Source organism: Ruditapes philippinarum, unplaced genomic scaffold (assembly GCF_026571515.1).
Source record: "Ruditapes philippinarum isolate M1 unplaced genomic scaffold, ASM2657151v2 ctg5261_1_1_1_1, whole genome shotgun sequence".
NCBI lineage: Eukaryota > Metazoa > Mollusca > Bivalvia > Venerida > Veneridae > Ruditapes > Ruditapes philippinarum.
The window spans coordinates 76665-179109 of NW_026864974.1; the positions used below are offsets into that span (position 1 = coordinate 76665).

A 102445-nucleotide genomic window follows, 5' to 3' on the forward strand; every position below is an offset into this window, starting at 1 on the left:
GCAAAATAGATGACACAAGGTATTGTGCAAAAGTCGTGCGATATTCTTGCGACTTATTTGAGAACCATATGAGATATTTCGCAGAAAATACATGCTACATTCGCGCACAATTCTGGCGACATACGCATTTATGTCGTTTATATAAGGACGTGAAACCCCGATCGGGTCTTGTCGCTAAAATTCGCGAAATGTGCCTTAAATTTGTGTCGCAGTTCATTATGACAGTACTAATACGCTTCCATGTCATTGGTATAAGCCCCTGCCACTCTGTGCTGCGAATGTGAGTGACAAACGTGTGAACGGCATACGCGATATAGTTTCAAAATTATTTTAAAAGTTCTCAATTTTGTCGCACGATTCGCATGCCTTCGTTTTCTTGTCGCTTGAATTTTCAACATATTGAAAACATTTCTGCGACTTAATTTCTCTTAATGTATTTACAAATTCATCGCATAGATCGCGAAACCATATTAAACCGATCTCTTTGTTGTTTCCACGAATTAAGCCTGCAGATAATATATGATATTAAGATGGACACTTTAAGGCCCTTAAAAATACCTAAATATGAAGTTAAGTAAAGCCCTGTTCCATATCAACCAAGTTCCTAAAAATGTTAAACAAACCAAAACCGTTTAAAGAAATACAGTCGGTTTCTTTACAGCTCAGTTAGAAATATATTCTTGAGAATATGGATGGCATTTGGCCCCAAACAAATACAGTCACATGAGGAAACCTCAATTGATCTGTGAAGAATGATATAGAATGCAGACAAGCCCCCGTTTGATTAAAGATACCTTAAATGGAAATGCAAAACAAAATAAAATCAGCTGTTTTATATCATTTGCTGACATTTACCTTTTTATATAATATTATTTATATTTCAATGGTTTAGGCTATCTTCATTAATAACAAAATGATAAAGGGAACTAGTTCACAATTATTTTGCTAAAGTTTTATTTAGAATTTGTCTTACCTAATACTTATGTCAGGTACCAATCCGAGTTACATAACCTTATCAATCAATCAAGCCAGGCCGAAATATGTGATCATTAATTTTGGCAACAACAAATTATTTTTCTTCATAATTCATATTATTGTCTCATTGACCTCTACACCAAAATGGTAAACATCAACAAAAATCGTCTAACGTACCATTCAGAGAATTAATGAATTCAAAATGAAAGGCAGATTATAATCTTTAAGGATATAAATGGCCACTTGTCCGGGGTCTGTACTCTTAGTGCCTGTAACGGCGGATACAAACATACTTACGTACGTACGTTGGTATGTACGTACCAACTTACCTACCTACCTACGTACGTAAGTACCTACCTACCGATCTACTTACCTACCTACCTACCTACCCATACCTACCTACATACCCCTACCTACATACCTACCCAGCCACCTACCCAGCCAAAACCTTCCTACCTACCGCAACTAGTACGCGGTAACGGCTAAAAAGCAGACTCTTTGGTAGGCACTGGTCAACGTCCTTATCATGACTTCAACTTTTCATATTGTCTCGGGTAACTGTACGTTAAGATGTTCATTGACCTACTACTTTCGTCTTAAAATTCAACTCTGTGGCTAATACCTTAAGGAATTTTTCTTAGAGTTCAATAATCACCACTTTGTACTTCAAAATAAGCCTTAAAGGGAATCTGAACACAACCCCGATAACAAAAGCTGTTTCTGTCGCTTTACGTGCGGATGGAGCCCCGTTAAACACAAGCTACTTCTACAACTAACACTTTAATCTTAAACTGATATTTGTCCGAGCAACAGTTGTACTTCCAATATGCCACGCCGATGAAAAATAAACACTCTACCAGCCCCAAGGTCCCACAAAGAAATAACTGAGCCAGACTTAGAGTATGCCGCACTCACAAAACACTCCAGCATCATAGTGAGCACTATTGATGCCAACATTAGCATTTGAAATAGTTGGAGTCTATCACGTCTCTTCTACGTTTATGCTGAATGAATCCGGTCACCTTTAACAAAGTTCTTGAAAGTATTTTCATCACTTTCTCTTAGATACTTCATTAGCTTCTCGTACATCCCATAGTTAGCTCCCATCAAAAGACAATCTCTCACCAGTTCACTCCTCCATTTCTTGATCTTTTTCTTTGCTCTCTGGCTTTTATCGTGGCATTTTGGACCGCAGTAGCAGCAATGAAACATACTGCAGCCTTCAGCATGGCATTGTCGTCTGTAACCAATTTAGGGTTCTCATCCAATGGTTGAGCCATCTCAAATGATTTCTGACCGCTGAAATTCGAGTTTGCTTTTATTTTCGTCTGACTTTTCTCATTTCTTTATTGCATTTTGTAACTTTCGTACGATTTTCGCAAAACATTAGCGCGTATTTTGCAAGTACAAAAATTTCGCAAACAGGCAAAGCAGGTGACAAACGGTCTCGTGAGATAGTCGTGCGATATTCTCACGACATGTTTGAAAACTTTATGAGATATTTTGCAGGAAATGCGTGCGACATTCGTGAAACATTTGGGCGACATACGCATTCATGTCGTTGATATAAGGACGCGAAATCCAGATTGAGTTTTGCCGCTAAAATTCGCAAAATGTGTCCAAAATTTGTATTTCAAATAACTGCGAGGTGTCGCAGCTCAGTGTGACAGTATCTTATTGGGACGTGAAATCAAAAAAGCGAGTTTTATCGCTAATATTCGTAAAATGCGCCCTAAATGTATGTATTAAACAATCCGCAAGCTGTCGAAATTCAGTGTAACGATACCTGTAGCATTACAAAATTTCATTGACAGCTTTAGATATACACGGCATATTCTTAATGCTAAGGCTAGTATTGTCAATATCAAGTACATTTATTGTGAATTAAAAGGAATAAAATCTTGCCATTAACAGAATCATTACTACATTCGCGCTATGTTCTTATAAAGCAAATATATCTTGAACATACCAACAATTGTAAATGTTAAGTACATAAGCTCAATTCGAGTTACAAATCCGGAGAGGAAATAACCACATCCGACCATTATACCACCAACAAGCGAAACCGATCGGAAGGAGTATCTTCTGCACAGAAAACTTGCCAATGGTGCTGAACAACAGATTTGAAAATGTAAGGACTAAGCATTTTATAGGCAGTTATTTCATATAGTCTGATATGTTCTTGGATATTTCGAATAATTAACACGTATCCCTTTGTCAATTTTTTAAATATCTCTTTCTTTCATTTTAGATCTTGCAAAGAAAATGAAAAAGAATGGAATTGTCAAACATTGTATCTCAGTCAACATGTAAGAATTATGATATTTAGACAAATATTAACGAACCAAGGACCTGTAATAGAAACCAGGTTATGCTTCCTATCCAAGCTGTATTTCCAGACCCTGCCGAGAAATGATCCAACATCTCTGTGTACAACACACGAAATGATTTTAAAGACCCTAACACGAGCAGATAAATGATACCACTTCCTAATAGTAAAAGAAAATTGTAATAAAATTTATATCTACATAGCATATATTCATTGAATCATTCATTAATAATGACTTCATTGTAAATTTCATTAGATTATCTTAATTTTGGTGTTAAGTGAACTCGACGAAAAAAATAATTATGCTGATCCTTTAGCAGGTGATTCATTTGTGATAAAAAAAAATTATATCTATGTATAAATCAATGCTATAATTTTAATAAAAGCAAAATTGGTTATTTCCGTTTGGAATCTATCCCTTTGTCTCATTAATGTTTAACCATTGGAGTTTATATAATAAGATATATTTATTGCTTCACATTTTTATGTTCTGTACATTATAATTTAGATTTATAATGTAACTACTGAGATCCTAGCCAAGATATAAAAATCTCTGTTCTTTTCAGCGAAAACATTAAAGGCACCATATGGGTAAACTTACAATGGAACTGCAACTATTTGTGTTGAGGGATATCATTTTATAATCTGTTGTATGAAAACAAAATTTTGTAGGTATACATGAAGGTTAACACAGACAGAAAGATATATGTTCTATGTGGTGAAAAAGGATCGCTAGTCAAGATTTACCTCAGTTTAGTAAATTTATACCCGTCATACCCTAATTACAATAGATTCTTCATCAGAATATATGGCCAAAGGTTATGCTAATAAAACGACAACCATTTTAGTATTAATATTTTAAACGTAAGATATCAGTTCTTTTTAAAAAAAAAGCAAAGAGAAAGGTGGTTTCTATGAGAGTAATTTAGAATAGAGTTATGTAATTTTGTTGTGTAATAAATTTGTAAAGTAACTGATTGTATTATTAACCTCTTGTTTTAATGATTAGATTGTTGTGAAATGTATGCATTTCTGCTATGGTCTGCCAAGTTCCAGTCATAAAAAAAAATGCTTTTATAAACTATTTTTTTCTAAAATATATAGTAAGAATCTAATACAAATGTACTCAAGAAATAATTTTGGTAGCGTGTAATTTGATTACAACACATATCATGTAAATCAAGTAACTTGAATATCAGCTTTGAAATAGTAAATTGAGTATAAAATAGAAAAGTATCCTTCATGTACTATAACATGTGGCCATAATACACATATATTATTGTCTAGCAATATAGACTTAATATCGTTTATTGTCAGGCTTGTACTGTTTTGAAAAATTAATGAAATAATTCTTTAGTAACAGTTATATATATCATTATATCATCATAATAATAATTTATTTAAGAATCGATCATGAGAATTGATTTTATGCAGGAAATAATTTTATTATTAACCTAACAATATGTTCCATGCATATCCAGAGTCCATGACTTCTTCAGTTTTTGTTTCATGTCTCACTTTCTTCCTTGTTTTCTCTTTCGGCATATTTCTACAATCACAAATCAATTTCCATGAAAATATGTATCTGTTCGTTAAGGAAGTAAATGTTAATATGCATGATCATAGCAGCATGCATACTTCAAATAAAAAACAACGTTATGTATATTAAAACATTATGTAAATTGTATTACTTGAACGATATAAAAAGAAATGTCTTGGAAGAGTGGATATGAGTTTTGGTATTGTTACAAGTGTGAACACGATCAATAAAATATAACTTAAGATACAATGAGATCGCCTAATGAATTTCATGGCGATTTAATTGAACATGTATGTGGAAAGAAATAAACATGTAATATGTGATGACAGCAGTACCAAACATCTCATCTTTGCATGTAACTAAACGATAAAGATAGAAAAATTCTTTACGAACTTTGACAAATATATTTTACAATATTAAGTGATAATTATTTGTTATCCTATCATTACATTTTGCCATGTCAATATTATTATGGCATTAAATTTATTTATTTATTTTTTGGGAATTAAAAATAATATCTTTGTTAATGTTGTGATCTTTCATTTAAGATAAGTATAGAATAGACAGACTATCAATGATACTTCTTAAATCCCAATTAATATCCTTGACATTAAGTACAAAATCCATGTTTTAACCTATATTTTTTTCCTGTAAGATGAGCATCTTAACCTTTAACACATATTCTGTTTTATAACTTTATGTTCTTTATATATACTTCACATTTGTGAAGTATCTATTGAAGCGATACTATTTCGTAATATTAAACCTCCTCGACATTTTTAGTATAGACGTACTTAATAATTTGAAAGCGTTTTTTGTTTGTTTGTTGTTTTTTTTTTTTTGGTTTTGTTAAGAATAAAGAACTACACCTTTCCACCAATAGAGAATTACGCTTTGTAAGAAGGAACTTACGCTTAAATTTCCTACTACAAGATATAATTTCTATATTAGCCCTAGCGGTTATACCAAGTAGTCAATAACCTATATGTTAAAAGATATATTTATGTTTCATGAATGTATATACACAAAAATATATGCATCTTATATATTAATCGATTATTGATTGGTTTTGAAATAAGAAACATAAAAAGAAATCGGAAACATACGTTGATATTGTTTGTCAGGAACCTTTTGTAAAATTGTAAGATTTTAAGCTTATAAGTCATTACAATTTGGGCGTTAATGGCCGAGCAACTGAACTGGTTGAAAACAAGCCGCTTGCCCCTAAGCGCCTTGACAGAGACTTTGGATTTCTTAATGTGAGGAAAGTTATTCAGCTAGCTAACGGAACGTCGGTGGTTCTACTCAGGTGCCTGTTAGTGCCTGAAATAATGCACGGAAGGGCACCTGATTCTTCCTCCACCATTCCCATATGACCTATGATGTGTCGGTGTGACGTAAAACCCAGTCAAATAAATACACAAGTCATTACAATGCATGAAAACATTAGCCAGTGTAATAATGATTGCCAGATATTTACATCGGTTATTTAAACATACGTTATTCGTTTTTGCTTCAACAATTAACTTCATTTATTGAAGTAAAAAAACTACCATGCGGAAAAGAGAATAAACAGTTTCATGCACGTATTTATCAAAACAAATCACTGTAATTAACAAGTACAAGTTGCTGCAATGCAGCAATTGAGAAGCTCAGCGCAAATTACAGATGCCTTACCAAATCATTCCTACGCACAGGTCATTATCTTTTTAGATTAAGTACTATTGTACAATGTTCCGGATGTTTTGTAAATCATTTAAATTTTCATAATTATACTTATCGTATGCATTGTCTATGTGAGAGAGGCCAGATAATGAATTGAAAAAAAGTTCTATCACTAACGCCTACCTGGTAAGGAAATTAATATTCCATCGTATTGTGACATGGCAGTCGTGCATTGTTCTGTTTGTGTCACTACTGGAGTCAGTAATATTATATAATTAACACATGGTTTTGTGGGTAACAGTAAGAATATCATCCCAAGGAAAGTATTTTTACGAGGTATGTTATTTTAACTATTACTCACAAACCCATGTGTTATTTATTTTATTACCCGAACAAATACTGTGATGATCTGAAATTGTGAACTAAATCTAACTGTAACAAAATTAAGCCAAGAGTAACAATAACTTAGCTGTCCTTACCTTTTAAGTTTTAAGTGTACTGAGGGCCTACTTGAGAAGTTATATTTCTTTTATTCTTTAAGCAATTGATGATATCTACCAGTCATAAACATACAATAAGCTGTGTTTTATTTAGAAAACAAAACACGCATCCATTTATACAATTATGATCTGTGAAATCTGATTATTCTGTGTCCAGAATGTTCTTCGCATTGTTTTTGACAAAATGCATGTGCAAAATAACGATGATATCCTATCTGTCCACCATATTTGTAATGTTTCACTCATTAAAAAAGCTAAATAATCCTTTGTTGCATACTTTAATCATCTGTATATTCCAGTTTGACACAAAATTATTCACATTGCAATTAAACGGATGTTTACTTTTTGACTATTCAACAAAAAATATATTTTATACGCGAAAAGCACTCCAGGGTGCAAAGAACTAAATTTTATGGGTGGCATAGTTATTCTGGATATGCCCTATCGTGGTGAACTTCGACAATTACAATGACTCGTGAAAAAATGGCGGCCATTTTATTTTGTTTAGAAAATAGACCGTGTGATCAGATTTTATACTGTTAAAAAGTTCTGTTGCCTATGTAACAGTGCAAATTTCTTAGTCACGTGGCACACTTGCAATGACATTAAGAATATCTCGCAGAGGCCTATGGGAAATTAACATCACGAAAAAAATGAGGGGTAATAATAGATGATAATAAAATAAATCGGCATGTACATTTTCTTTTTCACCTATAATGCTATTCATGTTTTACAAATATCATAACTATTCATTGTAAGAAATATAAAAAAGTCAATAAGCCAAAAAACTTTCATCGACTTTTTTTTTCAAAAATGTTCGCGGTAAATGATATGATATAATATAGGCCGACAAATCGAATACACTCATATGGCAAAAGGAGACTAGGCACTAGTTTTCCTTACATAAGTTCACACTTATATATAAGACACGATCATAGTAATCGTAAGATAACTAGACTTAAAATTGTTTTAGATTAACTGTTAATGCAATCAAATTGAAACCGATAGCATTTCAACTTTTAGATAAATACTCGAAACCTGTAATAAGTCATACAGGGAATGGACTTGAACATTTTTAGAAAAATAAATAGCTTCCCTACCTTCAATTTTTAACTCCTCTGAACATAGTAATTAACACTTAATGTGAAAAAAATGCAAACATCTGACAATCCATGGCTGAGAACGAAGAAAAGCGCCCCCTAGACTGTTTTCTTCGTAAGATTCATTAAGCTATGTCCCTGAAAGATGCCCTTATTAATGTTATTATTAGAAATAAGTTTTGACCTATATATTTGTTGAGATAAAGTTTTGATGATACTTCAATTGATATACAGTATCTTTAAAAATGTAAAAAAAAAAAATCGTTAAATAAACAACGAGAAGATTATGTTACATTTTGATATTTATTAATCATTATTTTATTTAAATTAACATTCAGATTTAGGGTTGTCACGTTTATCCATTTAAACAGGTACGGGTTTTTAGCTAAAAACCGCTTAGAAAATTCAATAAACGGTAACCGAGGTTGATTTTTGTTAAATAGGCGAACATGTTTAAAATATATTTTAAAAAATTCTTAAATAATTTATAACAAGAAAAGACATTTTTGGTATTTTAGTTTTAATCAGCAATTTATTTTCCGAATCTGAGCGAGTGCGGTATGACCGTTATGGAAAATCGTTACTCTATCTTCGGATTTGTATTGTCATCATTTTAAGTACAACAAAATACGTACAAAATGACATACATCAAATGATTCTATCGGTACGATCGTTTAAATGTTTAACACGGTTATTAGATTGCCTTTATAGCATTAATATAGCATTCTAACCGTGACCCTCTACATTTTAAGCTCGGCATACGATCGGTAAACACAGTATTGTATCATGGGACCTTTCTGTTGAAATTGTGCTATAGTTAAATCGTATACATATACATGCATAGTGCCGAAGCCCAGAGCATGCCCATTGACTTGTTCAATTTTTTCTACGGTTTACTTGTTGTGACGACAGAGCAGGTGATAGCGATAAGAATATCATTGCGAAAGCTCGTTTATTGGTTACTTTTTTCTGGGGTTTCATAGCTTTATACGTGTTTTTATTTTTGACTATCATACCTCTTTTACAGTTTGGTGTTCTTTCTGTTGAAAATGTGTCAGGGAGAAATACATGTTCAGTGCGTTAACTGGAGTGCAGATATTAGTCATTTTATTGGGGGTTTACTTATTGTGACATCAGAGAAAGAGATAGGAAAAAAATATCATATTCAGATGATTGTTCATGGGGTTTCATATTGTGACCAGAGGGAAAGCGTTTTTATGTTTGCATATGATACAAAAGAGAAAGAACATCAAAACACTTGAAAATCAGAGTTATAATCGGGGGCTACGCCTCCTCCTACAAATCATATAGCCTCGTGTTCCGGTGCATTTACATTCCGAATAAACACCTGTCTCGATTCATAGAATGCATGTTTTGTCTACAATACTGGTAAGTAACAATTTTTCATCTTTTCTTCAAAATATATGCGTGAAATTGAGCTAAATCGCAAATTTTGCATCTTGAGTATGGAACTTTGAAAAACCTGCAAGGTTCATAAGTATGAATCTATTCAAAGCGATTTAAAGCGGCTCGTACCTTTCGGCCTTTTTCTCAAAATAGCGGACAAATCCTTTTATGATCTAAGCAGTTTCTTTTAACTTATTAAGAACTTATGTGTCATTAAATTACATTTACTTTTATATCAAAATGTAACAAAACATTTTCTCAATTCAGCAAATCATTAAAGCAAACTTTCCAATACACAATCATGTTTTATTTTGGGTGGGTTTTCTTTTTTCTTGTTTGTTTGTTTGTTTTTTGTTTGTTTGTTGTTTTTTTTTTTTTTTTTTTTTTCATTTTTTCTAAATTTTCTTATAACATGCCTTTTTAAACAACACTGTTTTTAATGAATCTTTGTCGTTGGTATTTGCACATATCGCTTCTTGATCATTTTAAATGTCTTAAATAAATAAAATAATTGTGAACATAAAACACATTTTACCATGTTAAACACGGTTAGTAGGAAATCAAGCATAAAGGGGGGCGGTGATGATGGCCTAGAATGGTCGCAAGCCATATTAACACTCATAAAAACTGAAATGCCGGTATACTTCACGACTTTTGAAGTGGCAAAAACATAACAGTTATTATCAAAGTTACAAAGTAAACTGGATCTAAGTAAAGAAACATCATACTCGTTCAGTAAAATATATAAAACATGGTTACTCTTACCGAGCTTAAATCAAAACATTTTTTTTTAAATGTTTTGTTTTTCTACGTAGATTTTAGTTGATAGTATTTTTTATGTAAAATACTCAAACGTAATCAAAGTTTATGTCATGGTTATTCATGACGTCATGAAAATATCTTTTTGATATAATTTCTTTAGAATATCTATCAATGTATAGATTGGGAATTGTATGTCAATCCCAAGATTCAAACAGTTTGGTGTAACTTCTATCTAACTGATATTTTTTTTTCTATTTCAAAAAGAGAACAATTAAAAACTAAATTGTATTTGTTTATAGCTTAAACATTTATAAAGGCCTATATTTAGATGCATACGACAAATCGTCCGAGGGTTGGAGTCCAGAACCATTGACAGAGACATCGACGGTCACATTGTTTAAAACATCAACAGCGATTTCCATGGATAAAAGTTACCATGTACAATGTATTAAAAATGTGCACACTTCTTCGTAAAAAGAAATATATGACACAATTTAACTTCTGACATAAATGTTAAGGGATTCCGAGGTATCTGTTTTTTTAAATTTATTTCCTTTCCTTAAATTCTGTCAGTTCTTGTATATGATCCATTCAAATGTATATGGGACTAAAATAGTTCAAAATCAATACTACCTTAGTGACATTCAGTAATATGTTATTGAAAACACTACAAGGTAGACCCCTTGTAGTCCCGCAAATTCCCATATTACCTTAGTTTACTCGAAACTGACTGTATAATCTCAAAACCATTTTACTGAAAAATCGAGGACTGTCTTGACCGTTAAGTAATTATATAGTATTTACTCAATGTGAAAGAATGTAAGTATCAATTCTGAATTTTGTTTGTTTGATTGATTTGGGTTTTACGTCACACTGACACAGTATAGGTCATTTGGCAATGTTCCAGCTTTATTGGTGCAGGAAGACCTCAGGTTTTGACTTCACACACTACATACTATAGGTGGTCACAATATGAATAAATAGTGTCTTTTTTTTTTCTTTTTTTCCAGGAGAGACCAACCCTTACTTGACCTGTTATAGGAAACGCATCTTCCGATACATAGTTTATTCGTTCTTTTATTCAAATTAGACATATTCAGCAAGAATTTTATAGATTTCAATAATTCACTATGGTGAAAATATTTTACTCAAGGATGAAAAAAGTATATCTTTACTCTAAAACGATGTCAATGATATATTTAGACATTTTAGACTGTCATTATGAAACATTACGTCTGGAATATATTTTCAGAGAAATAATTTGATTTACTTTCTTTCTAGGTTAACATAAAAGAAAATCTTTTTCAGGTCCATTGAAATTGTTCTTAAAATTAAAAAAAAAAACTTGTTCTGAATCTAATAGACGTATTGGGTTAAAAATAATCAAATAACTGATAAAAGCACTTAAACAGCTCACAAATAAACTAGTTCAGACTTTTACTTTAACATTAAGAGTGGTGACAAATGTAATCAAAGCTGAAAAATATCAAGCATATAAAAGTTTTATTTGCGAACTTTATTTTTCCCTTATACATGTGTAAGTCAAAGGATGGCATGAAAAAATAAAGCACTTTATAAAGTCTTTTTAAACAAAGCTTGCACAAGATGTTTTTTTCTGATATTTGATGAACATTACAAATCATAATAATTCTCGATTCCAGTTTCCCTCCTAAAACTGTTGCACAACATGACAATATGATGCACCAGCTTGTCCTGGTGAAAATAAAGTGCTATATTCGATACACTTAGACATTGAAAATATTTGTTTCTTATTTCATTACATCGAAAGCTTTATCCTTCAACGAATACGAAATTCCTTAACTAAACAATAAATCCCCAAAATCATTGTATTCTATCTTTGTTATCAAATATGAAAACTGGTGCAGAAAAAAAACTTCTTATGAGAAGTGAAAAATGGATTTTTAATGGGATGTTTATATACAAAAAATATATATACCTTGAGAGGCATAGCATTAGCCTAATTGATAAATTATACTGATTTTCTCCCATTCCCTTAGTATATATAAGACTATGTTTGACTTCAATTATTATATAAGAAAATATAACGTTATCACATTAAAGCGTTTTTTGTGCAAATCATAGATATGTTTCTCTTGATATTATATTGAACAAATGTTAAATGTATAAATAATTTCATTCTAAAATTGTTGAAGGTATAATGTCATACATATTTACATCAGTGTTAAAAAGGTCTTTTTCTGTTTATATTATGTATATCTCACACAGGAACATTTTTAATGTTAATACTACATTTTATACTAACAATTGTAGACTTTATTATCCTCTCATCTTTTTATAGTTTGTATAATTATATTTCAGATAAAAAATAAACTCAATTCTGCTGTTACCAGGCAGGGCAAAATATTCGTTTAACTGAATAAGAGAGGTCATTTACAGCCATTTTCCTCCAGATGTATGTTTCATAATTCAGTTTTAAGATTTGTGTTATAACACTTAACATTGGAGAGCAATAAGTCATATAAGAGAAATAAACCTGGCAAACTTTTAAAACAAAAATACTCTATGAGCCGTAATTCTGATACAAATATCTAACTGGAATATACCGAATATATGTAAAACAAGACTTGCTACTAATCATTCGTGTACACTTGAAATTGCACCAGTAGTTTTTTTAAGGACTAGTCCTGAGAAGTTCTGTTACGGACGGATGGACAGACAGACGACAGAGAAGAGACTCCTATATGTCGCTACTTTATAGCAAGCGACACTAAAATTAGGTTCTAGACTCCATCTCCGTTCTTTATCTTTACTTTACTACAAAAAATGCAGGAAGCCGGATAACTGCAATCCACGGTATAAATATATACGAATATTTATTTTTAGTATGAGTAATAAGAAAGTTACGTCACACTGATACATTCAAAGTGGAATTCCTTTGTTTTTTTACATTCCTCCTCTTGTGAAGATACCAACTTGTAACAGTGCATAAATTCAAGTGATTGCATCTTTGAAGAATATTTTATTGTAATCGAAAACCGAAGACACTGATGAAAATGTAGTTTTCTGAAAGCAAATTCTCACATGAACATAAAATTAGAATTAAAAGTATTGGTTGTGTATTTGTCATGAAGCAGATAGGTTGATAGTTCACGCTTATCATCCCTACGTATAAAAAAAACCCTCAAAATGCTGTTACTAAATAGATGGAGACGATGAAACTAATTTCTCTGTAGTCTTGCCTTTATAAAATTGTATCTTGTTTAGACTCGGAAACTTGGAACATCGCTTGGTCTCCTGTGGGGCGTAATGATTTTCTTGTAATTAAACAATACCAAACTTTAAACTATATATATATGTCCCTTGGCATATCAAAGACTTTGCTAGGGTTTTAAAAATAGTAGAGGTAATGGTTCAAGTCATGGACTAGCCGATGTATCCTTGATAATGCAATTATTGAATTGAACTGCTGTCATTCGAAAAAACATCTGGAAAAAAGTGATCCCTCTGAAGCATAATATACAACAAAATTACATGAAAATTGCAAACTCTGGTTGATCAAGCCTGTACATATGGGAAAGGTAAAAAGTACAAAATCAATATCCCTCACTATCCCTTACACTGGATGGAGATGTTCCAAATTGGCAACATTTAATGTACTAGAATCAATGATCCCGAACGACCAAAACAATATAACAACATTGACGGGAAGTACGGGACACCTTTTTGAGCTTGACACCTGCTTTTCTGAGGCGTTCTGGAAAAGGATGACCCTCGGAAGCACACTAAACTACATAACATAGACATGAACACAACAAGACTGTTAAAGGCGAAACAAAATGTAAAGACGATGCCTTCTTCTTTAAATAATGTAACATTAATGATTATTTTACGAATAATAATTTAAGTTTCCACTGATCTAATGCAGGACCAATTTCAAGAATATATAAATTGTGCTTATCAAAGGTATATGATAAAAGACAAGACAACATATCCACTATACAACACTATTGAAATGCACATTTGGTATTGGACAAAAATATGAATGTTAATAATAGAAATGTTTACTTACAATAGTGGACACGATCTGAGATCGTGCTTAAGTTCAAATTTCACAAATGTCATTGAGATGATTACAGTATGACTGTTATAAAATTGACAAAAGGTAGTACATGTGCGTATTTTATTAAAACTTTGAATTACAAACAATTACTTCTTGTACTTTCGCCTTCCTATTCATACCAATATCATTGTTCCAAACATACTTCCAGACATAATAATTTCATCGTCGTGTTGAAGAGGACAGTATTTGATTAGCTTACCATCAATTTTTGACAAAAACAAATCTTTTAATCTTGATAATACACAATGCAAGGATGTAAAATATTTTACTCAAAACAATAACTCCAGTTTTTATTAACCACAAGAACACATATTAAGACGTTTTATTTATTTTAAGTGTCATCAAACAAAGAAAAATCCTTGCACTTGATAATATATAACGTAATATTCTTATACAAATGTAAATGTATGATTTTCAATTTATATGTTTCTTTTTTTCTTCTGGATTTACATTTCCTTATTGGGTAAGTGTGTTTCTTCCACTTTATCAGTATTATTTAAATTATCCTCTTGTCTGTCATGTCTATACGCTAAGTTAACTCGAGATGCCAATTCTTTATCAACATTTTTTAATGAATAGGTCTTACCCATGCCATGTCGGATGACAACTGGTTCTAGTAAAAGTATAACACTAGCACAAATTAGAACAATGCCGGTTAAGATAAAAGCAGGATACCAGCTTCCGTAATAATCTGCCATCCAACCTGATAAAAACACATGTATGTAATGTTTTAGTACGTTTTGAAATATACAAATTAAGAAAAACAAAACAAAATTAAGAAAATATGAGTGCGTTGAACTATTAACATATATAAATGTGTTCCTTTGGTCCATTGACATTTTGAAAGCTGACTAATCGGTCACTATAATCCTAAGTCATGTGTGCTCTTTCTTATTATAAAGTATAAAATTTGTAATACAATTTAAGTAAAACAAATAGCAAGACTGGTATTTTAGGTAAGAACTCAATAAGTATAATAATCTGTATTCTCAGAATAGGTGAAATATACATATTTACTATACATAAAATGTTTTATGAAAGTCAAAGCTTGTTAAAGTTCCGGGTTAATATGTTATACCTACCTGCTATAGGCTGGCAGATCAAAGACGGAATTGACATAAAGACAAATATGATCGAGAAGGCTGCTGGGAAATTTTCCATGCCCACTCTTTCAATCGCTAAGACTGATATAAGGGCAAGGTATGACGCTGGAAACGCTGCCGCAACTCCGGCGTATACTGCCATAAACGTAAAAGAATCGAACAGTGGTGATATCAAAGCAAACACTCCTCCAACAAACATACAAACTACGAATATATATTTCTTTTGAATAATATTCAGATCTGCAAACCATCCTACAACAATCCTTGCGATCAATTCTGCACCACCAGTTATAGAAACACCTATCGTAATATAAGTGTTACTATACCCAAGTGCTTTTATATGGGCAGGAATTAAAATGTAATTGCTTATGTGACCAAATGTACAGACAGTGAAAGCTATAACTAACAGTGTGAAACGTCTGTTCTTAAACAAAGAAAAATTTAAGTTAAGTGCATTGCAACATTTTTTCTGGTTTTCATCAGTTTCACCCGAAATGCTTTCTTCAATTCTTGCCTGTTCATTATTGCTTGGGGGTGGTTTGTTTGGCTCCCGAAATAAACAGCCTGCCACACAAATGTTTGAAACGATTGCACCTATCACCCAAAGTGCTTGTGATAGACCATATTTGTCAATTAAAAACCTGTAATGAAGACGATTTCGAGGAATAATAATATATTAATGAACAGTCGTCATTATTAACCTGAATATTATTGGTAGCATTGGTTCTTGGTGATTACCATACTTTAACATGTATATGATACACAGACAAGAATTACTTTATCTATTGTAAATTTGACAAATGCTTGACAAGGATTTCTTTAAATCCTACATTCAAGATATGCCGCTGAAAAAATGACAACAGTGGTTGTATAAAAGCGGCTGCTAATGTTAAAAGCAATGAATTTATCATGAAGCCGAGATAGAGAATGACTCTATAGTTAGTATTATTCATGGCATAAGGAGAATGTACCTATATCGGATAAATAATTACGAAGTTAAACACAACAGACTTTTAGAGATGTATTTAAAAAACACTTTCGTTGGAAAGAAATACAGTTGAATTATTTACGAAGTACCTGTAAAGGGATGGGAACGAAAGAACAGCTATCCCTCCGGCTGATACCATTACGCCATTTGCTAAAGTTCTTCTTTTCTTGAAATATAAGCTGATAATAATGGCAGCTGACACGTATGACAAACAATATCCGATACCTGAAAAAAATGATTTAAACAGCAAACATGTTTCATAATACACGTTCAACTAATACATATATTTCTCTTTTAACTTAAAACACGAACACGGATGTCGTATAGCATTCATCAGTAGAATTACAGAAGTTCGTCGATTATTGATAAATTTGTAGATTTGTACATAGATGGCATATTCTTACTGCTAAAGGTCTATAATTATCATTGTCAAATACATGTATTGTGATAAGTGAAATGAAACGTCTTTGCTTTATTTGATTTGTTCTTATAAATAAGATATATCTTAAACATACCAATAATTGTAAAGGTTAAGTACATAAGCTCAATTCGAGTTACAAATCCGGACAAGAAATAACCACATCCGACCATTAAACCACCAACAAGCGAAACCAATCGGAAGGAGTATCTTCTGCATAGAAAACTTGCCAATGGTGCTGAATAACAGATTTTCAAAATGTTACATTATGCAGTTAATAGGAAATTATTTCATATCTGGTATGTCTGTGAATATTACGTATTCATTGTTAATATTTTCTCATTGTTGTTTTCTTTAATTTTAGATTTTGAAAAGAAAATAAAACGAGCGAAATTGTCAAACATTGTTTTTCAGTCAACATGTAAGAATTATGTTTAAACAAATTTCAACGAACCAAGGACCTGTAAAAGAAACCAGGTTATGCTTCCTATCCAAGCTGTATTTCCGGATCCTGCCGAGAAATGATCCAACATCTCTGTGTACAACACACCAAAAGATTTCAAAGATCCTAACCCGAGCAGGTAAATGATAACACTTCCTACAAGTAAAAAGAAAATTGATGTTACAGTTATATTTATATACACAATATATTCATTGAATCATTCATCATTAATAAATTAATTTGGTCTTCTAGCAGGTGATTTAGAAGTATTGTGAAATAATCTTTAAACTAATAATTGGTGTTAAAAATATGATAGACAAATATATATCAATGTTCAATATGTAGTCAAAAGCAAAATTGGTCTAATTCGTTTGTTATCAAATATTTACATGTGGAATTCATAACATAGAATATGTTTATTGTTATAAATTCTTAAGTTCTGTACTTTACAATTTAGAATTTCATTGTAACTACTGAGATACTGGCACAGAGCAAAGCGACAAGATAAAAAGTCTAGTTTTATTTTTAAGAAAATTTCAAAGACAATACATTGTCAAACTTTACTGCAACTATTGAATACTTCATATCGTAAGCATACTGAGGAAGCTTTGCTCATCTCATCTGAAAAATATTAAGTACCCCTAACAAAAGTAAAATGTTAAGAACGTATTGCACGTTGACAAAGAAAGAGTGTTTGTCTTGAGAAGTATTATTTTATGATTTGCAGTATGTAAACTGAATTTTGGAGGTATACATGAAGGTTAAACAAAGACAGAAGAATACATGCATTTTGTGATGAAATAGCATCGAGAGTCATGATATACTCGAATATAGTACAGTTATATCTGTAATATCAATATCAAACTATATGACCAAATGTGGCACTGTTCAAATGATGACCATTTTAGTATTAATACTTTAACACGATTATAAGAAAACTTTGAAACTAACAAAGAAAAAAGTGTCCACTATGTAAGTTAGAATAGTGTAATGGAATTTTGTTGTGTAATACGATTGGAAAGTAACTGATAGTATTGTGATACAATCTTGTTGTAAAGTTAAGACTGTTGTGAAACACTTTGGTTTTCCAAGTTCCAATCATAATTATTACTTTTATAAACTATTCTTTCTAAACATCGTAAGTGTCTTATACTCAAGAGATAATTTTCGCACCACGTGGTTTATCTAACAAATGGCATGTAAAACAATTAATTTGGTTGTCAGCTTTGAAATAATGTAAATTGAGATTTAACTAGAAAAGGGTTCTTCATGTACTATTATTTGTGACTATATGTTTCTGGAAAAAAACATTATTGTCTGGCAATATAGACTTACCATTCCTTTTGCCAATTAATTAATTAATTAAGTAACAGAATATCGTAAATAATGTTGATTTCGATTTCTTAAGAAATGATCATGAGCAGGCATGCCTGGTCGAACATGTAAATGAATTATGTAACAAATAATTTTAAAGTTAACCAAACAATATAATCCACGCATATCCCGTGTCCATGACTTGTTCTGTTTTTGTTTCATGTCTGTCATTCTTCCTTGCGTTCTCTTCCGGCATATTTCTACAAATCAAATTGTATGAAAGTATGTATCTGTTCATTTCGGAAGTAAATATGTGTTAATTGCATGATCATAGCAGCATGTACTTCTAATGAAATACAGTTTTATAGATAAAATATGCACAGCAGTCTATGCAGTTTCCATGAGATAACCGTAACCTTATAGTTATGTATTTCATTTGACACAGATATTATTACACCCGTTAACGTGTAGCGTGTAAAACAGTTTGATGCAGGTAGAACGAAGTATATAAATGTCAGTTTTAAACCGGATTACCAAGATATATTTGTTTGTATCTTTTTAAGACATAATTTCTATGATATAATACGCAGAAATCGATTGCAGGATAAAAGATTTACCAAACGCACAATTGTTTTTCTCGCAACAAATTGATTTTCTTGCATTTAGTTTATCGGATGTGCTAATAATTTAAGTCGATATTTACAAAGTAAAACGTTGCAACGGTTTAAAAAAAAACAGAAGGATAAACAATGCAAATACTTTACTCAGATGTTTCTTCATCTGATAAGACATGTGTTAATCATCTAATTTTATCGTTTGATGATATTTTATTATTTTTAAAAAGCCCTAACTACAATGTATGGGATAGTAGCTTTAAAGCATTGCGTATATGATATTGTTTGAACAATTATAAGAAACGTCTTTGAAGAGTGATGAGTATGAGTACCAGTGTAAACACGATCAAAAATATACAACATAATATACAGATAGATCGCCTGATGACATTCCTGACGGCTAAAATTTAACATGTTTATGAAAGTACATGAACCAAACATGAAACGCGAAGTATGATAACATCTGTAACAACTGTTCACACTTGTCCAGAGCTTCATTGAAGCATCAAAGCGTTTCGATTCATAATTCCCGACTCAGCGTTTTAAACATCGTAATTCCATGACAAACTGTGTGACACAACTTTTTTTATTGTTATTATTATTTTTATTTTCTTCTTTTTTTATTAAAAGGGAAAATGAATTAAAAAAAAAACAATTAATACTTTTCGAAAAAATTATTGATTTAGATCAATTTTGAACTTTAAAACATGCACTGATCATATAAAGTGAGATAATAAAGACGAAACTTCATCATGGAAAGGAATAATTATAAGTGATATGCTTGTTTTCCGATACATATATATTGTGATGTAAAAATGTTACATGCTTGTTAAAAATAATTGATAAATAAAATATGCTAAAAGTAACTGTAACAAAATAACATATATGCATGAAATTAAAACGAGCGTTTAACAATATTTTCATTTATATTAAGGAATGATTTTATGCAACCCATTCATTAAATGTTTCAATGTCAATTTCATGATAACATTGAATTTATTTATATTTATTTATTTGTATTCGGCAATAGTGATCAATATCTTTGTAAATGAAGTGATGAAGAGTAAAATAGGCAAAGAATGATACTTCTTTCTCAATAAAAGTTCTATGACATTTAATACATAATCTGTGTTTTTACCTATATTTCTTACTTGAAAGTTTAGCATCTAAACCTTCAAATACATAAATACATTTAAACTGTCTGTGTTTATTATTTCGTATTAAATGCTTTATATACTATGTGACAAAATCTATTGGAGCGATAATATGTTTGGTAACATGGTATAAAATTAAACCTAGACACGATGCAACATAATATTATAGACGTACAGAATAATTGAAAACGATGAGTTTTTTGTCATTTCAAAAGATTTGTTTTCGTCTATGATACGTAGCGCATGGCTGAACATTACTATATAGTTTTTCATATTCATGTTTTCCTAAACAGTGGATTATAAACTTTACTACATGGCTAGTATTAAAAGGTGACATACATAAAATGAACCTCCAGATAAATGTCAAATCAGTGGATGCTTGTATTTTCTAAAACCAATGATTTTTTGTTTGTTTGTTTTTTGTTGTTTTCTTTTTTGTCATTTTACATTGTCAAGTCGATATTTTTGACGTTACTGTGACATATATTAACATATATTGCGTAATCAACTATATTTTGCAAGAAGTGTTATGCTATATATAGAAGAGTTAAAGAAACTACACTATTTCTTACAGTAGTGAACTACGTTATATAAAAATAAGTTGATCAACATCTAATTTTATATTTGCTACTACTAGATATAATTACTTGGGCTCAGCCCATGTAAATACAAATATGTTACAAAATGTTAAAGTTTCATAAATGTACTCAAACAATTATACATCTTAAGTATTGTTTCGCCTGATTGGTTTTGAAATAATAAAAAAAAACATATAAAGAAATCGATAACTCACGTAAATAGTGTCTGCCGGGAACTTTTTTTTAAAGATTTTCAGTTATAACAATCTAGTAAAACATTATCCAGTGTAATGTAAAGATTAACAACTTTGCTAGATATAAACATCGGTTATTAAAACATACGAAATTAGTTTTTGCTTCAACAGTTTTGCTTCAACAATTTCATTTAAAATTATATTACTATTGAAGTAAAAAACGCTTCGGAATAAACCGTTCTTTGCACGTACGTGGCAAAGCACATCAAAGCACTGTAAATGATGGTATAAGCGAGGCCACATGAATTAGATATAATAATTATATTATATAGAAGCCTAATTATTTTTATGCATTTTATGTACAAAGGTAAAAATTGCCAGGTCAAAAAAACTGTTTAAGATTAACTGTTTATGGAATCAAATCCAAACTGGTATCATTTCAATTTCCAGATAATAACATATATCCGGGAATATGCACCATATTTCAAATGTTCACGCTTTTCCTTTTTTACTTTGAGGACATCACCGTCCTATGGCATCGCAGGGAACGTGCAACAGTATCGCGCTATTTGGGTTACAGTGTAGAATTTTAAAGATGGAGGATTATTTGTGTGGAAGACAGGTACGTGATTTTTATTTCTTAAAGATGTTTTGTGCTTTGCTTGTAAGGAACTCGATCCGGTATCTAGTCATATATTTCTTCAGACCCTGCACCGCAGTATCATCTCTATATTGTGCTGATTTGACAGATTGAACGTTCGAATCATGAGACAAACGCATTTTTCTCCAATTACGACATTTTTTAAAAATGCCAACAAAAAGTTAATCTACAAAACGTTAGTCCTTTTTGCTTAGAAACGTTTATAAAAGAAAATGACAAGTTGAACCTATTTTCCTGTTTCGGTTACAGCTTAGACCTCGGTCCTTTCTATAATGTTTGAATGATACATATACTTTTAAATCTCAACTCAACTGATGAGCTTATTTGCCCTATGGCTATTCGTCCGTCTGTCGTACACATGTGTATCCAATGACATCCGCTCAGTATCTATTTGACCAAATTGACGAAATTACCACGAATTTCTCCAAAAGTTGTTAAATGGTTTCGGTTGCAATCTGGGATACGAAAACCAAAAATATAGATTTTAAAAAGGCACTGTTTAAAAACCATTCTTCTCCCAAACTAAAAAGCATTCGCTTATTAGCATTCTAAAGAAAGCATTTTCAAATCATGATCCTGGCGCCATTTTGAATGTTTCTTTGTTAAAGTGGGGATTATTTTGTCATTAATTAATTAAAAATTGATTTTTTACCGCTATTTAATTGTGTCATTTGACAGCTTATCTGTGGTATGCAGGCTTCATAACCCCCGATCCCCTTTCAAAATTCCATTTTAGTTAGTTTCACCCATTGTTTTCTCGTTTAGGGAACACCAATTTTTATCCTGGGGAACAATATGCCGCTTTTCATGGAATGACACATGTCACAATGAAAGTTCCATGATAACTGCCACATGAACACATCTACAGATGTTTAAAAGATTCTAAATTTTACCGGTTTATGTTAAATGTTGAATGCTCCTTAAGCCGGTGCTTTGAGGCGTGGACGGTAGCTTTAGTTACCACTACCGTCCATGAACAGATTCAATCAATCGAGCCTGCAACATTTTCAATTTTGCCGTGTGGGATTTTCTTTATGGATTCTGTTTTCTCTGTCTAATTACTAATAGGCATTATAACGTGTTATGGAATCAAGCAATAATCTTTCTTCTCTCCATACAATTTGATAACAGTACTGGTGTTGCTGTGAAAACATTCCCTACATAGGACATTGCTTATTCTGCAAAAGTCTCAATCAGAATATAAGTACTTAAATAAAGGGAAAAAGCAAACTGTAACTTTTCTGCTGAAAAAAATGTAATACAACCCTTCAAGAATATATACAAATATCTAAACTGTATCCAAAATCTGGGTGTATACTGTAACAAAATCAGATCGAAGCCGCTCGGTCTATACTGTAACCTACAAATTCACCTCGCTCAATACTGTAACATTGTTTATTTTTTCAAACGCATTTGACGAACAGGAAAAAAGGTTCAACTGGTCATTTACTTTTATAAACGTTTCTAAACACAACGGACTAGTTAACGTTTTGTAGGTTTACTTCTTGTAGACATGCTTAAATAACGTCGGAATGAGAGAAAAGTGCATTGGTCTTTGGATTCAAATTTTCAGTCTGTCAAATCTGCACATTTATGAGCAAATAGAGAGATAAATCTGCGATGCAGGGTCTGAAGACAAAGATACAGGATCTTGAACATCTTTTAGAAACTAAAATACTTGTAGTATGAACCGGAATAAAAATTACTTAACTGACCTCCCCACAAATAATCCTAAATCTTGAACACTCTATACTGTAACTAAGGAGCGCGATACTGTAACACGTTCCCTACGGTGTATAGGTCGTAGAAGGAACGTCCCTGCACTTTTTTCAGGAAATAAATAACTTGTCTACCTGCATTTCTAACGCTCTTTTGAATATAGTAATTTCTACTTCGTAAAACAGAGAAAAATAAAGAATCCCTAAAGAACGCACAAAGTGACAAAATTGTAAATGTTGCAGGCTCGGTTTGATTGAGCCTGTTCATGGGTGGTAATGGAAAATGCATGTTACCGTCCAAGGCCTCTAGCACAGGAAAACCGAGAAACGCACCTATGACAATACAATGTTAAAAACGTAAATCTGTGACACGACCCCAGACTCACCCTTAGAATGATTGCCTTCATAAGTTTAAAATCAAGCTATGTCCCTTGAACATGTCCTTTTTGGTCGTATTCATATTATTGTTAGAAATAATCCATATAACTGTTGAGTTAATGTCATGCTTACACTTCAAATGCTATAAGTCTATTTTAAAATGAAAACAAGAAAAGCATTGATGCAAAGCATCAAAGGGCGTCCAAGCAAGAAATGCAGCAGGTGTAGATGAACTAGTAGATATATGATGACAAGATATTCTTATAAACAGTTAAAACTGTTCAATGGTTCATTGGTATATCACTTATGAATGAACGAACGAAAGACATTGTTCATTATCTATAACTTTGATTGGCATGCTAGAAATTAAAAGATTACTTGTTATTTCTTTATGATCGTGGTTATTAATAGCAACGGATATACATGTATACAATCATTTATAATCCATATGAGTAACGCATGATCAACACCACACTTGTGTAATTGTCCCTTATTATGTTATCGCTATTAGCGAAGACCCCCTCTTAAGGTATCTGTTCACACTTAGTAACAATATGACACTTGTTATATTACCTTGTTGAGCATAAATGTTTATTATACACTAATTGTAATATCTTTTTTTAATAAAAAATACAGATTTTATGAATATTGTTTTCTTTTCTTTTTAGTGTTTGATGCACTATTTTAATACTGAGTTTTTACGTTTACTACAGTACTCATTTTTTATTAAAATTGTAAAATAAATTTTAAGAATTCAATTGTCATAATGACCGACGATTAAAGGTCAAAACTTAACTGGAAAAAGTCAGTAAAATATTGTTAATCTTTCAATATATAATATTGTTTATTCTTAAACCATATACATGTACATTTGTTTTTTTCTTTATCATTTTTTAAATTATCAATCAATTGAATAATTCATAAAATCTGATTTGTAGCTTTGAATAATTCATCGGCATCTTTACTAAACACGAATAACAAATTAAATAAAATGTTTCAAAGTTGATAGTGTCATATTAATGCCATAAAAATGTACATTTTTCTCAATTATTGTAAATATTTATTGTTTTTATCTCATATAAAAATATATACAGATAAAATAAAATATGCGATTTGTGTTTTTTTTCTTCCGAATTGTACGTTTATGTATAATAATAATCAATAAATTTGAGAGTTGATCTGTGTTTATTAATAATTGTAACCAAACTAAGTGACAAACATTCATTTTGAAAAAAAAGTTTATTTATCTGTAAAATATTTGTTCTGTTCTGTAACGATATCAAACATCTACTCCAAAACCGGGAGATACCGGACAATAAACGTGTGGTACTATTCGCCGGTCGTCAAAATAGACCAGGAGAGACCGGGAATTACCTACAGGAGTACATCCCTCTATAAATAGATTTTCGGAATATTTAGGTCATCAACTCATCATTCTATTTAACAGCTTTCGGAATAACATACCATAATAACCCACTGTGTACTACAAAATGATAAATAAAAATATCCCGAAGAGCGCGATTTATTGACGGAAAAGGTTATTTAATTTGAAAATGTTTGCATTGCGAAATTCTCCAGTTCGCCATTCATTGTACATATCGCGACTAGTTAATAATCAAGCACCCTCATACCGATCGGAATGATCGGCTTTTATTATGAACAACTATAAAAGGCTCGAGAAGTTGCTGTCGCCCTTTCACAAAATCTGATTTCATTACATAAAAGGCGCCGCGCTTCGGCGCGGACGCCAATAAACATCGTTCACATACACACAGAGATGATTATGTTACGTTTTTTGCTCTACATGCGACAGTTTAACACAGTGCCATTTAAAAAAAAGCTAACAGTCGTATGGTTATATCATAGGGAGTGCAGTTTGCCAAACATAGTTTGTGCAGTCTCTTATTTAAATTAGACATACTAAGTACGAATTGCAATAAAGGTATTGTTCACAAAGATAGGTTGGTATATATTTAATAAACACATCTTAATATATCAAAACGAGTGATCAAATGATCATGTATTTCACGTTTACATGTATAGCCTTTTATTCGAAACTTGTATAATAATGATATTTTTTTCATACCACTGTGCTGGAATACAACATAACCAAAATATCAGTAAAATGTCAGTAAAATGTGTTTATAAAACTACAGTAAGCAGGAATGTAATTTAATTTGTGTCATGAGCAAGCTGTTGTAGAAGATTGTTGTTGTACGAGATCGTGCTAAATACCGTTATCACTGAACAAAATTAATACTTTATTCATTGCTCAATTATGGCATTCATTAATAAACTTTACTTTGAAATTATGGCACTTTTCGCACTGAGAAATAGTCATGGCGGCGTAAAAACGTCGATAATTAATAATATTTCCATTAAGATGCATTTGACAACAATATCCTAATCATTATCGTAAGAAGACAATTAGGTGGCGCCGCAACGAAAGCATGACGAAATGGTAATCAAGATTTCAAAAAAAGCGATTTTGTAGGTAACAAATTGTTAATCAAACCGTACGATTCTTATGAAACATACTTTTTTATTATAATAGTATTTTAGAGAAGTTTCACTTAAGTGGAAATTTTCTTTAAAATAAATGCCATGGATAATGATAAGTGCATACCTACACCTATTTAACAAATTTAAAAAAGTAAAACAGTTGTGAGCGGAGAGCTGTTGATCATGGTTCTACGTAATAATATTTTGTTTTATTTGTAGAGGAAAGGAAATCTATTACAGTGTCTATGAATGCCGTACGCTTGTCGATGGCGGGTAATATTTTGTGCCGAGTGGTTCCTTTGTGTTTTCTGGAAAATTTGCGTAGCTGTATGTGGTGCTCTAATTCTCTCCTAATTCTTTTATATTTACTTACTTTAAGAAAAACATAAAAAACTAATATATTAGTAACTACAATTTACATTGCCATGGAAAACCGTTTAATCTACTTAATATGTAAATTTCCGGGAGCAAAATTTCGAAGGATTTAAAAGTACAGATTAAAGAATAATGGTAATATGCAAACAAACAATAAGATCTATTCCATACTCAAACGTGTCGATTTGTATGCAGGTCATGTGTTTCAAGTAATGCAGTGCTCAATTTTAAAGAGCATGCGGAATTGACTAAAAGTAAATCTCAGACTCTCGATTACCGATCAGTTATTGCCATCAATATAAAACCTTTTTTCATTCGATATGCCATGGGCAAGACCTATTCATTAGAAAATGTTGATAATGAATTGGCATCTCAAGTAAATGCAAGACAGAATAGAAGGTGAGTTGAATTATCCTGATATAGTGAACTTTTCAATTTTTGTTCTTATTTTACTCTAAAATTACCTCTCGGATCCGAACAGATTTTGCCAAATGTCACACCTACATTCAGAATAACAAATAATCGCACATCTTGCAGGTGTAAACATACATCAAAAGAGTAATTTCGCTTGATTAATGTATTTGATTTAATAAAAAGGTTACCTATTCATGCCAATAACTGATCGGTAATCGACAAACTGTGCTTTACTTTTAGACAATGCTGCATGCTTTTCAAAATTGAGCACTGCATTACTTAAAACACGTGATCTGCATACAAATCGACACGTTTAAGTATGGAATAGATCTTATTCATTGATTACATACCATTAGTCTTTAATTAGTACTTTTAAATTCTTATTTAATGTTCCTCCGGACATTTAACAACTGCACAACTGTAACTGTTTTATAATCCTTGTCTTTAACTAAAAATGAACTTAACTTAACATTTAACTTGCACTAAAATTGAAACTCCCATACTTCCTATCGCTTTGCTCAGTGCTCTTCAAACTGAGAGATACTAAAGACAAATGTTCCTCTGACAAATGGTAAAATGTTTAGAACATTATTGTATGCTGAAAAAGGTAAATATGATTTTGTGCTGAGAAATATTATTTAATGATCTGCACTATGTAAACTGATTTTTGCATAAAGGTTAAGCTTAAGACAGAAGAATATGTCCTTTTTTATTGTATTAGCATCGAGGTTCATGATTTACCGGAATATAGTACACTTATATCCGCGATACCATGATAAGCAAAACCATAGTTGGTATATCAAACTGTGTGGCCATAGGTTACGCTGATAACCGAAAGTTTAAGATGATATCAGCTGCTTTGAAAACATCAAAGAAGAAAGTGTTATCTATGTCAGTAAGTAAGAATAGTTATTATTCCCTTATTGTATACAATGTGTTTCTGTTGTGTAGGCTAATACCATTGAAAGTAAATGATTATATTGTATTACACTCTTGGTGTCCGATTTAGATAGTTAAGAAATGTACACCTAATATCAGCACTGCTTTGGTTTTCCAAGTTCTATTCATAATACTTACGTCTATAAACTGTTCTTATAAAATATCGTTGGTCTTTCTAAAATATCGTTTGTATCTAATAATCATAAACTAACTTTCGCATAATGAGATTTAACTACAACACATGGCATGTAAAAAAATTAATTTGATTGTAAGCTTTGAAACAGTGAATTGATTATATAATAGAAAAGAATTCTAGTACTATTATTTGTGTCTAAATTAATGATTCTCAACAAAACAAAATACTTCTCTGGCCATATAAGTGAAAAAGTAACTAATACAAAGGGTGATTCCAAGAAGCTGTACCAGTTAGTGTCTGAGTTAACAGGAACTAAATCAGAAAACCCAATGCCACCTGGGTACAGTGATAGTGAGCTCTCCGAACACTTTGCCTCATTTTTCATGAATAAAATAGAGAAAATACGTGATGACCTGAAACCATTTGATAAATTCGAGCCAAATACTAGAAACGTTCCATCTCTTCTTGCCTTTGATGAATTTTCAAATGATAATGTTAAAGAGCTGATAAATGAACTACAGACAAAATCTTGTGAATTGGACATATTACCGACAGCAATATTAAAACTATTCCTTGGAGAACTACTCCCAATTATAACAAAACTGGTAAACTTATCACTACAGCAAGGAATATTTCCAAATAAATGGAAAGAGGCTATCGTGAGACCACTTTTGAAGAAAATTGGACTTGAACTTGTATTCTCAAATTATAGACCTGTGAGTAATCTATCGTTTTTATCAAAATTGATTGAAAAAGCAGCTCTGAAAATACTAAATAAACATGCTGATCAGTATGACTTACTACCTACAAATCAATCCGCCTACAGAAAATACCACTCCTGTGAATCTGCTCTACTGCGATTAGTTAATGATCTGTTGGCAGCCATGGAAAAACAAGAAGTTACAGCGCTAATCGCGATTGATCTCAGTGCCGCGTTCGACACTGTGGATCATGATATACTCGTCGACGTGCTACAGAAGCAGTACGGCGTGAGCGGTTCAGTGCTCAGATGGCTTGGTTCATACCTTCGTCCTAGGGGCTGTCGCGTGTGTGTCAACTCGGCAGTCTCAGCTCCACGGCAACTAGAGTGCAGTGTCCCCCAGGGTAGTTGTTTAGGGCCTTGGCTCTACCTAACGTATGCGGGAACCTTGTTTGACGTGATTCCATCTGGATTATCGGTGTATGGATTCGCTGATGACCATACTGCAACCAAACGTTTTAAACCGACTGAAGAAAATTGTGAAATTTCTGCAATCGCTGAATTAGAAAATGGTGCGATTGATATCAACAACTGGATGAACGCTAATAAACTCAAGATGAACTCATCGAAAACAGAATTCATAACATTTGGAAGTTCTCAACAACTCGAAAAGTGTCACCTAAAATCCATTTGTATTAACGGAGATAAGATCAACTCCGAGGAGTCCATTAGATATTTGGGCGCATTTCTAGACCAAACACTAAATTTCAAGGAACATGTCAAACGAAAGTGCCGTACTGCAATGTTAAACTATCTTAGAATAAAACGTATCCGAAAATACCTCACCAAAGAAGCAGCTGAAATACTAGTTATAGCACTCGTAATGTCACACTTGGATTATTGCAATGTCATTCTTTATGGTGTATCCGATTTTGAATTGAAAACAATGCAACGTATTCAAAACATGTGCGCTAAGTTAGTTCTGCAACGAAAGAAATTTGACAGTTCAAGGCAAGCACTGTTCGACCTTCACTGGCTGCCCATCAAATCTAGAATCGAATATAAAATTTTGACTTTTGTATACAATTGTTCAATCGGTCATGCTCCAAAATACCTTTCTGAACTCCTAACCAAACAAGTACCAAATACCCGACTACGTTCAGCTAAAACCTCTGAGAACTGCTACGTTATTCCATTCAATAAGAGAAAAACATTTAGTGACAGAAGTTTCGGAACTATTGGTCCAAAATTGTGGAATCCGCTGCCATTAGAGTTGAAACAATCTAAGAATATTGATGTATTTAAGAGAAATCTTAAAACACATTTTTTCAGAAAGTTTGAATCACTATTTTAAAATCTGAAATAAGATAAACATGAGTAACGTATAACTGATGACTGACAGTGTGATGAATGTGAAATGTAAATGAATGTTTTGTTCTTTTTAATCTATTTGTAATCAAGTTACATGTATGTACATAATCTTATCTCATGCTACATGTATATCAATCAGTTTTATCATTTTATGGTCTCTGCAATTTTTTAAAAATATGTTAATTGGAATTGTATGTAAAAGCTTTTATTTCACTTGATGTTGATCCACATATTCTTATGCATTCACAATTTTATTCTTAATATTTATATGTATTGTACAACGCCGTTGAATATTGTTAAATAGAAACAGGCGTTTAATTAAATAAAAAGTTTCAAGTTTCAAGTTTCATATAGGCTTGCAATGCTTTTCTTCAGTTGAAAAGTTAATGAAACACTGTTAAATTAACTGTGTGATGAGGCTATGCCTGGTCGGACATGTAAGTGATTTATGTTATGAATAATGTTAAAGTTAATAAACATATAGTTAATAACCTAACAATATAATCCACGCATATTCCGTGTCCATGACTTATTCTGGATTGTTGTTTTTTTCATGTCTGTCGTTCTGTCTTGCTTTCTCTTCCGGCATATTTCTACAATCACAAAGAAAATTGTATGAAAGTTTGTATCTGTAAATATGTGATATATGCATGATAAGTAAATTATTTTATTTGAAGGATTAAAAGAAACGGCACTGTCTTTGAAGACAGTATATGAGTGTTTATTTTTATTATTAATAATATGTAAGTAAATATACATGTACATTGTATATCATCTGATAACATTCGTTGTACCTTAAATTTAACACTTTTACGAAAATACAAGTACTTGAACAAAACATGAAATAAACCTTAGATAACAAAAGTGACGAACTTTCATTTTGCATAAAATTAGAAAGAAAAATTTTCATAGAAATTCTCTACAAACTTTGACAATATTTTTATCAATATTGAGTGATAAATTGATGTAACCTTGTCATTAAAGTTGTCTATGTTAATCTCATTATAACACTGAATTCATTTGGCAATGTAGAATAATATGAATGTAATGAAGTTATATTATGTAAGAACAGAATAGATACATACAGAATAGGCATAACAACATAGATATCCTATATAGTATTAAGTGCATAATCTACCTTTTGCACAAATAATTTAGAAGTAAAATCGGTTTTAAATTTTTATATACTTCAAATTTGTGAGAAAATCTATTGGAGCGATACAATTACTTAACGTGTATAGAACGTTGATAAGATACATCATTATATTATAGACGTACAAAAATAATTTGAAAACGATAGTTTTTTTCCCAATTTCAAAAGATAAGTTTTCATCCATAGCTGAACATCACTAGTCTATTGTTGGAATATCCATGTGTTCCCAACTTAAATATATGCAGCCCTATTCACAAATTACTATCGAAAAATAAATCTTTCGACAAATTTTCTTTTCACAAAATATCTTAAGAAAATATTAAGTGCAAAATCTGCCGTAACTTTACGATAGTTGTTCCCCATTCGTAATTAAAATGTTTCCTTTTAAGAGTAAAATATAACGTATATTTTATCTACACAGAACAAAAACAAACAAAAATTGGAAGGACAAATATATATACAAACATTATGTTGAAAATAACGCAAATTAAATCAGAATTATTTTTCAACATAAATAGTGTGACGTCATGATGGCGAACGCTATAGATATTTTATCTACGAGCATATTGCATTTGTTATGTGAACTCTGTCTGTCGCAGCTTAGAATTTTTGAAAACTAATGTTTTGTTCAATGTCATGTCTTTTATTTCACTGCCAGCATACATGTACAATCTGATCCTTTTTATTTATATAAAACTCAAAATTTGCTAAGGATCATATTTCCGCTAATGATACACCTGTATGGGGACTTCATAATCGTGTACTTAAGTTATCAATTTGTCATGTACACCTTGCACGATAAGCACGTGGAAAAGCATATCCATGGAAAGTTGGCGTTTTATGGACATGTGCTTTCGCAGCAAGACTTCTCTCGTTTTAATGTAAAACTGTGTTCGAAATTAACAAACTATGGCAAATGGACTGGTTAGACGTCGTCTTAGTGAATATGAGATGAACAGGGGTATTTGAATGTTGGAGGCTGGCCGTTCACAAAGGCACGTTGACCATGTCATTGAAGTATCCCAGAGCGTTGTCTCCAGGATGTGGAACCGATTCCAAATGACTGGAAATGTCTTGCAGGGCCGCGCCGGAGGTCGGGAACGTTCAACAGCTCAAGCCCAAAACCGATTTATTGTCCTTCAGATCAGGCGCCAACGGTTCTCGAACGCTACAACATTACGTAACGACTTTCATAATACAACTGGTGTGCGTGTAAGCGTACAAGCCGTTAGAAACAGGTTGCATGATGCTAGGTTGAGGTCACGGAGGTCAGCAATTCGCATTCCTTTGACACAACGCCATATTCAAGAGCGTTTGCAATGGGCGCAGACTCATGTCACATGGACGGTTAATGATTGGAACTCATTCCTCTTCACTGATGAGTCAAAGTTTTGTGTGGACTTCACGGACAGACGGGCTATGGTTTGGAGAAGACCAAATGAACACTTAGCTCAAGCATGCGTTGCAGAACACGACCGTTTTGGCGGGGGTTCAGTCATGATGTGGGCGGGAATAAGCGCTCAGGGGAAAACGGACCTACAACATCATTGAAAACGGTGCACTGACGGCAGTAAGGTACGTCAATGAAATCTTAGACATCCATGTACGCACGTACGTTGGCGCAGTCGACCCTGATTTCATTCTTATGGATGACAACGCCCGTGCACACAGAACCCACATCACAAACCGATATCTTGAGGAGGCAACCATAGTCCGCATGGATTGGCAAGCGAGGTCCCCGGAATAAAATCTAATTGAGCATGCTTGGAATATGCTGCAGGAAGCCATTTCTTCACGCCACGTCAAACCTACAACAGTCCAGGAGCTAAGACATGCAATCATAGAGGAATGTGCCCAGATTCCTCATCACAAGGTCCGCAGGCTCATCAGCGGCATGCGGCGGCGATGCTGAGCCATAGTTAATGTCCGCGGACACGATACTCGGTATTAAACACTCTACGCCAACCATTCCTCATCACAAGGTCCGCAGGCTCATCAGCGGCATGCGGCGGCGATGCTGAGCCATAGTTAATGTCCGCGGACACGATACTCGGTATTAAACACTCTACGCCAACCATTTCCTGATTTGCAAGATATTTTTTATTCCACAATGTGATCTCCAAAATGTTGATTTTCGTCCAGCACACTCTTTCCGCAACAAGCACACGCCAAGGAACACTTCCAATGTCATTATTTTCATAAAAATCAATTCCTAACGAATTATTTTTAATTCCTGTTAATCAATTTTCACATTTATTACAAATACACAAAAGTAACGCACTGTAGAAAAAGTTATCCATAGCAAATGTTTAGTAGTACACTGAAAGGATGTTCTAACTAGACCTTTTTTAAAATTAAAATTATTCAATAATGGTAAAAGGTATCGACTTTATTATTTGCATTAATTAATTACATGGCCAATGCTTTTTAAAAATCATGAAAATCATCGACCGTGACGATATTCCAATTTGCACGTGCTTTCATGTGTATTTTTATAATTATGCACGAGATTTTGTGAATTCTGTGCTCAAAATCGATTTTTCTTATCAAATCAGTATTCTATAGCAAAAATCATACCAAAAAAACATTTTAGTGATAGAACTGCTGAAATGCCGCGTATGAACAATGCAGAACGCGCTCGCGCAATTGGCATGTTACAGGCTGGCTCATCCCGAGTACAGGTATTCATCATTAAAATATTTCTGTTCATCTAAATATGGTATTAAATCATTCTTCGTGAAATAATTTATTGTAAATAACAATATTTAATCAAATTATTTTAGCATTTATAGCTTAGAAAATGTACAGATATGATATGAAGTTGCATGTCTGCTGTTCTCTCTGCAGGTTGCTCGAATTTTTGGCAGGCATGTCTCTACAATCACCAACCTCTTCACCAAGTTCCAGCGCACAGGTCGTGTTGAAGATGAGCGCAGGCAACCTCGCAGAAAAGTGACAACTCCAGCACAAGATGCACAGATTGTTGCTGATCACCTTAACAACCGTTTTAGAACTGCAGCTTCAACCGCCAGGCAGACGATAGGCACTCATAACAGATCAATAAGCCAGAAAACGGTACTTAACCGCCTCCGTGATCATGGTATAAGAGCAAGGAGGCCGTTTCGTGGCCTTGTACTTACCGACGTACATCGCCGAAGACGTGAGCAATGGCCCGCCGTCACCAGAGAATGACTCGTGCTGAATGGGCCAACGTCTTATTCACAGACGAAAGCCGTTTCAACTTGAAAAACAGTGACGGCAGGATGCGCGTCTATAGGCGTCGAGGCGAGCGTTTAAACGACAGCTGCGTTCACGAGCGTGACCACTACGGTGGGGGATCGGTGATGGTTTGGGCTGGGATTTCCTTTCATACTAAGACCAACCTCGTAGTCATCCGTGGTAATCTCAACGCTTTGAGATATCAACAGGAGATTCTGATTCCGGAGGCCATTCCTCACCTGCGTGCCGGTGGGCGAGGTATGGTTGTGATGCAGGATGGGGCGACCCCGCACACAGCTGCGACCACGGAGAGGCTTCTACGACAGCAACAAGTGAGAGTTTCTTCCATGGCCGTCTAAATCCCGGACATAACCCCATTGAGCATTTGTGGGATGAACTTGTCCGCCGTGTTCGGAACGGACCGAATCCGCCCGCAAATCTTGTTCAGTTAGAGCAGATGCTGATCCAAGAATGGGCCAACATTCCTCAGCAGACTTTTTCAAACTATGTTATGTCGATGAGACAACGATGTGCTCACTTACTGAGAGCTAGAGGTGGTCACACCAAATATTAAACCAGAGAGTTTTACCAGGACAGTTAAGTGATATTGTTGAGTGACTTTTCACATTGTTATTTTGCCGCCATTTTGCGACTTTGACTTTTTATAGGACTGTTTTTTTCTGTTAAGTTTGACATTTTATCGAAATGTGATTTGAATAAAATTCTACAGAAGTATGCATCTTATGTGTAGTAATAAATATCCGAAATATAACCTAAATTGATCAATACATTAAAAAAATATAGCTGATTAACCAAAGGTCTAGTTATGTGTATATCGATACCTTGGCAATAACGTAGTAGACTGTTTCCGAATCACTTAGTCCAATATAGAAGCTTATAATTTACATTCAAGATATATAATTTATCAGTTTGATTTTTTTTTCTAATAGTATTTTTTATAGTAATTTTAAATTGTTTGTGTTCAATATTTCAAGCTCTTCATTAAACATTGTCAGTCATACATTTATTACTTTAAATGTTAAACAACCTCGTTCTATGAAGTCATGATCTTTTTCAACAATTGATAATGATGTTTCAATTAAAAAATAAAATAATATTTATGATATACAAATGTTTCAATTATTTCAAACACAAACTAGTTATTTGTTGAATCATTTACCTTCAGTATACTGGAGAAAAGCAGAATCCCAAAAGTACACACAAGACGCCAAAATTGTAGAAGATAGTAAAAATTTCTATTTAAAAGACCCTACTATAAGTAAAAAGAAAATTAACATATTCATAAATATAATGTACTAATAATATATTATATTATATATTTTATCACACTGCTGCAAGTATTCAAATTACCTGTCCTTGTTAGAAAGTTAGAAAGTGATAAAGGCTGTACAATACATAATGCAATTAACATTGTTTTTTTTAACATGGTTTTAACATACCGTCTACACAAAACATGCTTTAACAGGTACTTACAGATTAATTGATAGTTGAAATGTTTATTCTTAAGGTTTAAATGGTTGTCATTGGTAATTAAGAACATCTTGTTAATAAATAGAATGTACAAGGCCGGGAATGTGTGAATGTTCCAATACGTAGTATAGCCTGGGTTCCCTCCTATTACACAAAAACTTATATGTAACTTCAAATAAATGAATTCTGAATTATTGAACCAGATTCTGTAATATATCTATCTCTTAACAAAAAAAACATGCGTTCGGAATAACTCGCCGATCGGTTATACTAACAAGGAATTATGCTATTTCTCAAAAATTACCACTGACATTTAGAACAGCATCATCACTGTAATATGTATATATAACTGTCTTGTAATTTTCTAGACTGCCTTCTTCTTAAGTTTACCTGTAGGCCGAACATCTTAATTTTAAATACATGTATATATAGCCTTCATATTAATATTTTGTACCTCTGAAATAACGTGTTACCACCCTTTGTAAATCGCTTAAATGGTTTTTTGTCACAACTTATAAGTTTATATATACATGTATATATTTCCTTGCACATGTACAGACACTTTAGAAACTTATAAGTTGTGACAAAACAACATTTAAGCGATTTATTAAGGTGGTAACACGTTATTTCAGAGGTACAAAATATTAATATGAAGGCTATGCTTAAGGCATTAAATTAAGACATATTAGGACATTATACTGTACTATATTCGTACAAATAACTTGAAGATAAATAATTTTTGCTTATTTAAACAAACTTGTTTTCCTCTATGATCAAGATGTGGAGTGTCTGATTTGTTTGCTTGTTTTGGGTTTAGTTTTTGCGCTGATTTTAACCCAAATTTTAAACTGATTTTAAAACCAAATAAGCTCTGCCACAATACTGACCTTTTGTATCATAAATGTTTCGTTTGGCGAAAAAGTTTTGTTTTAATCTGTTTTCAATGAACCATATCTTTATTTACCTCAATGTTTTTCTGTCTCATACATGTCATTCCAGAAAAGTTTTAATTATGTATATATCAGGCACTTGTCCTGATTTAATTGTATATTTAAGTGCAAAATCTCATATATAATTATGAATTTTTTATATAGTTTACCACTGACTTTCTACAAGTAGAGAGAAAAGTCAAGTCATTTGATGCAGCATTAGGTCTATTCAGGACACAACAATCACTTTCAGTTAAAACATTTGATAAAATATTCATTGTAAAGATTTTTATCAAGATCAACTACGTTTCTTTCAATAATATAATTTACCTCTTCAATACAGTCAGGCATTTCTTGGCTGCGACGATTGAAAATCTACGTCGTCACAAATTACAAATTTGCCTAAATGTTGAAATTTGTAAAATGTGTCACCGAGTAAACGATTTCTGCGGTTCAACATAATTTCTAGAACATTGTAGTTGCAAATATACAATACAAAGATAAACAACAGTTACAATATTTATCATTGAAAAGATATCCTGAAAATTATTTTATATGAGCTCTCTGAAATTGAAACAAAGTATATCAAATCAAAGAAAATGTGTTGTGTACTAAAACACAAACTTTTCCTGAGCCAGTTCTTTATTTTTGTCAGTAAGGTTTTTCTCCATCCCTTTAATCGTTGTGTTATTATCTCTGCAGCCTTGTCGTCTACTATAACTTCTAATGTAATAATCACGTTGCTGATATCATCGATTTCGTCTGTTTCTGTTACCATCAAGATCGCGATAATTTGCTGACTAAATATGTTACATCAGCGCTGATTATTTCTTATAAACATTAGATCGCAATCATGCATGAATACCTACCTACCATCTCCTACCTAAAAAGTCAAATAAATTCTTAAAAAAACGTTTGTATATTCCAAAGCCACCACATTTAAAAGATTATAATCACATATCATAATGCTATCCGAACTTTTTATGTTACAGTTGCAAAAGCTTACGTGAATATTCTTAAAGAATTTTACATCGTAGGTATACCACGCAAGATCTGTTTTGAATTTAGGACGATTATTGTCGGTCGAGATCTTTGTAATATTTTACCTACTTTAACCCATTACCAGATATATACGCCTTTCTACGCCTTTTTCACCCCCATTCCTTTTTGCTTTCTCAAATGGTGAAAAAATGCCTTAATTTAGGCCCCAAATACTTGTTTTTGTTTTCGAAATGTTGTTGAAAAAATTGACCACTTTTTCGGCGCGGCCCCCCTTCCAAAAGATACATCAGGGGGTTGCCAGAAGGGGGATGTGCCAAGAAAATTTTGGACTTGTGGGAGGCTAAAAATGCCCCCAGGTCGATCATAAGGTAACGTGTAACCAATGCTGAAAAGCCTTTGACTCTATCTCAATCCATTGAGAAGTGGCAGCACTTTGAAATCAATTTTGATGGAAAAAATCAACGCAAAATAGTGATTTTTGGCAATTTTGAGATGGCCCCTAGTTGCCATGGTAACAGGAAATTTCAGACTGAGCATGTTGTTACAAAGGCAATGGTCCAGTCAACAATTGTGCCAAGTTTGATTAGTATTGAAGAAGTTTTTATAGTTTTATAGCAACTTGAACTTGTAACGGGATACTTTTCAATGAAAACAGCCATTTTTCACAAAATGCTCATGGGGTAATGGGTTAAGATAATTAAACACTATCCTTTCTATCATTTTCATATAAATTTTACCTGGTGTTACAAAGTACATTTGTTTGCTGCTTTTTTTTTCTTTTTCTTTAAATTTCATTTTTTTTTGTACACGCAAATCGCTCGTGCTTCAACAATTTCATGTAAATTTATTGTTGTAAACGAAGAAACGTTGAAAAAAACGTCCGATTAAGACGACGGAAGTTTAATACAAACAATTAAGTGCTACCTGCAGAACGATTTTTATTTAGATCACGAATCTATAAACTAGAACAGGCTATTTCTAATTTGCACAACGTTCTTTTAACCTTTTACTACATCAGCAAATGTGAAAAATGGCTGTTTTCATTGAAAAGCCTCCTGTTACAAGATCAAACTGCTATGAAACAATAATGATCAAACAAACATGTATTTACAAAACGTGTGCTTATTATCTGTAATCGTATAAGAGACTTGGCCTGTGAAATCCGGTTATAAACAAAGAATGAAACAAAAATGAGTTGAAATTAACCGCGAATCATAATGATAAAATCAAATGTTTCCACCGATGTCATAAATTCCTGAAATTAATTACAAGGGGGTCATACCATGTACGCACATCCTCAAAATTCTGAACAACAAAAAAAACGGTCATGTAAAGCAATCAGAATAGATTTGAATTTAATTTCTTTTGCAAAGAAGATGTCCTTACTGCTAGTTTTAATATTCCAAAATGCCTTGACACAAGCCTTCCCTTTCTCGTCAGTATTTCGCGTTGAATGCGATTTTGATTCTTGATACTGCGTACACCCGGCGTTGAAATGTTACAGAAATTATAAGTTATCATTTAAAAGAAAACACAAGAGAAATTTTGATCTTGATATCATATTATTAGGTAATTCGAGATCACATGTTTCACATTCATATTAAATGAATATATTATTCAACACAAATAGAAATTGTTTCATCATGAAACTCAATCAAAATGTCTTTGTCTATTCACATGACAATCCATTAATCATTACAGAAGTAATATTCATAATCCAGCAACTCTTTATAACTTCTACAAAATACAATATTGTACAATAAAATATACAAATAACACACAATAAGGGTGGGCGTGGAGGGTAAAATAGAATTTTCAACATGTGATCTTCTTGTCAAACGAATACAGAATGAACCAAAAAGGCAGAAGCGCAAGCGACAAAAAAGTTTACCGCCAAAAATATAGGCGACCAATAGAAAGTTGTTTACTGCCTACGTAATGCATAAATTAAAATCCACCAATGAAAAAGAGTTTTTAAAAAGGTCAAATTCATTCAACCTTATAATTAAGTTATTTTAGTTCAAAATAAACAAAATTATAAGTTATCATTTAAAAGAAAACACAAGAGAAATTTTGATCTTGATATCATATTATTAGGTAATTCGAGATCACATGTTTCACATTCATATTAAATGAATATATTATTCAATACAAATAGAAATTGTTTCATCATGAAACTCAATCAAAATGTCTTTGTCTATTCACATGACAATCCATTAATCATTACAGAAGTAATATTCATAATCCAGCCACACCCATGGCCATGAAAAAAACAAACAAAAAACATTACAAAATACAAAACATCAGCAAATAAAGTTCAGATACATACAAATCTACTAAGAGGCTTTCATACCACCTCCTTAGTAGCATAATCTCCAAGACTGGTCATTACCAGCTTACGAGACTGAGCCTTTCTTGAGAAACAGTGTGTCTCAAGCAAAGGCATAACGTACATATATCAACTAATGCATATATTTGAATATAAACATTAAATTCAATATCCTGAAACACTCTACAACAAGTGTATACACAATAACAAAACCACTAAGAGGCATTCTTTTAACCTCCTTAGTAGAAAGTAATCTTCAATACTAGCCATTGCCAGTTTGTAAGATTTAATCTTTCTTGAGTAACCAAGTGCCTCAAGCAAAGACATAATGACATTAGAACATGACACTATCTTACGAATGTATATTCTAAAGATTATAATAATTATGAACATATTTTACTTAACAAGCTGTCTAGAAATACAAATATTGAAACTTGCAGTAAACATGTAGCGCTCATCCAACACTAAGATGTAATTACTTTAAGTGAGCAATGGTATTAATGAAAAATTCTTTCAAACGCCTTGTACCTTCTAGATTAAGATGTAAACCACCATCTTTTATAGCATAATACTCACGACGGGGCAAGCCACATTTAAGAAAGGGTTTGAAAGTTCTAATGAAAATAACATTTCTTGATTTGCATAGTAGAACCAATTTATTGTTTAAATTTTTAACCCTATTACCAGTAGTATCAAAATCTATAGGGCGGGGAATAATTGCAGATACAATAATGCTTCCAGAAGATTGTTGACGAACATTGGAAATCAAATCGTTAAAAGATGAGATAATCTCATCTTCTGAACGAGGGCCAGTTACATCATTGGTACCAACATGTAATATGACATAAGCAGATCTAAGATCAACTTGACCTTGTGAAATACGAAAACTTAACCTTGAAATATTAATTCCAGGAAAGGCTGTTATTTGAGTATCCCAAATACCTGACACATTTTTGGCAATGGAGTCTGAGACAATTGTACACTTTCGAAGTGGTGGATGAGCTACATGTTCTGAAAACATACAAAGAACAGTTTATTAATGACTATATTTAATTCAAACATAAAAAACATGAGAAATATTCTTCATAATTTTACACTTATCTTCAATGGATAGTGAAATATAACGTTTATAAACGTCAGAATGCCAATCTCCAAGAATTTGAATTTCATCTGAACTAATATTATTCTTAAAGGCAAGGGTAGCAAAACCACGCCTAAATGAATGAGAGGAATATAATGATGAGTCAAACCCAAGATCATATTTAAACCTGACGCAATTTATTTTGAAATAAATAATAAGTTACCGGTTTACCATTAGGTAAAAGAAATAAAGCATCTGCAGATTTCCCAGGAATGACCTTTAACATGTTATCATATGCAGTAACCGGACACAAACAAGAGCCTGGTAACTTTAATAGAGGAGTCTGTAAAAGACGTTCTCCAAACTAAACGAATACAGAATAGAATAGAATTTTCAACATGTGATCTTCTTGTCAAACGAATACAGAATGAACCAAAAAGGCAGAAGCGCAAGCGACAAAAAAGTTTACCGCCAAAAATATAGGCGACCAATAGAAAGTTGTTTACTGCCTACGTAATGCATAAATTAAAATCCACCAATGAAAAAGAGTATTTAAAAAGGTCAAATTCATTCAACCTTATAATTAAGTTATTTTAGTTCAAAATAAACAAAATTGAGAAATTGCCGATTAAACTGAAAGTTTCACACAGCTGGAATTTATTTCATTGTAGATTCTATGTCATAAATATATTTTCAATCTTTGTTATTTTTCCTTTGTACGAAAAATATCATAAAACAAACTTTCGCGGTATCAGAATTTTTGAGAATGCGCGCGCATGGTATGACGTACCCCTTGAATTATAGGCAATTTGAATTGAAAGTAAGACCCTGCTGTTCTAAGTATTCAGTCATCAAATATGAAATTTTGCAATTAATGGAACAATGCTTTAAGGATATATTACTGGTTTTAAATGGATTTATACACGTAACATCAAGTAAGAAATGTCATGCTCTTTAGCAGAGACATAGATGATAAAATTACCTAGTTTTAGCGTGACATATCTTTTATAATATAGATCTTATACAAATTAATTTTGTATTAAAATCTTAAATTCGTTTTGACAGAAAGCAATATATCTTTGGATAGGCTGATTTAAAGTTAACAAAATATATTTTAAATAGTCACTGTCTGATTTACGATCCGTGAAATAGCTAGTGTAGGGCTACATGTGCGTATACATCCTATGTTTCAGTAAATAAAATTTATATGGAAATTTATGTTAGCGACGCTGATTTGTCAAAAAAATTAGAAAATAATTGCTCACATGATAAACATGTGATGTAAGATCTTTATCAATACAAGATATCGTTTAAATAGCTTTAAACGACTCTGATAAGTCCAGTTTTATTCGTATAAGGCATCATTTTAGACATAGCCTAAGAACAACAACAACAACCGAAACGAAACGAAACAAACTGTGAGATAAAAAAAGAAATAGTGAGGCTTGTTACGAGGATGACTTTAAAGGTTCATGTTGTATACTGGTGAGTTTAATATTTATTGTTTAACTTTTGTGAATTCATAGAACTTTGAAGTTTGTTTACATAATATTTTACTAAAAAGTTAACATATTTCGGATTTGTTTATTTCGGATGGAATTTTTGATATTATGAGTCACAGCAGGTACGTATATTACGTTAATATACGTACCTGGTCACAGGCCCGAATTCAAAAATTTCGACTGCTTTAACTTGAAATTGCAGTTGAACTTATACGTGGTTACGTTTGATTAGTGAAAGCAACGAGTATTACATTATGAAAAAAACCTATATTTGAAACGAATTTGTGTCATAGCACGGATTTATATTGCAAGGATCGGACACTTTCGTTTAGCTTAAAGTCCCGTCGCTCGCATGCGCGGAATCGGATAAAGGTGGACAGAATGAGATGGCGGAACGCTCGGAGTGCGAAATATGACAGATTTTCACAAGAGTATGTGGTGTTATTGCAGCTTTGTGAAAAATTATACACATATGAATGTATTGATACAGTATTAGTTTGTGCAGCTAAAGTATTAATATATGAAAATACGCCGATAGAACGCTGCGACGCTTAGTTAAAAAGTACCTAATTTAAAAAATATTCGCCTATTGTTTAGGCATACTCTCTACACTTTGACGCCCTTTTACGTCAAACATAAATTATTACCGCGATTCAGATTAAGATAATTATTTTTTACATGGTTTAATGGTGGCATTGCAAAAAAATGTTTCTTGATTGCTAAAATACTTTTATAGAAATTCATGTTTGAAATGTGTCTTTATATCTGTGAATTATTTCCAAATGATTTGTACATTTTTTATTTGATATACCTGTATATCAGTATAAATATAGTATATATTCTACTAATTAGTGTATTAAATATATTTTCAGATCATTCTAGACATTCGTTCATATATAGATGAATTCATTACATTGGCAAGGAAGAAACTTTTATTGGCATACTGAACAGCTGTTTTATAATATTATTTTTTTTAAACAGATTTTTTTCATAGTTATCCTTCACAATTCACGTCAAATGATTTATTTGTCATATGTTTATTTTCATTATTTTTCAAAGAAAGGACTATAGAAATTAAGTTGTTTATCTTTAATTTCATTTATAAATGTTAATAAAGAAAATAGATTTCCATTGTATTTATATATATCCGCTTCAGAATCATTTTCTTACCACACATGCCGCGCACATACAACATTTACATTCAAATTCTATTTGTTTTTGAAGATAGAGTGTTGAAATTATCACATGTAACCTGATAATGAAAGTTTGAAAATAAAGTTTTTCAATTATCACTTGTTACTTGGTAATTAACCCCCTTCAAAAGTAATTAAACTTCAAAGAAATTTAAGCGATGTGTAAAAAATAATCAACAGTTACTTTTATTTCGCATAATACTGACTCAAACTGTAAAGATTTTTATTGTTTTTTAGCGTTACATTAAAAAATATCAGAAATATCTTTCTACAGGCATTCAAATAAAAAGAATAATTAAAATATACGAGTGAAATAATTAAAATATACGAGTGACATTAAAAAGGCCGGAATCGAGACAGCCACACGAGAGTACTTTACTGTTACGATGATTGTCTACTTCACTGCACCGACATTTGAAAACAGATTTACAAAAAAATAATAATAATGATATAAATGATGAAGAAAATTTAAATATCCTATGAAAATGGCAATACATGTATTGACAATATCAGCAATATCTTGTATTTAAAAAAATGAATAAATTTACTTCACGTGTTGAGCGAATTGTAAAGCCCGCAATACATTACCCGTAAAACAATTGTGCGTCAATTAATTTGACTACATAACCAAATAAATCTTAAATATTGCATCTTTGATCAACTCTGAATAACTTCCGTCGGCTTCTTTTTTTTATTATTTTGAAATTGAATTTATTATGTTACCGTAATAATAAATTTCAAATAACTGCTTTTTATATAAAAAATGTAAATTTACCGCGGATTTCGTCAAGTTAATTTCTTAATCGTCGTTGCGGACAGATAGTCTGTATCTTTAAAAAATAAATTAGATATTTGAATTAAACAAGCATTTTCCTTGAAAATAAACTTTAAATTTCAAAAATCGGATAATAAATGGAAAAGCTATATGGTATTTTGTAAAGTAGGTATCCGTTGCGAACGGGCATTTTCGCTTAGCGCCGATAAATTATCGATCGATGTACCTTTATCGGGTGCACGACAAGATATTTAAGCATTTATATAGGGTTAACTGGGAGTGTCCGATCCCTGTAATATAAATCCGTGGTCATAGTAGGATTTGCCAATTAGAAAACCTAGCTAAACGCCGTTTTCCAGTACTTTCTGTACATAGCTCTGGGGAATTCACCTATTGACTTAATGTAGTGTCATAATGAACTCTATGTTTTTGACCTTTTTTGAATAAAAGTGAAATAAAAACTAGGAGTGTCATCGATAAGGATATTTGTATCGATATATCGGTAATGAATTATCGGCGATATATCGATTGCCAAGGCAAAATTAAGCTTTCAAGTCTTTTTTAATTTGTTTTAATATGCAGTTACATTTAAACACATGCAATAAATAAATAAACTATGAAAAGTGAACAATTTGTTTCTTTTTATCATTATAACTTTTAATGACAACTAATGACTAGTAACTATAATGTTAAAAGCTTTTTCCATTTTACTTTTGTTGTTGTTGCTATTATGCAGTTACAGATTATGCTAAATCCCGTCTTTGCCGTTCTATTACTAAGCCGGGTTTAATTGGCAAATTATAGTGTTTAGAACCGGAATAATTATTAAAGTTTAACATAGATGTAATAATTATTTTTACAAAGAAACACTTAAAAAAATTTCTTGGCATTTTCCCTTTTAAAAATCTTAATTGGGGGGGAGGGGGTCTTGACCCCCACTTAACAGACATGTGAGATGACAACGAAATTCGGCAGCATTCATTAGAGACACTGGGAGGTAACTCTGGTGTTGATTTTAGTTTTAGAAAAAAAAATGTTTTGAATATGTTAGTTCTGGCTTCCATAACTTTATATTTCGCTTTTATTTTGATGTTTGGTCTATCAGTACTATAAATCCTGTTTGCTGAAGAGTCTTTAGCAAGAAACATGTGTGCAATGATATCTGATATTTAAAAATGGAATGGATATCGAATCGGATAACAAAGATCGTTGATACACCGATATCGATTGAATCGATTACACCCCTAATAAAAACAGTTATTTCTTTGTAAGAACATAATTAAATATACTTGTATGAATAACTTCATATAAAAAATAAAGTAAATACACAAGTTTACACAGAAAATATCTCTAAAGTCTAATGGAGGATGCCACTACGTCTGATTTAATATTATTGAATATCATTATAAACAATTAACTTTTTTGAAAAATATGCAATAGATATTAAAGGAATATTGATAATTTTCTTAAATGGTAAAATAATGTCATGATAGAGAAATAGAAATATCATGTAGTTTTGTTATGTACTTCATATGGTGTAATTCCCCAGAGCTAAATTGGAAACATACCGGAAAAAAGGTTTTTAGCTAGGTTTTCGAAAAGGTCAATTAGTAGATTTCTATAATTTGAATACATTTTGCAATACTGCTATAAATATAAATGAAACACATAAAATGTTTTGACATGTTTTTTAAACCTTTTCTGGTCACGATTGATGATCAGTTAGTATGACAGGTGTAAATACACTGATTTCTGAACTGGCACACATCAGGCTGTTCTTACCATAAATTTGTATTTTTTGAGTAAAGATAATCAGCTGCATATCTCTCTGTATAAATCATATGCATATTGGCCGTCAGGTGATAAGCATATTGCATCAATTGGTATGATTGGAATATAAACTTCTCCGACACTTTAGGTATTTGATTCATTACACTTGAAGACATGGTGTTACTGTCAAATGACAATCACTCTGTGGGATATATTTATTATAATCTTCTTTTGTTATGCCTTTTGAAAGTTGCATGTGAACATCAACAGCTTGAAATTTAAGTTAATTTAAACCGAAACATGAGTCAAACTTGAAAAAAGTCCCTATGTCTCTAAGTTTTATTCAAATTGCTTGGACTTACCAAAGTTTTATTGTATATAAATCTCCACTCCACTTCCTTTCATTAAAGGGGTTTTGCATTTCCCTACACATCTATGAAAAAAAATCTTATTATCTGCATCATTGCCATGTTAAAATGGCGGTTTCTCATCTGGTATACTTTATTTTAGGTACACATAGTAAATGATAACCCACTGTCCATCGTTCCTAAAAAATCCTAAAAACTCCATTTATTTTTTTTCATTTTAGCAAAAATTTCTAAAATTTGTCAAATACGCAAAGGTAAGCCAATATCATGGACCTTTGGGGCCGTAGTTTAGTTATAAAATAACAAATTTTAGCCCTAAATTTTCTTTTATGTACCCCTAAAATTCCTAATTTTAACCCTAAAATGTCTTGAATATTGCCCTAAAATTTGTCCAAATTTTTTGTCAGAAGGTGCTGGACAGCCTGTAATAAGTTCTTCATTTTCCTGGAGAACTTTCAAGGTGTTAAAATTTTGATCTTTGAAAAATTCATATTTCTACATTGTCCCAGAATTTTCAGATTATTACACATTAAAAAGTGTAACATTTTAGACTTTCTTTGAAAAAAAAAATCTACATATTAAATTCAGTTTTAGGTGCACATTTAAACTAAAGGCCCTTTAAGGGGTTGGGGTGATGGAGACACAAACACATAACTCTTAACTTTTTCAAGCTATCTTCTGATAAACTATTAAGTTTTTAGTGACTGTGATATTTAGTATTAATCAATAGTGCATACAGGTACATTGATTTTAATTTCTCTTTTAATCTTACAAAGCATGTATTTTCTTTTTACACTGAACATGTGGTAATAATCAGAAAATCTTGAAACATCTTTCATCAGTTGGTTTGCACTACTAATCACTTAAAATGCAAAAATGTGACAGCATCACACAGACACATAAATTTATGTTTTAGTGCTCAAATGATTTTCATTAATATGTCAGAACTCTTTGTCACACAATAAATAAAGTACTGGGTTTTGCACTTTTTATTACATCTCATATAAATGTTTCATCTGAGTTATTTTATTTCAGATACCATATAAGGAGTAGATATATACTATCCATTTCAAATATCATATTCAAGGTTTTGTGCAAAACACTTTAAATGTATATAACATATATTTGAGAATAAACTATAATCATTTTGCATGAAACTTTTGTATTGCTCTGCACCGGATTTCTTATTAATACATTAAGTAGTAACCCAAAAAAATTAATGTGCTTATTTCATTCAATGTTCTATTTCATTAACTTCACACTGTTAGTTTTAGGTTCCCAAGCACACAGTTAGTGCAAATGATTGAGTATCTAATAAAGATTTGAAAAACTTGCAGACTGTACTCGAGGAACCTTTTAGTATTGTTAACTATTTTTAAATTTATATTTAATGAGCCCACATTTGTGGGTGTAAAGTTACGTGTGGTATTGCACTTCAGCAAATGCAAACAGATTAACCATCAGACTAAATCAATTATACACCATATATAATATGTACATTTAAACTAGTTTTAAGTACAACTTTGTGTTGTATGTTGTGTCGCAAACAGCTTCGCTTTGTCAGCATTGAATTCCCAGATCTGTCTTTAGGGTATGATTCAAAAAAGCAATAAAGTTTGTGCTTTCATGGGTATGGGTTTACCAAACATATTTTTAATTTGATTTATGAAAATGTTAGTACATATTATTATAAATACTGTATTTGCATTATTAATTTTTATGCTTTCTTTTTTTCAGAGGAGCATGAGGTTATGCCTCCAAGGTAAGATTTTATCCTTTTTTTCTGTCTTTTACAAGATATTATTTATAACAGGGCATATTCCAAAATACCAAATCTTACTTGTCCATTGGTTTGTATTTTTTCCTACTTTCAAATTAGCATATACACCCAGAGATTTTTAGGAAGAAGAATTTCATGTTAAAAATGAATAAGTTATATACATTTACATTTTTTGAAACTTTTTGTTAACAGGGAGAAAATTTGATTAAAAATAGTTAATGTAAAGAGATGTTTAAGTTTTAAATAGAATAAAAAATATCAATGGAAATGCGTTTAGTGACATATAAGTAAATGGTCACTGGTAAGAATCAAAATAAATCATTTTGCCATAATTATGTTCAATTTTATATTAAACTATGTAAAAATAATCAATAATTCCTGACCAATGGAAATTTTTATAAATAAAATCTGGAATGTTCCGGTATTTTTCAATTCTTAAAAGAGGGAGGCAGTCTGTAAGCTTGAAAGAATTCCAATATGTTATATCCTTATGCACTGGGTTGTCTGTCCGTATGTCTGTTAGCAACTGTATCTTTTAAACGTATGAAAGGAAATGAAAACCTAATGTCAGAAATTTTAACCAAAATATAATGATGATGTACAGAGCGCAGGATTGACCTTCCTAAAGCCATTTTGCATGAATTTTAAAATTTCATGTCCACTCTATTCTTTTGAACAGTCAGACAGAAATTAAAACTATTTGACAGTCTGAGAAATATAAGGTATAATTTGATGAGGTGCAAAACAAGGGCTTGGACTTGAAAATCGACCCCAACGTTGGGATTACTTGATTTAAAGACTTGTACAGGAAAACACGTTTAAGTCTCATAGGGTGAAACTACAGTCATGTAAAAGACATCTTGAGCTTACATATTTAGCATGTATCATTGCCTAATTGACTTTTACAAAACCAATATGAATCATGCCACTGGGTTCAATATTGTCATGCCAGGGGTGGCTTAATTTATATAGACTTATATAGAAAAAAAACTATGCCCAGAACTTAAATATTTTGCTTGTAACATCACTATGGACCACAACGTAACTGTTATAGTCATGCCCATTGGATAAATATATAGGGGGTCACTTATTTAATGTAATCTTGTGTAGGAAAACACATTTAAGTCTTATTTTGTGAGACTGCAATGCCTAGAGCTTAGATATTTGGCCATTTTTTGGCCTCTACTGGTTTTAATAATGCGCATTGGTTCAATATTGTCCCACCCATGGGCTCACTTAATTTATATGACTTATAAAGAAAAAAAGCATTGAAGCCTTCTTGTGTGAAACTACAATGCCTCATAGATTACAAAGCAGGTAGCATTACCTTGTGGACCTTGACAAAACAGATATAATTAACCATGCCCCTTATGTCAATGGGCCTTTCCTGTATTTCGTAGCGGAACATTTAGCCACACCTTTTCCATTCATTGCTAGGTCAACTGCTCACAAACAGTATCACAAACATAATCATGTGTTCTTTTGTGCAAACCAGGTCAACCAGTGACTATGTATTATCTAAGTGTAACAATTGGATAACAAGTTAGCCAATTTACATAAAACTGTAAACACTGGAAAGGTCCATATTGGCCCAACCTTGGGTCACTTGATTTACATAGAGTTATATACATGTATAATAGGAAAACACATTTAAGTCTTATTGTGTGAAATTACAAAGCCCAGAGATTAGATATTTGGCATGCAGCAACAATTTGTAGTTTAACTCTTATAATGCCCAGAGCTTCTATATTTGGTACATAGCATTGTCTAGGAGACCTCTATAACAATTGTATGAATCATAAATTTAGATCTGGATTAATATGTCTTCTCTTTTTGTTTATTTCAGTTCCAAAAGCTAGCTAATGATTTGAAGAAAGAGTTTCCAGATAAACTTGACATTGTAAATATTATGATTTTTTTGTTCCTAAAAACAATTAAAAAGAATAAAACATTTTTAAGCATGAATCTATAGGTCAATGTATTTTTTCTTTACAAGAACTATGTTGAAGACATAAATATTGACCAAACTACAGTGTGTTATACACCCCTGTAGTCCTTCCTCGATTCATTTTTCATAAAAAAAAAATTCAAAAAGAAAATGTCTTCTCCTGAGTCAAACTTATGTAAGTTGATTTTATCTTGAACTATTAGGTCTTGATATTAAGACACTGAAATGTGCACAATTATTTACAGCTCTAAGTAAAATTCAGTTGCTTAGATTATTTAATCTTCTAAATGAAACTAAGGTTTTAAAGAACTGAATCTTTCTTTATGAGAGTCTCATCTCAAAATACATGTATAAATATTTATTTGTTTTATTTGAAATAAAAATTTATATGATGTTGAAATAAAAAATTTATATGATGTTCAGATAGAAATACTGGCAAGCATGTAAAAGTTTTACACTACTGTCAATTTCTTTTCTCTTATTAGGGATGATTTGTGAGAGTAAGTGAATGCTAAAATGAAAACACCTGTGATTTTAGAAGGTTTCTGTTTCTGATCAGATGTTTTCTGTGTCTTATTTAGGCAGAAACTAAACCAAGGCATGGTTATTACAACTACTTAGTTGCAAAATTGTTAATAAGGCTTGGACACTGAATTATCAATATATTTTTGGTCTATGTGACAAGTGGGGCTCAGATCATTGACTTAAATTCTTTTGTCTCGTTTGTTGTCTGGTATGTCTCTCAAAGCTAAAGGTTTGATTATCAACCAGGATGAAAAAATCTTTGTTATACAAATATTCATCCAGCTAGCTAATAGAAAGTTGGTGGTCATTCTTTATTTATTTATTCTAAAATTATACTATGGCAGGCACTAGTCAATCTGCCAGTAAAGCTTGAAAAGTGTCATATAACTATTGTCAACAGTTCCTGTGTGCTTTAAAAGTCAACCCCATTCAGCATGATTGTGTACTACATTTATATTCATATTATTTTCATCTTATTATTTCAGACAAGTGAAGGTACTCCTAATGTAACTGGCTGGTTTGAGGTTCTTGTTGATGGCGAACCTGTTCACTCAAAAAAGGTATATCTTTCACCTTTACCCACCTGGATTTCTGTAACAATTTTACTTACAAACCTATCATGAGTTGGAATTAAAAACTGTGCAATATTAGGGACAGTATTAAGCTGAACTATTAAAAAAAATAGGGAGAGCTATTGTACTTACCCTGGCACTGGTGTAGGCGCACACTTTGGTTATGTTTTTGTGTGCAAGTTGGTATTTGTAAAACAACTTGGGGGGAATGGGTTGAAACTTCACACACTAATTACCTCTGATTATCTAACATGATGAACACAGGTCCCATAACTCTTGAGTTAACTTTTTACAGAGTTATGCCCCTTTTCTTACTGTCGAGCCTTGTGATTAGTTGCATGTGTTGTCTTGCAGACAACTCTTTATTAGGATGAAGAATGAAAAAACATTGAAATTTTTTCATTGTGCTTTACAATTTTTGTTTTATCTTAATCTATATTTGTACAGTTTTAGTTTTATAAGGAATTACTAAACATAAATACCAAAGATGGTTTTAAGATATTGAATTTCATTGAAATCATATGACCATTACTGTACATCTTGATAATGAAAAATTAGTTTCAAATTGATCACATCAGACTTTGTCACAAATTATGCACCACTGAAGGCTTTCTGTAAATACCACCTTGATATGAGCCTTGTCACGACAAAACCAACGTTATGCGTTTGGGACCAGCATGGATCCAGACCAGCCTGAGCATCCACGCAGTCTGATCAGGATCCATGCTGTTCGCTATCAGTTTCTCTACTTGTAATAGGGTTGGTAAGCGAACAGCATGGATCTTGATCAGACTGCGCGGATGCGCAGGCTGGTCTGGATCCATGCTGGTCGCAAACCCATTATGTTGGTTTTGTCGTGACATGGCTCAATTATTATCTTTTGTCTCACTAAACATCTTATATTGACTTGTCCATCTTTCAATGAGGATGAAACAGTTCATTTATTTTAGGGAAAATGTCAAAATATTTACTTACTGAATAGTGAACAGTGTAGACAATGATCAGATAGTACAAATGGTAAAATTTGTGGCGAGCAGCATGCTAATTGTTAAAATGCATTTTTATATATATATAGACATGTTTATCATCAAAATTTGTTGTTGTTTATTTCAGAATGGAGATGGCTATGTTGACAATAAAGCAAAGATTGACAGAATTAAGAAACATATAGAACAAAGTTTGGCGTAGTGATTTACCTGTTAAAAATCTGTGAGTAAATATTTGCTTGATTTGGTATAGTTTATGATGAACATAATTATTAAAGTTGTGGCCATGATGAGCTTCTGTGGTCACCTGATATCCATTAACCATACTTGTGTCAGCAATTTCTTGTCTGTGTCATACCAGTTTAATTTTACTTAATGTTAATTGATCATACATATAATGTGTATCATTTTCTAAAGGCTGTCTGATATCCTTGATTACAGAGTTATGAACCCTTAAAAGGTCCAAAACGAGCATATTTTTATGTTCCCAGAAGAGAGAGCATAAAGTTGCCAGCTTGTTTGTCTGTCTGTCACACTCTTGTCATGAGAAAAAATTGAAAAGTATTGAAGGAATTTGATTGAAATTCCAAATATCAAAGAAATACAAATAAACTTCCAGGTATGTTTCGTTTATTTTTTAGATTTTAAAATAACTTGTAAATTTATTTATATGTGTATAATTGTAGGATAACAACTGGACATGGTTCATTAATTTCTGGAGAGAAGCTAGGATGATGATTTATGATGAAACAATTGATGTGTCATAGATTGGATGATAACAGCTGCTGCCAGATATTGAATATTGTTCACTTGTTGACAGTTTATATGTACATGTTAATGTGTTATACACTCCCATATATTTTGTGTTTAAAATTATTGTTAACAGTACAAGCATGTAACTTGTTATATCTTCAAGGAAAAAATTGATAAACATTTACATTTGAATATTTATAGTGTTAATCCTACTTTCATTTTCCCAGATAATGCAGGTCACTTTCAATGTAATTGATCAGGAAATCCTTTCACTGTACCTCTGCTCTAGCATGTAGAGAAGTGAAAGTGAAGGCAATTAGTTCTTTTAAACTGCTTGACAGCCTGCCTGCCTTGGCTGAACTGTGCTCTGCTAAATTCAGTGTTGCACATTTATATAGTCTTACCAAGCTCTATACTGTTGGTAGCTCAATTTTTGTATTTTGAAATTGAAATATCTTACACTTTAAATTGTCTTTCCCAAATTCAAAAATGGAAAGGCAAATTATTATATTAAATTCAGTATGTTAAGGATTTACATAGGTCAGTATTGCGCTGAAATCCTAAATGGTACAATGGATATTGTTGCTGGCATTTCCTTTATGGTGACACTAAAGTAAGAAGGAATGATATGTTTATACATGTACATGTAGGTACCATAAACTATCAATGTGATATCTAAAAAGGCTGATAATTTTGAATCTCTTTATGTTTTGTTCTTTTACATTTTATGTTTAAGTTCTTGTTAAAGGTAACATTTATTCTCTTTTTCTATTTGTTGAACTTGTTTTCTACAGTAACATGTGATGCATCTACTTCTTCGCAAATTGTTGAAATTTCAACAAATCTCAGGAATTTTTCATATACAAACGATAAAAAGTAAATGATACTAAATAGTATCATTTAAATTTGATATAGACTATGGTATCTGTCACTATTCTTCTGTATTGGAAGGGAAAAGTGAAGTTAGATGTTTTATTACATAGGATTTCAAGATTTGGACAGATCAAGTAAGGAGATAAAACTTAAGTTGTGTATACATGTATATTGCTTTCTCATGCGTTTACAAACCAACTTTTATATAATATTTTACATGTTTTCATTCACCTTAATTAATAAATATGTTTGAGATTTAATTTCTTGTGTTACTTTATCTATAATTTGTTGTTGAAAAATTTGAGGTTATTTCAGCCACAGTGATAAGCATAAATTATTTAATTCAACAAAACTTGTCACTTCTTTTAACACTCAGATTTTTATGTAAACTAAAACACATTTAATACCTTGTTAATCAATAAATATCTGATACAGACTGTGTGCCTGTGGTGTGTGTCTGTTAATTCAGATATATATATTGACGGGCAGATTGAGCCTTACAAAGTATTCAATATTAATGTCCATTATCACTCAAACTTTTTTGAATACATAAATCAGAGCAAAGATTAGGTGGGTTTATATCATGGATTGAAATCATGAATATTTAAAGATATTATTAGTGACTTGGTGAAAAAAAAGTTCTCTTTACAAAACTACCTGTGACCTCATGAACGGTCAGTCACACTAGTCTGCATTTGTTTTACATTGCTCTTGCCCCTCCCCGCTGTGGGTTCGAATCCAAACAGGGACTTTGGATTCTTTCATGTTAGGAAGCTATCCAGCTAGCTTACGGAACGTCGGTGGTTCTACTCATCTACCTGTTTGTGCCTGAAATAATGCACGGAAGGGCACCTGAGGTCTCCCTCCAACAGTAAAGCTGGAATGTCGCCTATTCTGGGTCGGTGCGACATAAAACCAAATCAAACAAACAAACATTGCTCTTGTGGGATCTCCTCTTTCCAGAAAACACGTTTCATCTCGTACTGTTACGTTTTTATAGACCTTCTTTATTGATTCCAAAACTAAAATATCCACAAGCCCAAGCATTTTACAGTGCTAGTTTGATACACTATATTTCCTAATGATCCAAGACTTGTTATATGTTGAAAAAATTTGGCAGACACACATTAAATTTACTTTGATGTTTAAAAATCTGTTCTTTCTTTATTTGTTGCGACTTTCTGAGGGTATCATAAGGGTATTGACTATGACAGGGATGAATTTACGGCACCCAATGATACCTTCCTTAAAGTTGGTTAGAAGGGCATGATGTGGTTATTATTATATATAAATGATAATGCTTTGTCTAAGAATTAAGGATGTGTACTCGAGAATTCTCTAAAAGAAAGTATTTAATATCAAATCAAGCACACGGAGCTGTGTGACAGTGTCTACAACTCTAGTGTCTGCCTATCATACATCTCTATCTACATCAGGCAGTTTATTACAGAACAAGCAATTTTCTTTGGATTTTGTCAGGTAATCTGGTAGATAAACAACAAAACACATTTTAGCTCCAATTCTTTTACTTTATATACATAACAAACCAGAGGTATAGCTTTATTTCTGATAGTTACCAACTTTGTAAATAGAATCTAAACTTCAAACAACACCAATGTATTTGATCACATTGCAAGAAACAAAACAGAATTGAACAAAATAATAGTATATTACTGTTTACAATATTATTCCCTACCCATCACATAATTAGATCTATCAACTTTGTTATTATAATATATCTTCTCCTTTAAACAGTTACATGTAGACAATCCACAAGGATTAATAATCACAATTTATAAAAGTCATTGTATATTTTCAGTCTCTGAGAAATTAAATTTGCAGTTGTCCATATAGATTAGATATTGTATATCCATGTAGGAAGCTCTTATGAAATAATAAATTGTTTAATAACTGAAGTTTTAATGCGAGTAAAAAATAATAAATATTTGTTAACAGTTACCTTTAAAATATTTTTGGTATTTATAATTATTGAAAGATAAGGTTTCAGAATTAAAGGGAAAAAAGCTGCCTAGTTGAAACACGGCAACTTTCTAGGTCTTTAAAAACATTAAACAGTGAAGTTATTGACTGTAACAGTAAAGTTTTTATTGTCTGTAAAATTGTTACTTTGTAAAATTATCGTACTACACTTTTTACTAAACTAAATCAACAATGATAAACCAAACAGATATCTCTCTCCTTCTCTAAAATTGGATGGAATAAATTTGACTAAAACAAGCTGGGTGGATTGAACTGCCTACATTTAAAAAAAATCAAATAAAAAAAAATCTGGTGACATAAAAAAAATCTGGGTACAATAAACAAAGCTACAGCGACCTGTTTTACAGCAAGAGTTTGCATAGCACTTTCAAACTTAACGCAGAATCTAATTCTGTTTCCTTATTTGAGCTACTTATTAACAAGAGAAGACTCGGTTTTACAGCCTTTACAACAAAATTGGTGACTAGGTTCACAAACTTCATACTTTCCTTATGGTCTGTTATCATCTATTGTATTCAAAAAATGCTGTTGTTAGCAAATTGCCCTATTGTTTATCAGAATTAAATAAAATATCATAAATAAATATGCTGTCAATAGTAAATTCCAGTTGAGATACTTTGTCAACATTGAAACAATACAAATTTGAACACAAAATACATCAAAATCTCATATCTCTCACTTGAAACAACCAGAACTTATCAGGGCTGTTTTATAATGAATTTATAAATATAATGCCATACAAATGTTGAATTTATTTTTTCATCAGAAAATATTACAATCAAAAGGTTTTAGGATGTTTTTCATTAAAAAGAAGCACTAATATATCAATAAATCTTTGTAAAAGATGACAAAATTAACAACAAAATACTAAGACATGTATATTATTAAATCGTCCAAGATATAATCAATTTAATATTTTAAGACAACCCTGATGTGTTACAAATAGCTGTTGTTGAACAATTATATAAACTGTATCAGTATTCAATTCTTAACATGGCAAACTTTCATCGAATTTATACAAAAGTCACCAAGCATTTCTATGAAAAGAAATGGCAAGAAGAAACTTTGTAAAAATTATTTTGTTCACTGGTAAATGACTGGCAAGACTTTAGAAATATGGTGATGGCACCAGTGTCATTCTCAAAGGTGATGCATAAGAAACCGGAAACCATTAACCAGTCTTAAAAATTTGAAAAACCTAAAAAATTCCCTCAATGAAAAACCCCTAATCAAAGGGAAGGGAAAGGTTTTCCCTTTTCCCTTTATTTCAAAAACCCTTTTTAACCCTTCATTTTCAGTTCTTAAAATATTTATGGGTAATTATGGATGAAATTTCACCAATTTCTGGTAATCAATGTACATCGTTTTGGCACTTTTCTTTAATAAATCAAATACATTAAATATGGGTTGTTATCATTACTGTTTAGGACAACAGTCTTGCAACAATTAAGCCAGTCTTAACAACTGGCAAAGTCTGGTTGATTATGTTTTACATCAGTCTTGACCTTGACTGGTTCCAATTACAAACTTTGGAGCTTTGTTTTATAATAAACTTTCTCAAGATGTCATACTGAGATTTAAACAAAGAGGTGTTACTGGGATATTGTGATGCATAGGTTGGTATCATCTTACAAAATATAATTATCTTTAACTCCAACCTAGTTTTTTTTTCTTTTCTTACTTTTATATATTAAAGCCAGGTTTTTTCATTAGCTTTTATTAAATGGGCTTACATTTTTATTTCTTTATCAGATATGAAAATTTTACTTGAAACCTGATGGTTTTTTTCCTTCAAGTATTGAGATTTTAAATACAAGCTCTTTATTCTAGTATATTGTCTAAACCAAAAATATCAAAATCAAATTGAAATAAAAATGTTTCAGAACATTCTAAATAAAACAAAATGAAAATAAAAATACACAGAAGAGAAATCACATAATAAAGAACAGAATTATTGGGATTTTTTTCATATTAAAGAAATATTACTTTGTTTACCATGACATTTGTACCAATCATCAGTTATTATGGTAAGAGGGTATGATACAACAAAAATAACTAACCAAAAACATTCTATAATGACTTTTGTCTGTTGGTTTTCAAAAAATAAATTCAAGTTGTAAGAACACAAATGTCATCAAAAATTTCCGTAGTGATTTTCTAATTACATCTAAATCTCTTTTTCCTTAAATATTATTAGTTAGAAAATAAAATATAAGAGAAGGAATTTTTTTATACACATCATACAATAAACAAATGCTCGCATTACATGCAAAAACAAAACTAAATTAAATCAGGAATTTGTAAAAATCAAAAATTCAAAGAAGACATGAGGGCAAGTCTTAAAAAAATCATTTTCTAATTTCAGACCACTCATCTCTTACATTAAAAGTTGTGACTCTCTTTTAAAATGTCAATTATTATAAATTAATACAAATTAAACACAAAACAAACATTTCTTTAAGTTACACAGCTGTGGCTCTATCAATCATTTCACACAAACAGAAAATAAAAAAGTAGGGAGTGTGGGGTGTGGGTGTTGTAATATAAATGAAGTAAAAACAAAAATCACAAAACAAAAACTTAAATATTAAAGATAGTTTAGGTACACCACATTAAAATATAATTTAGAAACTTTGGCTCGAGTATAATACTATAATATTTTAAGTTAGAACAACACCTGTCTTTAATATATCAATAAAATAACAGTAAGAACTTACTTATAACTATCCTTATCTATAATTACCTTTTCTCAAAAATTATTTATTATTCAGGAACTAAACATCTCAAAATTCTAAATGTATAAATACAAATTCAATATAAATTGTGAAGTTGAACAATAACTTTATATAAATGAACTTTAGTCTGTAACCGTATAATTTTGTAAAACTGGATCGAAATTTTGTTTCAGTGATCTTAGTGTATCATTGACAAAGCTAATTCTATTATATATATAAAACTAGCATTGGTGAAAACTTGATAAGATTTAGAGTCTGCCCACAAAGTGATCTATACAACAACAAAAAAACACGCCCCAGTATTGTACGTATTGTGAAGTAAAGTGAAGCTGGACTGTAAGGAGATTAGCAAACTTTGCATAATGACTTTTACGCTTTTCAACAACTATTAACAATAACTATAACACAACACAAATACATGTCTTAACCAAAAAAAATGTCTCTCTTTGGTTTTCAATCCAGAAGTAAACTATAACGTTAAATAAACTTTTCTACCTTCTTCATTCCTAAATTACCAGTCACTTTTTTTTTATTGCAATCAATCAGTGTTAAGTTTAATTTTGGTTGGAAAACCACAAACATACATTTTATATGGCTCTCTCATTATCACATAACAAAAATTCCCTACACAATCCATACAGTAACTGTTGGTACAATATTTAAATATTCATATATTATTTTCATAACACATACACACAAACACTTTAATGTGAAGTGCAGTAAACTTTTAACATACAAGATATAAATACTCAAAAAAATTGTTCAAATTTCCTTAGTAACAATCTTTTCTTTTATTTAAGATCACATTGGGGTAGCCACATGAATTTTCGTAGTAAAACTTGAATGTATTCAAAAATACATTGTTAACACTAAAAAAAAGTTATATTAGTAAATTTTAAACCCAGCCAATTCTAGCTCATATTGAATCATTGGTAGGGTAGGTTAGCTAAAGGGGAATAAAATCTGTTCCTATGTTTGTTGGGAGGTTTGTTTGATAAAACTATTTGTTTGGAAATAAACTCTGCTTACATGTATGTATAATAAGACAGATTATAAGAAACAAAGTTGTTATAAAAATCAAGAACATATATATATTAAATGTAACAAAATGACGGACAAAATAACAAGAAATATCATTAACAAGACAACTTGTAATTCAGTTGTTATTAATCTATTAACTTAAATACAATTGTTCAATATTAAATCAAATTGTAAAAATTATTATATATTCTATCATTCTTTTCTCACATAATCTGTTTTTCTTCATTAACATGTACGATTCATTTTGTTTCCTTACAATATGTATGTATAACAGCTTAATACTGGTTGAAAATTTTGAACCCTGTTTACTGCTTTAATTTATTCTTCTCTGGTGGGAAATATAATATGCATATGTTCTATAGCACCAGTAAACAGTAAATCAGTAATAAATTATTTGGCATTTAACATCAAATAAAATCCAATACAATCAAGTTATTTTGTAATGTAATTATATTTTTAGGTATATCATTTCATTTTGAATTCTCGACAATAATCTATTAATATGTCTGACAATAATTTGATAACATGCCTGACAATAAAAACCAGTTGCTTTTACATGAGGTGATGATTTTTAGGTTGGCTCATACTGCTAAATTAACAAGTACCGTATAATTTTGAGGAAGTGTGTATAATACTAAGATTGTGGCAATTCTATTTTCTCTTATTACTATCATTAAAAAAAAGGACAAAAATGATATGGTTTAAACTGAAAAAAGATACATGAATTAATAAAAAACACTAAATGCAAAACATATGTTATAGTGAAACAAGATCAGTAAAACAAAAGAATGTTGAGCCTATCTAAATGTGATCACATAGCAAGTGTAAAAACTAGGGTCAAGTTCAACAATGAGGATATTCTACTTTCTGGAATGGAGGTGAACTTTTCGGCATAACATTAAAAAAATACAACTATTAAACCAGTCCATATCTTTCATTGGTTGATTTCAAATTCCTGAATTTGAATATTCAGCCAATTACATGACAGAGATGACAGACTGGTGTAAAAACTGTATGGATTGATAATATTAAACCTGATACAAGGGGAGGATGTGTCCTGGAATGGGGATAGGGGTATATTAGGAATGATTAGTTACTACACCATATGGCAAATAAAGAAGACTGTAGATTTCAAACTGATGTAATATTGCTGCCTATTAACATAGTGATGATGCTATTATTGACCATTATATAAAGACAACGAAAACAAAAACAGTGATTTTATAATAACTCAAATAGATATGATTCTACTTAAGCGACAAATTGAGTAAATAAAGTATATTTCTTTCAATTCTTTTTCTCAAAAAAATATCATTTTCTTTGATACCATTGCATGATTGAAAATAACACTACATGTTTAGTTCAAGAGATACAGAATCTCCGAATGACCCTGTTCATTATATCAACATAAAATAGGTACTGGGTAAAGAACCTATAACCAATAAATCCAATGGGAGAAGAATATCAAAATTTGGAAAATATAGCACTATTTAATTGATCACAAGTACTTTATAACAAAAACTACACAGTGATATGTCTAACATAATCGCATTACACAATAAACAGCACATCTTTATTGATCTGAAACCTTTGCAGTTTCAATACTTATTCACTAATCAAGATTAACTATCACTAGGTAAACAATTCTCTTTTTTTATCAAAGTATTATCTAATATATCATAATATCTTCCATGACTTAAAAATAAATCTACGGCAAATTTCTAATTAAAAAAAAAAATTTTTTTTATATCATAATTATCTTATATGTAAAGAAAATGAGAAAAAAGTGAGTACAATTTCAAAGGATAATTTCAATACATGAATAAACGATTAACAATTATCGAAAAAGTGGCCCAAATTTTTTGTAAGTATTAAAATATGTGAGATGAGATCTAAGCTGAGATAGGTAAACCGACAGTAATTATGGCAAGGTACATTATTTGTTCACCACTATACATGTATAATGTTGCATGATACACACACATATATAACTCAAACAACATATGAATATTAACTAGCAACAAAATCTAGCCAGAGACGTTACCTCTGCCATGTGAGATGGAAGCTTAAAGCCAAACTATTCTAACTCGTATTCATCATACAAGATATAATAGTTGTACATCAAGCCAGCAAAATGGCTTCATTTTCCATTTCGTTTCTTTTATTGAGTTTCCTTCAATAAAACTGGATAACAGGCTTATATATCAGCTTAATAAAAACACAGCAACTAGTTGGCTGTAAATTTTTGACATTATAAAATTGTTAAAGTTTTTGAAAAATATTGTTTTTGTTAATTGTTAAGCTTGAAAACCGTCAAGTGTAGCAGGTTTTAACAATAAATGCATCTAGCTTTGATAGCTCCATTTGTCTGCTGAAAAAAAAAAACAATGAGATGAATCTTGGCACAAATATAATCATTATAATTTGAACATCAGTATGAGAATTTTAACCATGATGAAATATAACAATACAAATGTTTGAGTCATATTTTTGTGTGAACACAACATAATTTTTTATATCACAGCAAGGTCAAGGACAGGAGAGACAGTATTACATATGTAGTCAACATAGCATACAACCCGTAACCTACTGGATTTCTAAAATGGACTCTTCCAGCTCCCATATATTAGAACAATCCATTATCAATTTTAGGAGTATCAAGATGAAAAGATTTAAATTAGATGAAACCATCATAACAAAGCCTGACCAGACTGCTAATATGTGCTGGCTGGCCTGACCTTATGCTGATGGCAAAGGCTTATCATTTTGGATCCAGTAGGTTAAGGGTTATTTATAACAATAGTAAAATGTGATAAATCTGCTAAATTGCTAAACACACTAATTTGACATAATTCTATAATTGTCAAGCACCAAAAGTGTCATCTTATAAATTATAATGTTTCAATACAGAAAGACAAATATATAGAGCCACTTATAAATTTGCAAGCAGAAATTTCAGCATCTACAATCAAATTTTTTTACCCTCTTAAGTTATGATTCTTAACCAAAAAAAAGAGAGAAAATTTCAAATCTCAGTGGTCTCCATGGCAACAAAAATGTTGTTGATTTTTTTCCTTCTTTTTATTGACAGCTTATGTAGGCTACATAAAGTAACACATGTATAATAATATGTAGGGAAACATGTGACCTGAATACTCTATATCACTAAACATAAACTAAACATCTCATCTACTAACAATCGCAGACTAATCTAAAGTCCCTTAAAAGAAAAGACTCTAAAAAAAACCCCTAGAAACAACAACTTGTGTTTCAAAAAAAATATTAACAAAAAAAAAAATCAAAATCAGAAATTATTTACAACATGCACCGTTATTCAATATTTTCTATGTAAATAAATGCAAGTCTAACTATTTATACAGTAATGTAACACAAGTTTCAATAAATACATGCACATTTCTTATATAACATGATGCTTTTTTTTGAAAAAAAAAAAATCAATAATTTGTAATGAGAAAATATAAAATGTAAAAAAAAACATCTTGTGACGCAACTTAGAGTCGACGACAGGAAATGACATGGGTTAATACAAATGAAGGAAGTAAACACACATGAACATCTATATCACACCGTTTTGTCTTGGATAGAGGGAATGAACTGGATTACAAAATACACATTATGACCACCTGTCCGAATATCTTTTTTTCCCATTTTTTTTTTTTACAATTTTTATAGCAAATATATATTCATATTTTTGTTGAGGTTGGATCTAGTTTCTCAAATTTTTTTTTGTATTTTTTTTAAAACATTTTGTATATTTTTTTTATCTTTTTTTATAGCTTTTTTATTTTTTTTGTGATTTTTATTTTTATCCGTTTTTTTGTATTTTTTACATATATTTTTGTAATATTTTTATATGAACAAGTACAAAACCTAGGTTGCAAAATGTTTTTTCTTTGTTTTTCTCTAAAGCTGAAAATATCAAGCCAAGTAAAGATGTTAACATTTTTTTTTTTGTTTTGTCATAAATCTATTATATTTAAAAAAAATCCACTAAATGGAATTCAACACCTAAATTATTGTTAATAAAATACAATTTAATTAACAAAAATAAAAAGAAAGCATTAGGCAACCATGAGTCCTGCTATTTTTTTCAAACCATTTTATTTCTTTTTTTGTCTTTTTTTTTTTTTAATTTTTTTTTTTTCTTTTTTTTTTTTTTTTATATTATTTTTATATGTATTTTTTGTCTTTTTTTTTTGGCATTTTTCAATCATATTTTTAATTTCTGTATCTTGCTTTATATGCACAAGTTACATACCATTTCCCAACATTTACGTCCCTTGTTAGCTTTCATCCATACTTATATATAATATATACAATACATAATTTTTTTTTTTTGGACGAGGTATAAACTAAATGGGAAAATTCTGTGTTGACAATACTATGTACAACTGTAATATATGTTTGTAGACAACATGCCTCAATATTCTGGTAGTGTCATGAAGAAAATGTTCTAATTATAGAATTATTTCTAAGTTTATTATCTCAATAGATTATTAAAAAAACCCATCTTTTTATTGGTTTTACAAAACATAGCTAAGTAAATTATGTTAACATATTTTATGTTACCAGTCTCAAAGATTTATAACTCTTGCTTTTACATTTTCTCATATTTTTTCATGGTTATTCCCCTTTCATTAAAAGTATCTAGACCAATTTTTTCTTCTTCATGAACAATAAACAGAATTTTACCATGCATTTTAAAACATTAAACTAAATAATTTTATAACATGAGCCTGAAAAGCTCAATTAAATGAAATGTATGCAAATTTCCTGAGAAATAAGACTTCTTCAAATAAAAATAACAAAACAGAAAAAAAATCTTCTTTTCTTCAACCTTAAAAACATATAAATTACCTTATTTGATGCTGTACATTTTCTTGAAATGTTTTTAAAAAGTGAGGTTAACATGTGCATGAAGTTGAAATACCAATAACCAAGAGAAAAAAAAATATCAAAATCATAAACAAATTTATTGTAATTTTATAAATGTATATTAATTGATTTTTATTGAGTTTTAATTGAAGAGCTCTCACATCACAGTCAACCATGCCAATTTTACTGTAAAACTTTAAATAATGTGGTCCATTATATATACAATTGTATATTGAACTGCAAAAGCCAAAATCAATAGAGATAATAATTCCTGTCAGGAAAAAAATAACAAACCCCTATAATTTCAGTATTTCATATGCAAGTATCAATCATCAGTTAATAGCCTACCATGTTATGTTTCAGTATTAAATCAACAGTTCTTTTTTTTATATTTGTATTGCCCTGTGATAGGATACATCTAGAACTTTCACTTTCTGTTAACGTATTTTGAGCTAAAATTAGAATATTTCACAACTTATCTAAATTTATAAGGAAATAATTGCATAGATTACAAAAACTTAACAATTTTATCATAATTTAAAGTTCTGACTAGTCATCAAGCACATAAACAAATTTCAGATGAATCTTGTTCATATCAAATATCTTTAAAAGACTCTGAGAAAGGAGCATACCATCTTTTTTTAAAATAGAGCAAATATTTCTTAATATATTATCATAAAATTTTTCTTCAAAATTAAAAGGTACTCATCAAATGGTTAAAATATTTTTTTTTATTTCACCACAAACCGTATAAGCCAAGCTAAACTGTAATGTTAGAGTGAATAAAGTTTACCTAAATATTTTACTCTGTTCTTTATTTCATTTCTCAGTTTGTTGTTGTTGTTGTTGCTGTTGTTGTTGTTGTTTTAAACTGCTTTTTTTCAACTGTTTTTATTTTATTGACTACAACTATTATTATGTTCACTCCTAATTATACTTTTTAAAAAAAACAATGTTCAGTCTTGTTTGCCTTTTCTTTATGAATTAAATAAATATATATAGTAAATTTGACTAAAATTTTATATTACAAATGTTTACACCCGAAAGGTGTAGCTGCATCATTAGAGCTAGACATGGCTTCTTTTTACAGTGAAGAAATAAAAACAATTATCAGAAAAATATTTAGATTTACCCTGTTATAATTAATTTTAATTGAAATATCATATCAGTCTCTTTTTGAAAGTGAACATTGTTTCACCACTGGGGTGTGGGAACCAGAATTTTTCTAGTAAGTTTGTTCCTTATGAACATTCCTCAGTAAAAATAAAAATATGGATATATACCTAGAAGAATTGCTAATATAAGACTTGCTTTTTCAAAATACTGGCTGACCCCCAGTAAAACAAGATTAAAAAATATTTTTTAAGTCAATTTTTTACCAGTTAAATAAGAACTTCAGACTTCATGTGTTTTACTTTTTCAAAGTTACTTCAGGTTCATAATATCAACTAAAATAATAAAGGCTTAACAAACATTATAATTGGAATATAGATCAGTTTCTGAATCAGAAATTTAAAAAGCACATAATAATTTCTAAAAGGGAAAATAGGTAGGGTATATCTAGATACAAATAAAATAGATGGCTTAAGCAGAAAACGGGATATCTTTAAACATATAAAAACTCCTGCAATCTTTGGTTCTGTGAAACAATGATATGATGAATATTGTCCTTGATGAAAATATATCACACTACTCTAGTAAAATTCCTTGATGAGAACTCATGTATCACACTATAAGACTGTATTCTTGTAGTTTCTATGGAAAGCAATGTAAGTTTCGTCGCCACCAGAGGGAGCCGAGGTCAATGGAATTACTACATTTAGCTAAATTATACACACAATCCTAATCTCCCTCAGGTTTAGTGTCCTAGCGACAGTTTTGTGTTGATGATTGTGTAATGAGTGAGATCCTTCCCAGTATTGTTGTGATCTCGTACAAGTGAAGTGCCGATCTCATTAACAAGATGACATGCAACAATGAACATGAAACATGAATTTCCAACAGCACTAGATGATAATGCTCTATCAGCTATCGGCTTCAAGCATTTCCAGGAAGAGTTTATGCATCATGATTTTTCCGCTCTTCTTCACATCAAACCAGTACTGTTTGGCGAGCAATTTTAGATGAGTCATGGCAGGCAGGAGTAAATACAGCTGTCCGACACGTTTCAGTCCTCCGTTACTGCGTGATTTGACATAGTCTGTGAGGGCCTCGTGCAATTTTTCTTGCAAAGATTTGCCAGCATCACTTCTCTCTGTAACTACGTCTATATGACAAAAAAAAAACATATTTCTAGTAATTAAAAATGTACGGCAACTCTTACCCTAAATATACCCTTACAAAATATCAATAATTGTTTCATATTCTCAAGTTACCTCTCATTTTCATTTATATATTCAGCTATGAAAACTTAGTAGTTAAGCAAGTAAAAGAACAACCTTAATGCTACCACTTCTATAGCAGGAGTGCAATGTCAGATACAAGATAAAGTAGCCAATTTGCCAACTGATCAACATGTTGGACTGGGTTGGTGGGTTTAATCCACTCTGTTCTTACCTTGTGCAAGATCCTTTGCACACATTGCTTAGTACAGGTATTCCATGAAAGAATTTAACAATGTGTGTATAGCTATTAGCTACTTAAACAAACTAAAATAAATTCTGAGTTATAATGGGTAGTTTACCAGCAATTATAATCTTACAGTACATTATTTATTTTCTTCTTTTATTTTGTTTATAATTTGTATGACTTCTAATGTGTTTATGTTTTTAGAAATATTTATGGAGTATATAACAGTACCTATATTAAAGAGGATAATACTCTTCAGCAAAAGGTATTCATCTTTGGTAATATTCATGCTGGTGAACTTTTTGCACATTTTTCTTGTTAAAGTGTCCAGTTCCTTGGAGCAGCCATATTTCTCTGCCTGTTCTGTTGTAAGCTTGAAATCCTCAGCTATCTACTCAAAACAATATAATAAATCAGATTCCTTAAGAAAAATGTTGTTTACAGTTTTAATTTACAGTTAGATTGCAAGTTACAAGACAGGTAATTTTCTTATTCATTTCATTCTGTTTCTGTCACAGTTTGGTTTTCGTTCAATAACTGGTGGGCAGTTAGGTCATGAATATTTGCGGATTCTCAACAAGAACCTGACTTTCAAATGTCAACATATAAACCACTTCAACCAGAATAACATTAGATATACATCAAAATAACACATTCATGACATTATTCAGAAAATAGGAAAACAAGCAGCAGTTCCTTAAATCTTGAAAATGTCATGACAAAAGATTTTATTCACAGGAGTACAAATATTATCAATTTTGATGAGCTTTTTTTACTATGGCCTTCCAAAAATGTATTTTAACACTTTATTATCAAGTAATTATTATACCTAGCTATCAAGAACAGATTCAAGAGGTATTATAAATAAAAGCAACAACCTCATCTCTATATCATCTAAACTCCGTAATCTATTGCATGTTCATTTTAATCAGTTTATTTAAACATATATGTGATGGAAGCTTAGAGCTTACTAGAACAACTTACCAGAGTCTTCCTGGAATTAACCAGTACTGGCATCCTAAGGAAACATGATCATGATCCCAGTATGGCTTGAACCCACTGCCCTTAGGTTGAAGGGCAAACACCTTAACTACTAGGCTGTCTTATCTTCTAGTTTTTGTTGAAACAGAAATAACTAGTTATTGTTCGGAAACCATGAAGTAGACTGACAGACAGATGGAGCGACTGACCAACCGACAAGCTGACTTATATATCCCCCTAAATTTCGTTTGCGGGGGCGAAATAATAAATGAAAAGATAAATTTACCCTGAGAACTCCATGATATGGTGATGATCTATAGACAAGGTTGAGGAGGTTAATTTCCAGCCATGAATGTTGCAGGAGATTCATTTGATCTGATAAACTTAAACTAGAGAAACCTGAAAATAGAAAACTCAGTCAGAACCCGATTTGCTGTTGGCCTGAATCCTGCTAATACAGATGTTGAAATTATTCTTGTAACCGTTAAGCTTTAGACAGTTTTCGAAGGCAATAAAGATGAATCAATGTGAGTGTAATAATACAAAGAGTGGCATCTGCAGTCTTACAGAATTATCTTCTGAAGGTAGCAAATAACCTTAGTCAGTCTGATTAAAAAAAACCTACAATTTGGTCTTATTTGCTTAACCTAAAGGAATCTGCAAAAATATTGCTTACAATGATAAAATATATTACATTATGTATGTATAGTAATAAATGACATTTTTTTATCTTTACTATGGACTCTTACAGTATCCAAACTTATCAAATTTACTGGTAAGGCAATTAAAACATTACCTAGACACACATACATTTCTTATAATTTCATACATCATCTACAAATGTTGTTATTGTTACATACCTGGTACTTGTTTAGCCCAGCTGATAGTGATAACTAGCTCCCTGTCAGCCAGATCTGAGAGTATTGTGAGGAACTTGTGTTCGTCATCCTTCATACTGGGGTCAGGACGAGCGTACAACTTCTCTAGCTGGCCTTCTATACGTATCAACTGTTGTAGAGTTTTGTTGTCGGCCACTGAAACATAACCTTTAGCTGTAATGAAACATACAAGAAAGCATGTGCGTTAAATGTAGTGAAAGCAAAAGCCATGCAAAAGCAACAGGTTTCTTATAAATATAAACATATTTAGATAATCATTTACCAAGATAAAATATGCTAGTATTGTCAAGGCAGGACACCAAAAAAATTAATCTTCATACAATATTTTCATACAAATATTCAGGACAAAGGAAGAAGAAAATGAAATCTCAAATACAAACATCGCAATAGGCTAGACTATGCATTAATATGTGTGCTTAGAATGTCAAGATCAGTAAACCGGGACTATTCTTAATTTCAAGTTATTTAACCTTGAACCCATGATATATTCCCTCATTATCAAGAAATGTTTTTGCCCATTTAAATTCACATAAATAACAAAACTTTTTTTCAACTACACACTCTTTACATACAGTTTAGACTGTTTGTGCTTTCAGCCTAACAGATGAGCCTTATTTATTTATTTACTTTACCTATTGAAAGTTGAAAACTGATCAATATGGTGCTAGACACAATTATCACCCACAATGAATTAATGATATATTGAATATTACAACCTTCCTATGACTATCCCATCTTCCTTTATGCTTGACAAATATAGAAATAACAAAAAAAAAATCACCAAATTCAATTAAATTAGCTTGAGTTATTTTGAAAAGGAGGATCATTTTATCTTTATATCTTATATTCATAATACAATTTCATGCAATAAATGATAGATATAACTATAATTAGGAATACTAATATCAGATCTCCTTCAGGCTAAATATCAGCAAACATACATTATTTTGAGAGTTTCAATTATTATATGAATGTTATGAACTTTGTCAATTTACGTGAAAAAAGAGATACTTTCAAGTTTATGGTTTTAAGTAAACTTTGCTATTTTCCCATCTATTTGGCAAAAAACATTCAGAATACAGAAAAAATGATGAATTTTGTGATAATTCTACTTGAGATACTGCAGAGGGAACAAAAATGTACCTTTTTTCTTCTCATGTACGAGTAAACAACATTAATATATATCAATATATAATATCAATTAAAACATAAAAAGATACAATAAGAAATATAAGCAAGTTTTACTACGGAATCACCAGTGTTATGATTAAAAGCTTATATCAATATGATTTCCTTCACCAACATTCTCTCCTCCTAAAACCGTAAGATCAAAATTCCCATGAAACTTGTGGTTATACAATTTGAAAGCAACACATGAACGCAGAGAAAGGTTGTGCTAAATATAGAGAGTGGTAGCAGTACAAATAAAGCAAATGAAGCTACTGAGGCGTTCTCTACAAGACGTATGTTTTATCCATTACGTCAGTTTCCAGCGGAAATGTTCATTCCTTCAATTCAAAAACTCGGAAGAGAACAAAAAATATCTAATCTTGTACGTACTTAAAGTAATCATCAAATATGTAAACATTTAACTAAATACTGCAACTACTGTATAGTTTTTCACAAAAAAGTATGCATCTTCAAAATGGGCTCATGCTGAGGTGAAGATTTTGGCAAATCAGTTCAGGGGAAAAAAAAGATCAATTAAAAGATCCGCTGAGCAGATAATGAAGTGTAAATAATATGGAATTCATGGTATTATACGCTCTTTCAGTCCAATTTAGCACCCACGTGAATATAGTGGCGCTGTTTAATTTTTTTGTTTGTTGTTTGTTATATCTTTAAATGTCAGAGAAACAATTGTATGCCAGACTCAGCAGCATATAGTATCTGTTCTTTTAGACTTTTTGCTACTGATAATTACTACCTATGTCATCAATCAAGCCCACAACATTTTCTTATTCTATTATTATTTATACAGCTTACTGTGTTAACTGCATGGTTGGCAACCTAAAATTAAAAATCTCAACTGCCTGCACAACCCAGCTGTCTTATAGCACACTTTTGCTCAATAATAACTTATTTAATATTTAACAACACCTAAAAACAACACTGAATGAAAAAGACCAAGAAACAAAGTTTATCTCTCAATTAAAGTATGGAAATGGTTGAATACTGAAAATTAATACATACCACTATATGAACTGTCAAGACATTGTTTCTTTACAATGGGGAATATTTGTTGCACATATGGATATGAATCTGGAGATCTCTTGTACTTTTGTCTACCTCCTCTAACCCTGTCTAACCTCACACCTGAAAATAAGAAAATAAGTTCATGAACAGTAACTCTGATACAACTACAATAATTTCCTTATAATAGTAATTTCCCCTCTCTTTACTAATGCATGATGATGCAATTCATTTATATAACTCAGTGAAGTTCCAGTAAATGCTCTTCAAACTTCATCAATAACATCCAAACTTCACACAGACTGTTTACTAGACAAGATAAAATGATGGGTTACCTACATGTACATGGATTGAATCCTGTCCATGTTGTTAAATACTTTAAAAATAGAATTTCTTCATTACAAATACAAACAAAATTTATTAACAACTACAATGTATGATCATATTCCAGCAATTGATCACACTAGAAATTCTACACACACAAAAAAATGATGATGATGACATGACAACACCGCAAGTGTCTCTTGGTTCTTGCATGAATCATTACAAGGTAATTGTCATCACAATTTGATATCATTATTTCAAATCTGAATGCTAATTAATAAAACAATGTTTCAAATCTTGGGGAAAAAACCAATTCATTGTGTAACTCAGTTAAGAAGAAAATAATCTATGAACAAATTACATGTGCTATGAGGAAGTTATTTCATATAGGGGAAAACAGAAAGAGAAATGTACAAGTGTTTCTTGTTACAATTGAAAGAAAGGGTAATACATTAGATAACAAAGCACTGAAAGATAAGTAGCTCAATATGATGGGGAAAATTGATCAATTTGTAGAAACAGAATAACTGAATTGCTGCTACAATCTGATCTATATGAGAAATTGCTTTCAACTTGGAGTATATCAACAATTTAATTACAATTATTGTTGACAAAGTCACATTAAAAAGATCAATTAACCTTACTGGATGTGCTACAACAATTCTGAAATTCCCTCTCATATATTAAAGGTATTGAAGTGGGGGCAAGAAAATAATATTGCTTTAGCTAGAATATTATTTCACAACTGTGCTATTAAGTTAAGTACATTCTTTGCCAAACCATCTTAATTTTGTATCATAAAAGCCTATGGCACACAGCAAAACAACAACAGGAGGTGCCATAAAAATGTCTTTTTACAATCACAATCACTGTAAGAGATAATACAAAACTCAAAACCAACACAAATCACATCTAGTACTTTCTTGCATAACTGCCAAAACCTAAATCAATCAACTCTGAAAATGAGAACAAATCATTTGGAAAAAACAATTACTCTGAAAAAGACTGTGCAAGGTGGCTTCTGTCCTACAAAATGGAAGATAACTGAACAAGACAATTAACACAGTGGCGAGAATCAGGCCATGTTATTACATATAACCTCAGATTTGTTACAGAGTATATGATTGTGTGATCTATATTGTTTGACAATCTGTATACAAACATTGGTAGGATAAAAGTTCTACGGCTGTAATCTGAATGATTTATCAGAACCTTGTGACTGGAAATCATATCATGTTGGAGCAAAAATACACAGGTAAAATAACCCAAAATTGATTGTATTTACACTTAATGTATTAAAGTCTATAACAGATGGTATACTACATTAAGCAACAAGTTATAAACCAAACAGACAATTTTTGCTACATTCTTACATAATTTATTCAATTATGTTCTAATTATGACGATATTTTATACTAGTGTATGTTTGAGAAGAAACTAAACATAAGTCTCTAATATTAATCATCCAAGAAGAGAATCATTAACAAAGTAATAAATATTCATGACAAAGATTAGGACAATATTCTAAATAAGAACTACTGACATAGTTAATTGGGTTTCCATGTTTGTGTAAATTCACAATCATAAATTAATCTACTAATTAAGAAACCTTCTAGGCAAATGGATGAAAATCAGAAACATAATTTCTCATGCATTTCCTGTGAGTGGCTTCAATCAAATTAACATAATTGTTGCTTTGTCAATTAATCAATTGTTCTTTAGACTCACAGTTCAAAGTTCATTTAAACTAAAGTCAATGTAACCTATTTTATAACAAAATAATTTACCAGCATTATTATATGTAATCATGGAAACTTTATCATGTTTTATTTAAGACATTAAAGCCAAGTTGCATGATAACATGCAAGGACATCTTACATTTTTTTCTGAAATTGAAGGAACAGGAAATTTGATATAAATAGCATGTAATATCTCTTTAATATATCATGTAAAAAGTAATTAATTGTGTCATGTAATCTGTACTGCATTGTTTTAGGTAATTCAAGTCGAAAATTTGGTGTCTTGCAATATGCAAATTATGCAATCTCATTTAAATGCAAATTTTCAATTACAGCAATTTCCCATTGGACTTGCTATTCAAGCAATCCCAAGCAATGTCTCTGCTCTGGTGAACTGCCAGTTATATCAATATTTTCAATTAATATAAGCATTGACCATTTTCTCTGTAGACCTGTAAACATCATCAACATTGATAGCACCGCCTGAAGGATAGATAGTATAAATGGGTACATAAATCATGTAGAATAACCTTGGACTTTGTCATAAATATAGTTCATTTTAAAGTTGACAAGGAAAGCCGTACTTTTTTTAAAAGTTACCTTATGCTTATATCATGTAGTAAAGATCTATAAGATTGTGTGTAAGTCACCATTAAGATAGGACAAATGTCTTCAGCTTTAGAAATATATCAAATAAAGGAACCTGACTAAGTTGACAAGGATAGCTGTACTTTTCTAAAAGTTACCAAATGTTTATAATCTAAATGACTGTGTCTAATGAACATTAAGATAGAAAAATTTAAGGAACAATGTCTTCAGCTTTAAAAATATATCAACACTATATTCAAATAACGTCCACCCTTCCTTAAAAACAACTCCTAGACTAGGTCCACATAAGTGGTAACTAAACAGTCAGCTTCCATACAAGGGGAATCCAAAGAGAACATCCATACAAGAAGAAACCAAACAGTCTCAATACAAGGGGAAACCAACCAGAGCTAAACAAGCTTTAAGTGATTAATTTTCCCTCTGACCCACTAATGTTGGACCATTAAGTTGAACAAGTCCATGGCAGAAGTAGGGTTAAGACACAAAACAACTGATTTTGAGAAACCATCTGTCATCAACCTAGAATGATTACTCCAATACTTTATGGTGTAGTTAGATAAATAACAAATAGTTTTACAGCAATTACTTGAGTCTACCTATTTCGTCACAAACTGGTTAAAAAAAAGAATGTTGATCTTGTATCTGAGAGGCAAAACAAGATTGCATTTGAGAAAAATGCTATGCCACCGCATGGTTCAAATTTCATAGCTGTACATCAAAGGACAAGAAAGTAGGTCACATCATCAAAATCTAGGTCACCTGATATCAAAGTTCAATTTTACAACTAAAACTGTGTCAAAATGTCATTGCTGCACACCAAAGGACAAGAAAGTAGGTCACTGTCCCCTTGGGCAAGGCATAATTTTGACACAAGGGTTTAATTCAAAACAATTTTGATACAGGTCCACCAAACAACATTTCAAGTCAAATATCTAAGCTATAGCTTTCTCCCATTCAGAAAACATTTGTTTTATTTTCTGTTTTTGCTATGTGTACATAATGAGAATCACTGCCCCGGGCAGGGCCAATTTTGACACCAGGGGAAAATTTTGAACAACTTTGGTAGAGGACCTATAAATGATATCATATATCAAACATCAAAGCTCTATGCCTTGAACCTTCAGACAAATATATTTTTTAATTTTTTCACTATATGTACATAATGAAAATCAATGACCCCCGGGGCGGAACCAATTTTGACCCCAGGGCTATAATTTGAATAATCTTGCCAGAGGTTCACTACACAATTTTTCATGCAAAATATCTTAACTCTAGCCTTTGTAAATTTAGAGAAGATGATTTTTTAAGTTTGTACTATATACATATAAGGAAACCTATGGCCACCAGGGGGCGGGGCTAATTTTGACACAAGAGGCAAAATTTGAATAACTTTTGTAGAGTACCTTCAGATGATACAATTTAACAAATATTAAAGCTCTAAGCCTTGTACCTTCAGACAATAAGATTTATTTATTTTTTACTATATGTATATATTGAAATCAGTGACCCCAAGGGCGGTGGCAATTTTGACCCCAGGGCTATAATTTGAACAATCTTGCTAGAGGTTTACTACACAATGTTTCATGCAAAATATCTAACCTCTAGCATTTGTCAATTGCTAGAAGAATTTTTTTTGAAGTTTTTACTATAAGTTTTTACTATATACATATAAGGAAAACCAATGACCCCCGGGGCGGGGCCGATTTTGACCCCAGGGCTATAATTTGAACAATCTGGGTAGAGGTCTACCAGAAAATGCCTTATGCAAAATATCTAAGCTCTAGGTCTTTTGGGTCTTTACAAGAAGGTGTTTTAAGTTTTTACTATATGTACATATAGTGAATATCAATGACCCCGGGGCGGGGCCGATTTTGACCCAAGGGCTATAATTTGAACAATCTTGGTAAGGGTCTATCAGAAGATCCCTTATGCAAAATATCTAAGCTCTAGGCCTTTTGGGTTTTTACAAGAAGGTATTTTAAGTTTTTACTATATGTACATAGTGAAAATCAATGACCCTCTGGGCGGGGCCAATTTTGACCCCAGGGCTATAATTTGAACAATCTTGTTAGAGGTCTACCAGACAATGCCTTATGCAAAATATCTAAGCTCTAGGCCTTTTGGGTCTTTACAAGAAGATTTTTTAAATTTATTCTTATAATTTGATTTTTTAAGTTTGTACTATATACATATAAGGAAACCTATGGCCACCAGGGGGCGGGGCTAATTTTGACACAAGAGGCAAAATTTGAATAACTTTTGTAGAGTACCTTCAGATGATACAATTTAACAAATATTAAAGCTCTAAGCCTTGTACCTTCAGACAATAAGATTTATTTATTTTTTAGTATATGTATATATTGAAATCAATGACCCCAAGGGCGGTGGCAATTTTGACCCCAGGGCTATAATTTGAACAATCTTGCTAGAGGTTTACTACACAATGTTTCATGCAAAATATCTAACCTCTAGCATTTGTCAATTGCTAGAAGAATTTTTTTTGAAGTTTTTACTATAAGTTTTTACTATATACATATAAGGAAAACCAATGACCCCGGGGCGGGCCGATTTTGACCCCAGGGCTATAATTTGAACAATCTGGGTAGAGGTCTACCAGAAAATGCCTTATGCAAAATATCTAAGCTCTAGGTCTTTTGGGTCTTTACAAGAAGGTGTTTTAAGTTTTTACTATATGTACATATAGTGAATATCAATGACCCCGGGGCGGGGCCGATTTTGACCCAAGGGCTATAATTTGAACAATCTTGGTAAGGGTCTACCAGAAGATCCCTTATGCAAAATATCTAAGCTCTAGGCCTTTTGGGTTTTTACAAGAAGGTATTTTAAGTTTTTACTATATGTACATAGTGAAAATCAATGACCCTCTGGGCGGGGCCAATTTTGACCCCAGGGCTATAATTTGAACAATCTTGTTAGAGGTCTACCAGACAATGCCTTATGCAAAATATCTAAGCTCTAGGCCTCTTGGGTCTTTACAAGAAGATTTTTTAAATTTATTCTTATAATTCCTTTTGGTTGCCATGGCAACCAGATTTCTGCATGGAATAAAATTCTTTGAACAACTTTGGAAGCCCTTCACCCAAGGAAAAATCCTGCCAAGTTTGGTTGAAATTGGACTAGTGGTTTTTCACAAGAAGATTTTTTAAAATCACTATATAATCTATATAACACACACACAAACACACACACCAACACACGCACACACACACAGGTGAATCGCTATTTGCCACCGCATCGCAGATGCTGCGGTGGCATAAAAACACATGCACACAAAAAACTTGTTGTAACTGATGAAAATTTCAGAAATAAATGACAGTTCTAATTACAAACATTAGACCTATGACAACAGGTACTATATCCTGGTAAATATTTTCCCAGGTCATTATACTCTCATACATATTTTTACATCATAGAAACATGAATGTCAGACAAAAAAAGTGTTGATGGAACATAACGTAGATACCCCCCAATAAACCATACCTGAAAGGCTAAGCTGACATTCTCTAATGTGAAATACCAGAATCACTTCCCCCAAAAAAAATTACATCAAAGGATAATATTCTGTTACATAACTCATCAGGTGAACGAACTTTCTTTTATAATAACTTTCTTTCAAAATGACATGTATACTTATGTAAGGTGGTAAATAACTTGCAGTTAGGCTTAAGATTGCTTACAACTAGTATGTAAAATCACGAAAAGTAAAAGTCAATAATGGTCAATATAGAATGTGAAATTTGAAAAGATGAGATAAATGTGAAATTTGAAAAGATGAGATAAATATTTCTTATAGCAGTCTAGGGCATAAACCCCAAATTAGCAGCAGAAAAATATTTTTGAGAGTTAGAAAGAGGACAAATCTCCAGACCATATGTTGTATAACAGTAATAATAATCTGTTGTAAAGACTTTTTACATTATTTCTTGGTGATGTTTACATAATTATTGTAATCTGAAATACCAATACACAAAAAATAACTAGAGAATGAAAAAGAAGCAAAATTAGGAGAATTATAATAGAACCAGACTGGGGTTTGTACTAAGGGGAATAAAGGAACCAAGGTTTGAACTTTGGATAATAAGACTTGTACGGACCAGACTAAGACTAGTACTATCAGGTAAACTGATCTTAACATCAAGAAAGAACTGGTCAAGGATTTTGAGCTTGTTATTGTACACTAATACAGCTCAAACAGTAGTAATTCTGGTCCTGAAAAAGTGACAGGTTGCTCCTTTAAAAGAGGTTTAAAAGAAATCATTATAATCTAAGAAAGTTACTTAATATGTCAGAGAAATACTAGCCAAACATAAAATCCACAGATAAACATGTCAAAGAAAGTGCTAGCTATCAAGTTAAATGAACAAATAAATTAAACAATCAATTTAACCCGTTTCTTGTTACTGTCTGAACACAATTCATTAAGACAGGGTTAATGAAAGAATTCACTGAACATTCTCAGAGAAAAACCTTTGTACAATACTATCATGAAAGTAAGTAAAAACCACATTCATACTATCAAACTTGAATTCTTTATATAATCCACTTAACAATATTATGGATAGAAAAAAAAATGTATGATGAAAGGGTGGAGAAAAAAGACACACATGCGTACAAAGCAGTTTTTTACAATGCCTCTTCCACTCTATGACGTAAATACAAACGATAGAGGCAATAAGAAACATATGCTAAGAATGACGACAATGGTTAGAGGAAGTCGTTTCGCAACATCGCTTTATTGTATTGAACGAGACTGTGCTATTTATATAACTACATTCCCAAAATTTATTGGATAAAAACAGCAGTTGATACTATATGAAGCCGTTCATTGATCCGTACAGAGTTCAAGGGGAATCCATAGCACGCCCTTGTTTCAAGACAATATTTTGTAAACTATTCAGTGCATATAAAAACAACTTTAAGGAGGGTTAACAAAAACATGTTTAAAATGTTTTTATTACTCTCTGTAAACTTTGTATACGAGGAATATCAGACATAAGCAGCCAGGATATAACCAGCGTGGGTGTTGTAACTTTGTTTCTAACCATAACCTTTTTAACAAGAGCTGTCCGTAAGACAGCGCGCTCGACTTTTTTTATTGCTTGCCAATAAAAAAAGTTTTTGCAGTAAAAGGCAATACAAGAATCTCTGTATTTTTAAAGTGAACAATGGCCATGAGCATTAAGATATTTAGTGAAGAATTATTTTACTGAATTGTGTGATACCCTTGAACACTGCAGCAAAGTTTGAAATGTTTAAGTCAAAAGAGGGCTGGTAAGAAAGAAAAAAAAACTAGTTGTTTGATACCCTTGAATATTACCGCAATGTTTATATGACATAATTTATGGTAAAGTGAACAAGTGGATAGGAATGAATTTTTTTAGATTTTTGAAGTTTTTTAGTGCTTGCCTATAATACAAAACATTGACAGTTAAGGGCCATAATTCAAATAAAATCTTTGACAGAATTACCTTCTCCTGGACATGTTTGGGAATCATGATTGTAAACAAGTATTCCAACTTTCAAATTAATATCTCAAACAGTTCAGTCAAAAAGTGGACTGGTACTAAAAACTTAACCAAGATTCTAAGTCGATAAAAGGCCTTAATTTTTAAAACAAATCCTTGACAGAGTTACCTTCTCTTGCGTACAGATGGGGGTAATGATGTGAAATAGCATTAAAAGTTTCAAAGCAATACCTCAAAGGGTTAAGGCAATAAGTGGATTTTACCCATATTCAATGTATTTTCTAAGTCAAAAAGGGGCATAATTCTGTCAAAAACCTTGACAGAGTTATGTCCTCTTGTCTGTTGATGAAGGTCGTGATGGTAAACAAGTATGGTCAGTTTCAAAGCAATACCTCCAATGGTTTTGAAATAAAGTGAGGTGGTACAAAAAACTTAACCAAGCTCAATACACTTTCTAAGTCAAAAAAGGGCCATAATTCTGTCAAAAACCTTGACAGAGTTATGTACTCTTGTCTGTAGATGGAGGTTATGATGGTGAACAAGTATGGTAAGTTTCAAAGCCATACTTGTAATACTTCTGAAATAAAGTGGGGTGGTACGAAAAACTTAACCAAGGTGTGACGCCAACGCCGACGCCGACGCCAGAGCGAGTAGGATAGCTCCCCTTTTCATAGAAAAGTCGAGCTAAAAATGCCACCAAAACCTGTACACAGCAATGCTCAACATGCCTTTAGCTTCCTACATCATGCTTAAAATGGTACAACCATTTCTAAAAACTTATATGTGAAGCCTATGAATCAGAAACAAATCACTTAAGTTTCATTTAAACAGCCTTCTGAATTTTTTCTTGAGAAAAGTCAATCTGAATACATGCAAATTATAATATGGGGGGAAAAACATTAGGCAAGTTCTGGTTACCTTAAATAATTATTATAATGTAGTACTTTATAAGCTATCACCTTATGAATTATTTATGGTTTAAACACATTTAAGATGTAAAATGCACCAGTTGGACTGATTGATGTACGTGAAGGTGCATACAATTCTTTCCAATTAGAATATAACCAATCTTTATTCATCAGGACTAAGAGTTGAATTATAAACATTAAAGCTGCCTTCAGCTTTTCTAACCATTAAATATGTTATTTTTAAATAAAATTGTTTCATAATTATAATCTTCATATTAAATGAATTAAGATGGAAAATGATATCCATTGAGACGATACAATATACATAAACAATAAGGAAACCGCTGGATTCCACTAACCAGTACTGGTCCGCTCTCTACATCTAAATTATTATTGCGGACAATTCGTTTCCTGGTCTTTTTTAGCACAAATGTCACAGACGCGTCATAAATGGCAGATATTGTTTTGAAGAAGGTTTAACAGTGATATGATGCACTTTTCCAAGATTATATTTCTGAAATTCTTAATTTGAATTGTTTTCTCAACAGAAAATTAAAGCTAAAGGCCCCTTTAAACTTTAATGAGACTTAGTCAGCTAGAAAAATATCACGTAGTTCACACAAAAATATGCAAATTCATAAAGTAAAATTGTTTATTTCTTTCAAACGTACTGCATACCATTGCGTCAAACAAGGCTGTTAAATAATGCATGTCTGGTCAAACAAGGCAATATTGTGAAACTATATTCAAATCCATTTAATTTCATAGGAATCCTTAAAACAAATTATCATGTGTCTGTCAGTTACTTCATGAATGATCTAAACTAGATTTTAAACCAAATGCATTTCATTTATCAAGTTGAAGAATTCTACTTGGTTAATGTTTTGTAACGTAAGATTGTAAGGTACTTATAAATAAACAACTTGCAACCTTTGTTCTAAATGTTTGAGGGGCTATCCATGCCAAAATTAAACCTAGAGTCTACTGCAAATCATACACTTCATAATATTTTTTTTTTTTTGCTGCTGCACAATATCATTTTTGATAGATAGATAAAATCTTCCTAGAATAATATATAATCTTATAATGAAATAGAACTGCATCAAATTACTAAACTTAAATCACAGTCAGCTGGATCTCCTAGCATTTCTAGCACATTTTTCTTCAAACTCAGTGAATGCCAAATTAGTGTTTTTTTACTCCCACTTATGCTGTAAAATTCTGTAAAATATCATCTGATAGTCTTTTCATATGCTGCTGCCAAGTACATCTTAAGTGAACCAAAATTTCAAAGCCTGCCAAACATCTGTAATTTTCTCAAAAAGTGCAGCTACATAAATAAATTATGCTTTTAAATGTCAAACGTTCCAATTTGTGATTATAAGATTAGCAGAACTTTTATTTGACATGAGATTGGATTGAAAAGCATACCCTAAAATCTGTTCTCCCAATCTTTTCAATACAATATATGTTAAATTTCTGGCACTTTAGCAAATATTTCTCTGATTAAACTCCTATGTTCTTGAACCTTAGCCTTTCGATTATGAAACATAAGCCAGATTGTGTGTATTCTGCTCTTTAAGTGCAGAAAAAGACATTTTTCACAAATCTATATATATCATTTATAAAATGATGATTCCATTAAAGCTCTCAGTTTTAACATTACAAAAATTACACCACAGTAAATACCAAAAGTCGTTACGATGATGTAACACATTTAAATCTATTTTGTTTCTGCATATTATATGAACAAACACAGCTGATAGTTAACTTTTGAACTGGTTATATAAGCAGATTTTTAACCATTTATAATATTTTATTGGTTATATATGAGGCCTTTTTAGTACATGCAAATGCTAACTTCTTATCATAACTAAATTTATATAATGGACTTATTTTTTTAATATCTGAAACTGTTTGAACATTTGTCAAAACAACCAAAACATAATTACTATTTTGCCAAACCACGATACTGGGTGCTGGGGTAAGTCACTGGATGAACTGAAACAACCTGTTTTTTATATTTTGAAGAAGCCAACCAGACCAGAAATTTTACAGGACTGAATACATTAAGCCAGCAATGTGACTTCCGGGCTTTATTGTAATATTAAACCGTTCAGCTGACTGCAAAGGTGGGTTAATTGTCTAAAGAATCAATTGAATTGCAAGTCACTTGAGGTTTATTGTAACCAATATATGAATTTAAGAGTCTGGGGTATATGCAATACAACAAATTTATTAGATGCAGACTGTAATGTATTGTCTTAACAACATAAATATGATTTAGACCTGCTGTTAAATTTCCTACATAATAATAGATTCTAAGCCAACTAGTTTATTGTAACTCTCAAATATTGATTACTTTTAACCTGTTGAATCTTTTAAAGAACAAATATTTTCTTGCTGATTTCCAACAGGCACTGAGGATTTTAATTGTCCTTAACACAATTTAATTTAAGGACAGACTGCACAAGTATAACCATCAACTTCTCTAATAAACTAAATATACAGATTTCTGAATACAGCATTGCAGATGGACTTGCCTTCAAACATAATCAGTCCTTCAAATATTAATAAAGTAGAATGTATCATAACTATTTCGTATGAAGATATCTATCTCTGTGACAGCAGTGACACTCATATTAATTGCAACATAAAATATTCATTACATACTCACAAACTTATTACCAAATACATATATTTTGTGAAAATGTTCATGAATATTCATCATGATTGTACGAAAATGTGAATACGAGCAATGTAACTGTAACAATCTACGCCTTTTTTGGAACGTAATTTGTTTATTGATGAACAATGATAAGATTATAATAGGACACCGAATCCTACAATTAACCCCTCCTCCGATACAATTACAGACCTTGTGACCATATGGGTCGATAAAAGCAGAAAACCTGTGTAGAGATATACAGTATCTCAATCATGGATCAATTTCTGTATTGCCGATTAGTATCGGCAATCTTTCGGTGAATGTAATCAGAAACCTAGCGGTATCTTTAACTCGTTAAAATCATTTACCATTGTAGTTATCCATTAAAGGCTTTTCATATCTATTTTTATAATCAGGTAAGAAAAAAAAAAGAACAATCATTCTAACGGCTTAAATGTCATTCATACAAAATGTAACATTACAAATGTTAAAAGTATCAACTGCCGCATCACTGACTTAAAATAATGCTTAACGTGCAGAATTTAAATAAAGACTTCACGCTAGCTAGAATATTTTAGCTAGGTCACTAGGGTAATACCATATGATTCATTCAAAATCTGAATTAAATCTACTTAATAAATGATATATGCAAATGTCACCTATTAAATAGTTATGAAAATGCTGAAAATTGGCTTTTTGTTGCAGGTGACAATTTCAATAAATTTACTGTTATTAAACTTGGATTTGACGAGTCGACTAATTTGATCAAGACCTGTTAAAAGATCATCAGAATACAATATGCTCATTTTACAGTCATCACTGGTAAATCAAATTAAAGACTGCGAATAGCATGGGCCTCAATCAAATTTACAAACTACAGAATCCCAAAAGGTGTTAAAGTTGCCATTAAGCTTTGGCAATTGATATGATCGTGCAGCTACAATATTGTAAGAAAATATGTAAGTCTTTTAACGTATACGAGACAAATCCAACTACATATCCTTGTAATAAGGCCATTTACTGTTAGTTTCTTAATGTTAGTATTTTGATTTTGAAATCACCTAAAGAGCACTTAACACTTCAAAATTTTCACAACATTCTTTGCAATCAGTACAAAGTCAGTGTAAAAAGTTTATAATCTTGATAACTGATATTAGTGAATGCCAAAAGGCATGCCCATATATGAACTTTCATTAGAATTCAAGTAAAAAACAATCTTAAACTATGGTAAGGGTAAATGACAATAATTCTGGTTTGTTTGTTTAATTTTTTTTTAAATATTGGACCATTATTTAAATTTCTACATTGAGATGTATTCATAATAGTATATACATGTTCACATCAATGACTCAGACAATTTTTAAACTTCCTCATAATTATTAAATGAATAACAACTATCCACCAATCATATTTTCAAGCAGATTCTGTCATAAAATTTTCATTCAAGCATTTAATCTATTTTAACATAAACTTGCTACCTGAGTAACAAAAACCAGTGATGAGAAATACCCATATAAAAAGTATGCAGATTGTATTAATGCCTGTATTGATTTGATACAATTACATCATTTTCAAGGACATATTGAAGTAAAAGTGAAAAAATCTGCGGAAAAAAATTAATCTAGTTATCCATTTACCGGAACAGCAGCTTTTACACAGTGGGAGAGAGCAGAACAGCTTTAAAAGCCTTTTAATTCTCCTGTAGTAAATGACATCATTGTAACATAAAAGGTGTCTTTTCTGACCAAAGGGCAATGTAAATGGTTCTCAGATTTCATTCTGATGGCAATGCTAATGGAGCTGCCATACACAGACAGACAATGTATAGATAATTATATTACAGACAATATTTCAAAGGAAAGTTAACAAACATTTCCCCTGAATCAGCATTTAATGACACATTATTGAAGTAGGGAAAGATAAAACACTAATGCATTAACCATTTCTGCCTTAAAACGGGGAAAAAATAAACTTAATTTCAAGGCAAAAATTTTACTTCTAAAAGCAAGAAAGGAGTTGAAGAATTTACTAAACTGTTGATATACAAAATGGGCCATCATACAAAAATACAATGTGACTTGCTTACCTTCCCTGAGCATTCCGACAAAAAGACATTTTTGGAAGCGGCAAGCCTGACATGCTTTCCTCCGTCGCTTTGTTATTTCACAGTCACCATTGGCTGGACAAGAGTAGTCTATATTTCCTGTAATTAAAACAAGAGAACATAGAATACAAAACTGCAGACATTTATAACATATTGGAAGTGCAAGTGATTTGCCTTTGCAACCAACCATGCAGTACAGAGCAAGGTCAGTTTGCATATCTGTGCTGTCTGAGCAGACACTATACTGTTTGTTGGTAACTTAATATTTCTATATTTTGATATAGAAATTCTTTACATTTTGAATGGGTTGTTCCAAATTCAAAGCAGGGCAAATCCATTACACAAATTCAAAATGATAAGGTTAAAAAAAATACGATTAAATTCAATTAATCAATTGCAAAGATATCTTGGGATAATATCATCTGGAAAGGGGCAGAAGGTTTATTTGACAAGGTTTGAAATATAATCAATACAACTATAGACAGCTTTCAAGTTTTCTTTCAACTACCTTAGAAACCATGTCCAACTGATTACATAATTGTGAAGCAAGTAAGGGCAAGTTTACTGACTGTAAACTGCAGATATTCAAATATTAATACAGATTTCCCTCTTTTTTTGCTTACTTGAACAGAAAATTTTTTGTTGAACGGAAAATTTTAACAAATTTTTTATCTTTTAAGTACTATATCTTTAAACAGACTATACAACTGAGAACAATCTATATGAGAAATGGTCTGAAATAAAGATTATCAAGTAATGAAACTATTAAGTTATGAGAATTTCTAAACTAATTGGCAGAATATCTATTCTAAGAGTTCATGGTATCGCTTTTAAAAATCTGATCGCTAACTCTTTGAATGTTAGCATCAATGATTTTCTGTGGTATCAGTATTATAACTATTTGGCCAGTTGGCACATCAATTTAGTCTGACAAGGTGCTATAAAGTAAGGCTTCTTGTAAATTAAGCATTTTATATTATCAAAAAGGTTCATACTACCAACGAATGATCATAAATTCAAAGGAAAACTTGTCCACATTGCAAACTTAGCATGATAAGGGTTATAAATGCACTAAACTATCATTTTCTATAGCAGACTTCATAATAATGTATTACTGTAAGTAGGCAGTTGTTACCAGGAGACAGTTTAATACAATAGAAACAAGACAAGAGCTGTCAGAAGGACAGCGCGCTCGACTTTTTTAGTGCTTGCCTATAAAACAAAACTTTGACAGTTAAGGGCACACAAGACTTTAACTAGGAATTTCTAAGTACAAATCAAGAAACATTTTCACAGAGTTATCTTCTCTTGCTTACAGATAGGTCTCATGATGGCACATAAGAACTCCAACTTCCAAAGTAATATCTCAAATGGTTAGGTCAACAAGTGGACAAGAATGAAAATTTTAACTGAGTTTCTAAGTCAAAAAGGGCCATAATTCAAATAAAATCCTTAACAGAATTACCTTCTCCTGCCCATGTTTGGGACCATGATGGTAAACAAGTATTCCAACTTTCAATTTAATATCTCAACCAGTTCAGTCAAAAAGTTGACTGGTACAAAAAACTTAACCAAGATTCTAAGTCGATAAAAGGCCTTAATTTTAAAACAATCCCTGACAGAGTTACCTTCTCTTGCGTACAGATGGGGTAATGATGTGAAATAGCATTAAAAGTTTCAAAGCAATATCTCAAAGGGTTAAGGCAATAAGTGGATTTTACCCATATTCAATGTATTTTCTAAGTCAAAAAGGGCATAATTCTGTCAAAAACCTTGACAGAGTTATGTCCTCTTGTCTGTTGATGAAGGTCGTGATGGTAAACAAGTATGGTCAGTTTCAAAAGCAATACCTCCAATGGTTTTGAAATAAAGTGAGGTGGTACAAAAAACTTAACCAAGCTCAATACACTTTCTAAGTCAAAAAAGGGCCATAATTCTGTCAAAAACCTTGACAGAGTTATGTACTCTTGTCTGTAGATGGAGGTTATGATGGTGAACAAGTATGGTAAGTTTCAAAGCCATACTTGTAATACTTCTGAAATAAAGTGGGGTGGTACGAAAAACTTAACCAAGGTGTGACGCCAACGCCAACGCCGACCCCGACGCCGACGCCGACGCCGGGGCGAGTAGGATAGCTCCCCTTTTCATAGAAAAGTCGAGCTAAAAAAGTAAACAATTTGTCTTCCTTCTTCATTTCTTACATAATCTGACAAATTACTGCAATTTGTAAATCAATAACAAATGGCTGGTATATTCCTAGACATCTCCAATTCTCCATCTAAATAATACATCTTGCATCACCTTTACACAAAATTCCATGAATTATTATTCTTACGCAAGTTGGAAAATGCCACTTCATTTTTCTCCAATAAGACAGTAGAAAATTTGGCAATCCTGCCAAAATGAAAATGTCAGGAGTTCACAAGCGTGTTTACATTTTCTTAGGTGAGAAATAACTATCTATGTCTGTTAAAGATACTAAACATCAGGGTAACCATTCTACCAAATATTCTATTAGACAAGGGTAATAACCTTATTTTTTGAGAACATTTGCACTTCTATCCTATTATCAAATTGCCAAATGATGTGGGTATCAACATTTTTGCAAATCCATAAATGAAAACCTGTATCATTTCCGGCAATAATGGCGGCAATAATGGCGAAACCTGGAAATCATTTTCAATCTCAGAATATTCATCTGGAATTAATGAAGCACAGTTTAATTAAGATTTATTAGACATATGTACAAGCAATTAATGTAAAATAGTAGCATAAAAACACTTCTTGTGCAGCTTTGTCAATGAAAGTAATAACACCTGCATCATCATGGAGCATGCACAACTGTTTACATGCTTTTTTACACTATTAAAACACATAATTTATCGCTGAATTTATTTATAGGCTTTTTATCAGCTTTTCTCCACATTGTTCAAATTTATCACCAAGGGAGATAATTAATTATTTAGTGACAAATATACACTAGAGACTCTGCAAAATCAACAAGTGAAAAGTATTGGTAATCCAAAATTTTTAAGCATTCATAATAGAAATTAATACTGATTGACACTTGAAAAATGTATGCATGCACATCTATCTTCATTCTAGTAAACAAAGGAGTATAATAATAACAACAGATCTTTGTTTCCATAGACAGCCAAATTTAATGCTGACAATGAACTTTGGGAGGTCAATGATGTTAAAAATCCTAGAAACTTGTGTTACCTTAAACAGTATCACATGTCAGCTCATGTAGCAAGGACTGAAGGCATAAGCATTTCTTAGAATCAACAGTAATTGTTTTGCAGTTATTTTGTTGTTTCTTCAAAATATGTCCTCATAAAAGACCATTTTCCTTAATTATGATGTATTTCGTCACCTTCCAGTCAGTCACCTTTGAATGCAACACCTTTATGTCACTTTAATTAATCAGATTAACCTTTGAATCTAGTACCCTATGCCATAGCAATTAATCAGGGAAGAGAACCAATTAGACAACAATCAACACATCTCATCTTTGGAGCTGTAAGGAACTGATCAAGTTGAACATTTATTGCTCAATGTATATCACAGAAGCTTGGAGAAGTTGGGAGTTTTGTGCTGCCTAGGTGATAAAGGGAAATCTTAACTAGCATTCCAAATCTCAAAACAATGGCTTCTTTCCAAATAGTCATAAGGTGTGAAAATGGTTTGTTGTCAAGGTATGCTCTAAAATATAAACATAAAGGTTAGGAGTGTGACCTTTGAACTTTAACACGTTGAATCCAAACAGTTTGTTTCTAAATCTTATAACATAGATGTGAAAAAAGAAAGATATAAAACTATATTAAAACTAAGTCCATCATCTTCTGATATGTAATCTCAAGTTTTTAATCTTTGCTCCGTAAAATTGACTACCCCATATTCTGCACGTAAATTTAAAGGACTGACATATTAAAGCAGCTAGCATAAAGTTACAGGCTCAATTGCCTGTTTTTTCCTAAGTAAACATTGAAAAAGTTTACTGCTCACTGTATCATCTAATAAAACTTACTAAGCGATAAAAAATTTTACATTTGTAACAGTTAAATGACAAGTTACTGCTGTTTTTCTGACAGTAATTATTACTTCTCACATAAACATGACTTTGAATGTGATTACCTTTTAACAATAAATGATGCATTTCTAATGTATAGTTTAACATGAAGATATAAATCAAAAGTATTACATTTGTGTAGCCAATCATTTTAAAAGTGAATTTGATACCATATTGAATAGAGTATCTGAATATAATGATTTACCTTAATGCCAGTTATATTCAAATATGATACAGACATGGCCAAAGGTAATTGACTATCAGTGTTAATCTGATTTATAAACAATTAAAGGGAATTGGGGCTTAGGATAATGGTAACATGAACAGCTCTCCAATTAAATAGCACACAATATCTTCAGGATCATTGATTTAAATGCTTTTGGAGTCAGAGGATTCAAAATGGTGTCAAGCAGGATGAGAGATGTTGCACTTTCTAATATATTTCATGGGAAGACTAAGCATAACCAAACCTGCAATTTTTAACTTGTTGGCTGTGGTGGGGTCCCTCTTGTCATAAACAGAGACAAAACAAACAATACACACTTGTTGGCTGTCGTAGGGTCCCTCTTGTCATAAACAGACACAAAACAAACAATACACACTTGTTGGCTGTGGTGGGGTCCCTCTTGTCATAAACAGAGACAAAACAAACAATACACACTTGTTGGCTGTCCTGGGTCCCTCTTGTCATAAACAGAGACAAAACAAACAATACACACTTGTTGGCTGTCGTAGGGTCCCTCTTGTCATAAACAGACACAAAACAAATAATACACACTTGTTGGCTGTGGTGGGTCCCTCTTGTCATAAACAGACACAAAACAATACACACTTGTTGGCTGTGGTGGGGTCCCTCTTGTCATAAACAGACACAAAACAATACACACTTGTTGGCTGTGGTGGGGTCCCTCTTGTCATAAACAGAGACAAAACAAACAATACACACTTGTTGGCTGTTGTGGGGTCCCTCTTGTCATAAACAGAGACAAAACAAATAATACACACTTGTTGGCTGTGGTGGGGTCCCTCTTGTCATAAACAGACACATAACAAATAATACACACTTGTTGGCTGTGGTGGGGTCCCCCTTGTCATAAACAGACACAAAACAAACAATACACACTTGTTGGCTGTGGTGGGGTCCCTCTTGTCATAAACAGAGACAAAACAAATAATACACACTTGTTGGCTGTGGTGGGGTCCCTCTTGTCATAAACAGAGACAAAACAAACAATACACACTTGTTGGCTGTCGTAGGGTCCCTCTTGTCATAAACAGAGACAAAACAAATAATACACACTTGTTGGCTGTGGTGGGGTCCCTCTTGTCATAAACAGACACATAACAAATAATACACACTTGTTGGCTGTGGTGGGGTCCCTCTTGTCATAAACAGACACATAACAAATAATACACACTTGTTGGCTGTGGTGGGGTCCCTCTTGTCATAAACAGACACATAACAAATAATACACACTTGTTGGCTGTGGTGGGTCCCCCTTGTCATAAACAGACACAAACAAACAATACACACCTGTTGGCTGTGGTGGGGTCCCTCTTGTCATAAACAGAGACAAAGCAAACAATACACACTTGTTGGCTGTGGTGGGGTCCCTCTTGTCATAAACAGACACAAAACAAAAAATACACACTTGTTGGCTGTGGTGGGGTCCCTCTTGTCATAAACAGACACAAAACAAACAATACACACTTGTTGGCTGTGGTGGGGTCCCTCTTGTCATAAACAGACACATAACAAACAATACACACTTGTTGGCTGTGGTGGGGTCCCTCTTGTAATAAACAGACACATAACAAACAATACACAACTGTTGGCTGTGGTGGGGTCCCTCTTGTCATAAACAGACACATAACAAATAATACAAGACCAAGTTAAATCAATCTTGTAGATTTCTTTTCATAAAAACTGACCCAGTGATGATGCAAATAGTTTTTCTTTTTGCATATTCATCTTCCAATGGTTTAAATACAACCCTGTTGATAGCACAAAAATATGTTAAAAGTACAAACTTTTAAGTTAAATGCCCTATATAACTATCCTGTGTTTCTGCATGGATGAGAGAGTTTAAAGTCACAAAATATATTATTTTCAACATAAAATACAGATAAGTATATAAAGTATGAAAATCAGTGACAACAATTTTAGTGCAATTAAGTGACAGGTATAATATTTCATTGGAAAATACAAGATACTTTTGTAGCAAATAAGTGAATAAACATTTTATTGTATTTTTTTTAGTAAGTAAACATATTCTTATAAATGAAGGTCATATTACTAACAAAATGATTGTCTATGTTTTTTCTGTGGCAAAGGTAAATAGGTCAATAACCTTGAACTCAGTATCAAATGTTGCTTTTATACTGATATAACACAAACATAAACTTTTTTTATTTTATAACTTTTTTAACATTAAAAAGAAGTCAAAATCCTGGGAAATGAAAGCTGTTTTACGACATGGATTCCTGACAGAAAGTAAAACTGTGATTTCATTACACTATACTAATTCTCATGTGTCAAAGATAAACTTTCCATGGCATTAACTTGTTAAGGAAAATAGCTGCTTACTCATCAATCAGGACATGACCTTTTATAATATTCATTGAAAAAGTATTCCATTGCTGGAGTTTCAGACAACTCAGCCTTATTTCTACTCAGATAAGTAAATCAATATGAAGAAACGATCATTTACAGAAGTGCTAAATCACAATTTTTTTATTGAAAGTCTCCCCACAACGCTGTAAACATAATTACTATTTTTCTGCATTATGACAGCTCCATGTTCAATTATGGTAACAGTGAAATGCCATGGGACCTCCTTATTGGATTACAAATGATTGAATTGCAAATTTAGAGAAGTCAAGTTGAACAAATTCCAATGTCAGTTGGGATGGTGAAGCCACTAGACAATAAACAGATAACTCAACTGTGCAAACTGTATATATTAGTTTATGATCAACTTAATCACAGACAAACTACCCTTATAACAACAAACAAAATATAATTCATCATACCATTTGGAATTAATATTACCTAAGAACAAGGTGGCTATTGAACCTGGGATGCTTGTTAAAAATAAATGGCAGCACGGTTAGAAAGAGCCCATGGTAATTTACCCATACCAACAGACTTTGTGTCCATTTTTCAATCTGGACCATTCATCATCTTCATAGAAAAAAATCAAAATAAAGCGAACAGTGCAGACCATGATCAGACAGCACAGATGTGCCCAGAGCGCACTTGTCCTACGCGAACAATCTTTTGCCCAGAGCACTAAAGAAAAACAAGCTTAAAAACAATGTAACTTATGATGCTGAAGGACCATAAAATTGAAGTAAATCTGATGATGCTGAAGGACTATAAAATTGAAGTAAATCTGATGATGCTGAAGGAGCATAAAATTGAAGTAAATCTGATGATGCTGAAGGACTATAAAATTGAAGTAAATCTGATGATGCTGAAGGACCATAAAATTGAAGTAAATCTGATGATGCTGAAGGACCATAAAATTGAAGTAAATCTGATGATGCTGAAGGACCATAAAATTGAAGTAAATCTGATGAAGCTAAAGGACCATAAAATTGAAGTAAATCTGATGATGCTGAAGGACCATAAAATTGAAGTTAATCTGGATGATGCTGAAGGACCATAAAATTGAAGTAAATCTGATGAAGCTGAAGGACCATAAAATTGAAGTAAATCTGATGATGCTGAAGGACCATAAAATTGAAGTAAATCTGATGATGCTGAAGGACCATAGAATTGAAGTAAATCTGATGAAGCTGAAGGACCATAAAATTGAAGTAAATCTGATGAAGCTGAAGGACCATAAAATTGAAGTAAATCTGATGAAGCTGAAGGACCATAAAATTGAAGTAAATCTGATGAAGCTGAAGGACTATAAAATTGAAGTAAATCTGATGAAGCTGAAGGACCATAAAATTGAAGTAAATCTGATGATGCTGAAGGACCATAAAATTGAAGTAAATCTGATGATGCTGAAGGACTATAAAATTGAAGTAAATCTGATGATGCTGAAGGACTATAAAATTGAAGTAAATCTGATGAAGCGGAAGGACTATAAAATTGAAGTAAATCTGATGAAGCGGAAGGACTATAAAATTGAAGTAAATCTGATGATGCTGAAGGATTATAAAATTGAAGTAAATCTGATGAAGCTGAAGGACTATAAAATTGAAGTAAATCTGATGAAGCTGAAGGACCATAAAATTGAAGTAAATCTGATGAAGCTGAAGGACTATAAAATTGAAGTAAATCTGATGATGCTGAAGGACCATAAAATTGAAGTAAATCTGATGAAGCTGAAGGACTATAAAATTGAAGTAAATCTGATGATGCTGAAGGACTATAAAATTGAAGTAAATCTGATGATGCTGTAGGACTATAAAGTTGAAGTAAATCTGATGAGTACTTGAAGAACAGTTTAAGCGATCTTGACACAACAGCAGAACAACAAAGGCAGTTTGATTCAATCCCATTGTCCTTATGTTTCATTCTGTTCTGTTCTTATGAAACTTTACAAAGTGAAATAGGTCTGTTTATACAGACTTAGCATCCTACAGCTATAGCTTGGTTTGTTGAATATTAAATGACTCCATATATGGCATCATGCATTTAAAAGGTGTCAGAAAGAGACCAGTTAAATAGGTGATAAAAGAAGCTGTTATTGCTTTATACAACACTATAAAAGAGTATTCTATCTAAAAGAGTCTCATATTTCTGGGCAATGCAGCTGCCAGAAATTAAAAAGCTCATATTTACAGACTTTAACTTGACAGAATCTACTAAAACCATATTGTGTGGGCCATTGTTTCAATTGAATGGCATAACTGATGACTCCAAATGTGTAAAATGTCACTAAACATAACTGTAATAATGATTGTCTACAATATTACTTAATATTAACACCAACACTTCAGTCTTGAAAATTCAAACAATGGGTCTTTTAAATGATTAAAAACCAACCTAAAGAATGAAATTGCACATAAGTAAATGCTACAGAAAACTGAGACATTTTGGTAGCAAAGGAGACAGATATTAACAAGTTAAACGACATAACAGCTGCGACATCATTGGTATAATCAATACAAGGTGTTGCTTTAGTGAATGGACTAACAATCCTGTGGCTTTAATATATATATATACAATGATAGTTCGTTAATAGTTCTATACTAAAAACAATGAAAGGGATGTGTGGGAGGTAAAGTTTAATATATATATATAAATAAACATTCAACAATGCAAAACCAAGAAACCTTCTGGTAACATTGGTAATTGTTTTTGAAAGCCAAGACTTTCTCATACTGATAGATCAGTGTAAAAGCTGCGGAGCTGTGCAAAAACTGTGACTTTTTTTCTGTTCTTGGAATTCTAAAGTCTTTACGGTCAGGTTGCCAAAAATCACACAATTATACCTGGATTACAAACAGCTTAAAGATTTCCAAGATCACAGATTTTGCTTCTCCCTAGAGGTTTTTTTTTACAGCAAACATTATTTCTATTAATACCACAGAGAAACAACATGGAATTGTCAAAACAGGGGAAAGGTAAACAACTTTGTATGCAAGTGGGGGATTGGAATTCAAACACATGAAGTCGGAAATCTCTTTCGTTTCCATGACTATAATAGGCTTACTTGAAGCCTGAGCTAATTCATTTAAGCACCTCGCTTTGATAATAATTATGGGGAATATCCTTTTGACTTAAACAACACTTTGGGACTTAAATACTGAAAATGATTATGAAATAGCAACTACAATCATTAAGTGACTAAAGTGCCAGACACTTAACCAATCTTTAGAACATTTCAGCTGTTCATGGTTCTCTGTCTATTGGGCATTATAAACATTAACATTATGTTTTTCAAGAATGACATGAGTTTTGTTTAAGCCTAAAGGTAAACGTGATAATGAAAAACTTAAACATCATTTACCAACATTGACAGTCTCAGATAGTAACTATGGAAACATATTTGTTCATTCTGTAGTCAAAGTTCTACATCTTCTACTGCAGTATATGTGCAACATGGCCACCACGCTATGCTGCCACCTGTCAGAGACTTGCAATGTAATTTTCTTGAAGTTGTTTTAATAATGTCAAAGCTTCATATCCAATTTACTTAATGTGCACTGATTTCCCATCAGCTTTCAACAAGTCATCAGCTTTTTCGATCTGGAGGAGATTTTTGAACATTTTCGCTGAAGAAATAAAACACTTCCAACATTACAGTGCAATGTGTAAGACAGTTTTACGAGTTACCTTATACGGATCATTTTGTCCAAATACGAACATAAGGTTCAGATAGTAAGTGGCAATATGTACAAAAATAGACTTTTCAAGGAGCGTCTGACACCGTCATAAAATATTTACAAATATTGAGGGATTCTATACAACACATTCTTATGATCCTATCTAAATGACTATAATGAGCAAGTTACTGCTTTGTTGCAATGGAACCTCCATTACATCTTATATGAGGAATATAATCTATGACTTAGACTCCCTTTAATGCAGTCAGGTTCAGGTAGAGAATAAATTGCATTAAGTCTGACATAATGTCATAACAATTATGTAAAGTACAGTGCTTGTTTTAAAGGATATTCAAAAGTTAATACTAAAGTTTGTAACAATTATGTAAAGTACAGGATATTCAATAGTTAATACTCAAGTTTAACCCTCTGAAAGATTAGTCTGACATAAATTTCAATATTTTCTAATACTATTTCAAGTGTTTCCAGTTTAATTTAATGCTTTATCCTTCTGTATAGCAAACCTGACCTCTAAATAAAATATGACCTTGACCATGACAGAGAAAATCTTGTAATACTACATTTTTCATAGTGACATTCTGATCTTCAATAGTAATTCCCAGCATGAATTCCCACTATGATATCACCTTACCAAAACATCAAGTTACAGCAGATAAATAAAGATATATAAGAGCAGTCTAGATTTCATTTTTTTTATAATATAGGTTACTACATAAGGTAACATTGCTAGATCAATAAACGTCAGACAATTGCAGACTGTAAATTGCCTAGTTATAGCCTACATTCTTAAAAAGGTACAAATTAGTTATTAGTTATGCTTTAAAATTGTCTAAAAAAATTAACATATTACAGGCACTAAAATTTGTCTCATAACACCTTGAATTGCATACCCCCTCACTAAATACCCCTGCATGCAAACTACTCAAATGTTACTGTTCATAAATTAAAAATGTCAGGTTATGATAATATTGACAAGAGTATTAAGTTCACATTTTAAAATGCTGATAAGGGTAAAATTTTGAAATACACTAAACATTTCCTCATGCATAAGGGGAACATGAACTAAAACTGAGTCAGGTCAACATTCAAATATCTATAACGTTCTGCTTGTCCAGATCTAATAACTGTATAAATAGGTCAAGAGTCCTTTCTTTAAATTTATCTCACTTCAAAAGTTATTAAGTTATCAAAATGATGATAACTTATGGCCGCTTATCATTTAAGTAACATAAGTTACTTATGTTCATTCAGTTTTATTTCATTACAATGAAATCAGTTCTTGACACATCATTCACACAATGAATTACCAAATTTTGAGCATCAAATATCCTGAAGACCAAAAAATTGCCATAAAAATCCAATATTTGCGCAAAATGATTACCTCTATAGTTATGAAAAATATGATACTAGCATTCAACAATCTTCAAACAGTGACCACAAGATAATAAATGCTTATTTATCTAAGTAAAATAGATAATACCAGACAATAAAGACAGCCTTGAACACAGAAAACTGGCTATAAAAAAGGGGGAATATAGATAACAACATATTAAGAGATCATCCAGACAAGGAGATCACAACTTCCAACTTTTTTTCTTCTTTTTTTCCAAGTACTTTCAGACTGATACTTACATCTGAAGATTTTAAGTATCATGCAAATAAAGATTATAACATTGGAATTGACATGACCACTGTTTTCAATGTATTTTATTGTGGCAATTACATTGTAAATATGACATGTTGTTTTCTTTTCATGACTAGTGACTTTTGCAACAGCACGCAGCTTAATAATTTTCTTCACTACAAAACAAATCTCTGACGCAGTTTTTGTTAAAAGAAAATCCCTTAATTTCTCATTCAAAGACTTCCAAAGCAATAACAGGCTATCAAATGCACAGTGATTATGTGCTATGCAAATGTCATGGCAGCAATTATAGAGGATGTTCAATACAAAATAACTGACCCAGACAGTATATAAAATCATCCAGAAATATCCTATACTCTACCACAAACCTATTATATTAGAGATATTCAGGTGGTGATTTATAGACATACAATCCGCCTAACATTTCTCTTGGACCAAAATGTACCAGTCAAGGCAAAAACTTACATCTTGCTTTCCTTACAAAAACACCTTAGCATACAAGTTTTTTGCCAAATCATCGTATTATACGTCAGTCATTTACGTAACTCTTATAGTCTTCACACAAACCATGAGAAATTTCTATGTATAGAAGCTTAAGTATAATTCATAGTGCAATTCATAACATTTCTTTCATAAGAGTTTATTTGATTTGTTCAACAGTTAAACAAGGCAGAATGCCAAATCACAGACCTCCCCTACCAGATATCTGTATAGATTTAACATTACTGTAACAATCCAATTTACCTATATATAGATATATTTTTTTCTTCTTCAGAATTGATCTAAAGTTGTAACACAGTTTGAAATGGTTTAGAATATATGTTTACTTATTCATATTGATCAGATTATCTTCAAAAAACTAGTTTGTAAGCATGAAGTCATGTTCAGGGCAATGAATTTCTTAAACTTTTGACCTACTAAATTTTGTGAAATCGGCAGAATTTGTCCCATTTTGAATCATTTGTTTTTACTGTCCCTGTATGCATGATATATGGGTATTCAATAATGAGATCCATTCATACAGTCTTAACAGAAACCGCAAATGAGTGGTTAAGACAAATCTTTGTTGCAGCTATCATTCACAGTATTAAGGGCTTATTATACTTTCCTTTTCCATCAGAATCGAAAATTTCAGCACTTTTTCATAAATAATTAAGTCAAGGATTCCAAAACATTATTTTCATACTAATTATCAGTCATACTAGTTTTCATGACTTTCCATATACATCTTGCCACTGTATAAAATAAAGTTAATTAACACAAAATAGTGTGTCTGGCAAATAATTGGGATAGGTCATTAATGTTATAACTCCTACATATACAGGTCTGGCAATACTAGGACCATAAAATGAAAATAATGATAAGTTTATACAGATGTTGTCAGTTTGAAAATACTGAGGACTTGAAGACCATGTCTGCATCTATCTGACATCATTGAACTAAAGAATTAGATCTGACAACTAAGTTACTCTCACACTTATATCAAGTCTGACCACAAAATCTGACAAATCTGCAATATATTAAGGTCTGGCAACAGTGAGGTATACATTTTTCATTTTAAACTTCCTTTTTTTTTTTAAATGAGTTTTATGTTTTGGTCTATTAACAATACAAAAATATCCTGCTGAATTTACCCTGAGCTTTGATTTTGGAATAGTCTATTCTAAGTTTAAGAGATACCAAAATTGTGCACAAAATAACAAAATGTGCAGGCTCCGACCCAGACTTGGCTTCATACAGATGGCAATAAGACTAATTATTATGGTACTAGCAGGACTGGTGAAAGGTTACAACAAATTGTTAGTCTGTTCAAAGCACAAACACAACAGAAGGTGGACTGCAGTGAGATAGTGGTTAAGATAACTGGAACATTACCAGAGATTTCCCTACCTGTTTTAAACTTCAACATTCTACTTCAATTAAATATTTTTTTCTCAAAAGGTATTTAACACTGGCTGTCAAAGAGAGTGCAACAGATAAGTTAATCAGATTGTTACTAATTGCTAGCAGTCCTATTATAGCTCTGTTTAATTGGCCGTGTAACAATTTACAATACATTCATTCACTTTCTCTTGTATTCAGAGCTAGCTATGGCTCTATTTGCTTAATCAATATTATTCAAATGAACACTGGTGCAGAAATGAAATAGGCCTTATGTTACATTATACTTATATCTTGTTACTTTCACACAGAGTTCATGCCCCAATTATAGACCTAGTATTAAATAATTCTTTAAACAAGTTTTCGTAATGGATACAGACCAGAATCACTTAATTCTTGTCATTCTGTTAATTGGCTAGAGAACTTATTTTTGTCATTCAATCAATTCATCCTGTGTCCTCGCTATGACCTAAACAGAGGCTGTTTTTTGTTGACCTTTGATGCTAGTTAAAGGATCTGTTATCAAGATATGCCTGTTGTGACTTGTAAGTAAGTAATATTATATGATCTTGTCTGATTACTCTACTTAACAAACTACAATGTAATGTAATCTCAAGTTCCCATTATATACTTCAGAATGTGATAAATTTGTTGATACACAAGTAAACAGAAGTGTCTACTTTAATGACTCTTTTTTTGTCAAAAAAGGATAACACATACAGTTTGTAAGACAAATTGTAACCTAAAATATTTAGTTAGAAAATAAGATCAACATTGCAATTAAATGAATGAAACAGATTTACCATTTATGAATAATACATTAAAACAACAAAATATTTGACCATCTGATTCTATCTATCTATCTATTTATTATATTATATTTATCTTCTTTGTAAGTATAGCAAAATCAAAGATTATAAAGCCCATTGTAAGCAGCTTAGGGATTGGTCATTAAAGATAATAATTTAAAGTCCTTTGGTCAAATCTAAAAAAAAAATCTTTTTCCATTCAAAATGTTTAAGAGATATGTGACACAGTGTTAAGGCTATTATCTATTGACCTTTGTGTCAATTATCTTCTCGGCCATTGTGTCCAGTTTTAGGCCAGAATGTGATATTACTATACTGATAAGGTTACAGTAAAGATTATCTAAAGACACATTAATATTTGTCCACTTAATTCTGCAACAAATAAAAAATGGTAGAAAAGGACTTGTCTAAATCATTAATACAAAAAAAGAACAACAACAGAAATCAACTACTATATAGACCTGTGAACCAGTTAAACTCGAAACAGACATCTACTGGTATCACATATATATCATAATATAGTTTGGCAGAAAATGAGATAGTTCTAGTGGAATTTCTTATCATTTTATGAATCCACAGCAGAAATCAGTTCCCATAATGTTCAATGATACTTTGACATTTACAAAACTGGCATCGCTAATCAATATACATTTTCTTCTTTCCACTCTCCTCTCGCTTCAGGGAATTGCGAAAGAAACAAAATGCACAGTATGATCAACACTGCTAGAAATGTAACACTTTCATCAAATTATACCACTGCTTATCAGATTGAATAAAGGAATTTGTTAAGTATTGAAATAATCACAATTTTCAATGGGAATGCAGCATTTTACAACACATTTTTTGTATTTGATTACATTTGTCACTTTTTTGAGCATCTTAAAGGATGACGATTCATGTCAATTAGATGTAATAGGAGGAACTAATTGGGAAGCTAATTGCCTATACTTGAGGGAAAACAAGCCAATCTATAGATATACATCATCATTATTCTTCTTCTATACCAGATACTAATCTCATCTGCTCTAAATTCTTCTCTTCAACACTGTGTTGCTTATATCAATAATATCTTTCCAAATCAACAAGGCCAAGTGTTCTATAATCTATCTCTTCTTGCTTATAAAGTTGTAAATAAAATTATATATAGGAACCATCACACCAAACATCAAGGGATAACAGCTCGCTCCTGTTCCTAGACACAATAATTAAATTAACCGTTTATTTTCCTGTATGTATACAGACGGTGAGACCATAGAAGTTCATATTTCCTTATTTTCAATGATTTTATCATTAGTACATGTATACCTTTTATAAAAACAAAAAAACTTCCTAATTTCAGCTCTGATATTAATTATTACCTGCTTTTTATTTGTTATTAAGAAATTTAAGAATACGAGATTCACAGCTTAGACCTATCCAACAAAGTTATATGATAAGTATCTTATGTATCTTATGATATATCTAAGCAGAATTATAATAAAATTTGATGTCTTGTTAAAAAGTTATTATACATTGCAAGTACTCATTTGATTTGAGAAATTTGTTACTCCTTAAAATTGTGTTTATACATCAATTGTTAAAGAACCTCTGCACAAGATACTGAATTCCTTCCGTGGGTCCTTCATTTTCTTGAGACCTTGGCCTTATATCATCCCCTCTCATAGCTACTAAACCCAATCTGATGTCAAAAACATTCATTAATATTATCTTTAACTTCTCTGGATGGCTTTTAACTAAATCAAGCAAGTGCAACGGTAGTCAAGTTACCAAAATATGAAATGAATTTGTTTTGTTTTCCCTATGTAGTAGGTATATAGATGAAATAACCATCAATTGTGTGCTGATCTCTAACAAATTGTTTCAGTAATTACTTATAGCCATTAGATGTCTGTGCAGAGGCCAAATATTTCCTAGATTATTCTTCCATCTGTGTGACCCAACGGGAAATC

The 102445-nt window shown here is 31.7% G+C and overlaps 2 protein-coding genes and 1 long non-coding RNA gene across 3 annotated transcripts; 1 reads left to right on the forward strand and 2 right to left on the reverse strand.

The window, feature by feature from the left end:
- Nucleotides 1–14315: 14315 nt before the first annotated feature.
- Nucleotides 14316–21405, reverse strand: LOC132727461 (monocarboxylate transporter 12-like). Its single transcript, XM_060712988.1, has 7 exons — nucleotides 21207–21405; nucleotides 18811–18905; nucleotides 17344–17487; nucleotides 16987–17127; nucleotides 16561–16696; nucleotides 15463–16124; nucleotides 14316–15083 (listed from the first exon to the last, which is right to left on the reverse strand). Exons 2-7 carry the CDS (start codon nucleotides 18899–18901, stop codon nucleotides 14827–14829), a joined length of 1431 nt encoding a protein of 476 aa, XP_060568971.1. The 5' UTR covers nucleotides 18902–18905; nucleotides 21207–21405; the 3' UTR covers nucleotides 14316–14826.
- Nucleotides 21406–42909: 21504 nt separating this feature from the next.
- On the forward strand, nucleotides 42910–54888 carry LOC132727467 (uncharacterized). Its single transcript, XR_009625358.1, has 6 exons — nucleotides 42910–43068; nucleotides 48929–48953; nucleotides 50818–50871; nucleotides 51930–52004; nucleotides 53130–53225; nucleotides 53689–54888. It is a non-coding gene; the product is annotated as an uncharacterized LOC132727467 (long non-coding RNA).
- A 4933-nt stretch (nucleotides 54889–59821) lies between these two features.
- LOC132727465 (steroid hormone receptor ERR2-like) lies at nucleotides 59822–93012 on the reverse strand. The gene is made up of 7 exons (XM_060712994.1): nucleotides 92988–93012; nucleotides 85763–85879; nucleotides 71943–72065; nucleotides 69711–69902; nucleotides 69137–69249; nucleotides 68101–68260; nucleotides 59822–67567 (listed from the first exon to the last, which is right to left on the reverse strand). Exons 1-7 carry the CDS (start codon nucleotides 93010–93012, stop codon nucleotides 67326–67328), a joined length of 972 nt encoding a protein of 323 aa, XP_060568977.1. The 3' UTR covers nucleotides 59822–67325.
- Nucleotides 93013–102445: the final 9433 nt, after the last annotated feature.

Coding starts and splice junctions, on each gene's coding strand:
- LOC132727461 (XM_060712988.1), bottom strand. CDS start 18,901: ATGCCGGAAGAGAACGCAAGGAAGAATGACAGACATGAAACAAAAACA. Junction 17,128..17,343: donor GTTTCTTTTACAGGTCCTTG/GTTCGTTGAAAT, acceptor TCTGTTATTCAG/CACCATTGGCAAGTTTTCTA. Junction 16,697..16,986: donor CTTAACCTTTACAATTATTG/GTATGTTTAAGA, acceptor CATTTTTTTCAG/GTATCGGATATTGTTTGTCA.
- LOC132727465 (XM_060712994.1), bottom strand. CDS start 93,012: ATGGACACAAAGTCTGTTGGTATGG. Junction 69,250..69,710: donor CTGGGCTAAACAAGTACCAG/GTATGTAACAAT, acceptor TTCTATTTTCAG/GTTTCTCTAGTTTAAGTTTA. Junction 68,261..69,136: donor CATATCATGGAGTTCTCAGG/GTAAATTTATCT, acceptor TGTTTTGAGTAG/ATAGCTGAGGATTTCAAGCT.